The following is a 142,924-nucleotide window of genomic DNA, read 5'->3' as shown; positions in this document are numbered from 1 at the left end:
TCTGCCCCTCCCCCGTTCATGCTCTGTCTCTCTCTGTCCCAAAAATAAATAAATAAATAAATAAAAGAAATTCCACGTTACAGACAGGGAAATGGTGGCACAGAGAGGTTATGGTGCTATCTGAGGCCACACAGCTGGGTTCGAGTCCAAATATCCGGCTCCAAAGCTCACCCTCTGAACCAGTACACTTCACTGCCTCAACCCAAATGTCCGTCAATTCGTTCGCTCATTCAAACGTGCTTATTGAGCACCATCATGTTCTAGGCACAGTGAACAAAAAATGGACATGGCCCTACCCTCGCTGAGCTTACAGTCTAATGGCGGGCGGCAAAGACATACGAAAACACGCGTAACTAGAAACTATGATGAGTGCAAGAAAGGAAGGCTATGCAGGGCTTTGCTATGAGACCAAATCACGGGTCACGTGATGGAACCCAGGGAAAGCTTCCCGGAGGAAGCGACTTCAGAGCCAAGATCTGATGCAGGCGTAAGTTGGAGGCAGATAAGTGTATGTGCGTGTAGGGCAACTTGGAGAACGATCCTGCGGCCAGAGGGCGTGTGGCGAACTCACTTGTATGGTGACTAGAGGCACCATTTTTAGAGCCCTGGCCTCCGAGAAACCCATGCGTGTCACACTTTTTGCAAACTCCCAACCCGAGGACCCTGGAGCCTGGCAGGGTGAAGGGTTATGGCAGTTTGGGCCATGTCAAGACTGTGTGCCTCCGGGGGTTGGGAGGGAAGGAGGTGCCCACACATTTGAGTTGCTGGGCTGGGGCTTAACTCTGCATGCCGACAGCACCTTTGGAAATGCATACCAGCAGGATGGAGCGGCTCTCCTCCGGTCCAGAGGGAGGCCACTCCTTGTGACCAGTCAGTCCTTTGGACACGATCCTCCCCAGAAAAGAGACGCAAACACAGACACGCACAACAAAGGACCAGGGATAGAACTCAGTGTCAAAGGCACTAGGCCGCGGCTCGGCTGGGGGGTACTGGCTGCTTCCTGGGGTCAGGGACAATCATGCATCGCTCATTCGCTCCATAAGCACTTAGTAGGATTAAGGCACAGCTTGTGTGCTGCAGGCAATAGAAGGAAATTGTACTTACGTATCTCACAGGGCCTCAAATCCTTTTTGGAATGAAAAGCAGTAAAAAACAAATAAATATGACAGGACAGAAAAAGCAAGGAGAACACACGTAAAAAGATCAAATTCTACACAAAATATATTGAGAATATAACTGTATAAAAAAACCAACCAGGGCACCTGGATGGCTCAGTCGGTTGGGTGTCCGACTTCGGCTCAGGTCATGATCTCACGGTCCGTGAGTTCGAGACCCGCATTGGGCTCTGTGCTGACAGCTCAGAGCCTGGAGCCTGCTTCGGATTCTGCGTCTCCCTCTCTCTCGGCCCCTCCCCACCCTGTCAAAAATAAAAGAAACATTAAAAAAAGAAAGAAAGAAAGAGAAAACCAACTGACCAAAATACCACAAAGAGTAAAAGGCTTGGGAAGAAATATTTTTTTAAAAGAGTGTAAATTATGTTTTGCCTTTCAAATGTGGAATTGTGTAAGGGTTTCCTGCACTTTTATATTCCCTAAAGTTCTAAAATAAACACAGGTTACACTTTTGATGGCAAGATCGTAAACTGTATTTAAATCCACTTAGTAATGAATTCAATAGCTCTTCATTGAATGCCTCTTCCATCGACCTGGTTCTAGGCACTGGGGATTCAACAGTGTGTGTGTGTGACCCCTCAGGGTCAGGAAGGTCAAGGTGACTGAGGCTGAGGAAAGAGGCAGGAGGGAGGACACGGCAGGGTAGCAGGATCACGGAGACCTTTGTAGAGCATGAAAAGATTTTGGACTTTAAATGGGATTAAACAAAACACTAAGCAAGAGGTAAACGCCTTTGCAGGAGAAATAGCAAAACAATATGTAATTGTGTGGTTCTGATAATCACAGTAAGGACTTCTTCTTTTGAGAGAGAGAGAGAGAGAGAGAGAGAGAGAAAGGGTGCAAGTGAGAGAGGGGCAGAGGGAGAGAATTCCAGGAGGGGCGGAAGGAGAAGGAGAGAGAGAGAGAGAGAGAGAGAGAGAGAGAGAGAGAGAAGCAGGGCTCACCCGATGTGGGGCTCGTGCTCACCCAAAGCGGAGCTCGAGCTCACCCTATGTGGAACTTGAACTTGTGAACCGTGAGATCATGACCTGAGCCAAAGTCAATGCTTAACAACTGAGCCCGGGCGGCCCAGGGATGCACACACAGACATAAGAAAAGCCACGCTGTGCAAACAAAACCCATTGTGACCCAGCCCTTTGTTTAACAAAGTCAAAACCCAAAGCTTACCTTGACAAGGAAACACTTTACAGGTAGGAAGCTCCCTGTTCCTAATGGACAACTAGGCCTTTTGAGATGAAAATATGCCAAAACTGACAGCAGGAAATTGTCAAAGATGTTGTCTGATATACTCGTATTTGTTTCCATAAGACCTGCTGACTACGGTGAAATAGTCACACTAGGGAGAAAAAGGAAATCCTACTCACAGAGCAGCCCAGAACTTTTGTGAACCTATGGAACAATGAGGAAGAAGAGCTTTCAATTCCTTTTTTTTTCTTCCCCCTTGCTTTCTTGGTACCTGCTAAGCGGACCTGCCTAGCCATCAAATACGGGCAGGTGACGGCACATGACAACCGTCAGCCACGTGTTCGGCCAGGCGAGTGGGGCTTGGCTCCCCGAGCCATTATACAAGGGTACAATTTCAGAGTGCTTTGGAGACAGGTAGAGTGCCAGGCACAACATCAAGTCAACTGTGGGGGTCGCCCAGCAAGCAATTATTGCACAAGAAGCCAGGGAGGAAGGGAAGAGGCGGAGGAGGCCAGGGTGCTCTCGAAAAAGTGACTGACTGAGATGGTGTTTTACACCCTCCCACCACGAGGAAGGTGACCGAGGTCCGATCTTCCCCGGGAACAGAAGGCAGCCCAGGCTGGGCTCATTCTGGGCTCCTTTCTCCCCCGGATCTAACAAGTATCTCCCCTACAACACCGGGGGAGCCGGCAGCACTGGCAAGGGGGACAGATTGGGAGACAGGCTGGGAAAAAAAAAAAAAACAAAGGCACAGCCAGAGAAAGTACGCCGCTTCTCCACTGTGCCCAAGACTTCCATCCCCACCAAGAGATACTGGGGTGGTGGGTGGGAGTGGCAGGGGGGCGACTCGACGCCATAAGCAGCCCAGGAAGCTTATTTGTCCCCATGGGCCTGAAACTCTATCCCGAAGCAGAGATGGGGGTAGCCAGGAGACATCAACAGGAAGGGTTGTGCCACAGCAAACGCCTGGCCAAAGAAACCTCTTTGGCCACATGGGCCTGCGACTCCCCTCCCTGACTAAGAGACAGCCATAGGCTCCAGTCTGGGGAAACCCCTTCGCCCATGGGAGCCCCAGCATCACCAGAGAAACCCAACAGATCCAAATGACGTTGCAGAGGCTCTGAAAATGAAACCGTCATCAACACCAGAGCCGGCCGAAGAAAGCCAGTGCTTGTGTGCTAAACCTAAGCCTTAGTGAAGGCCTGCGAAAACAAAAAAATATGAACAGGACCCCCACTATCCTAACACAATAGACAGCATGTCCCGAAAACAATAAAAAGTGGTCCGTTATAACCAGGACCAAGATCATCACAACATGAATGAAAATGGACAATCGATCAACTGTTGCCAATCCAGATGCCTTAGATAATCGGAATTATCCGACGAGGATTTTGAAGCAGTTGTAAAAATGCTTCAACAACCAATGACAAGTTCTCTTCAAACAAATGGAAAAATAGAGAATCTCAGGGAGAAATAGGAATTATAGAGGCGCCTGGGTGGCTCAGTCAGTTAAGCTCCGGCTCAGGTCATGATCTCACAGTTCATGAGTTTGAGCCCCACGTCGGGCTCTGTGCTGACAGCTCAGAGCCTGGAGCCTGCTTTGGATTCTGTGTCTCCCTCTCTCTCTGTCCGTCCCCTGCTCATGCTTTGTCTCTCTCTCTCTCTCCAAAAAAAAAAAAAAAAAAAAAAAGAATAAAATATTAAAAAAAAACATTTCACAAAGAAATATAAAAAAGAACCAATGAGGGGCACCTGGGTGGCTCAGTCAGTTAAGCGTCCAACTTCGGCTCAGGTCATGATCTCACGGTTCATGAGTTTGAGCCCCATGTCGGGCTCTGTGCTGACAGCTCAGAGCCTGGAGCCTGCTTCAGATTCTGTCTCTCCCTCTCTCTCTGCCCCTCCCCTGCTCATGCTCTGTCTCACTCTGTCTCAAAAATAAAATAAAAACATTTAAAAAAAATTAAAAAAAAAGGAAAAGAACCAATGAAAATGGTAGAACTGAAAAATGTGCTAATGAAAATGAAAATCTCACGGGATGGTCTCAACGTTAGACCGGAAATGAGGGGCACCCGGGTGGCTCAGTCAGCTGAGCCTCCGGCTCTTGATTTGGGCTCAGGGTATGATCTCCCCAGGGCAGTTCATGAGTGAAGCCCCACGGTGGGCTTTGCAGTGAGAGCGTGGAGCCTGCTGGGGATTTTCTTTCTAAGCCCCTCCCCCTGCTTGCGCATGCGCATTCGCATGCACATGTTCTCTCTCTCAAAATAAATACATAAATAAACACTTTTTTAAAAATAGAGGGGAGATGAAAGAATAGAGCCAGTGAACTGGAGAGCAGACCAGTAGGATTTAACCAGTGTGATCAACAGAGAGAAAACAGACTGAAAAAAAAAAAAAAAGAACAGAGCTCAATAACAAAAAAGCCGACATTCATCACTGGAATCCCAGGAGAGGGCCTAAACAAGTATTCAAAACAATAATGGCTGAAAACGTTCCAAATGTTACAGACGCAACCCTGCAGAGCTGAGTGAATCACAAAGAGGGTAAATCTAAAGAAATCCACACTAAGGCGCGATAATTAAACTTCCAAAAACTAAAGGCAAATACATTTTGAAAACAGCCGGGGAGGAATGATGCATAACTTGTGGGAGAATGTCAATTGGAATGACAGATTCTCACCGAATCCACAGAGCCCGCTAGAAGGCGTACCACATTTTTCAAGTGGTAACAGACAAGCTGTCCACTGGGAGTTCTCTGTCTAGCCAAATGATCCTTCATGAATAAAAGGGAAATAAAGCCATTCCGAGACAAAGGAAAGCTAAGAGAATCCGACACCAGCAGACCTACCTTAAAACTGGCTAAAGGAAGTTCTGTCAGTAGAAAGAAAGTGATAGAAGAAAGTATCCTGGAGCGCCAGGAACCAAGAAGAAACAATGGGAAAACAGAAGTATGGGCACCTACAAGACGCTTCTCCTCGTGAGTTTTACAAAGTACATTTGATGACTGAAGGAAAAATAAAACATTACCTGATTCTTATGTCAATAACGTTTAAAAGGAAGGACCTAAATGAAAGTAAAGTTTCTACACTTTACTGAAGGTGGTTAAGTCACATATGTATAATGTAATACTGAGCACCCACTAAGAAAACCATACAAAGAGATATACTCAAAAACATGGTAAATAAATCGAGATGGAATCCTTACAAATGTTCAGGAAACCCATAAGAAGGCAAGAAAGGAGAAACAGAAGAAACATAATAAACAATGAATAATAAAATGGCAAGCCTAAGCTCTGACATATCAATAATTACCTTTCAGGTAAATAGTCTAAATACATCAATCAAAGGACAGGAATTAGCAGAGTGGATTTTTAAAAAAAAAAAAAAAAAGATTAAAATAAATGCTGCTTACCAGAGTCTCACTTCAAATTCAAAACACAGGTAGTCTGACCCATAGGTAGAATGTAAAAAGATATACCATGCTAGCATTAAGAAGAAAAAAAGTTGGGATGCCTGGGTGGCTCAGTCAGTTAAGTGTCTGATTTTGGCTCAGGTCACGATCCCAGGATCATGGGATCAAGCCCCGCCTCAGGCTCTGCTCTGAGCACGGAGCCTGCTTAAGATTCTCTCTCTCTCCCCCTGCCTTTTCCACTGCTGGCACACACTCCCTCTCTCTAAAAGAAATAAAAAATGGAAAAAAAAAAAAAAAGAAAAAGAAAAAAAAAGCCAGAGTAGCCATATTAACTTCTGATAAAGTAGATTTCAGAGCAAAGAAAATTACTAGAGACAAAGAAGGACATTACATATTGAAAAAAGATTCAATCCACCAAGACATAAAGATTCTAAATATGTATGCACCAAACAACAGGGCACCAAAATACGAGAAGCAAAACCTGAGAGCCAAAAGGAGAAATAGACAAATTCACTGTTAGAGTTGGATTCAATGCCCACCCCTCTCCATAACCAATAGAGGTACTAGACAGAAGATCAGGAAGGATATATAAGCTTTTGGGAAAAGCCTTTGAGGAGATCATCAGATCTGTGTCTCCTGAGGGCACAGAGGAGCAACATACAGATTGGATTTCAGAATCAGCACAGAAACGTCACATGGACAACTGGCCAGAAAAATATAAGCATCATACAAAGCTCATTAACATTGGAAAGACTCTTAAAGGTCATTTACCCCAGCCCCAGAATAGCCTTCATCCCGAAAGCTCACTGCCTCCCATGCTTTCTTTGGCAACCCTGTTAGAAAGTTCTTCCTTGTAAAATGAGCACTCCCCTTCGATGCTGTCAGCAGTCCCAATTAGTCCAAAATCGCAAGGTGATAACATGCATGAATTGCCTTAAAATGTTCATAACCTCTTGGCGGGAAAATCAGAAACGTGCACTAAGATTTATGTAAGGATATTTATAGCAACACTGTACAACAGGCAAACCTTGCTTACAACCTAAAAGTCCACGACGAGACTGGTTAAATTACAGTACACCTATACGATGGAATACTAAACCATCCTAATTATTAAAATCCTATTTTAGAGAATACTTAGTGACACAGAAAAAGTTTCATAATATATTTTAAGGTGAAAAAACAGGTTATAAAATGTTACAAAAATCTTTCAACTTTTCAAAATACACATATATGTGTATCAGTATGCATATGCACACGTAAGTGTAAAAACTTAATGAAACAGGGGCACCTGGGTGGCTCAGTCGGTTAAGCGTCCGACTTCGGTTCAGGTCATGATCTCACAGTTCGTGGGTTCAAGTCCGGCGTCGGGCTCTGTGCTGACAGCTCAGAGCCTGGAGCCTGCTTTGGATTTTCTCTCTCTCTCTTTCTGAAAAATAAACATTAAAAATTTTTTTTTAATTAGTAAAATGAAATATGCCATTAATAGGGACTATACCTGGCATTATAGTACCTTTTATTGACATTTTTTGTTTTCCTCATAGTCTACAAAACAGAGGAAAACAGTTATACATACATATATACATATATATGTATATATATTTAACGTTTGTTTATTTTGGGGACAAAGCGAGACAGAACATGAATGGGGGAGGGTCAGAGAGAGGGAGACACAGAATCTGAAACAGGCTCCAGGCTCTGAGCTGTCAGCATTGAGCCCGACGCGGGGCTCGAACTCACAGACCGTGAGATGATGGCCTGAGCCGAAGTCGGACACTTAACCGACTGAGCCACCCAGGTGCCCCAACAGTTATATTTTGATATTGACAAGAATGTTTCTCTTTACAGCAACCAGCTTACCTCTTGTTCCCTTCCTCCCATCCGTCAACAATGCCATCAGAGATGGTTCTCAAAGTTTGGGTTCCGCCACCCTTCCCTGTATTACTTTCGTCCTAACAACAAACCCAAATCCCTTTGCTTCTTTTTCTTCAGCAGGCTGAGACAAAGTGACATTTTCCAAATTCCACTGGGAGAATTAAAAGGAAAATAATGATAGAAAATACTGGTAGGAAGGATGCCTGGGTGGTTCAGTCGGTTAAGCATCTGACTTCGGCTCAGGTCATGACCTCACGGCTCAGGAGTTCGAGCCCCACATCGGGCTCTGTGCTGACAGCTCAGAGCCTGGAGCCTGCTTCGGATTTTGTGTCTCCCTCTCTCTCTGCCCCTCCCCTGCTCATGCTCTCTCTGTGTCTCTAAAATAATAAACACTAAAAAAATTAATTTTTATATGGATTCCAGGCTGAGATGATTTCTGGATATATGGCATTAAATAAAACACGTTTTATTTTTTTTTTAATTTTTATTTTTTTTAAATTTTTTTTTTCAACGTTTATTTATTTTTGGGACAGAGAGAGACAGAGCATGAACGGGGGAGGGGCAGAGAGAGAGGGAGACACAGAATCGGAAACAGCCTCCAGGCTCTGAGCCATCAGCCCAGAGCCCGACGCGGGGCTCAAATTCACGGACCGCGAGATCGTGACCTGGCTGAAGTCGGACACTTAACCGACTGCGCCACCCAGGCGCCCCCAAAAACCTGGTTTTTAAAGGCACTTCCGGGGGTGTGGGTAATGCTGTTACTCGTACGTGTTACCAACTGATGCAACGGTTAAGTTTCCAAAGGACAGACCTCTGGGCCTCAGCGGACAGCATGTGGCCGCCACAGCTGGCATACCTTTCTGGGCTGCATCCGGGCTCTTCTTCCCCCCGGGCGCCTCTCCAGCTCGTGCGGGCGCCCCCGCCTTATTTCATGTCCGTTATAGAACAATTTCCCCTCCCTGTAGGTCAAAACCCTACAGGGAGACCCAGTTTAAAATTTTAGAGAACTCCCCCCCAGGCTAAATCAATCACAATGATTAAAATCCTATTTGAAAAGAATATTTAATAGCACAGAGAAAGGTGCAGAATAGATTTTAAGGTGGAAAAAACCAGGTTCTGAAATGTTACACACATCTTTATTTCAATTTGTTTCAAACTTTTCAGTCTGGGGAACACACATCAGCTAGATGCCGGCAAAACCATGGTGACAAGGAATGTTGGCCCCGTCTCCAAGGGGAAGCAGTCAAACCTATCAAGAGCTGAGGGCAAAAAGTTTCATTACATGAAAACCGCAAATGCTAGGGGCGCCGGAGCGGCTCAGTCAGTTAAGCGTCTGACTTCGGCTCAGGTCGTGATCTCACGGTTCGTGGGTCCGAGCCCCACGTCGGTCTCTGTGCTGACAGCTCGGAGCCTGGAGCCTGCTTCTGATTCTGTGTCTCCCTCTCTCTCTGCCCCTCCCCTGCTCGAAAGTTCTCTCTCTCTCTCTCATACACACACAAATAAATAAATAAACATTAAAAAAAAAAAAGAGAGCCCTGGATTAGATGACTCCCAAAAGTCAAATACAGTGAGGGGATGGGATTAGAAGAAGCAAAAATACCTTCCCTGGGTCTGTGCCTCCCTCAGAGCTGCTACTGTTCTGAAAGCAGCCAGAGAGGTAGAAGGGAACACCTGCTGTCACGTGACGTTCTCGTTCTGATAACTAGGGCCCTTGCAAGCGGTGGGGCTGCAGTGACAAATTCTCATTGCGTCCTGCTGTCTCAGGAGTGTAATGTCAAGCAATCCACTAATAGATGAGGAAATTGCATCAAGGAAGCCAGCTCATCCTTGGGGAAATGAGAACACAGGGCCTGACGTCAGCACGACACCAGACTCCTATGTTAGCAGAGGCTACGTCGTTACAGGAACGAGGCTGCTGTCGGCCTCATTACGGAAATGACACAGAAATCCACGGCAGATGTCCCTGTCAGCTTGTGGACTGCGAATCAATGACACCAACGCGTCAGGAGTCAAATTAGAAGGCTAGACAAGGTCATTGAACCTGAGCATTAAACGCGGTAATGGGATGTAATACAGTTTCTGGAACAAGTGTTCAATAAACGCTAGCTGCTGTTAGGGCAATGTGAAATTGATTATTACTAGTTTCCTGGGTGGATTTAGTCATTCATTTGCACGCATTTGCTGGGCCCCTACTATGTGCTCCGCAATAAAGGGAGGAAAAGGGCTATGAATGATGACCCTGCCTTTTGTAAGCTAACGACAGAATACAAATGCTAATGGTGACAAAAAGTGCAGCTAACAGGGGCGCCTGGGTGGCTCAGTCGGTTAAGCGTCCAACTTCCGCTCGGGTCATGATCTCACCGTTCGTGGGTTCGGGCCCCATGTCGGGCTCTATGCTGACAGCTCAGGGCCTGGAACCTGCTTCTGATTCTGTGTCTCCCTCCCCTCAGTTCTTCCCCTGCTCACACTCTGTCTCTCTCTCAAATAAATAAAGATTAAAAAAAAAATTAAAAAAAAAAGTGCTGCTAACATTTTCTGAGCCCTTGCTCTCTGCCCCAGAGACTGCTGGACCCTTCAAGTGCCATACCTCGTATCCTTGTTACTATCCTTGTTTCGAAGATGAGGAAACAGAGGCTCAGAGACTTATCTGAGGTCTCAAGGGGCTCAAGTCTCTTCTGACTTTCCAGGCCAATTCCCTCTAATAGCCACAAAACACGGCTCACCATTTAACCTGGTGGGTTCTCACTTAAGGAGGACAAATACAGGCCTGACCTCCTGGTGAATTTCTGTAAACAAAAGAAGAACACTATTACCAGATGCTCCTGCTTCAGCTGGTGGAGGAGGTCAGCCCCGGGTCCAAATCCGGGAATACGTAGCCGCAGACAGACTAGGCTGGCAAGTTGAAGTGCATTTAGCGGCATCCCTGCCAACTGAGAACAGGAGGGGGACGGGGGCCGGGCGGTGGGAGGGGGGTTCTTCCCAGATTTTTGGTTAGATGGAGGGATAGACCCATCCTCATTTTATCCCCAAACTTCTTGGCATTTCTACCTATTCGAAATACAAAGTAGGAACAGAATCTGCTCCTCAGAATCCCCACAGCATCTCATCTGTAACCCTCACGGCACTTGCCAGTTTCTTACTAGAGACTCCCTGACATAGAAGGGGCTAATTTTTTACTGAATACACTGCCAGGAAAGGCTAAACCTATACAAATACATAATACTAGGCACCCTTTGTGGCAAGAGGCCCCGAAGCGGTTGAGGAAACTGTAGATGATCTGCCCAAGGTCACATAAAGAACCAGCAGCATACCAAACAACAAAAGCCAGCTGAATCCAGGACGCGATACCGCCTCCCCTAAACCACGACAAAGGCGCGGAAAAACTTGGAGAGGGAAAAGGAGAAATGCAGGCAAACAGATCCCTGATGCAGCCAGAGGCTAACGGTCTCTGTGGCAGAGGGACAACATCAGTCCTCTCCCATTCCCGAGCAACCACGGGCAAACAGATGATAACAGTGATAACAAATATAATCATGGTAATAACGGGGAGCATTTATATAGCATTTACTATGTGCCTGGCACCGTCCTAGGGACTTTATAAATACTAACTCTTACAATCGCCACAACTGTTACCACCTCCCTTTTTCAGTGAGGTTAAGGACAGCAAGGGTAAGTCGTCTGCCCAAGTTAGCGAGCATGTATTGCTAATAGGAATTAACATGTATTGAGCACTTGCCACGTGCCAGGAACGGAGCCCGGAAACGGGACGAGTCCCATTATCTCGTTGAGCACTCAAAGCAACCCTAAGATAAATGCTATCATTATCCCCGCTTTCGGATGAAACCAGGGCGCTCGGGAGGGTAACTTCTCCCAGCCGGTTGAGCTCAGAGGCCCTGCTCTCAGTTCCATCGCCGCGTGCAGGGCCAGATGCTACAGCCCGGGCGCGAGGGGACCATGCACTGGGCACAGGCCTGTTCGCTCCGGAGCAGGGAGCGTCACGCGGAATCCTCGGCCGGGGCGGCACCGGGGGTGGGGGGGGTGGGGTGGGGGTGGAGGGGGGATTCGGATCTGAAAGCGAGGAAGGCCGTCGTCGGCTTCTCAGAGCTCGGCGCCCAGCCCGGGGACGTCCGCGCCCAATCAATCCCTCCTGCACTGCGAGCCGCTACTGCCCCCTGCTGCCCGCCCATCCGGAGCCCAGGCCCCCGCCCGCCTCGGCCCAACCGGGGAGCCCGGCCGGCGGCCCCCGCCCCCTCGCAGCACGACCACCGCACCCCTGCGGCCACGGCTCTTCCCTCCGCCCTTCCTTTCCCGCAGCCCGCCACGCCCCTCCGTCCCTTTCCCCCACGCCCCCTCCCCAGCACAGCCCCCCACCCCTCTGCCCAGACCCTGGGTTGCTATGGTGACGCGGGGCCCCAGAGAGGCGCGGGAAGGGGCGGGGTCGCGGGGCCCCGGGCGCGCGCCCGGGTTCGGGCACGCCGGCGGGACGCCCCCGGTTGCCAGGGTGATGCGGGGTCGAGCGGCTGCGGGCGCGCTCCCCGGCTCCAGGAAGCGCGCGGGAAACGCGGCCGCGCGCGTTCTTCCTCGGCGCCCGGCTGGTCTGGCACATTCGGGCTCTGAATTCCACGGCGGATCGGGCCTCGTGTTCCCGCCGTCGGTGCGGGGGAGCCTCAGTGATGCGGCCCGCGGGGGCCGTCTCCCTCTCCCCGCACCCCATCCTCCGGCTCTGGGCAGTAGACGGCGACGAAGGAGTTACACCAAGGCCCTACCTAGCCTCTTACGACCGTCGTGGGGTGGTGGTGGGGGCGCTCGCTGTGGCCTTGGACCTGCTTCCTGGGGCCCCTTGTGATGCCACCCTCTTGGCTTCGCGTGGCTGTGGGAGGGTGCGCGAGGGTGGGCTGACCGCTGTCGCTGCAAGACCGGCTGACCTTTGTGAGGCCACCTGATTTTCCTAGCATGGATGTGCCATCATGTGTTTAACCGTTCTCCCCTGGAGAACACTAATTTTTTAGCCAGTCTTTTGTTCCTACACACAGCACAACGGTAACCTGCTTGTCTATGCCTCTGCGTACATGTGCGGTGTTCTCTGTAGAATAAACTTCCAAAAGTCACATTGCTGTCAAAAGCCAAGTGCAAGTTTAATTTTCACGGATGTGGCCAAATTGCTCTCCAAAGACATTAGCAAATTTACATCCCCACCAAAACTGGAATGCAATCATTTCAATTAGGATTATATCAACAGTGATGAACTGTTGTGAAAGAATTTTTCCAGAGCCAATGCCATTAAGCCAATTCAATTTTTTAAAGTCTTTCTTTCTTCCTTTTTTTTTTTTTTTTTAAAGTAATCTCTACACCCCAGCTGGGGCTAGAACTCTCAACAGCCCTCCCACCCCCATCAAGAGTCACTGCGTTCTACTGACTGAGCCAGCCAGGTGCCCCACAAATTTAATTCTTTGATCCGTTTTTTTTTTTATATATAGACAATATAGTCAAACAGTATCAAATCCCATTTTTATTTCATGGAAATCATCTTCCTTAAATGACTGTTACATGGAAATGTCATAATAAATTATGTGACTTAAAGGTTGGGTTCAAGGGGCGCCTGGGTGGCTCAGTCGGTGAGCGTCCGACTTCGGCTCAGGTCATGATCTCATGGTTTGTGAGTTGGAGCCCCATGTCAGGCTCTGTGCTGACAGCTCAGGGCCTGGAGCCTGCTTTGGAATCTGTGTCTCCCTCTCTCTCTGCCCCTCCCCTGCTCCCATGCTATCTCTCTCTCAAAAATAAATAAAGGTTAAAAAGAAAAAAAAAGTTTGGTTCAAGAGCGAATGGCCAAGAAAGAATTCTTGAGACTGTTTTGTTGAAAAAAGGTAATTTTATTATAGCATGGGGACAGGACCGTGGGCAGAAAGCTGTACTGGGATTGTGAAGAGTGACTGATTATATACTTTTTAATTAGTGGGGGTTAGAGATAGCATAAGTCTCTAAGAAATTTGGAAGCAAGGCTTTCAGGACCTTGAGGGGCTAGCTGCTGTGAAGATAAGGTTACTCTTAGTCTTTAATTAAACATCAACACCAAGGCAGCCATGAGTTCCTTGAGGAAGGTCACGCTCTGCGAGTTTCAGGTGTCTATCTGTGGGCTGCAAGCTGTAAGGAGATTTAATTGTGGCTACATTTCTCTTGTCTTTGTTTTCCTCATCAATAGACATTTTACTTACTCAATAATCTGTATACCGAGTTTTACTTTCATTATATCAAGGTGAAGTATCTTATGTCAACATCACTTTACTGAAACGAAACAAAACAAAACAAAACAAACTCCTGAGATCGAGAAGCTGGTCTGGCATTCTGATTTGGCCATATTTCTCTCCTTTTGGACATAAACAAACCACAGACTATCATTCTCAAACAAGCTTACTCTGATAGCGTGATAAAATGAGACAGAGCAAGTCTACTTTACAATTTTGATTAAGCACGGATAAAAACATGGTCACTGTCACACGTACAAAATACCAAACGTCCCCCCTCTCTTGGCTAGAGTGAGTGACTGCCACTTCTTCACCGATTAGAGTTTTCCTCCCAATCTAGAGCAAACCCTGCTTTCGTAGACTCCCTGATCTCTCAACCAATGCTCTATTCCTACAGATTTCTTTCTAACCCTTTGACTGAAATGCCCCATAGCTCCCCCCGCGGCGTGCAACTTGTTCAAGGATGGGTGTGTTCCCAGGTCTTTGGCCAGAGGGCACTGCCACTAGCAAGTGCAAGTTTTCCTTGGTAAAATTTTGCAAGTCTAAAATTTCCCAATGGCAGTCCTTTATCAATGTTTGATAAAGCACACATTTTACGTGCGCTGTCTCGTCTATTTCAGTTTGACTATTTCAACCTGTTAAAAAAACAAAACGCAAGCGACTGAACTTTAAGATCGCTCTGGCTTTATTAGACGATCCAAGAATCGAGGAGCATCCCGTCTAACGAGTAGAGGAGTTTTTAAATGGAAGGTTTTTTTGTAAGGAAGGAGGGTGGGACAGCAGTTATTAGCAAGAGAAAAGAAAGGATCGTTTCAGGCAAGGTTACCAGCCCTTAGGGGGACAGGCGGGAGCAGGGCAGTGGGGAGGGGGCGGAGGGGGAGGGGAGGAGGTGGGGGAGGGTGGAGGAGTCTGATTAGGTGGATTACCTTGTCCTCCTTTGAAGGATGAAGAGCCCCTACAACCGATTACCTCTTTGGTGCTGACCAGAAAATTCCAGATTGATTGGTGTAAAATTCCACTACTGGAAAGGTTGAAACTGCAATTAAGTCTTGGTTTGCTGTCCTGGGGGCAAGTGACTCCACCTTGGCCGTGTGGCTTTCTTTTTAACAAACCAGATTTGAGTGTTTCATTTTTTTTCAGTTTTCAGTGTTACCCTCAAGATAAGAATCTTCTGAGTTGTTTAAAACACACACACACACACACACACACACACACACACACAATTTTAGCAGGTGCATCTGAACTGTTAGCAGTTTTATTTTGTATTATTTATTTTTACCAGGCAGAGTCATTACGAATTGGACAGAAGATTGATAATTTGGGGATCTATTTCCTGAGTCGAGAACCATCAGTAAAGGCAGTGGGATGGGACCCGGCTACAAAGCGAAACAAGCCAAGATGTGCTTCAACTGGCGGGTTTAGCCTCTGCCACCATATCCGTACAGGCACAGGGAACACAGACCCTGCTGTGAAGGAGCTCGTGTCCTTGTTTTTTAAAGTTTATTTATTTGATTTGACAAATTGTCGGGCGCGAGTAGGGGAGGGGAGAGAGAGGGAGACAGAGAATCCCAAGCAGGCTCTGCCCTGTGAGTGCGGGCTCGAACCCACAAAACCGTGAGATTGTGACCTGAGCCAAAACCGGAGAGTTGGATGCTTCACGGACTGTGCCCCTCGGGCGCCCGGGGGAATTCGCATTCTAATCAGAAGACGTAGGAACTGACTGGCCTCAATTTGTCCATTGGACTCTGGAGAAAGGCCTTCCAGACAGAGGGAACAGCCAAATACAAGATGTTTATTCAGTCAGCACGTGGTCCTGGAGTGCGCCTCTATGCCAGGAATTGTGCTTGGCATCGGGATACGGGGATGGATAAGTTCCACGAGGCTCCTGCCCTCACAGAGCAATCAGTCCGGTGGGAGGGATGCACGTTAAATAATCACGCGGATGATGACTGTGTGTCGTAACTGTTGCTCCCAGGATTCCGTGGGAGCTGGGATAATGGCAACCTCACCAATCAGGTCAAGGAGGTGGGGGTTCGTTCGTGGAAGGCTTTGTTGAGATAGTGACTTTTAAAAAAAATTTTTTTAATGTTTATCTATACCTGAGAGGAAGAGAGAGACAGTGCGTGAGCAGAGAAAGGGGCAAAGAGAGAAGGAGACCGAATCCAAAGCAGGTTCCAGGCTCTGAGCTGTCAACACAGAGTCGGACGCGGGGCTCGAACTCATGAGCCCTGAGGTCATGACCTGAGCCGACCTCGGATGCTCAAGTGGCTGAGCCACCCAGGCGCCCTGAAATAGTGACTTTTAACGTGAGATGTGAAGGATGAGTTGGAAGGGTGTTCCTGGGAGAGGGAACCACCGATAGCCTCAAGTGAGAGCCGCTTGGCTCTTTTGAAAGCAGGAAACAGCTAGTGGGGTTGGAGTAAAGCGGACCGGGCAGGGGGTCGGGGGAGGAAGCCAGAAGACAGGTGTAGGTCCTGCAAGGCCTTGTCCAGCATATTAAGCCATTTGCATTTTAACTGAAAAGCAACCGCTGGAAAGACTGTCAAGAGGAATGGTATGATTCGATCTGACATATATGTTTTTACAGCGTCGGTGCGGAGAACGGATGGGGGCAGTTGGGGAAGATAATAAATGCACGAAACCAATGAGAAGGAGACCCCTACACTTGTCCGAGGGAGCAAGGATCGTTGCCCGGCAGTCCTCGGCGCAGGGAAGTATTCAGTGGGGTGCTGGGATGGCAGGAGATTGGTTTGGATGGGGGACTGTGTGAGGGGAGGAAACGTCTAGCAAAAAGTACGGACACACCCCTGTTTATGAGCTGCGTTGTGTTTCCCTCACACTCGTGTGTTGAGGTCCTAGTGGCCGGTCCCTTAGAAGCAGCTGGATTTGGAGAGAGGTAATTAAGGTGAAACAAAGTCATCTGAGTGGGTCCTGCTCCAATGCGACCCGTGTCCTCGTGAGAAGAGGACCAGAGACAAGGCTGTGCGAGGACGCGGCAGGAAGGCAGCTCTCTGCAAGCCAAAGAGACAGGGGAACCCGGACCTGTCTACACCGCTCTCCAGGCCATCCCCTGCTCCGGGACTTCGAGAAGACACATTTGTCGCGTGTATGCCACTCGGGGGCTGTGCTATTCGGTTATGGCGGCCCTAGCGGATCGCTATGAACCCAAATGTCCAAGATAACGGGGCCGTTGGGAAATAAATTGTGTCCGTGTGGTGAAGAAGAGTGTCACCCCAAGATTGTAAATCCAAGACTGTGACTTCATGAGGAGTTTCACTTCATACCCTCTCTTCCGGCTGGAGGAATTTCATTGCGTTTCCAAGGACCCACAGTGAGCTTTAAGAGCAGCCACTGGCTGTCATTGTGACAGTGGCCTCTTGAGTGCAGGTTGTGATTAAACTGGCTACTTTGGGTGGGGCCTGGGGCAGGAGGGAGAGCTCGGGCCTGACCCCGCCCCCGGGCCACGGCAGCCGGCCAGGGGTCTGTGACAAGTGGTGGATGGGGCTCGTGGACAGCAGGAGATTCAGTCTCAGCAGAAAAATGCCAAAAAGCAAGCTGGACAGAAGAAGTCAAGAAGGACACGACTGACGGCAGAGGTGCCTGCCAAAGCCACCTTCATATACACCTGCACTCTTCGTAGGACACAGATGCCGGACCCCAAGACCCCCAAGCAGCATTTGGGAAGCCAACATCCTAAGACTCCACTTCCCCCGGAACCGGCTGCTGTTCAGGCATAAAGTTGTTTACAGGTGAATCCGTGGTATCGTTGACTCTTCTACTGTCTGAGACCTTAGGTCACAAACCTGCAGTTCTTTATTGTTGACAGAGACAGCGCTCGGGCAGGGGAGGAGCAGAGAGAGAGGGAGACACAGAATCCGAAGCAGGCTCCAGGCTCTGAGCCGGCAGCACAGAGCCCGACGCGGGGCTCGAACTCACGGACCGCAAGATCGTGACCCGAGCCGAAGTCGGTCGCTCAACTGACTGAGCCACCCAGGCGCCCCATACCTGCAGCTGTTTTCCTAACAGACTGTAGATCAGCAAAAATAATGGGGTCACAGAACCACTCATTTCTACATTGTCCGCTTTTGGGCTTCCGACAGAGGCAATTCTGTGCAAAGGACTCTGATTTGGACGTCTGAAAATCAGTCCATCCTTATTATGAAATTTTTTTTTTACACTTGTAATTACATTGCCGTTCGTACTATGTAAAATAGCTCATTTAATAAAGTAGTGCTTTGTTTTACAGCAACGGCAACATAAATGAATGAATGAATGAATGAATTTGCTACTTTCTAGAAGTAACAGTTCCAAGCTTCACTTGCATTGTTTCTTTTGCCTTTCTTTGTCTCTATTATTGCTTCTTTTTTTCAGTTTATAAACCCTTGCAGTAATTGGGTACCATCAGTTTACATAGTCCTTTTCTTTCCCACTTATGAAAATTCACCCTATGAATTTCTTTTTTTGAATTTTTTTTTTAACGTTTTATTTATTTTTGAGACAGAGAGAGACAGAGCATGAACAGGGGAGGGGCAGAGAGAGAGGGAGACACAGAATCGGAAACAGGCTCCAGGCTTTGAGCTGTCAGCACAGAGCCCGACGCGGGGCTCGAACTCATGGACCGCGAGATCATGACCTGAGCCGAAGTCGGCCGCTTAACCGACTGAGCCACCCAGGCGCCCCCACCCTATGAATTTTTTAAGGAAGGAAGCAACCTTGTAATGGGGGGGGGGGGGGGAAGCTATTCTATGCAAATATTTAAAAGAGTAAGGCAGGGAAAACATGAGGTAGAGCCCTGTATACTGACATGAAAAGACGTCCAAACCATATGGTTAAGTGGGGGGAAAAATATGTTGATTATGAACCCATTTTTGTTTTTTAATAAAACCACCTATTACTTAGGGGAAAAAATCTGGAAACATATGCAGCCAACTCTATTTTATTTTTTTAATGTTTATTTATTTTTGAGAGAGAGACAGAGCATGAACAGGGGAGGGTCAGAGAGAGAGAGAGAGGGAGACACAGAATCCGAAGCAGGCCCCAGGCTCTGAGCTGTCAGCACAAAGCCCAACGTGGGGCCTGAACTCATGAACTGCAAGATCATGACCTGAGCCCAAGTCAGATGCTCAACCGAGCCACCCAGACACCCCTATGCAGCCACCTTTAAAATACCTTAGAGGCACCTGGGTGGCTCAGTCCATTAAGTGTCTGACCTTGTCTCAGGTCATGATTTCACCATGTGCTGTGCTGATGGCTCTGTGCTGATGGCTCAGAGCCTGGAGTCTGCTTTGGATTCTGTGTCTCCCTCTCTGTCTGCCCCTCTCATGCTCTGTCTCTCTCTGTCTCTCAAAAAAAAAAAAAAAAAAAAAAAAACCATTGAAAAAAAAATACCTTACAAATTCTACTATTTAAGGATCTAAGTTCCGTCAAATTGATGGGCTTGTGGGGTGATGGTGGGGTTCAGAGCTGATGGCCAAGAAAGAATTCTTGAAGACATCTTTGGTGCAAAAAGGTGATTTTATTAAAGCATGGGGACAGGACCCGTGGGCAGGAATAGCCTCACTGGGGTTGTGGAGAGTGACTGGTTATATACCATGGGGCAGGGGGAGGCAACGTCAAGAGGAAATTTCTGAAAGGGATTTTCCATCTGCTAAAGACTCAGATTACTGGAGGCCTAGCTAAGTTTGTTTTCCCCCAACAAAGCATTACCATTAAGACTGTAGGGAGGGGGCGCCTGGGTGGCGCAGTCGGTTAAGCCGCCGACTTCAGCCAGGTCACGATCTCGTCCGGGAGTTCGAGCCCCGCGTCAGGCTCTGGGCTGATGGCTCAGAGCCTGGAGCCTGTTTCAGATTCTGTGTCTCCCTCTCTCTCTGCCCCTCCCCCGTTCATGCTCTGTCTCTCTCTGTCCCAAAAATAAATAAATAAACGTTGAAAAAAAAAAAAAAAGACGGTAGGGAGGTCCTGGAGACAGTTTAACTCTGCCAGCCTCAAGTATTTGTCAATGGGCTGCAGGTTCCAAGGAAATTTAATTTTTCCTGCCATTTCCTTCTTGCCTTTGTCCCCCCCCCCCCCACCCCGTCACCATGGAGGGGTGATGTTGGGGCTCCAGGAAACTGAGTCTACAGGTTTCTGGAGATTAGGCTATTGATAAGATTGCCTTTTTCTTGTAATTTACTAAGATAGTTGTCAACTCAGGGAGACGCCTGTCCTGCCTGACTGTGATCTCTATCAGTTAACCATTTGTTTTCTTTCCTTTCTCTTGTCCCTGGGCAGCCAGGGGTGCCTGAGGAATGTCACACACATCCCGCCTGGGGTCGGGGCTGGCCCGAGCCTTGCCTTCAGCTTGCCTTAATGCTCCCTCATCAGAATGAGCCTTGTTGCTGATTTCCTGAAGCAGGGAAACCGCAACACATAATACGTGAAGACCAAGAAAGGACTTACCGCCCCTGACACGTAACCGAGGGTTACGAGGGCCTGTCCCGTCAAACCACATATAAATACTAGTGAAGCTTACTAGTCTTTTTTTTTTTTAATTTTTTTTTTCTTTCAACGTTTTTATTTATTTTTGGGACAGACAGAGACAGAGCATGAACGGGGGAGGGGCAGAGAGAGAGGGAGACACAGAATCGGAAACAGGCTCCAGGCTCCGAGCCATCAGCCCAGAGCCCGACGCGGGGCTCGAACTCACGGACCGCGAGATCGTGACCTGGCTGAAGTCGGCCGCTTAACCGACTGCGCAGACCCAGGCGCCCCAAAGCTTACTAGTCTTATTGTGTCTTGTGTCTTATTGTGTGTGTGTGCGTGTGTGTCTTATTTTTATTTGTTTGTTTGTTTGTGTGTTTCAGGAACATTTTCTTTTTCTTTTTTTTTTTAACTTTTCTTTTTTCTTTTTTTTAATTTACATCCAAATTAGTTAGCATCGAGTGCCACAGTGATTTCAGGAGTAGATTCCTTAGTGCCCCTTCCCCATGTAGCCCGTCCTCCCTCCCACACCCCCTCCCGTAACCCTCAGTTTGTTCTCTTTATGAGTCTCTTCTGTTTTGTCCCCCCTCGGGTTTTATATTGTTTTTGTTTCCCTTCCCTTATGATCATCTGTTTTGTCTCTTAAAGTCCTTATATGAGTGAAGTCATATGATTTTTGTCTGTCTCTGACTGACTCGTTTCACTTAGCATCATACCCTCCAGTTCCATCCACGTAGTTGCAAATGGCAAGATTTCACTCTTTTTGATTGCCAATACTCCATTGTATGTGTGTGTGTATATATATATATATATATATATATATATATATATATATATATATCACATCTGATTTATCCATTCTTCCATCAGTGGACATTTGGGCTCTTTCCATACTTTAGCTGTTGTTAATCGTGCTGCTATAAACATGGGGGTGCAGGGGTGCGTGGCTGGCTCAGTCGGTTGAGCGGCCGACTTCGGCTCAGGTCATGACCTCGCAGTCCGTGAGTTCGAGCCCTGTGTCAGGCTCTGTGCTGACAGCTGGAGCCTGGAGCCTGTTTCAGATTCCGTGTCTCCCTCTCTCTGACCCTCCCCCGTTCATGCTCTGTCTCTCTCTGTCTCAAAAATAAATAAACGTTAAAAAAAAAAATTAAACATGCGGGTGTATGTGTCCCTTTGAAACACCTGTATCCCGTGGATAAACGCCTAATCGTGCAATTGGTGGGTTGTAGGGTCATTCTATTTTTAGTTTTTTGAGGAACCTCCATACTGTTTTCCAGAGTGGCTGCACCAGCTTGCATTCCCAGTGTGTGTCTTATTTTTAAAACAAGCGTATCCATAAATATGGGACGCCTGGGTGGCTCAGTCAGTTGTTAAGCATCAGACTTCAGCTCAGGTCATGATCTCGTGGTTTGTGGGTTCGAGCCCTGCGTCGGGCTCTGTGTTGACAGCTCAGAGCCTGGAGCCGGCTTTGGATTCCGTGTCTCCCTCTCTGCTCCTCCCCTGCTTGCACTCTGTCTCTCTCTCTCTCAAAAATAAGCATTGAAAGCATTTGTTTAATAAAATAAAACAAGCATATTCGGGAACATAAATCCTAATATTCTCTGCTCCCACCCCGGGGGGATAATCTTATATACCCTGTGTACCCTACTTGAGACAATACCAGTCACTATACAGATAGAGCGTTCTGCAAATGCAGTGAGTGATGCTTCGTTAGAACAGTGTGTTTATGCAATTAGAATACGATCTTGTATATGAAACACCCACTGTGTATGATTCAGAGCACACAGCCGTCCAGAGAAAGGAGTCACCGACACTATCAGGTGTTTTCTTATTGGAGAAAGGAGATGATGGACTTTGATGATCTCTGAGAAGTTTTCCCACTGGTCTTCTGCAAGTCCTGGGTCTCTCCAAGTCATTGATTCCAGCATTTGAAATGGCTGTGCTGGGCTCAAGTGGTGTCCTTAAAGGAAATTGTGCCCAGAGGGACTGTTCAATAGGGTGCTGTGTGGCAATCTTCGAAGTAAAGTTATTTAAAGCCATTTAGTGTGATTCGGTGTGGCTTTTGCCACGTTGAAGAGGGTTTGGTTTCTGAAACCTGGATTTAATAAAAGAATTTAATAACCACCACTTCCTCATACATTGAAACGTCGGTTTACTGCTGGAGGTGGCTGGGTTATCTGTACAGCTGCCCACAGTGCTACTCTGAGAGCAGCACTAACATGTCAGTAGGACACATGGGAATCAGGGGCCGGTGACTTGAGAACCTCACACAAGAGTCCTTCAGGGTTGGCCGGCTGTTAAGCGGTCTTGCTCCCACTGATGAAGGTCGCCTGGGTTGGGGGAGAGGGAGGGGGTAAAGGGGCTTAGATCAAACTGAGAAGGGGGCTTTCAAGTTAGGATAACCCGAAAGTGAAGAAGGGGCCGGCCATGCGGGGAACCCACAGAAGAGTGTTAAACGCAGAGGGACAGTGAATGAAAACGCCCCAGTCCCAAGTGTTCCGGAAAGAGAGGCCACCGTGGCTGGAGCACAGAGCCTGGGAGGGAGGCGTCTGGCTGCGGGGGATGAAGAGAAGTGGACAGACCCGGAATGATACTTCTAGTTAGAACAAGCAGGGTTTGCTGGACCGAAGATGGGAGAGAAATATGACTCCTGAGATCGCCGTTCATGCATCTGGGCGAACGGCGGATGGTTGGCCGTTTACTGAGATAGGCGGTGGACCCGGGAAGGCAAGGTTGTGAGTAGAAGGTCAAGAGCTCTGTTTGGAACGTACGTGTGAGCTGTCTGTTAGACATCCAGGTGACAAATGTCAAGCAAGCCGCCGAGTGTCCAAGTCCTCGGTGGAAAACTCCAGGAACAACCGGTTAAATAAACCGTTCTTTTTAATTAATTAACTTATTATCCGTTCCACCCACGTAATGAAATACTATGCAGGCATGCCAAGAGCACGGTGATGAGAAGGCCCTACTGGAACGGATACAAATGCGCTGCATCCAGGGGACAAAAAAGCCACGTGTGACTATTTGCAAAAGCACAAGGGGGCAGGGAGAGTAGGTGAGCAATTGACTGTGTGATATCTCTTGTCAACAAGCACAAGGCACCGGCACCCAGATGGCGTCCAGGCGGAGGATCAGGGCAGGTGGGGGATGGTGAGGAGGGAGACGGCTTACCTTTGGTACTTCTGAATCTTGAATCGCATGACCATACTACCTGTCCCACGATAAGTCAGTTGAACTACATTGTTTATGTGAATTAATTAATGGACTCTCTGATCTGACTTTCCATCTCACTTAACAGAAAATCTAGTCTCCTCACCCTGCCGAACAAAGCCTCCCAGTGGGCCCCTGCCCCATGTCTGCGCTAGCTTTCCAGCACTTTCTCGCCAAGGTCCAGCCCCTCTGACCTCCTCTTGAACCTCAACAGGCCAAGCACAGTCGCCACTTTGGGCTTTTGATCCCTGCATCTTGACCTTCCTGATGATGGCCCTCCATGGCTCACTCCCTAAAGTCTCTGCCCGGAAGTCACTTCGTTAGAAATGTCTTCCCTGATCTCAAGTAAATGTACTACCCCCCACCTCCCATGTTTTACTTCCCTCATAGCGATTACCGATCCAACATCATTTCGTTTGCTTGTTTACTGTGATGTCTCCCCCACCATGCTCACGTGCCACCATAATCTCGACGCCTAGAAGGGTGCCTGGTCCACACTCTTCAACACATATTTGTCAATGACTGAATGATGTCGTTTGGTTCTTGCTGCAGCCTCCTGGTGGCCCTGGCAGCCACGATATTTGTCATACCTCTTGCTTTGTTTCTTTACAGTTCCCGAGGCAGCATCTAGACTAGAGTTCCAACGTTGGCTTCTCTTCTTCTCAGCTCTGTGACCGTGGGCAAGTCACAAATGTCACTGGGCTCTGTGGCGACTACATGAAATCCCACGTAAGAAGGGCGCTTCTGGCTTACTCAGTAGATGTTCACCGCAACCCGGGGGCCGGCTGAACGGGAAAGGCCATTGTCCATTTGAGGGTGAGATGCGCCCAGTCGGGGGGGGGGGCAGTGACCTGCTCAAGGTCAAGTAACCTGCGTGGCAGAGACAGGTTTTTTTTCCTCCTTATTGGCTGTGAATCCTGCAAGAAAGAGTGCCTGCCCTCCTCCCCTGGGAGCAGAGTCTATCCTTATAATCAAGCACCACAATAATTTCCCTCTTTACGGGGAATTGGCCGTTTGTCTTTTGGTTTTCTTCTCATAAATGCTTGATATGCTCTGGCCTGGAAAACAGTACGTAGAGTTTCTAAACACCATCGTCAAATTAAATGCAGTGACGCACTGGCTTAGGGAAGCCGTTCGTCTCGCTGTGTCTTAAAAGCAATGAAACGGCTGATCGGTTTTGCTTCTGCATGTTTATTTCTTCTAAGTGATGGAAACACCAATGTCGAAAGCCGGAGAACTGAACCTGCCTTATAATGTAAGCGCCGGAACAGAAAGTCGTTTCCCAGACATCGTGTTCGCATTTTATTTTCCCAATTTAGACCGCAGACCGCAGGAACAAGGGCTGGATTTGTAATGACCCGGAGGAAGGTAGTGAATCTCTGAAATCTGACAACAGATGTCACCCGCACCGTGTTGCTCACAGAGACGTCCGTGCCACCTTGCATTTCGGTGCTCAGACATCTTCTCAGATGTAATAAAATTATTGGTGACGGTGCAGATGCTTATTGTCAAAAACGTCTGCCTCCCCGTGCCACCGCATCCGACCTCGTTTATCCCCGCAGTGACTTTACGAAGTCATGAGCACGCTCCCCGTTTGACAGGCAGGGAAACTGAGGCTCGGCGTGGCCCGGTATTGCTCACGGTCACGCCTGTCTGTCTCCAAAGCTGTGGTCTTTCCATGCTGTCCTTGGACAAAGTCCCCAATGTGTGCTATCCCTGGAGGGTGTCCACCTTGCATCAGTCCTTCTGAGCCAATTAGAGCTGCTCAGATTAGGCATGTCAGACGGAAGCAGATCCATAGAGGCAGAGGGCGCTGAAATGGAGAATTTAAACGAGCAGAAGGAAGGCACGGAAGCTCCCAGAAGCAGAATCCCCAAAGCCCCCCCCCCCCCGCCCCAGCGTACAGCTCCCTGATGCTAAGTCACTGACACTTGAAAAGCCTTAACAAAACGTGTGCCCTATTTTCCTTTTCTGCCTCTCCTCTGTGAAGCAGCAGTCAGCTTTGTCATTCATTCTTCAGGAAACCAGTCAGGGTGTGCAGGGCAACTGCAGCTGAGAACCTCAGATGTCTCTTTCTTGCGCAATCTAGGGAACAAAGAAGCTGTTTGGTGCCCTGTAATTCACAGCCCGGCTTCAACGCAGTGCAAGAGAAGGTGTCACCACGCCACCAAAGCCTGCGGGAGGGTAGGGATGGAAGAGCGTGAGGCATGGAGGTCGTCCTCAGCCTTTGGGGGCAGAGGACACGGGGGACAGGGGACGAGGAGAGCGGCCTGCTGAGCAGAACCTCTGGCCGTGGCACCCAGCCACCTGGGGGTCAACACACGCCGCGGGGAAGGCTGATGGTCGCTCAAGTGCGAGAACCACTGAGCTAAACCATCTCAAGGGGACGGGTGGGGGTTAGGCTCCCGCAGCCCCCGGTTCAGGCTCCTCCCGGCCTCGAGGTGTCACAGGCATCCTCTGAGTCTGCCGGTTGACTTCTCCAGTTCGTTCCACACACCGAAGGGGAGTGGAGGAGGAGGAAAGCTAGATTCAGAAGGTGCTTCGGTTTGGAAAACGATGATTCTGGGGCCAGAGGCACTTCCACAAGAGAGACGTCCTAAAGTGTGGCCCATCCGATGGCGTGGGCGAGTGGGCACGAGTGGCCTCTTTTTTTATTTTTTTATTTAAAAAAAATTTTTTTTTCAATGTTTATTTATTTTTGGGACAGACAGAGACAGAGCATGAATGGGGGAGGGGCAGAGAGAGAGGGAGACACAGAATCGGAAACAGCCTCCAGGCTCTGAGCCATCAGCCCAGAGCCCGACGCGGGGCTCGAACTCACGGACCGCGGGATCGTGACCTGGCTGAAGTCGGACGCTTAACCGATTGCGCCACCCAGGCGCCCCACGAGTGGCCTCTTAAGCTGACTCATTGTCAGCCCCCCAAGTGCAGGCATCCGTCCGGCAGGTCCTCTACCAGATTAAGGGCGGCCGCCAGCTTGCTTGTCCTCAGGGTTCGGAGTGTAACCCCCATTCCACATATCCTCTTTTCGTTTTCTCCCACCCGACCTTGTTCGACATATTTATCTCTTTATTATATGTGAGGAGTAAAGGAGATGATTCATTTGCAGAAATACCAAATAAAAGCTGTGTTGTCTTGTTAACAGCAGGTTTACAACCTATTGGAAATATATACGAACCCCTCCCCCGCCTTAGACGCTTCACTTCCTGGTTCTTCTTCCCCCCCCCCCCCCCCCTCCATTTCGCGGGCTTCTTTTCTGTTTTCTTTTTCTTTTCTTTTTGGATATAATTTATTGTCAAATTGGTTTCCGTACAACACCCAGTGCTCCTCCCAACAGGTGCTCTCCTCCCTGCCCATCACCCACTTTCCCCTCTCCCCCACCCCCCATCTACCCTCAGTTCGTTCTCAGTATTTAAGAGTCTCTTCTGGTTCGCCTCCCTCCCTCTCTGTAACTTTTTTCCCCCCCCTTCCCCTCCCCCATGGGCTTCTGTTAAGTTTCTCAAGATCCACATAGGAGTGAAAGCATATGGTATCTGTCTTTCTCTGCCTGGTTTATTTCACTTGGCATAATACCCTCCAGTTCCAACCACGTTGCTGCAAATGGCCGGATTTCATTCTTTCTCATTGCCAAGTAGTATTCCGTTGCATATACAAACCACAGCTTCTTTATCCATTCGTCAGTTGATGGACATTTAGGCTCTTTCCATAATTTGGCTATTGTTGAAAGTGTTGCTATAAACATTGGGATACAAGTGCCCCTATGCATCAGCACTCCTGTATCCCTTGGGTAAATTCTTAGCAGTGCTATTGCTGGGTCATAGGGTAGATCTATTTTTAATTTTTTTTTTAATTTTTTTTTCAACGTTTATTTATTTTTGGGACAGAGAGAGACAGAGCATGAACGGGCGAGGGGCAGAGAGAGAGGGAGACACAGAATCGGAAACAGGCTCCAGGCTCTGAGCCATCAGCCCAGAGCCCGACGCGGGGCTCGAACTCACGGACCGCGAGATCGTGACCTGGCTGAAGTCGGACGCTTAACCGACTGCGCCACCCAGGCGCCCCTCTATTTTTAATTTTTTGAGGAACCTCCACACTGTTTTCCAGAGCGGCTGCACCTGTTTGCGTTCCCACCAACAGTTCAAGAGGGTTCCCGTTTCTCCACATCCTCACCAGCATCTATAGTCTCCTGATTTGTTCATTTTGGCCATTCTGACCGGCGTGAGGTGATATCTCACTGAAGTTTTGATTTGTATTTCCCTGATGATGAGTGATGTTGGGCATCTTTTCATGTGTCTGCTGGCCATCCGGATGTCTTCTTTAGAGAAGTGTCTATTCATGTTTTCTTCGCGGGCTTATTTTCATGGGTTTTGCAATGAGCATACACCAAAGAACAAAGGAGGGACTGAAAGTCTGCGTCACCTCAGGAAATGTACATTTGTTCCAATCAGACTACTTTTCGCCTTCCATGGGCATAGGTGACATCCGGGTAAGGGTGTAACCTCTGTAGCACTCAGCCAATGAGGAACCAGGGGAGGGACTTCACACTTGGAGATAAATTGTCTGCTGTAAGTGCCCCAAGTGTGCCTGTCCATTAGACACTCGCTCTTGCAAGAACGTTGATTAAAGCTTCATTTCATTGCGCCCTGAATCTCCACATCCCTCCTTTGGTGGGGTCGGTGGGCTTATTTTTCACATTGTATGCCACACTTCCCACTAAAACCCCAGCTGCTAGAACAAGAGCAAGCACAGGACAGGGTCTGGGACTTTATTGAATGAATGAATAAATGAATGAATGAACGAGGTCCTCATGATATACTTGGCTGAAGTAAACGGCTGTGTTGGCCAGGTACAGACACGACTGTAGTTTTCTTACATGCAAGATGGGGGTAATTATAGTACCTGCCTCATAGGGTTGTGGTGAGGATTAAATCAGCTAATACGTGTAAAAAGTTCAGGACAGTGTCTAACGCACAGTATGCACTCAATAATGTTAGCTATTACTGTCGTAAAATGTAATGTTGACTGGTATTGTTGCCCCCAAGGAACAGATGCAAAACTACAGTACCGAGAAGTGAAGCTACATGTCCAAGGTTGTTAGGCAAAGCGATAGCAAGCAATTCAAACCCTGTCTAATCTCTGCATTCTCAGACATGTCAGCCACCAAGATGGGTAGGTCAGTCCTCAGAGCAAAATTCCAAATTCTATTTTACAATAGATCTGGGAAGTTTGTGGGGACAGACCCAAGGGTGAATGGTCCTAGAGTAATTACGTGACCTTATTAATAGCCATTCATTCATTCCTAGTTTTCCGTATCCAGAGTAAGCACCATGCCTAATGCCAGAAAGCAGGAATACCGAAATATTCAGAACACGGACCCTGACTCAAAGAGATCAAATTCTAGTGAAAGAGACAGGCCAACAAACAGAAAAAAATAACATGAAGGTGTACTAGGTGTTGTGATCGGGTGCCTTTTACGCTAGATCTTATGTGATGTCACCTTCATAGAGGGAAAAGCTCTGCCAACCTTTGCTTGGGCTTCGATAAGTTTAGGACTAATCTGGATGCTATTGGCTATAGGTAACAGAAACATGCAAACAAGAAGTCAAGGCGGGGAATCTCGGGTTTAGCACAGTTGGCTAAAGTGAAGATACAAGTTCGTCTTTGCAGTAACTTCCAGGGACACCTGGGTGGCTGAGTCAGTTGAGCATCCAACTTTAGCTCAGGTCATGATCTCATGGTTCGTGAGTTCGAGTCCCACACTGGGTGAGCTCAAGCCCCATTTTGGGTGAGCCCCACTTCTCTCTCTTTCTCCCCCACCTCTGCCCCTTGTGGGATTCTCTCTCTCTCTCTCTCTCTCTCTCTCTCTCCCTCTCTCAAAGAAAGAAAGAAAGAAAGAAAGAAAGAAAGAAACTTCCAGAATGGTGGCACGAGAAGCTCTGCAGAACATCTTCCCAGTGAAACAACCATAACTAGCAAAAAGTATTTTTTAAAAAGATACTTAAAATTGTCTTATCGACGTACAGAAAATGAAGCAACACTTCATGGTAAGTAAGAACAGCAAAAGTCAATGCCATTTGAGCCATGGCTGGTCCCCTCTCCTGTCTCCCAGCTCAGCACAATGAAGCTCTGCCCCAGGTGGGTGCAGATAAGAACACAGGACTCCTTCCTCCCCCAGATCCCTGCTTAGGGCTAGAATACTGCAGGCCACCTGGAATTTGCATCCCACCTAGTTCCATGTGGCAGAATTGCAAGATAGAATGGCTAAGATATCTGGGATGCCCTTCCTCTACCCAGCCCCCATGCAGAGGACAGAAGCTCCACCCCAGGAATGGCAGGTCGAGTATACTGGGACCCCAATTGCCCTTCTTCCTGTTCGATCTTAGGGCAGAGGTTCCATACCAGGAGAGGCAAGTCAAGAAGACCAAGGCTGTGACCCCACCCAGCACCCTACTTGGCAGTAGGGATATTATTGCCAGAGAAGTAGGCTGCTGGAAGAGTGGTACAGAGGTTTATTTCAGGGGAAGAAGGGAGGCCTGAAACACAGAAAACATGGACGCTTTCCGCAAAAGAACGGACTTTATTGGGAACAGAATGAGGGGAAATTCAGGCCTAAGGGTGCTCTCAAAAACAGCGAAGACTTTGGTGTAAGCACTTACCAGGAGATTGGTACCTTCTTGAAAGCAGCAAGCTAAGCCTTGGACCATCTAGTAGGTTAATAGAGAGAGTCATGGAAAGACAGCTAGAATAGCCCTTCTGGGATCAGAACGAGCCTTAGAGACGATCCCTGCGAAGAAGTCCAAATGACATTGGAGCAGACTGTGTAGCAATTTATGCCCCAGAGCATTGTCAAAAACAATAGAACAACCAGTCCTCAATCAATGGAGGCTAACAGCTGGGTATGATACCAAGAGAGAAAGACAGTTAAACAGAGATAAGAAAAAAGACAGTCTAAGAGAGTCCTGCTAAATCCATTGGCATTGAAGAGCGACCATGCTCATGCCCAAGGCTGCGGTTTCTAAGAAGCAACACCACAGGCTGAACCCTATAGGGGAAATAGATTTTCCCAAAATATTCCAGCAAAGCCACCAGCCAAATAAATAAGCAAACAACGAGTCCAGGGGAGGGTACGGAATCTACGTAGAGTTGCTACAGTATATTATCCAAAACGTTCAGTTTTCCCAAAACATCACGATATACAACGAAGAAATGAAAAGTGTGGCCAATCAAGAACAGAAGCGGGCAACAGAAACCGCCTTTGAGAAGGCCCAGATACCAGACTGCAGACACCAATGCAGACGTAATAAATATATTCAAAGGACTAAAGGAAGCCATTCCTAAAGAAGTCAAGGAATGGGGCCAAGGCACATTGAGGGAAGTGAGAAGTGACAGCTGAGAGCCTAACAGAGGAAAAGAAATTCCTAACAGGAGACACAACAATGGGAAGAGGCGGGGCCTCTGAGAGAATGGCCTTCAACTACCTTCAACAGCTACATACCTTCTCCAATTTATAGAGTACATTTCAACAGTTCTCTCTTTCTTTTCTTTTCTTTTTTTCTTTTTTTCTTTTTGGGACAGAGAGAGACAGAGCATGAACGGGCGAGGGGCAGAGAGAGAGGGAGACACAGAATCGGAAACAGGCTCCAGGCTCTGAGCCATCAGCCCAGAGCCCGACGCGGGGCTCGAACTCGCGGACCGCGAGATCGTGACCTGGCTGAAGTCGGACGCTTAACCGACTGCGCCACCCAGGCGCCCCTCTTTTTTTTTTTTTTTTAAGTCTAAATGTGTTCAACGTTGTCTCATAAGACAGGAAAACATAATATGTTTTAGATGGATTTTCTTCCATGATGAGTAAGACTTAGCTATCTGCCAAGTTCACACAGGCGACAGAGATTACATCTGATAGATGGCTGTGAATGAGTTGTAATGGCTGCACCCCCTCTGCCAATATCAGAGAAAGGCTTGTAGTACAAAAGAAAAATATGAATTTCATTAAACACATCCCTATTCTCATTACTCTTACCATTGAGTAATGGAGGCAATCCTCATTAAAAATACATCAATAAATCCATCAAGAGCATCTTGCAGCTTTGAGCTAAACGTTTGCTCCCGTATCTCAAAATGTGGAGGGCATCTCATGCGGCTAAATATTTTGATGATCACGTTTTCTGGGAATTTCCTCATTTGGCTGTTGGGTTGTAAGCAAAATCATCCAAGAAAAACAAGTTCTATTTGAAAACAAGACAACTTTCTTTCTGTTGGCCACCTTTCCTTATACGCAACAAACACTCGTAAGAGGAAAGTCCCCTTCTAATCAATGAAACAAGAGCAGAGACACACTTCACATTAAAAAAAAAAAAAAAAAAAAAAAAAAGGGGGCGCCTGGGTGGCGCAGTCGGTTAAGCATCCGACTTCAGCCAGGTCACGATCTCGCGGTCCGTGAGTTCGAGCCCCGCGTCGGGCTCTGGGTTGATGGCTCAGAGCCTAGAGCCTGTTTCCGATTCTGCGTCTCCCTCTCTCTCTGCCCCTCGCCCGTTCATGCTCTGTCTCTCTCTGTCCCAAAAATAAATAAACGTTGAAAAAAAAATAAAAAAAATAAAAAATAAAAAAAAGGAGGGGCGCCTGGGTGGCTCTGTCGGTTGAGCGTCCGACTTCGGCTCAGGTCATGATCTCGTGGTCTGTGAGTTCAAGCCCCTTGTCGGGCTCTGTGCTGACAGCTCGGAGCCTGGAGCCTGCTTCGGATTCTGTGTCTCCCTCTCTCTCTCTCTGCCCTACCCTGCTCATGCCCTGTCTCTCTCTCTGTCAAAATAAATAAACATTAAAAAAAATTTGTAATAAAAAAATAAATAAAATAAATGAAATAAAAAATTGAGGGGCGCCTGGATGGCTCAGTTGGTTAAGAGTCAGACTTCGGCTTGCGTCACGATCTCACAGTTTGTGGGTTCGAGCCCCGTGTCGGGCTCTGTGCTGACGGCTCGGAGCTTGGAGCCTGCTTCAGATTCTGTATCTCCTCTCCCTCTGCCCCTCCCCTGCTCACGCTTGATCTCTCTCTCTCTCTCTCTCTCAAAAATAAATAAACATTAAAAAATAATAATAAAAATAAAAAATTGAAAACCTGTTTTTTAAAGTGGTAATTTAATAACAGTTCTAAATACATATGTTTGGTTCATTAAAAAAGAAAGGAAGAGAAAGAAGGAAAGAAAGAAAGAAAGAAGAAAGAAAGAAAGAAAGAAAGAAAGAAAGAAAGAAAGAAAGATGTCTCATCAAATAGAGCACATCAATAGGGAGATAGAAATTATAAAAAAAAGGGGGTGGGAGGGAGGAGAGGGTGGGTGATGGGTATTGAGGAGGGCACCTGTTGGGATGAGCACTGGGTGTTGTATGGAAACCAATTTGTCAATAAATTTCATATATGAAAAAAAAAAAAGAAATTATAAAAAAAAAATCACACGGAAACTCTGGAGTTGAAAAGTACAATAAGGGAAATGAAAACATTCACGAGCAGGATTCAATACATTTGTGACGGCACAAAAAAGAATCAGTGAGTTTGAAGGTAGAGTAATAGAGATTACGCAACGAAGAACAGAAAAAAGAAGAAAGAAAAATGAACAGATCCTCAGAGACCAATCCTACCAATGTACATATAATGGGAGTCTCAGAACAGGAGGAGAGAAAGAGAAAGGGACAGAAAAGGCCAACAGAATATTTGAAGAAACGGTGGCCAACACCTCTCTGAATTTGTTGGCAACTGTTTATCTAAAATACGAGAAGCTCAGTGAATTCCTAGTAAAATAAATTCATAAGGACTTACACTGTACACACTGTAATAAAATTGTTGAAGTATGAAAATGAAGACAGTCTTACAAGCAGCAGGGGAGAAGCTATCGTACAGATGGGATCCTCAATAATATTAACAGCTGATTTCTCATCAGAAACTAAGGCCGGTGGGATGACGTACCCAAAATGTTGGGAAACAAATCTGTATCAAGTAAAACCGTGCTTCCGTGAAGAAAACATTCCCACATACACAGCAATGGAAAGAAGTGTTGCTAACTGAATCTTCTTACGAGAAATATCAAGGGGAGTTCTCCAGGGTGCAATGAAATGACACCAAAAAGTAACTCAAGCCCACACAACGAAAACAAATTACCTGTACGTGGTAAACATAAAAGACAGTGAAAGTGGATATTTTGTTTGTAACTTTTTTCTCCTGTATGATTTAAAAGATGACTGTGTAAAGCAATAACTATAAAACTCTTTTGAGGACTTCCGATGTACAAAGATGTGATCTGCATGATAACAATAGCACAAGCGAGGGAGAAAATAAAGTTATAAAGGAGCATGCATTTGTTTACATGCTATTGAAAGTAAATTGGCATTAATTTGAAGTAGAGTGTTATAATTTAAGATGTTAATTGAAATCCCCAGGAAAATCTCTAAGAAAATAACTCAAAAATATAGTAGGGGTGCCTGGGTGGCTCAGCTGGTTAAGCATCCAACTCAGGATGTTGGCTCAGGTCATGATCTCACAATTTGTGAGCTCAGGCCCTGCATCGGGCTCTGCACTGATAATGTGGAACCTGCTTGGGATCCTGTCTCTCCTTCTCTCTGTCTATCCCCCACTGGTGCTCTCTCTGTCAAAATAAATACATTAATTAAAAAAAATACACACACACACACACACACGCGTGTGTATATATATATATATATATATATATATATATATATATATATAATAAAAGAGAAAGAAATTAAAATGTATGCTAGAAAACAGTTCTAACAAAAGAAGGCAGTATGGAATAATAAAGGAACAAAAAGACATAAGAAATACAGAAAATAACACAATGGCAAGAGTAAAGCCTACTTTATCGGCGACGGTATTGAATGTGTATGGATTGAACACACCAAATAAAAGGCAGAGATTGGAAGAATGGATGAATAAATATAATGCTGACTCCATGAAACAACTCTATGTTGACATAAGAGACAAACTTTGGATACAAAGACACAAACAGTTTAAAGTGGAATGCTGGGAAAAAATCTCCCATGCAAACAGCAACCAAAAGGGAATCAAAGTGGTCGTTAAAATAAGAGACAAATAAGACTATAGACAAAACTTGTTATTGGGGGAAAGGACATTTATGTGACAAAATGGTCATTCTTTGATGCACGTATAACAATTATAAACACATATGCAGCTAATAAAATAGTCACCAAATACACAAAGCAAAACTGACACACTTGAAGGGAGAAGTAAACAATTCAACAATAATAGTCGGATACTTTAGTAGCTCACTTTCAGTACTGGATAGAACAACTCAATAGAAGTTCAGTAAGGAAGATGAAGAGCAATACATAAACCAACAATACCCAACAGGCATTTATAGAACACTGCACCCAACAAGAACAGAATGTACATTCTTCTCAGGTGCACATGAAACATTCTACGTTTTACAGGACACGCCATGTATCAGGTCATTTCAATCTTTTTACATTTATTAAATCATACAGAGTATGCTGTCTGACAATAATAAAACAAAAGTGGAAATCAATGTCTGGGAATTACATAAATATGTGAAAATAGAACAGTATAGGAATCACAGGGGAGATTGAAAATACTCTAAGGGGCACCTGGGTGGCCCAGTTGGTTGAGTGACCGACTGTTGACTTCAGCTCAGGTCATGGACTCACGGTTCGTGATTTTGAGCCCACTGTCAGTGCAGAGCCTGCTTGGGATTCTCTCTCTCCCAGCTCTCTCTGCCCCTCCCCTGCTCACTCTTTCTCTCAAAATAAATAAACTTAAAAAAATTGTTTAAAAAGAATAAAAGTGTAACTGAATCATGGATTTAGATTTATGATTTTACATTAAAAAGTGTAAGTGATTTTATGAAGTTTGTGAACTGATTTGAAACATGCAAGAAGCCCATATGATAAGCGTTACTAAAGTATTTCAAAGTTTTTATTTCGTGGGTAGATGAAACACCTAAAAATAAAATCAACAGTATTAAATTTAATAATGCAGTTTAAAACGTTAAGTTAATTGCAAAGGCCCCCTGAAACTTGATTATTAAAGTTTGCTAGATCTAGAGATAGAATAAAGATGTATAAGTTGGATTTAAAAGTTTAAGGAACTACATTTTTAATTTATAATTTTAATATATTTAATGTCAAATTTAAAACTTGAAGTAAATAAAAATGGTCTTTTCTGTGTATAAAAGTCATTTTCAGGAGACCCACACTAATACTTCAGGGATGGGCACATGACCCACCAGACCCATTCAGAAAATGTTTGCCAGGATTTCTGGAAAGGTGAAGCTGTCTATTCCTCCTTTCTACAAGGGCTCTCAAGGCATACCTTCTCTCTTCTCTTAGTCAATAACGGAGATGATACGAAATCTACAAAAATGGGACCACTGTGTACACAAGAGAATCTGGGCCAATTTTAGGATGGGACAAATATGGAGCCAGAGGAAAAAACTAACCACAGCATTGTCAGATAAAAAGAAATTAGGCCTTTGGTGACATAATTTGGGCTGCTGGATCAAACCTTACCTGAACTTACTGTTAGACTCTTTGGTTATGTGATCCTGCAAATCTCCTTCTCTGTTTAGGACAGTCTCAGGTAGGGGCGCCTGGGTGGCTCAATCGGTTGAGCATCCAACTTCGGCTCAGGTCATGATCTCACACTCTGTGAGTTCGAGCCCCGCGTCAGGCTCTGTGCTGACAGTTCAGAGCCTGGAGCCTGCTTCGGATTCTGTGTCTCCCCCTCTCTCTGCCCCTCCCCTGCTCACGCTCTCTCTCTCTCTCTCTGTCTCAAAAATAAATAAAAACATTTAAAAAAATTTTTTAAAGACAGTCTTGGGGAGATTTTCTGAAGGTATCCTGACCGGTAGAAGGAGTTAGTATAGTGGTAGTGTTGTGGATTGAGCCTGGATTTGGATTCAGATATATCTGGGTTTATATCCTGACTTAGCACTCACGGGTTATGAGGCCATGGACAATACTTCTCCTTTCTGGGACCCAGTCCTCTTCTGAAACATGGCAGTGAACCCTCTACCCACATACAAAAGGTGCCCAGCATTGTTCCTCTCAAACACTGTAGGTGACTAATAAATATGCTCATTTAGCATCTTCTAGTTGCTGGAGACCAATCAGGAACAGACACCCTGCCTCATGCACGTCTGTTCCTTTCCCTCCTTTTCCTTTTCCTTTTATTTTTTTTTAAATTAATTTATCTTTTTTAAAAGAGAGAGAGAAGAGAGAGTGGGAAGGGACAGAGAGAGGGGAGAGAGAATCCCAAGCAGGCTCCGCATTCCCAGTGTGGAGCCAACGTGGGGCTCAAACCCACAAAACCGCGAGATTGTGACCTGAGCCCAAACCAAGAGTCAGCCGCTCAACCGAGTGGACCCCCCAGGCGTCCCTTTTTATTTTTACATGCTGATGCCACATGTGCCCCAACAGTAACTGAACAACCGAATGGAATCTTCCTCTAGTCCACTGGAATTGCAAAGCCAGAGTTGTCTCACTCCCCAAGACTCCGGCACATTCTGTTCCTCTATCAAGATTCCCGAGATGGCTTTGGTTTATGTCGTAGTTTTTTGTGCCCTTGGTTTGTTGTCCCCACTACACGCAGAGTATCTTACTGATACCCGGCATGAGGCTCAGTACACAGTACGTACTTAATAAGTGTTTGACGGATGAATCAATTCATTTAAATTCTAACAGGGGCGCCTGGGTGGCTCAGTCGGTTACGCGTCTGACTCTTGATTTCAGCTCAGGTCATGGACTGACAGTTGGTGAGATTGAGCCCCACATTGGGCTCCGCACTGACAGCGTGGGGCCTGCTGGGAATTCTCTCTCTCCCTCTCTCTCTGCTTCTCCCCTACTCACATGAGCACAGGCGCGCGCGCGCGCGCTCTCTCTCAAAATAAATAAACATTTTTGAAAAATTTAAATCCAAACAAAGCCCTCTAAACTCTCATTCTGTTTTCTCATATATAAAGTAGGGACGAGAGTCGCCTCCTCCTGGCTGCTTTTTCCTGCCCATGAACGCCTGCTCCTGCTCCCGCAAACTAGAAGTGGACATCTTTTCTCAGCTCTCTTGTTGGATTGTCCATTTCTCCACTGGGATCTTGAAGCTGTTGATGATTAAGGGACTAAAAGCACAGCAAGCTAACAGCTGATGTGGCAGCATCCATCACTGGCTTCATTTTGCTGCCTTGGCTTTGCCTGTGGATGAGATTGAGATACACTATTAACTTTGATGCTTCACTGGAGGGCTGTTCTGTGCCTTCAATAATGAGATTTGGCAGTTCTTTGCTATTCTCTACTGGGGCTGGAGCTGAGCCTGTTTGGTTCCAGGCATCTGGTTAAATTGTCCTTTGAATTTGTCTTTGATTCTCATAGATGAGTAAAATCAAGTCATTTGGGGAACAGTTTCCTTCATCTACCTCTGCATCACTTAGAAATGTGTTTAGTGCAAGAAACAGAAAACTGGGCTCTGGTGGTTACAATCCAAGAGAGGTTTGTTTTTCTCATGTAACAAGATCAGAGGTAGTTGGCTGATGATTTTGGTTCAGCAGCTCAACCACCTCAGGATATATACCTCCATGATTCTCTTGACATTTCCCTCATGGTTACAAGATGGCTGCCACCACGCCAATCATCATGTCTGTGTTCAAGGAAGAAGGAGAAGACAAAAGTTTTCAGAACCCTCAGCCCCATCAGCAACCCAGCAGACTTTTGCTTAGGTCTCTTTGGCCAGAACTGGGTCACGAGGCCACCCTTGGCTAGGAAAGTGGGAAATAAGACTGTAGAGATTGGCCTCGACCAATTGTGATCCATGCCATTGGTCTGGACCCAAAGTCTTCCTGGGTAATGTCTACCTCAGCCTTCTTCAGACGCTGCTGCTGTTGTGTTTGGGCGACGATGTTTGGAGTTGTAATCTCTTAGGTTTTTATTCAACTCTTGTGTTCGGCTGGGCCTCTCTGCCTCTTGGGGTCTACATAAGATTGGCTAGAACCCTTCACCCCAAGCCCCGTCCAAAAGTCCTTTGGAGTATCTGTGGATTTCCAGGGCGGGGCAGGAGGGGTAGGAATATGGCTGACACTCTCGATGTCAGTTCTAGCCCTGGACTCCTATTTCCCAAGGGTTGTCTCTGTTCCACTCTGGGTCCCTTCACATGTTCCCATACTGTTCTGTCCTATCCATTCTCACCTGAGTCCCTCCAAACAAAAGAAACCCGAACCACACAAAGTGAAAATGGCAGACTTTAATGATGTGTGAGAGTCACCGGGAGGACCTGCCTTGTAATCCATCCATCAGGCACTGCCACCCTGCGTTGCCCACCCTGTTCTTAAAATCCATCTGGTCTCCCGGGGGGCTTCCTTCAGGCGCTTTGCCCCACACAGTGCAAGGCACCACCTCTCTGCGGCTAATCCCCTTCCCGTCTCTGCTTTCTTTTCTCTCCTTCCCTTCTCCCTCCCTGGACGAAAGCACGATTCTCAGCAAAACGAACACCTCGGGCAGAGCCATTCCAGCTTTTCCCCGCTTTGGTGCCCCGACCCTGCCAACACTGGAGCACCCCCCTCCCCGTCTTCTACCCTTTAGTGATTTATCAAGGTGTTTTTTTTTCCAAATGATGAACGATCCCCCACCCCAACTCCCCACCAGGGAAATGCCAAGGATTAACAGCATTTGACTTTGGGTCATGCCCAACCGTAGTGTGGAGCGATAGAGGTCTTAATTAATTCCTGAATTTGAGCATCTGAGGGAGAAGGGGTGAGGCCAGACCAGAATGCATTGGCTCGAAGCTCTTTTATTCTGACACCCTGAGACAGGAGGGACTCCTTATGGTCCACGTCACTCACTAGGCTCTTTCCACTGATATCTGGGGCAGAGCCAGCCCCTCATACGGGCTTATCATGCTTCCGTTCTGTCTCGATGTTCTTTCTGTAGACACCTACTCAAGGAGAGATTGTAGAGGGTTTCATCTTCTTGCTTATGTGCAAGGAGCATGCATGAATCAACACGCCGATTTGTACATATATCTGTGTGCAAACGCACACACATGAAACTCGACTTCACACAAGGATTTCACGCCCATCGTCTCCCTGGATTTTCCAGTGACGCCAAAGTTCAGAGCTTCCGGGGAAGCATAGCGTTTCTAGACCCGGACATCGGATACCAAAATACTGTGAAATTCACTGAGCCGTCTGGTTATGATTCGTGGTCGTACCTTAATTTTTATTTTTTAATTTATTTAAGTTTATTTATTTATTTTGAGAGAGGGAGGGAGAGAGGGAGAGAGAGAGAGAGAGAGAGAGAGAGAGAGAGAGAGAGAATCCAAAGCAGGGTCCACACTGTCAGTGTGGCCCGAACCCACCAACCCTGAGATCATGACCTGAGCAGAAATCAAGGTATGGACGCTTAACCCAAATCAAGGGATGGACGCTTAACCCAACTAAGCCACCCAGGTGCCCCAATTTTTATTTTTTTAATTTTTAATTGAAGTATAGTTGACATACAACATCATTTTAGTTCCAGGCGTACAAGATAGTGAGTTGACGATTCTGTCCCTTACACCGTGCTCACCACGGTAAGTGTAGTTACCGTGGGTCACCATACACAATTTTTGTGATGTTATTGACTGTATTCCCTATGCTGTACTTTTTCATCCCCTTAACTTCGTGTTTTTCAATCTGTGTTATATTGCAACTTAAAAAAAATGTGTTTCAAATGCTTCCCCAATGATCCCCGCTACAGGGTTCATAGAAGGGTAGACACTGCTTGGCCTGATGGGAAGGCACTGCATTAAAGCTTCAGAAATTTCGGTTCTAGACCAGCCCGCACCTTATCTTAACCTGCGTCAATGTCCAATGCCTTCTTTCTTTCTTTCTTTTTTTTTTTTTTTTTTAATTTGAGAGAGAGAGAGAGAGAGAGAGAGAGTGAGAGAATCCCAAGCAGACTCCATGCTCAGCAGGGAGACCAACACGGGGCTTGATCCCATGACCTTGGGATCTTGACCTGAGCTGAAATCAAGAGTCAGATGCTGCACTGAGAGCCACCTAGGTGCCTTCCAATGCCTTATTTCTGTAAGGAGAATGTTAATACTTTTCCTGCTAAATCCATACGATTGTTTTGAAGACAAATGAGATCGTGGATGTGGAAGAACGTTGAAAACAGACGTGTGAGTTTTCTGCTCTCCACTTGAGCTCTCATAATTCTCCTTTTGTGGGGGGCGGGGACAGTGGGAGGGGGTGAGGCGTTAGCTCAAAAGGGACTCAGGGATCCAATCCCTCCCAGGAGCAAACTTCAAAATCCTGTTTCTGATGAGGGCAGCAAGTCAAGGCGACATCGAGACAAAGCCAAGACGAATTATTGGCAGGGGTGGCCTGTCTTGACCCTCCGGGCATGCTCTCTGTGGAAGCTGACCGCTACCCTTGCCGACGTCGCGGGCCTTAGCCGCCTCCCTCTGCCATCTGTCAGGGCTGGGGCACCGCCATCAGGAGATGAGGCCAGGGTCTCCTCCTCTCTCTTCATTAGCAGCTCCTTCCAGAAGAAGTGGGCCAGCAACCTCTGTCCTGGGGCTGCAGGTTGGGGACTGCGGAAGATCAGCAGGGCCAGAGGACGACGAACTGTCAGGAGCCCAATTAGAAGTCTCTGGCGATCTGGGTCCTCAGTTCTCATGCCATCCGTGCCTCTGACGTTGTGAGATACGGTCCAAGTTCAAGACTGAAAGCAAAACACTGTGGCGTGGGATCAGGCCGGAGAGAGGGAGGCAGAGGGGCTGAGGGTGGGCTGAAGGCGGGGAGGGCTCAGCTCCGGATCCAGTGGATTCTGCAGAGTGCCCCCCCCCCAAAAAAACACACACACACATCCAGCCCCACCTACTCTGCCCCACATACCACGTCGCACCTCAGACACCTGGTGCAAATCAGTTGTGGTTGTTGCTGATCGTGAAGGGGGGCGCCAGGCCCCTCAAGGCTCTGTGGCCCTCTCCCTGGAGGAGGAGGCCAGATCCCCCCTTGGAGTTGAGTCCCCGGAGCCCGCAGTGGTAACTGCATTTCACTTCCCTGTCTAACCCCCCTCCCTTTCCTGTCTGGATCCACTCAGATCCTAGCCTCAGGGCCTGCTTCTGCCGGATCCAACCTAAGACAGTGTGTCTTCCTTGCTGGAACGTACATTCTACGAGAGCAAGGGTGTCTGTTTGGCTTGAGGATGCAGACCCCCGCGCCTAGAAATGTGCCCGGCGCATTGGGGCCCCTGCAGAAACATTTGTTGAACAGAGTGTTGATGCACGGGATGACAACTCCCAGGTGTCGGTGGAGTGCCCGCTGCCAACTCTGTGCCGGGCATCTGGAACATTCCGAGAACAGGACAGGCGTTAAGTCCTGCCCCCTGCTGCTCACAGTCTAGAGGGAGGAGAAAAATAGACTGGATGCGCAGAGGACCATGGGCACGGAAGAGGCCCGGAGTGGAGACACTGGGGTGATGGACAGGAGCGGGCCTGGCTTCATGAATGTGTCACCTGTGCGGTCATACAGGGCCCACGCTTAGGAGGGGCCCAAACTTGGTTTCATGCTTTGCTGTTGTCATCTGGAAACTCTTTTTTTTCTTTTAAGTTTATATATATATTTTCAGAGAGAGAGAGAGAGAGAGTGCACTAGTGGGGAAGGGGCAAAGAGAGAGAGGGAGAGAGAGAGAGAGAGAGACAGAGCACGAGTGGGGGAGGGGCAGATCAAGGGACACAGAGTCTGAAGCAGGTTCCAGGCTCTGAGCCATCAGCACAGAGCCCGATGCGGGGCTCGAACTCATGAACTTCGAGATCATGACCTGAGCCGAAGTCAGACGCTTAACTGACTGAGCCACCCAGGTGCCCCTGGAAACTCTTAATAAAGTTTCAGCACGGTCCCATGTTTCCATTTTGCACTGTGCCCATCCAGTACTTTCTGGTGTGAGATCCACACTGAGACCCGAGAGGCTGCATGGACGGAGGGGGAAGAAGAAGTGCAGTGCTCCATGCAGGGCCCTTGGCACGTGTGAAGGCTCAGAGGGTGGGAGAGATCCCAGAACATTCTGGAAACGGTAGTACTCTGGTCCCGCTGGAGTTTCAAGGGCAAAGGGGTGCTGGAGAGGGTGGCGGGGGCCAGGCTGTAAAGGGCTGTGCGGGTGTCCAGAGGCCATATCAGGTGTTGCTTGCAGAGCAGGGGTGGGGGGTGGGGGGTGGGGAGGGTGCAGGGGCAAAACTGGAGGCAGAGAGCCCGGTCAGCTGCTTCCAAGAGTCCCGGGCAGACAGGGAGAAGCTGGCAGATCTGAATGGCATTTAGCAAGTGGAAGCTGGTACTCAGTGACTGGATATGGAGAGCGAAATTGTGCCAAGTCCATGTTTACCCAACACCTTCAGATTGAGAACCCTGGGGAGGGGCTCCCATAGAGGCCTGGGCATCGCGCCCCGCCTGATGCTGGCTTGTGATGCGTCCCAGCTCCAGCCGCGGAGACGAAACCCCTGCAGGAGGGGCTTGGTTCCAGCCTCTCTTCTTCCAGCTCAAACATGTGCTCCAAATGAGCTTTCTGCCCAGAACTTTAATATGTTAAAAATGACCGTGGAGTCTGTGTCTGCCTCCCAGCACCTGATGCTGCAGGACCCACCCCCAGCCCCAACCGGGATGTGAGAGAGGGAGAGAGAGGAGCGGATGGTACAAAGGGGACTGGCTTGACACCACCTGAGTCTTCAAGGTCAGATGGTACCGTTCTGGTGAATCCTGGAGTGTCAAAGCCAGAAGAAAAGTTAGCTGTAACCTCACCCAACCTCCTTCCCGTATGGATGGAGAAGACCCCACAGGGAGGGAAGGAAGTGCTCAAGGCATCCTGGGCTCCTGACTTCTGTTCTGCTGCTAGTTCCATCCCCCCAGGCTGCCTCCCTGACCGTGACCCCTGGCCTCCCTTGCCCTAGAGGATTTGGGAGATACACAGCTCCAGGTCACAGGATGCCTCAAGGTGCTTTGGGCTTCCTAGAATAAAAATATGGACTCAAAATGCTTTCAACAGTAGTTCTCAAAGTGTGGTTCCTCAGACCAGCCAGCATCTGCATCACCTGGGAACTTGTTAGAAATGTAAGTTCTTGGGGGCCCCTGGGTGGCTCAGTGGTTGGGCATCTGGCTCTTGATCTCAGGGGTCTTGAGCTCAAGCCCTGCATGGTGCTGGGCATGGAACCTACTAAGAAGGAAAGAAGGAAAGAAAGAAAGAAAGAAGGAAAGAAAGAAAGAAAGAAAGAAAGAAAGAAAGAAAGAAAGAAAGAAAAAAGAAGGAAGGAAAGAAAGAAAGAAAGAGAAAGAAAGAAAAAGGAAGGAAGGAAGGAAGGAAAGAAGAAAGAAAGAGAGAAGGAAAAAAGAAGGAAGGAAAGAAAGAAAGAGAAAAGAAAGAAAGAAAGAAAGAGAGAGAGAGAAAGAAATATAAATTCTTGGCTTTGCCTACTGAATCAGAAACTCTGAGAGCGGGGTCCAGCCACCTGTGTTTTAGCAGGTGACCTTAATGCCCACTGCGGTTTGAGAAGCAGTGACGTTTATCATCTCCCAAGAGGCCTCAGGGCTGCTGACGTCAGTGGCTTGACAGCTTTGTGAGGACCCTTGGACGCTGTCTGTCTTTCCAGGCCTTCATCCGGAGTTCACAGGGCTCTGTCTTCAGGCTCGGCTCTCCCCACGTACTGGGTGGCTGCCTCCATTGACAGCTTCACCGTCACATCAGGAGGCAGAGGAGGATGCCACACGTCTCTCTTAATCCACGAGGAAACCGGACCTCCCCCCCCAACATGGCATCGGCCACAGGGGGCCGTGTGCCCTTCCCAAAGCAATCACTGGTCGGGGGGGGGGGGCGGGGAAAAGAGAGTGATTATGATCGATGGGGAGTCACCTCCAGCTTCCGACGGGAAAGACAGCAGAGTGACAGAGAGGTCAGGTTTTCCAGGCCCTCCACCCTTCAAGCCTGGCCCTGCCATTCGCTCATTTCGTGACCTTGGTCAAGTTCCTTAACCTCTCTGTGCCTCCGTTTTCTCATCTGCAAAACGGACGGAATACTAACACCTATTTTACAGGATTGTTCGGACTAAGTGGATGCATAGGTGTACAGCACAATTTATTAAATAAATAGCATACGCCCTGCTCTTTATCTTGATTTTTAAATTTCTTTTGCCTTTTTATCATTTCCCTGTAGAGCTTGGGGATCATCCAACAATAGTACAGAGAGCACGCTCTCATTCCCTATCTATCATCTATCTATCTATTTTGGTTGTAGAATATTCCATCGCATGAGTGTACATAATTTGCTCAGCAGTTGGGTTATTTTAATTTCTTTGCTCGTACAAACAATGCTGCGATGGATAAACTTGTAGATGCGCTGTTTCAAGTGTGCGTGAGTACAAATGTAGGATCATATTTTAGAAATAAAAGGAAGGTTGAGGATGTGTGCATCTATGATTTTTTTTTTAAATGTTTAAATGTTTATTTATTTATTTTTGAGACAGAGACAGAACATGAGTGGGGAAGGGGGATACAGAGAGAGACAGACAGACAGAATCTGAAGCAGGTTCCAGGCTCTGAGCTGTCAACACAGAGGCAGACGCAGGGCTTGAACCCTCGACCGGTGAGATCATGACCTGAGCGGAAGTCGGACGCTTAACCGACTGAGCCGTCCAGGCGCCCCTGGGCATCTACGATTTTGACACATACTGCCACCCGGCCCTCCCTAGCCATGATACAGGGCCTGCTTCCCCACGGGCTCACCACCCAGAGAGTCACCATTGCTCAACCCCTCCCACCCTGTGTCAATCCACGTGCGTCGTCGCTCTCCTTGGCCCTGGAAGAAATAGACTCGGAGAGGCAACATGACTTTCCCTAAGGTCGCCCGTGAGCTGGGAGAGGAGCCCAAACCTGGTAAAGCCCTCCACTGTTTTCAGAGCACTTCCCCTCCGGTAGTAAATGACCCCTTGGGCGCCGGCTCCCACCAGGCTTCCACCCCCAGCAGCCAGCACCTGTCTCTTTCAGAGGAGCGCACCTGGCCCGCATTTATGGAGAGCAGGAAGTGCCTGGAAAAGCACTGGCAGCGTCCTCCTGAGGGCAGTGGCCTTCCTCCGATCACCGAGGAGCACGGGAGTACAAATACCCCAGCATCGCTGCTCCCCCAATGCGACAACTCTGAGACGCGCCCTACCTCTTTGCCGAGCACTGTTGCAGGATCGACCGGAAGTGGGACTTTCAGATGATGCTCCTGGCGTGGCTTCTATCCCTCCCCTGCTCGATTTCCCACCGGCTCTCCTGGGAAGAAGGCTCTACAACAAGGTGTATTCTATTCTGTATCATTATAATACGTGGGATTGCCGCGAAACCTTGGTTTCGTAATTTGGCGTAATTCGTTCCGGAAACATGCTTGTAATCCAAAGCACTTGTGTTATCAGAGCGGATTCCCCCATAAGAAATAACGGCACCTCAGATGATTCGTTCCACAACCCCAAAATATTCAGGTAGAAATGATTCTAATAGTGTAATATAATACAAAACAATAAAGGAAATACAAAACGAAAAGTAAATTAACCTGCATTTGACCCTTGAAACCTTTGCGGCTGGTGTGAGGGAGAAAAGAGAGAGGAGGGTTATTGGGTAGGACAACTTTCACGATCACTAATGGAATCACTGCTATTTATTGGCTCAATGGAATCTTTTTCTTTTTGGGCAACTTTAACCAGGCACTTATCCAATGACCTAGAATGAGTCAAAGCATTCCTAAGCCTACTCTCGTGTGGCAAAGCAAAGGTGCTTTGAAGTGGCAAAAAATACATTAGAGCTAGTTGTGGGCAACTTCCGGTGTTTTGAAAATCATTGATTTCTGCCAAACACCTTGGCCTGAGACCGAACCTGAGCAGGGGAGACGATCACCCACAATTTGGCGGAGAGAGAGAGAGGGAGGGAGAAGAATCATTGGCTCAGTTGTGATCATGTGATACCCGGTATCCGTACTACTCGTGTGGCGAGACATCGCTCGTTTATCAAGTTAGGATTTTCTGGAAACGTTCGCTCGTCTTGTGAAACTCTCGCAGCACAAGTCACTTGCCCTCCAAGGATCTGCCGTAAATGGAATTCCTTCCTTACTTTCAGGGGAATCCTTGTCTCGGGGTCAACGTCTGCGAACCCGAACCTCGGGCACCTTCCGTGGTCTCCTTCCTGCTTCCCTGTCATTGTACCCATTACACAGAAGAGAAGACAGGTTGGGGAAGTGAACAGAGCTGTCAAGCAGGGCCGGTGGGACTAGAACCCAGGACTCCTAGCTCCTCATCCGTGGTCCTTCAAAAGGACTGAAGGCCAGCCCTGCCTGAGAGTGAGATTCGTTCCTTCCTCTCTTCTTACCTCCTGAACACAGCGAATCTTCTCCACGCACCTGAGCCTTACAGGTGCCTCCCTCCATACGGCGCGTCTGGGTCTCTGGGCCTCTGCCTCCTCTGGTCTCCGAAGCGATTATGCCGTCTGACGCGAAAATCAGTTCCATATTTCATGTTGGTCACATCCTAAATGCTGAGTTTGACTATGACCGCAGCGAGCAGACCACAATGTATTTATTTAACAGACCCTGAGTTAGGACCTCTCGCATACATTTGCATGCTATTTGCATCTATTTGATTAAACTAGAGAAAAAAAAAAATCAACAGATGCAGCCCTGAAGTCAGGCCAGCGGGAAAGGACCGGAAGAGCACCAAGCTTCATCCTGCCCCAGGATCTGCATCAGTCAGTGGCGGAGAAAACCCTCGCCTGTGTTCTTCCACAGGGCTGCCCTGGGCCAGAGCTGAGGCTCCTACGTGCGTCACGCTTTGCCCCAGGACTCCCCATACCCAGGACTGGGGGGATGTCCTTCTGGGGCCAAATCCCCCCCTCCCACGTGGACCAGATCATGCTTCATGAAGGCCACTCTCACCTCTGCCTGGTCACTGCTGGATTCCCAGAGGCTGTTATATGAATGAATGAATGAATGAATGAATAAGTGAATGCACATGGTCTGGTTTATCTTTCTGAAGGACAGATCTGCTGCGATCCCTCTCTTGTCGAGAAACTCTCGGAGGCCCCTTATGAACTGCAGGATGAAGTCCAGAGCTTCCTCCCAGCATTCAAAGCCGGTTGCGTCTTATTCCAAACCTTCGAGAGAGTAGAGACGCGTACCACAGCAGGCCTGTGATAATGATCCTGAAACTTGGCCTGGAGCAGTAATAGAGGTGAGTGAGCTGTCCCCGCACCCTTGGTTAGAACACCCTGAGGTCCAGGCCTGGGCAAATGCCAGGGTAGGGAGGGAAGGCTCAGAAATGACACAGGGACCCGCCTGGCAGGGGACAAGCGGGCAGGAGGGCCCTGGTTGTATCTGCAAGGATGTAGACTCAGGGTTAGGCTCAGGTCGGCGGCAAGACCCTGCCTGCACTCCCCCGATCTGTCCAGGAGGGGGCGGCAGCGTCCCTGGTTACAGGCACCTGAGCATCTCCAAGTTTCTGGGGCAGGATGAGTCTGGGAGTGTCTGAATGCGTGAGCCAGGTGTGGATGGGCGTGTGTGTTTGTTAAGAGCGGGAGAGGGTCTGGGCGTGTGACTGAGTGCCCGGAGTGAGAATGTGTGTGTCTTATATAGTGCATTTATTCATTTGCCTCTCTCACTCCTTCTCAAGTATTTGTGTCAACCCTGCGCCCAGCCCCGCTCTAGATGCTGAGGACACAGCAGTGAGCCGGACGGATATGGTCCCTGCTCCCATTAGATCAGGCTGGGTAGAGGGGAGACAAATCAAAAAAGCAGGCAAATAACTAGAGTGACGTCAGAGTGCGATAAAGGTCTCGGGTGAAGGGTAGGGATGCGTTTGGACCAGGAGGTCAGAGGGCGCCCTTCCAAGGAGGTGGCGTTGGAGCTGAGACCAGAAGGACCGGGAGGAATCGGGTCGAGCAAAGCTGTGAGAGACGTTTCCCAGCAGAGGGAGCCAAGAGGGCCCAAGGGCTGTCTGGTACGAGTCTGAGTTTGAAGAGTTTGGATTGTAGTCTAACATAGAAAGTCCTCAGAGTTCAAATACAGGCGTGATATGATGTTTGGATTACAGTTTTTAAAACTCTCTGGCCAGTGAGTGGAAGATGATTTGGAACTGAGCAGGGTAGACAGTAAAGAGGCTACTGCAATAGTCCAGGCAAGAGCTACAGTGGCTGGGCCCCTGGACCGCGGTGGAGCTGACCAGAAGGACACAGACTCATGCACTTTGGACGGGGCGCTCGCTGACTGTGGGGCAAGAGGAAGAAGCAGGGGCACCCCTGGGCTCTCGGCCTGGACTGGCCCGGACCCCTGAGTGGGGGGCAGCTGTGGCAGGGGCAGCTTTGCATTTTATTTTATTTTATTTTATTTATTTTATTTTATTTTATTTTATTTATTTTATTTTATTTATTTTATTTTATTTTATTTTTATTTTATTTTATTTATTTTATTTTATTTATTTATTTATTTTATTTTATTTATTTTATTTATTTTATTTTATTTATTTTATTTTATTTATTTTATTTATTTTATTTTATTTATTTTATTTTATTTATTTTATTTTATTTTATTTATTTTATTTATTTATTTATTTATTTATTTTACTTATTTATTTTATTTATTTTATTTTATTTTATTTTATTTTATTTTATTTTTAACTTTAAGTTACTTTCACATTGGTTTCCATACAGCAGCTTTGCATTTTAAAGGTTTGCTTCTGGGGCGCCTGGGTGGCTCGCTGGGTTGAGCGTCCCACTCCGGCTCAGGTCATGATCTCGCGGTTCATGAGTTCGAGCCCTGCATCGGGCTCTGTGCTGACAGCTCAGAGCCTGGAGCCTGATTCTGTGTCCCCTCTCTCTCTGTCCCTCCACCGTGCTCTCTCTCTCTCTCTCTCTCTCTCAAAAATAAATACACATTTAAAAATTAAAAATAAATAAATAAAGGCCTGTTTCTGCCTGGGGTCTTGCTCCCTGGCTCCTCTGACCAGCTCAGACCTCCAGGGGCCGGTCCCTCCTCCAGGCCCTCCTCCCACCTCTGCCTCTGTGAGAGGGACTTCCCGGGGCTGGAGGTTCGGGGCTGGAACATTCTGCTTGGATCCTGCTGGGGGTCATCAGCTCCAGGCAGCTCCCCCCTCCCAGTATTTCCGGCTCCTTCAGTCCCTCCTGGGGGGGGGGGGGACAACACGGGCCTTGGAGACAGACTCACGAGACTTGACTCTCGGAACCCCCGGCCCCGTGTCGTGGGGAAGCCCGGGCCCCACGGTGGGCCGCTCGGCCCAGGTCACCGCTAACACGCCACGCGCGGGTGGAGAAGGCAGATTCCAGCCCCAGCCTCCAAGCTCCCCCAGCTAACACCGACAGGAGTGGGGGACGCTGGTCTCCGCCGCATCCTGGCCACCTCCCACACGCCTGCACGCAGTGAGTGTTGCTGTTTTAAGTCACCACGGTCGCGCGGCAACAGATTGCTGAGACGAGTAACCTTGTGTCCCGGCTCAGCCCACCTCTGCCACCAAAGCTGCGCTGAAACCCCGTCTTGGCCTCTGGACCTTCTGCCCCTTCCCCTCCTCGGGCCACAGTCCAGGGGCTGTCCGCTGACCCGCTCCCGGGCAAGACACGTGGCCGGGCTGGATCTCGCTTTCCTTGCCTGTACAGAAGGGATGACAGCCCCTTATTTGCCGAGGGTCTTGGCAGGACGAAAGGTAGTAAGGACTCCACGGTCGTACCTGGGTGCTTCTAGGAGATGCTAGAAGGCTGGGGGCAGGGAGGACCACACGGAAATACCCCTGCAGGGGGGAAGCCTGGCTTCGGAGCCTCCGAGGACACGCTGCCGGCCTCGTCCCGCACCCTGGGGGCCGAGCTGGGCTGGGCTGGTGACGTGGGCCACAGCCAGAACCCCTTGCCACCCACGGTGTGTGAACGGTGCCTGTTGCCAGGCAACAAGCCTCAGTTCCGGCCCCGAGTCCCGAGGTCAGCCGCCCACCAGCTGGCCTGCTATTTCTGGGCCGTGGGGGCTGCCAGGGGCCTTCCAGATTTCTCTCCTCCATCGGGCCGGGAGGGAGGAGGGGGCAGCCTGTGCTTTGGGGACTCCATAAAGCCGTCATGCCCCTGGAGAGGCAGACCCGGGAGAGGCGGGAATGAGGACTCCCAGTCTGCCATCGGGTTTGGGGACCAGTGAAAGGAGGGGGCTGGGGGCTTGCCAAGGCACAGAGCGAGGCAGCAAGGGGGCCCAGGCCCTGGAAACCCAGGTCTACCTTCTACTTCCCATCCTTACTGCGGAGATGATACAGATGGGACAGAGAGGTCAGAGGACTGACCCAAGACCACACAGCAAACAAGGGGCAAAGTGAGAATTCCAGTCCCATGTTTCTCTTCCCAGGCATCGTTTCTGCTGCTTCTGTTTTGCAGGCGGGTCTCCTTGGAGCCTCAGGTGTCTGCACGGCGTCTCCGGGGCCTTGGAAGGGAGGCTGCAGAGCAGCTGGGCTCACCAGTGGGACTCTGAGGCTCCCCCTGCCCCTTTCATCCATTTTATTTGGCTCTCACGCGGAAAAAAGGGAGCCTAAACCGTTTCGGAAAAATCCCTGACCCCTTCCAGCACCTCAATCACATCAGCAAGAAAGCCGAGGCCCAGAGAGGGGAAGGGGCTTACTCCAGGAGCCCAGCAAGGGCAGGGTTCCTGCCCCCACCCCCCCGCCAGAAGGCCGGCCCCGTGGGGGGGCGGAGACTAGGTCCACCTCGCCGCTGTCTCTGTCCCCGCACACAGCGCGGGGCGACAGCATCAGGAATGATGATGTCGGGTCCTCACAACATCCCCCAAGGGGGCATCTATCGGTTTTGGCCCAGTACCTGTCCCCCCCTCCCTAACAGTGCCCCGATCCCCTCTGGGGGATTACCTTTCCCGCATCGCATGGAGTCTTAGTCATGTGACAGATCCCTCAGGATGACTTCTGCAGTTCTCGTCTCCCACTGCAGCACGCAGAATATAATGATGATGATGATAATAATAATAATAATATGAATTAACTTATCAAGGGCCTTCTGAAGGCCAGGTGCTGTTCTCAGGGCTTGACATGCATCAGGTCATTGCATCTTTGCAGTTAACCCAGCTCGTTTCCGGAGGGCCAAAGCAAGTTCAAAGATCAACGTGCTCCTGGGGAGCAGACTGGGATTTGAGCGGAGGGAGGCTGGCTCCGGGGGCCTCATGCTTTATCTCTGCCCCGTGGCTGTCTTTTCCTTGGGCTTCTCACTGTGACGCTACAGCCCAGGCCCGACACGTGACCTCCTTCCGCCCTATGGGATTGTGACTCCGAGGACGGGGGGGATGCAGGGGTGGAGGGACGGTGGACCTGCTCATGCTGTACTCAGGGCCCTGACAAATCTTCTAGCAACCGTTCCGGTTCCTGCTCAGACCAAGCCTGGTTCTCCGGGCTTCCCCTCAATTCTGTGATCCTCAGTAATCTCCCAGTGAATTCTCCTTCTACCCCCGAACCAAAGGACCTACCAGATATGGGACCAATAGCTGATGTAGCAGTGAGCTGCTGCTGTGGAACAAAACAGCCCCTGAAAAATCAGTGGATGCAACAGCTGGAAATTATTTCTCACAATCCTATAGGTTATTGGGAAGTTCTTCCGGTCTGGACCAGCTCATCTGGGACTAGATGGTTCGCTTGGCCCCCTGCACCTGCCTGGCAGTTGACGGGCTGGTTGGTCTGGGGGCTCGAGGCTGGGACGGCTCATGTGTCTCGTGCGGCCTCCCGTCCTCCAGCAGGGCTGGCTCAGGCTCGATCGCGTGGTGGCCTTGGAGTTCTAAAGAGGAGCACGCGCTCTGCAAGCCTCTGCGTGTGTCACATTTGCTGTTGTTCCATTGGCCAAAGCAAGTGACAAGGCCATGCCCGGAGTCAGGCGAGGGAGGACTGCAAAGGGGCACGGACGGGAGGGCGGGGATATGTGTGTGGCCATTTGCACCATCTACCAGCGGCGGGAATGCTCCTCAGAGGCGGGTGCTGTGACTGTGACGATCGCTTTTGCACAGACGAGGCACTGAGGGCAGAGGGGACCGTGGCTGTCCCGGGGGCACACCGTGGGGTAGCGGCAGAGGCGGGATTTTCCAGACCCTCTGGAATCCCTCACCTCAGCCTCCCTGGTGAAGGCAGGGGCCAGGTTTACCTCCCTGATTTGAAACAAGCTGATTTAATAATCCTTCTCGCAGTAAGGAAAAGCTACAGTGAAACATTTGTTGTGTAAAATTAGCGGGTCCCATTTCCCGTGTGGAGTGCTGACCTGGGATAATTGCCTTTATGCACAGAAAAATAAGAAAGGAACCTGAAAGCGCTTTCCAGAGCCCAGAAAGGTCGCCGTCTTTAAGAAAATCAATTACCTATTCCCACTTCAGAGAAAACACTTCACACACACATTTCACATTCTAAGTAGAATTCAGCGCTCCCGGCTGAAATCTACCTGAAAATGCTTTTCAGGGACCGAGCGGCCAGACAGAGGACCCCAATTACCTTGGCTATCGACGTTTCAGGTGGCAAAACGCAGTGGCCGTCTCCATAATGAACTGCTTTTTTCATCCAGAAGAAAACCCCAAAGTGTAAAAGAAGCCTTGGGTTGGGATCCTCCGCCCTCCGCCCGGTCTGCTATCGACCAGGGTTTTCTGTCCCCCTTCCCCCTCCCAGAAACACTCAACCGTCTCCTGTAACAGGCTCGGAAGAAACTGCCTTCTTCTGCGTCTGCACAAGCTCTGACATCGCACAGACCTGCGTTTAAGCCTCGTCTGCCGCTTTCTAATTATGCGAAATTGGCTAATGCTTCCACTGCTCCGGACCTTGGTTTTTCTCATCTGTAAAATGGGTGTGGTCACAGCGCGTCACAGAGTCGGGCACAGCGGTGGGTGTCGTAAGGAGCCATTCCAGGAGGCGGCACTTTGTACAAGGGCAAGGGAAGGGAGTGGATGCTCGTCAAGCACTCTTCGTGTTCCTCGAGTCTTAGCCCTTCCCCAGTCCCGGCTGGCGGACAGTGGAGGGTAGGGTTAGGCTCTGGAGTAGGACTGCCCGTTTCAGAGCCCGCTCGCCAGCCAGCTGACTTGAGAGGCAAGCCGGCTCACTTATTTGTGCCTTGGTTTTGTCATCTGTATAACGGGGCCATCCACAAGGTACCTCCTTCCAAGAATAGATGCAAGGGAGGGGCAGGGTCCTCACCCACCCAGGGATGGGAAGAAGAGTGTGGGTGTGCGTGGGAGAGCAGGTAAGCTCTTTGGAGGTGCCCTTGAGTGGGTGGGTGGGGCTATGGGAACACCAGGGTGCAGGGCGAGGTGCTGGGCAGGTGGCTGTGGCATTGGTACACAGAAGGCGCACGGAGGTTTCACTAGCCCTGTAATGAGATGGGGGGAGCTCTCTCAGAGCAAAGGGCCGTGAGTGGCCGGAGGGAGAGTGTGCAAGCCCTGGCCTGGGCCACAGCCTCCCAGGAGAGGAAACCTGTTCCGGGGGGTGGGGAACAGAGACCACTCTGCGCCACCCTGCCCCGGGGTTCATGTCCTCCCCTCTCACGGAGCCCCCGTTTCTCTATCTTTTTTTTTTTTTTAATTTTTTTTTTCAACGTTTATTTATTTTTGGGACAGAGAGAGACAGAGCATGAACGGGGGAGGGGCAGAGAGAGAGGGAGACACAGAATCAGAAACAGGCTCCAGGCTCCGAGCCATCAGCCCAGAGCCTGACGCGGGGCTCGAACTCACGGACCGCGAGATCGTGACCTGGCTGAAGTCGGACGCTTAACCGACTGCGCCACCCAGGCGCCCCCCGTTTCTCTATCTTTACAATGAGGTCAGCACGCAGCTTTGAGGGCACTGTGGCCCTCTGAGACGTTTCCGTAGGTAAGGGCATGCCCGGGAGCGGGGACGAGGTGCCAATAGATGTCATTAGTGCACCTTGTCACCGTCTCGTCTCGTCCGCTGATCCCGGGGGCCCTGCTTTCAGGATCGCCCCCGACTCTGACCACTTCTTGGATCTCCTGGGTCCCCCGGCTGCTTCCCCGCCCCCTCCCCGCCGGCCTCTCACCCAAATCTATTACCAGCATGGAAGCTGAGAGACCCTTTGAAAATGGAAACCGGGTCCTGTCACCTGGCTCAGAGCCCTCCAGAGTCTCCCCGTACCACTGGGAGGAAAAGCCAAAGACCTTGCAATGACCGACAACACGCCCTGCGTGGTCTATCGCGTCCCACCTCATTCCCACACCCGCTTATTCTGCTGCAGCCCCCCCCCAGCTCCCGCCCCACCCGGACTCAGGGCCTTTGCACTCGCCGCACCCCTCCCCAGCCGTGGCCTGGCTCACCCCTTCCTTCAGGTAGGCCTTGCCCCCCCCCATCTCCTCTGCGGGGAAGCCTGCCCTGCCAGCCCCATGCTTTCTGTCCCACTGTTCTGATCTCTCTCCTCATTCTTTTTTTTAACTTTTGAAAATCTTTATTTTTGAGAGACAGAGAGAGAGAGAGCACGAGCAGGGGAGGGGCAGAGGGAGGCCCAGAACCCGAAACAGGCTCCAGGCTCTGAGCTGTCAGCACAGAGGCCGACGTGGGACTTGAACTCACGTGAGATCACGACCTGAGCTGCAGTCGGACGGACGCTTAACCGACTGAGCCCCCCAGGCGCCCCTGATTTCTCGCCTTTAAAGCGCTTAGCGCTCGCTGCATGCTTTTATTTGTCTCTGTTTCCCTGCTCTGGGCTGTTAAGTGCCGGGAAAGCAGACGCTGAGGGCATGGATGGTTCTGGATCCCCAGCACCTGGTCTGGGCCCGGCCGACTGGCCCCTCTGTGACTGGGACGTAGCTCTCACTTGCTGACCTCTGAGGGCGACCCACCGCTTCCTGTAACTCTGTGAGGTCCGTTACCCGCACAACTTCCTGGTAAAAGAGGACGCCGAGGCCCGCAGGGCCACCTGACCTGACCTGGGGTCACTCTGTGGGGAAGAAGAGGCCTGGGGCGCTGGGTTGCGCCCCTCGAGGCAGCTCAGGCCTGAGTCCCAATGCAGGAAACGTCAGCGGGCACTTGGGCTGGGTTCCAAGCGAGCACATGGAACCCGGGGCGTGTGTGGGCAGGTGGACGGGTGAGCTGGGTCTTACAGGGTCATCAGTGTCCAGGTGGGGCACACCGGGACCCGAGCTCCTCCCGCGCCCCGGGCATCCGTGCAGGCTCCTTTCAGAGCCAGTGGGCAGGCTGAATGGGTGGTGGGTCCTGTCGGGGCGATTAGAGGGCACAAAGCTGAAGGGTTGGCAGCTTGGGACGTGGCCTGGGAAGCTTCTCTGGGCAGACACAGAATAAAGGCCCTGCCTGCCCCCGTCACCCCTGCCCAGTGCCAGATTATGTAATGTGTTGATGCTGCGAGTGGCATCCACCCAACCCTCTGAGAACTCTGCCCACACCCCAGGAAATGAGTCTCAAGAGACTGACCCAGATGGCTCCCGGCTCACCATCCCCCAGCCCGTCCAGCACACGCACACGCGCGCACTCACCACCGTCCGGAGGAGAGGGGAAACCTGGCCTCGGACGCGGTCGCTCGAGAAACCTGTACTGAGCACCTGTCGTGACAGCAGGCCTTCTCCGGGTGCGGGGAGTACAGGAGTGAACACGACAGACCAAAATGGCTCCCCTCGGGCAACGGGCACTCTAGCGGGGAGACGGCATGACAAACCCCCGGCAGGGTGAGGTGGTGACAGGTGCTCAGGAGAAATATACAAAGAAAGCCAGCAAGAGGGACCAGAGGGGAGGGAGGGAGCTGAGTGGATATCGGCTAAGGGAGGGGGAGAATTTCAGGAGAACGAGGAAGTGCAAAGGCCCTGGGGCAGGGGTGTGTGGCTGGGATGTGTGTTCTCAAAACTGATGCAGAAGTGTGGGGGACTGGCGCAACATGAGGGAGGTGAGGAGAGCACTTGGGGCAGGATGGGGACGGGAGCCGACCAAAAGCCTATCAGGGCCTGTGTGCTGTAGAGAGGACTTTGGTTGTCACCTTCCATGAGACGGAAGCCATCTGGATAGGTTTTAGTGAATGGATCTTGGGGTAAACATAGTCCCGGAAGCAGACGTAATGTCACTCATGTACAAACACAGCTGGTGGCCTGGTACCTCTTGAGGACATCGCAGCCTGCCCTTGTACTGCCCGCCCCTCCCCCCCCCCCCCCCACCCCAACTCACCCACGCTTTATTCTGAGCTTCAGGGAGCTCTCACAGGGAAGAACCCGGCAGGAGGGGATAACCGTCCTGTCCCGCTATCATGGCCTGATAAGACCCAGCAGGGCTGTGGCTGCTGTGAGGAGAAAGAGGCCTCCAGGAGGGTGGTAAGTCGGGAGAGGCCCAGGTATGGCCTGGTGCTCAAAGGTCTGAGCCCTAAGCTGTCTCTCCAGCTGGCAAGACCCTCTGGGCTACCTACCCTCACCGGTTCTCCTCCCTTTTTGAAAAAAAGTTTATTTATTTTGAGAGAAAGATTTCGCGCATGCACGAGCAGGGGAGGAGAAGGGAGAGAGGGAGAGAGAGAATCCCAAGCAGGCTCCGTGCTGTCGGCCGAGAGCCTGACCTGGGGCTCGATCTCACGAACCACGATCTCCTGACCTGAGCCGAAATCAAGAGTCAGATGCTTAACCCACTGAGCCACCCAGGAGCCCCTCTCCTCCCTTTTTTTAAAAAATGCTTATTCAGGGGCGCCTGGGTGGCTTAGTTGGTTAAGCGTCCGACTTCAGCTCAGGTCACGATCTCACGGTCCGTGAGTTCGAGCCCCGCGTCGGGCTCTGGGCTGATGGCCCAGAGCCTGGAGCCTGCTTCTGATTCTGTGTCTCCCTCTCTCTCTGCTCCTCCCCTGTTCATGCTCTGTGTCTCTCTGTCTCAAAAATAAATAAACGTTAAACAAAAAAAATTAAAAAAAATGCTTATTCATTTTTGAGACACGGAGAGAGACAGAGAGAGAGAAGGAAACACAGAATCCGAAGCAGGCTCCAGGCTCCGAGCAGTCCGCACAGAGCCCGACGCGGGGCTTGAACCCATGAACCAGGAGGTCATGGCCGGAGCCAAAGTCTGACTGAGCCCCCCCCCCAGGCACCCCCCTTTTATCCTTCCTATTTTAAACTGTAGTGTTTTCATACCGACAGAAGAGTTAAAAGACTCGTACAACGAACACCCACACACCCTTGACCCCAGTTGTTTGCACGTGGCCCCATAGGCTCTCCCTCTCCTTCACCCTCCCTTTCTCTGTCTCTGCAGGGGTCAAAGAGAGAGGTACAGCTATCATAGCATTTCATCCCTAGATGAAATGCTTCTTCTATACAACGAAAACACCGAAATAACCAAAACATTGATCATTGTCCCAATACGATCGTCACACTCAGTATGCAGTCTGTCATCAGACAGCCCGTATCCGGAGTTCTCCAAATGGCTCGACGATGTCCTCTAGAGCTGTTTTTCAATCTAGGATTCCATCCGGGAGCAGACCCTTCATTTGCTGGTTACATTCTTTTAGTGTCAGATCAAGAATGAATAGTGCCCACTGTACTGCCCACACTGCCTTTTATTTCTTTCTTTTTTTTTCTTTTGTGACACGGACATTTTTTAAGAGACAGCCCAGTTGTCTTGAATGACCCTCCATTTGGGCGTATCTGATTGTTTCCTCGTGATTAGGTTCGGGCGGAACATTTGGGGCAATAACACAGAGGTGAGGTCACAGCACCCCCCCCCCCCCCGCCCCGCTCCCGCCCCCCAGGCCAGGGCGTTACATAAGGAGGCATCATGCCAGCTTGTCCTATCTTTAGTGTTGTTAAATGTGATCATTCGATTAAAGTGGTTCCAACAGATCTCTCCATTGTAAAGTTAATCTTTCCCTTTGTAAATAAGAATCCGTCTGTGTAATGAATTATGATGTCTGAGACTGTGTGAATGTCCTGTGCGAATTCCCCCACAAATTTTCACACCGTGGTTTTTAGCAGCTACTGAGACCTTGCCTGAATCCATGAGGGCCTTGGGGGAGCTGCAATGTGGAGAATTTTCTAGTTCTATTAACCTTTCTATATTGTTCGGTAAAGGAAAGTCTTCCCCCACCTTCTTGTAGTATTACGATGCACTTAATAGATCCTTTTTTTTTTTTAATTTTTTTTTAACGTTTATTTATTTTTGAGACAGAGAGAGACAGAGCATGAACGGGGCAGGGGCAGAGAGAGAGGGAGACACAGAATCGGAAGCAGGCTCCAGGCTCTGAGCCATCAGCCCAGAGCCCGACGCAGGGCTCGAACTCACGGACCGCGAGATCGTGACCTGAGCTGAAGTCGGACGCTTAACCGACTGAGCCACCCAGGCGTCCCAATAGATTCTTTTATCATTGTTACTATTCTATGGGTTTAAAAATCTGTGATGATCCCTGTTCTTTTTGATGTCCTGAGTTTGGCCGGTGGAAGTCCCTTCAAGCTGACTCTTTATGTCCCCCAACAATTTTTTTACGAACAACTTTATTGAGGCATAGCTGACATAGAATAGATTGCATGTATTTAAAGTGTACAATTAATCCGTTTTGACATATGTCTACACCCATGAAATCATGACCGTGTTCAAGGGAGCGAACACTCCAAATGCTTCCTCGTGCCTTTCCGTCTTCATCTGGTCACCTTCCCCTCCAGCCCTTCACCGTCCCCAGGCCACCACTGATCTGCTTTCAGTCATGTCAATGAGCTTGAAGTTTCTAGAGCATTCTAGAAATGGAAGCACCCTTCTGTGCTCCTTCACGTTAGTTCCTTCCACTCCAGCATCATCGCCGGGCTCCTTCCCTGTTCCCGTGGGTCCCCAGACTTCATCCCTTGTGTGGCATCCATTCCGTCGGATGGATATATCGCAATGTGCCCACGTGTCGCTATGGTGATCGACATTCTAGCGGTTTCCAGCTGGGGACTCTTACAAATAAAGCTGCTATGAACATTCGTGTAAATCTTTGCACAAGCATATTCTTCTCTTCCTCTTGCATAAACACCTAGGAGTGGGATGGCTTGATCATCTGGGAGGTGTGCATTTAATCTTGAAGAAACCATCAACGTGTTCCCAAGGTGGTCCTACCATTTCGTATTCCTGCCAAGCAGTGTCTGAGTTCTGGTTCCTGCATATACGCACCCCCAGACTGTCGTGGTCAGCCTAAAGGAACAGAATTGCAGCCATTCTATTCGGTGTGCAGTGACATCTCACTGCGGTGTTAAGTGTCACGTTCGCATGTTGAAAACTTAACATACTCCAATTTCCCTCAGCGACCAGGGATGTTGAGCGCCTTTTCATGCGCTATTCGCCCTATGTTTGCTCTCGCTTGTTACACGCCTACTCAAATCTTTGGCCAGTTTTGTGCTGGGTTGCTTTCTTGTTCTTCCGTTGTGAGAGTTCTTTAAATATCCCGGATGCGAGTCCTTGATGACATCTGGGTGAAGACCTTCTCCCAGTTTGTGTGCTGTCTTCACGTTCTACGAAGCGTCCCTGGAGCTGCGGGAGTGTCACGTTTGGATGTAGTGCTTCTTCTTCTATGGATTGTGTTTTTGGTGGCAGATCTAAGAGATTCCTGCCCAACCACGGACCACAAAGATTTTCTCCTGCGTCGGTTAAGCGTCCGGCTCAGGGCATGATCTTACTGTTGGTGAGTTCGAGCCCCGCATGGGGCTTTGCACTGACAGCACAGAGCCTGCTTGGGATTCCATCTCCTTCTCTCTCTCTGCCCCTCGCCCACTTGTTCTCTATCTCTCTCTCTCAAAACAAATTTTAAAAAGGAAAAAAAAAAGGCAGTACTTTCTCCACTGCATTGCCTTTGTAACTGTTGAAAATCAGTTGTCCGAATGTGTGAGTCTATTTTTTTTAAGTTTATTTATTTATTTTGAGAGAGAGAGAGAGAGAGAGAGAGAGAGAGAGAGAGAGAGCGCGCAGGGAGGGGGAGAGAAGGGGGCGGAGAGAGAATCCCAAGCAGGCTCCACACTGTCAGTGCAGAGCCTGACTCTGGGCTCGAACCCACAAACCATGAGATCATGACCTGAACTGAAATCAAGAGTCAGTCGCTTAACCCACAGAGCCACCCAGGTGCTCCTGTGTGGGTCTATTTTTGGACCCTGTTCTGTCTTGTGATCTATATGTCTGCATTTATGTCATACTGTTGTGATCACTATAACTTCATAATAATTCTTTTTTTTTTTTTTAACGTTTTTATTTATTTTTGAGACAGAGAGAGACAGAGCATGAACCGGGGAGGGGCAGAGAGAGAGGGAGACACAGGATCGGAAGCAGGCTCCAGGCTCTGAGCCATCAGCCCAGAGCCCGACACGGGGCTTGAACTCACGGACCGCGAGATCGTGACCTGAGCCGAAGTCGGCCGCCTAACCGACTGAGCCACCCAGGCGCCCCTTACTTCATAATAATTCTTAAAAGCCGTCGGTGTTAGTCTTCTAAGTTTTTTTTTTATATCTGTTTTTTTTTTCAGTTTATTTATTTCAGTAATCTCTGCACCCCGCATGGGGCTTAAACTCACAACCCTGAGATCAAGAGTCACATGTTCTTCTGACTGAGCCAGCCAGGTGCCCCCTTTCAGATCTGTTTTTGACCATTTTAGGTCCTTTTCATTTCCACATGAATTTTAAAATCAGCTTGTCAATGTTTACAGAGAAGCTTGCTGGCATGTTGGTTGGGATTACACTGAATCAATCCATAGATCGATCTGGGGAGAACTGCCATCTTAACATTGAGTTTTCTCATCCCCGAACAAAGTCCGGTGGACTCTCATTATTCACAGCAGTCACGGTCTAAAAAGTCTCCGTGAATGCTGAATTAGTGGATACCGAACCGTGGCTTCCTGGGGGAAAGACGACGTTAGCTCCCTGGAGCCTCCGGTCCCATTTTTGCCAATTGATCGATAAACAGCCTTGTTTTATGTGTGTTTCTGTCTCAAGGGAACTTAGGTAACATCTGTGGTTGATTTATGACCATCGAACTCACAGCCAACAGCGCTATTGCTCACGCCCGAGTGAAGTTTAACACGCACATTTTCTCAGCAAGGCACGTCACAGCCTTCTCGCACAAAGGACCTTCAGATAGCCCTCGGTGGCCGTTTTTAAATCACGAACAAAAAGTACAAACGTGAACAGCATACCCCTAAAGAGATTACGGACAGGACCCTGGCTCACTTGCTTATGGTCTGGGAGCAGGGACGAGAAGGCAGAGAGCATTGCCTTGTCTGACCTCAGCTAGGAATGTGCATCGGGCTCCTCAAATGTTTTGCTGCCCTGCGCGTGTCTGGGAGTTCACTGCGACACCACCGCCATTACTGATTTGGCGGGCACGAGTACGTCTTCGCGAGTGCGTGAATTCGCAAACGTGGAATCTGCAAATAGTGAGCACTGACTTATGTCCCTCTGCTTATTTAGGCTTTCCTTCATTTCCCTTGACAGTGCTTTGTCGTTTTCACTGCCCAAGTCTTTCGTATCCTTTGTCAGATCGATCCCTAAGTAGTGCGGACTTTCTGATGATACCGTAAATGCTATTTTTTTTTTTTTTGTTCCTGTTTCAATCCTCGATTATTCATCGCTGGCATGTACAAATACAGTTGACTGCTGTGTATGGATCTCGTGTCCCGGAACCCCGCCAAACTCGATCAGCTCTAGCGGGGTTTTTTTCATGGATTCCCTCGGATGTGCTCCAGAGATGGTGAGGTCGTGTGCTGATCGTGACATGGTTTTACCTCTTGGCGGGGTTTAGACCTTGTTGGAAAAGGCGTAGGGCCATCACCAGGTAGCGGGAACGTGCGATGCCTCACCAGGCTGGAGCCGGTCTGGGATTTCTGGGGGGAAGCCACAGGCCACGCTCCAGAGGGTGTGTGTAGGGGGGAGCAGGCCTTCAGCCAACTGCCGAGGGCAGCGGGAGACTGGGCGCCGGCCGGGCGGGTGACCTCCAGACTCCCTGGGCCGCACATGGGCTTGGAGAGAGAGCGCTGTTGTGTCTGGGAGACTCTCCAGGCCACAGGCGACTGTGTGTGGGTCACGGAGGGGCTTTAGTTACAGGAGGGCTGTAGAAAGGTTATCACCGGGCTGAGGCCGCAAGGGCACAGGCGGATCACCTTCTGGGTCTATGCCAGGTAAGAATCCACTGCAGGACCCCCAGCCCCACCTCCCAAGCTGAAATTGCAAGAGGCCTTTCTTTTCCTTCTACAACGGCCCCCCGGAGTCCTCTGCTGAGATCTTAAAATCATGCTCACTTTGCAGGAGAAATACTTAAAGGAATTTTGTTGCTCACTGTAGAGTATTTATGGAAGGAGCCATCGGAACCGAGGGGCTGTGAATTAACTGATACGGGTTGCGGGGTGGGGGTGCGCCTGGGTGGCTCAGTGAAGCGTCTGACTCTAGGTTTCGGCCCAGGCCACGATCTCATGGTTCGTGAGTTCGAGCCCCAGGGTTGGGCTCTTGTCCTGACAGTGCGGGGCCTGCTTGGGATTCTGTCCCCCTCCATCTGTCTCTCTGCCCCTCCTCCACTTGCTCTCTTTCAAAATAAATGACAAGAAACTTAAAAAAAACAACAACAAAAACCAAACCTGATATGAGTGGGCAGAACTCATGATCTTCACCACTCTCCCAAGCTGGCTGGGGTGGGAGGGTCTCGAGAATAGGCAGGGGTAGGCGAGGGGTCACAGGAACTGTCCCGGGAGGCGAGCTTGGGGCCCTGAGAGCAGAGAACTGGCTGGACTTTGCAGGCATCCAGGGCTAATCACCTTTTGTTCCCTGATTACTGCTCATTCGATGACCCAGGAAAATAAAGGACGACTTTTCTGTGCTGGAATCGGTAGCCTCCTCTCCCAGGCCCTGTCCACAAGGCCCGGCTGGGCTGCCCGTCCAGAGTCACGGGACACAGGCGTCCACAGGCGGCGCCCCACCAACGGAGCCGGGGCCAGACCCCAGGTCTCCTAGGTCCGTGTCTGAGCCAGGCTTGCCCACCGTATGCCCTCTGCGGGTCCTGCCCCGATGCCACACCTCTGCCCCGTTCCCTTCGGGATGGTCTGCTTGTGACACGGAGCTTGGCACACCGTAGGGGCTCAGGAAACATCCCTGTGGTGAAGGAATACGGACAGGTCTGGATGCGTCGCATCTCTGAATCTCCAGGGAGCAGCCGAGAACGTGCTCGGTGAATGGTCAGTGAGGGCAGGAAGGAAGTGGAGAAGGTATGGACAGTCTTGCTGGGTCCATTGAAGAGATCGGAGGGATTTTTTGGGCAGGGTTCCAAGCCCTTTATTTGTACTCATTCCTTTAGCTCTCCGAATCACCCTGTGATGGTGTTTCTCGTCTTCTCCATCTTTTTAAAAAAAAATTTTTTTTTCAGCGTTTTTTATTTATTTTTGGGACAGAGAGAGACAGAGCATGAACGGGGGAGGGGCAGAGAGAGAGGGAGACACAGAATCGGAAACAGGCTCCAGGCTCCGAGCCATAAGCCCAGAGCCCGATGCGGGGCTCGAACTCCCGGACCGCGAGATCGTGACCTGGCTGAAGTCGGACGCTTAACTGACTGCGCCACCCAGGCGCCCCTCGTCTTCTCCATCTTAAAGGTGAAGACAACAAAGCCCAGAGAGGTTAAGGACATTGTCCGGCAACACGCAGGAAGTGGCAGACGTGGGACTCTAACCCAGGCCCTGGATTTCAGAGCCCGCTCTCCATCGCCGTTAAAAGAAACACTGGCTCTCTGCCCGTCTCCCCTGGGTCCCCCGCCCTAGGGGGTGGCGCTCCATACACACGCGCTGAAGAAATGACAGGCCGGCAGACAAGAACGCAAGGCTACAGCTCTCCACATCGGGCAGTTGTGCTGGTGGCACCACATGGCCGTCACCCCAGCTCTGCCTGAGCCCCCCTAGACGCCCGCTGGCTAATTTGGTCATCTCTTTTCTTTTGAACCCAGGTCCGCAGAATGGTAATACTTGACCTTCCTTAGCATCAGCCTCCCTCAACCTCAGTAACAAGACGGCGGCCGCCTCTGTTTCCCAGCCTCCTTGGCACCGGAGGTGGGCATGCTAAGCTCCAGCCAGTGCGGTCTAAGCAGAAGGGGGGGGGTGTGGGACTTCAGGGAAGTTTCCACGGAAGGAGGGGGCGAGCTCTCTTCCTCCCTCCCTCCTTGACGTTGCCCGGGATGAGAACAGGACGCTCCCGCAGCCATCTTGGGCTGGGAAGTGACCTTGAGGGCGAGCCACTTGCTGAAGAGGTCAGGACGGGAAGGCAGGAGGAGAGGGGATCCCCTGTGACTTCACCGCGTGACCAGCGCGACAGCGCTTGGATTGCCGCCTCACCCTTCCTTCACGGGAGAGAGAGACCCAGCTTCTCTCCTGCTTCGGCGGCTGCTGCTTGGGGTCACCTGTTCAGGCAGCCACACCGAGTCCTCACAGCCACGGTGTGGTTACGACGCCCGCTTTTCATAGGAGGAAACTGAGTCCTGAAGAGGTAAAGCAACTTGACCCCAGGCGGTCTCACCGGGGGGGCCTGCGGGCGTATCCCCCAAACTGCAGGTGCCTCCCAGCGGAGTGCTAGATCTGTGCTGGATCAACACTGGCCGCAGAGTGCCTGGGCTCCGGCCAGACGGGCACCAGGAGCAAGAGGGCTTTGGCAGTGGCCCGGTCTGCTGGCTGGGGCCACTGCTCTCTGTGTTCTCACCACATTCGAGCCGTCCGGGCCAGGGCCCTACAGCATTTTGGCAGGGGGCCCGGACCGTGGTTATTAAATTCCTCATACTCCGATCTGCCCTCAAGGAACCAGTAGACCAAGCAGAGGCAATTATTGGAGGCTTTTGCAGAGGGAAGTCACTCCCGCCCCATGGGAAACCGGATGGGGTGGCTAAAGTCCCCTGGTGGGGAATTAGGATCTGAGAGCTGCAGAAATGGTCTTGTTTAGCTCTCCAGAACCCTGACGTCAGGAGACGTTAGCAGGTGTTCGATGTGGGGGCATCGGCGAAGCTTGGGAAGCTGGGCTCATACGGACCTTCTCAGGGCCTTTAGTGGGCACTGGGACACGGAGGGGGTATGAGACACACAACATTCCTTAACAATATCTGTACTCTGAGTGCTTTCTTTCTTTGGAGAAGCACCTTAAAAAGGATGTTTTTTTGCCCCTCCAAAAAACATTATCAAGGGGCGCCTGGGTGGCTCAGCCGGTTAGGCGTCTGACTTCTGCTCAGGTCACCATCTCGCAGTTCTTGAGTTCGACCCCACAGGGGGGCTCTCTGCTGTCATCACAGAGCCCGCTTCAGATCCTCTGTCTCCCTCTCTCTCGCTCTCTCCCTGCCCCTCCTTCAAGGCTCGTGCACGTTCTCTCAAAAGTAAAGAACAGTAAAAAATAGTATCGATAGATACCCTTTACGGATAATTTATTTCACGCCAGGCACCACGCTATGGATGACATACGCATTATCTCTCTCAGAAACACCTATGAAGTGGGTACAGGTATCGCTGCCATCTTCTAGGTAAGAACAGGCTCAGAGAGTAACACGCCAAGGTCACGAGCCTGTCCGATTCCTTCTGTCCGATTCCTAGCATCTACCGTACAATTCGGCCCCGGAGAGGAGAATTTGCCACACCCCACACAGCCGGCAGGAGACCTTGCTGGGTCTGGATCTGGGTTTCTTGATTGCTCTTCCAGTTGGGTTTTCGTACTTTGCTGCTTCTAGGTTCACGAACATAGGTCAGACGGGGAGTGACGTCCGTGTCCCTAACAGGGCACTTCCCTCCCACACACCCAGAGCTGTGGCCAAGGGACCAGCTGGAGATGCAGCAGAAATTCCGGGCCCGGTTCTTGCCCCGTCACCGACACGCTGCATGCATAGCCTCTCGTTCACCTTTACGGATGTGACGCAGGGACACATCCCTGAACTGGCTCCATCGGTTATAGGCCATGCTGTCCACCGTCGGCCCCGCTCACAGACGCTCGCCCCCACCCTGTAGGCGCCCAAGCAGGTTCCTTCCCCTGGGGCTGTGTTCCTACCGATGCAATCTGATCTCATCCATCTACCTACTAAATATGTATCGAAGGCCTACTATGGGCCGTGTCAGGCACTGTTTAAGGAGAGATTATTTACATATACACACACACTTGCATGGGTGATGTATATATGCATGCTATACGAAAGCTTCCTCCTAGTGACAGGGCTACCCAGAAACAGAGAGCATGTTAAAGAGATGGTGACAGTGGTGGTGTTTCTTTAAATAAGGAGGCCAGGGAAGGTCTCTCAGGTGTGTGAGCCGAGACTGATATGAAGCGAGGAGGTAATAATGTGCTGCAGGCAGAGGGGACAGCAGGTGCAAAGGCCCTGAGGTGGAAATGTCCCGTATGTGCGTGTGTGTGTGCGCGTGCTTAAAGGACAGCAATCAAGCCCAGCCCGCCAGAGGGTAGAGCCTGGGGGTGGGAGGTGCTGGGCAGCAAGCAGGTCTGCGGAGTAAGGGGAGGAGGTGGAGAAGTGCCTTATATAGGCCAAGGAGAGGGTCTGGGCAATACTCTACGGGCAATGGAGGACTACAGAGAGTTTTGCACGTTGGCCCGCTTTGATGCTTTAAAAGGAAATCTGTGGTGTTGGGGGCTGGGTTGGGGGCTCGATCTCAAATGCCATAGACCCTCCTTGGGCTCCTCTGGGTGGGACGTGGTGCAGGGACCTCCCAAGCCAGGGAGGTGCTGCAACCCTTCAAGCGGAAAGACCAGCGAAGGGCGAGGGTGCCGTGCCGCTGAGGTGGGTTTGTCCGGGCCTCGCAGGCTCAGGGCCCAGGCCGGGCAGGTCTGACGACCGTGGCCTCCCGCCTTCAGTGGGTCTCGGTGGCCTGGCTCCACGGCCCCCGGAGCTCCCCTCTTTCCCGGTCCGGCTTCTCTGCGCCCTGCTTCCTCTGGCCCTGGAGCGCCTTGCCGGCAGGGCCCATCAGGTTCAGGTCTGGAGGGGAAGGTCAGTGAGGCCCCACGGGGGAACCGGGGGGGACACGCCTCTCTCTGCTCGTGTGGCCAGTGACGCAGACACACTGGGAGCCCCGGGAGCCTCTTCGTTTGTGAGCCCTGCCCTAGTTAGCCCCGGTGCCGGGGACACAGGGCCAAGGAGGCGCCCTGAGGAGTGCCCACCATGTAGCTTGCCGGACAAAACTTTAGTCTTGCCAGCTACCCTATGCAGGGGATAGTTACTCCTCTGCAGAAAGGTCATCTGCCTCAAGGTCAAGGGAGCCAGTAAATAGAGTCAGCCTGCGTTCTTTGAACTCTGCTAGGCACCTCATATTCGCTGGGTCAGGACCGAACTTCCTATTTGCTCTTCTCCCCTTGTCTGCCATCAACAAATCGCACAAGGGCGTAGACGTCTTTACCACGCTAGGAGAAGCACAATAAAAAAAAGAGGGCTAGGAGTGGGGGCCAGGGTATGGGGAGAGCAGAACCCTTTCGCGTCCTTGGCGGGAACGTAAGATAGCGCAGCCTCTTTGGAAAACAGTCTGGTAGTTCCTCAACAATTGCACAGGCCCCAGAGGCCCCACCAGTTCTGCGAGATATGCGTGTGCCCAGGGGAATTAAAACCTTGGGTCTGCACAAAGCCTTGTCCACGAACGTTCACGGCAGCAGTATTCTTGAGAGCCCCCGGACGGAAGCAATCCGATGGCCATCGAGGACGAAGGGGTACATTCTAGAACGCGACGCTTCCCCGACCACAGAACACGATTCCACAGTAAGCGGGGACGAAGCCCGGACGCACGCTAGGACACGGACGGGCCCTGCAAACACGGGGAAGTGACAGGAGCCAGGCACAAAAGGCCACCGGGCATCTGATTCCACTCGCACGGAATGTCCAGAATAGGCAAATTCACCGGAATGTCCAGAATAGGCAAATTCACCGACGAAAGGTAGATCAGCGGTTGCCCAGGGCTGGGGGCGTGCGTTTGGGACAGGGCATGAGAAGTGATTGCTAACGGGTGTGATGTCTTTCCTGAGGTGATAACAACGTTCCGGAATCGGCCGGTGCGAAAGTCGCGCAGCTCTGGATATATGAGAAGCCACGGGCTCGTGCGCTTCAGAAGGGTGAATTATCTCGACCAAGTTATTAGAGAGAACTTGCGGGTCGTTCTTCTCCGAAGCTTGCAGGCTAAGCACGGAAGGATCCTTTGCAGGAAGCTCTGTCCCCCCCACAGCCTCTCAGACACCAAAGCCTGGGCCTGGAATGCGGCGTGCCCACTCTCAGATCAGGCAGGAAGCCTGACTTATCTGTTCCTCTAGCGCACATTCCAGAAGCCTGACTCAGCCTCCAGCACTTTTAGTATTCCTGGGTCAACAAGGTCCCTCCGTCCCGAGTCGGAGGCCGAGTCGTGGGCCCCACGAACACCACCACCGGCCCGTACGGATTGATAAGCTTTGCTTTCCGGAGGCCGCGTGGTACCTTATCAGTCGGCAGACTCCGGGAAAATCCCCAACCTGTCTCCCTGGGAAGAGGGAACTATAGAAGCATTTGCTGGGAGCCTAAGTGCCGGGCCCAGTACGAGGTTCCTATTTAGTCTCGGGTGCCGTGGAGGTAGCAATCATCACCTCCATATTGCTTGCGGACCTCACTTGTGCGGCCAGACGAAATCACCCGTTCCTGCCCGCCAAGTGGCATTAGTTCCCTTCTTCCCCGGTGCGCCAGGCACTCAGCCAGCAGTCTGGATTATTCTGGGCCTCAGTGTCCTCGTCAGCAGAGGGGCACACACCCCGAATCCACCACCAAGGTGGCGACTGAAGCACCTGCCTTTTTTTTTTTTTTAAATGTTTATTTACTTTTGAGAGAGTGTGAGTAGGGGGAGGGGCAGAGAGAGGGAGACACAGAATCGGAAGCGGGCTCCAGGCGCGGAGCTGTGAGCCCAGAGCCCGACACGGGGCTCGAACTCGCGAACCTCAAGATCATGACCTGGGCGGAAGTCGGACGCTCAACCGACTGAGCCACCCAGGCGCCCCGAAGCACCTGGCTTTTAATTAACGCCAGTCCCGTGGAATTAACTGGCTGCTGTTGGCCAGGCAAAGGGAGAGCGGCTCTATGGCCAACCAGTGTGGCCTAGCTCAGAGAGAGCCCTCTGCTCTCCGGACGCGTGGTACCCCCTCAGCTCGCAGAGGTGTTCTGTGCTCCTCTGTCAGCACACCTCCCCCCCACCCCCCCCCCCCCGAGCTTTTCAAGGACAGTCCCCCGTCCCCTTCCCCCTGCAAGACCCTCCTTATCTCTACATTAAAAATCCTGAGGGCCGGAGTACCTGGGTGGCTCAGTCGGTTCAGCGTCCGACTTCGGCTCAGGTCATGACCTCACGGCTCAGGAGTTCTAGCCCCACACCGGGCTCTGTGCTAACAGCTCAGAGCCTGAAGCCTGCTTCGGATCCTGTCTCCCCCTCTCTCTGCCCCTCCCCTGCTCACGCTCAGTCTCTCTCCCCGTCTCTCAAAAAGAAACATTTAAAAAAAAAGGAAATCTCGAGGACAGAACTTTGTGGAAGCAGTGTTGGGGGCTGGACGGGCATTTGAGTGCCTGGTAACACTGGCCGCGGCCCTGGAATCCCCTGGAACCCCTGTGGCGGGCTGGCCAGGCTGGATGGGGTGGGGTGGGAAGCCCGCTCACAGGCCACCAGGGAGATTTCTCACCCAGTGGCCAAGGTCTTCTTTCTTGTCTGGTGCTGTGCCCCGCCCCCCACACCCACCCCGATCCCGGGCCCGGGGAGCCACCGCACGGGCTGACCTCTCCCTCCCCCAAACAGGTGGCAACAAAACCACAAAGCACTCGTTTCCAAATCACGTATGGCTTCTTTGACCCCATCAAATAACTTTATTCACACAAACGTCCCTTAATTTACAAAGCCTCAGTCATTCATACACATTAGGGGGATCCACAGTGTTCAAGGAACTTAAATATAATGTATCATACCAACCCGAGTAAACCAAGTACAAAAAATAGTCATATAAAGTTGTTCACACGTAGGTCCTAGATTACCAGCTTCTGTGCAAAACAAGAAAATAAAGAAAAATAGATTTATCAACTAGTATTCGAAGCTAACTTTGTGCCTGGGCTACTTCGTGCCTCCCTCACCCCCAAGTCAGCCCCACATGAATGTGAAATCGCCCGCAAATGCTCCCCTGCCCTGCTGAAAGACGTCCCCGGGGCACGAAGGATTTCTTTACAATGTTCCTGAACATTCCTTTCCTCTCGTGGCCTCTCGCGGAAAGTGGGGACCCCCCTCCCCCACCGGGGCAACCGACGGCGGCTGGATTCACTTCTCCGTGGGTGGCCGTGGAGGAAACCCTCATATCCCGCCTCCTGCTTTCCCTTCTGAGGGCATCGCTCTAGACAGGAGTCGAGTCCCTGCCCGCCAAGCCCGGCGGGCAGGAGCAGAGACCGGCCCAGCGTCCCAAAGGCCTGGCCTCAGCCCCAAGCTTGGCTGTGGTCAGGCTGACCGGTTCCTAGGTGACTCCAGTAGTGCTGTGTCCGTCTGGGGGCCACCGGACAGGCCAAAGAAGGGGAGAGGAGTTGGGGGAAGCAATCGCCCAGGAGCCCCCGGATGTGTTTCGGGGGAAAGCGGGGAGGGGCGCGAGCAGGATCGAAGGCGAGAGGCGCACTTCAGGGGCAGGGCCGGAAGCCCAGGCAGCAAGGGGCAAGCTGAGGGCAGAGAGTTGGGGGGTCCCCTCCTTACGGGGTAGAGGCCCAACTCCTGCGGTTCCAACCTTCCACAAGAGACTCTGAGGCTGAAACCCAGACACCCAGCCTATTAAGATCCGTCTTCTAAAAAGGTGAACTGCGACAACATAGAAAGACTCAAGCAAAAAGTAACCAGCTGATATGTCAAGGAGCAGAGAACCTCGGAGGAAGGGAATGGTCGAGGCGGGGAATGTCCAGGGGGCAAGAAGGCTGCGAGGAAGGTGGCGAGTGGGTGGTAGTCTTAGCACCGCGGGGTCAGGGTGCGCGCCCGGCCGTCTCTGCCCTCATTTGCTCTGGGCCCACCCCTGGCAGTGCCGTAAAGGAGGCCAGGCCCCGTCGGGAGGCAGATCTCCGCCAGCGTTGGGCACGTTTCTCCTCCAGCTGTAAACAGGGTATTTCTCAAGTAAACATTGAACACACTTCCTCGGAAGGGCAGCCGTCGGGGGCAAGCCCCGTCCGCCCTCCTGTCCTGATGCCTCTGGGAAGAGAGGAGGCTAAGGCCTGGCCCTCAGTCCCCGGTGCCCAGAAAGGGGTCAGACGGAGCCGGTCTTGAGCGAACAGATGGCGGCATCCTCCTGGCTAGAGGGAAGAGGGAGGGGACCTGCTGGGGGGGTGAGAGCCAGAGTCCAGAGTCCAGTCGGTGGTTCTTTTGTCCTCAGCTAAAGGACACCCTATGCCTGGCCGCAACCCTCGGGGTGGGATGGGGCGAGGGGGCAGGGGGACCCTTCCTTCGTGGCTCTCTGTGGGCAGGAATGAGAGTGTGACAGACGGGCACGACATGGACACGGACAGGGAGAGGGATGCCGCGGGCTTCAGGCGGAGCCAGCAGCTCTGGTCAAGGGAGGGCAGTGGAATAAGGCACTATGATCTGTCTCGCTGAGGCCTCGAGCCGAGGGGGGACCTGAGCCCCACACCCACAGGGCTCAGGCCCAGAAGCTCCGTCCTCCGGGCTAACCTTTTCACAGATCCAAGAAGAGAATGACTGCTATTTTAAGGTCTGGAAACTCCTAGAACTTGGACGGGCCTTCCGAAGGCGGTGGCATGGAGAATGAGGGGCCCCTGAGCTGCTGCGCAGGTGGAGAGGATGAAAAGGCAGGAAGCTGACGGGTGGGGGAGGGGGGAAGAGGGGGAAGGTGGCCGAGGAAGAGGATGGGGCTCCTCGGGTCCAACCCTAAGCTGGTCCACTGGCCGCGGGCAGAGCCGGCGCTCTCTTCGGGGTGGAGAGGCAGGCCCTTGGGGCTAACGAGCGGGCCATCCTGAGCCAGGGAAGGAGGCCCCGCCACCAAGCAAGGATCAGCTGAGTTCTGCGAGGGAAGGGCACGCAGAAGCCGGCTATCCCTACCAGGCCACCCGCCTTGTCCAAGGGCACAGACACCCTGGGACCTATAGGGGCTACTCTGGTGCCAAGAGAAGTAACAAAGGGGGACCGCGGCAGCTCCAAGACCTCGCCCAGATGGAGGGAAGGGACCTGGGGAGAGAGGGGGAAAAGTCGAGCAAAAGGTAAATACCTTGTTAGGCCTGAGCCTTCACCAGGGACTTTAGGGCAGGGGCCGCAGGCAGGGAGGGCTGGGGTCGAGTTCGGGGACTGTTTTTCCCATCCGTTCACATACAGAGACAGCAGCCCCCCGAGGGGAAGTGGGGGCCGGGCGACAGGCAGAGAAGGGGAGTGTGCTGTAATTAGGGACACTGCGCTGCCCAACCCCGAGGCGCCCGAGAGGAGACAGGAGGCAGGTGGGCACAACGGGTCTCACCAGGAAGGGAAGGGCCCGGCTCGCACCTGCAGCCCTGCTCCCAGCTGCCAACCACCTGCTTGGTGGGGGCGGGGGGGGGGGGGGGGGGGCGTGGGGAGCAGTACGAAATGTGTTGCGGGGTTGCAGTCTGGGGGGTGGCGTCGTGTGGGTCTCTCCCAAACTCCCGGCTGCTTTGGGGTCGGGGGGGGGACCCCCACCTTGGTCACACACCAACCCGAATGCCCTCCAACTACCTCCGCCTATCGATCCTATGCTGGTTTAGAGAGAACAGAAAACAAACGTGAGACAATTCCTTTCCCCTTCCCCCAACACCCTTTCCTGCTTGGCCGTTAGGGGGTGAAAAGCCTCTCAAGTGGCCCCAGCAGCTTCTGGGTGACAGGAACCACACAAGGCCAGTCCCCGTGCCCCTGCCAGGGTTCAGAAGCCCGAGAGGAGGGAGCTGCGAGAGCCCTGCCAGAGAGCATGGGCGGCCAGACAGACCACAGCCCGAGCAGACACTGGTGGTGAGGTCCACGGGGTGGCGCTGGGGAAGCTTTAAGGTGGCAGGTCACAAACGGGCACCTGACAGCCGCAGGGGGTCTACCCCGTCCCCTTCTCTGCTCTCGGCAGGTCCCTTCTTTCCTCACCAGACACGCTTACGCTGAGTGGGGACACCTAACGGTAAGTCCCTAGGGGTGAGGAAGACGGCACCTGACCCTGTCTCCGGCCGTGGTACCACAGGCCCACACGCGGGGCACACCCTTCGCGGGGAGAGGACAGTGGCAGGCAGTTCAGGACACCCTGTTCTTATGGCAATGGTCACAACGGGATCTCAGGGACTCAGGCAGTCTCTGTGACAACAGGGAGGTTTGGCGGGCACATGTGGGAAGGGGACGATCCAGGAGGCAAGAGGTGACGGGCGCTGACCTCACAGGAGTGACAGCTGCCTGCGGAAGACCCGGCCGTGTCCCAGGTAGAGGTTTGGCACAATAGTTTTTTCCTGGGGCGGGGTGGGGGTGGGGGGTCTTCCTCAGGGAGGGAGACCCGATAACAGAAAGGTAGGCTTGTCGAGCTGGGCGGGGCTGACACTCAACCACTAGGAAGCTGGGGGAGGGAGGAGAGGGGGGGAGTCACCTCGATCCCCCCGCCTGCCCCCGCCACCCGCGGACTCCCACCACTGCGTGTCCTGGCGTGGCCCAGAGTTTCCAGAAGCCGAAAGAGAACAAACCCGCAGTTTGGACTTTCTTGAGTTCTCCTGGCCAAACCCTGTCTTCCTCTTCCAGGTGGTTCTTCGCCTCTGATCATTTCTAAGGCCCGAGGGCGAGCGAGGAGCAGCACGGCAGTGCCCGCGTCTGGTGGGGGACACGGAAGGACAGCCCGCGGGCCGCCTCCTGTCTTCACGCCCCCGTGGTGGGACCGACCCCCCGCCCCGCTCTGAGGAAGTGAGGTGTTGGAAGCAGAACCGGGGGATGGGTAAAACCAAGAAGACAGAGGGAAAATAAAGGAACAAAACAAAATAGCTCCCTAACCCCTTATAAAAATTAAAAATGAAATTTACACATATGCTTTGTCCGTGTCGTTTCTCCACAGCGTTAGTTTCTTGCTCTTCTGAAGTCTTAATCGTTTAAATTAAAAAAAAAAAAAAAGAAAAAAAGAAAAAAGAAAAAAAAAAGGACAAAAAATGAAATAAGATTAAAAAAAAAAAAAAAATGAAGCGAAACTAAAAGGAGGGGGGGAAATCCCAAACAAAAGCTTCACATTGTCGGAGATCCAGCTGTTGGGAGATCGCCAACCGACCAAGCCGCCGCCTGCATGCTCTGCCGTCCTCTGTGTGAGACGTGATGAGACTGTGGGTCCCGAGGATCAACCTGGAGGACAGAAGGCAGGGGATGAGTGGACCCAAGGCTGGGGATTTAGGCTCCAGCATCCGACCACAGGACGGCAGGACCTGTCATGTGCTGGGGGCCGGGGAGGTTCCTGTATTCTCCCCCTGCTAGGGAGTAAATCTAGTTATGCTATAACCCACCCTGCTGTAGGGACACGCTATTCTTTCTTTCTTTTTAATTTTTTTTAAATGTTTATTTATTTTTGAGACCGAGAACGAGTGGGGGAGGGGCAGAGACGGGGAGACACAGAATCCGAAGCAGGCTCCAGGCTCTGAGCTGTCAGCACAGAGCCCCCACGCAGGGCTCGAACTTGTCAACCTCGAGATCATGACCTGAGCCCAAGTCAGACGCTCAACCCGCTGGGCCACCCCGGCGCCCCGAGACGCGTTATTCTTTCTCACAGAGGGAAACTGAGGCACAGGTTAAATTACATGACTGACATCACGCACTGACCGAGGGGCAGGCCCTGGCCGGGAACCCAGGCTTGTGGGCTGCAGCTACAACTCTGATCACGAACTCCTTCCCTATGCTATTAGGAAGAGTTGCCACGGGACCCCAGCTGTCCGTCCCTGCGGGCCCTGGCCCACTGTCCTCCTCGCCCTGATTGTGCCTCGTGGCCATGCTCTCGAGTTGACTTACCCTATCTCACAGACAAGTGAGGTTCGGGTCCCTGAGAACCTGTAGCCGAAGCTCTCAGGTCTCCAGAGGATACAGCATCCCACAGCCACGGACGAACAGGGGTGACTCGGGGCCGTGGTTTAAGAATGAGGTTCTGGAGCCAGAACCTGCAGTGGTGAACAGGTCCTGCCACTTGACCACGGGGTAGATTTACGTCCTCCGCCCTGTGGTCCCATCGCCTGTACCAAATCGCAGGCTATGATGAGGACCAAATGAACGAATACACGTGACATTAGAAACAGTGCCTGGGGCGCCTGGGTGGCTCAGTCGGTTGAGCGTCCGACTTCGGCTCAGGTCATGATCTCGCGGTTCGTGGGTTCGGGCCCCGCGTCGGGTTCTGTGCGGACAGCTCGGAGCCCGGAGCCTGCTTCGGGTTCTGTCTCTCCCTCTCTCTCTGCGTCCCCTCTCTCTCCTTCAAAAAGAAACATTAAAAAAGAAAAGAAAGAAAGAAACTGCGCCTGGCCCTATTATGACTAGCTGTTGTTTGGGAACGGCCTTGGGTCTCGGGAGCAAAACCAGCCACCAGCCTTTCAGGGACCTGTTTTCTTGGAGGCTGAGAACACAAGAGCCTGCGGAGATTAGCCTTGGGCCAGCCCCTGGCTCCAGCCTGGCTGTCCCCATCTGAGCTAAGCAGAACCCCGTCCTAGGCAGGCCGGGTACCCAGGGCAGCAACGCTCCATCTGTGTGGCACACGGCCTCATCTCGGGGTTTTGGAGTGCCTGCTCTCACCCTGAACAACTGAATCACACAAGTCTTCCACGGCACGCTTGAAATCCCTCCAAATCCTCCCCCCCCCCCCCCCCGACGGGCCTCACTGTTGGATACGCTCCGTCCGGCCTGAAAGGTCTGCCCTCCCCGCCCAGCGCCCTGTCCACTGTCTCTCGCTGCCCCTGCAGCCCGACCACACAGGCCTGTCGTCCTCAGGTCCCGGGGAGATGCCTGGCTAGTCCTCACGAGAGGCCGTGGGGTCCGGCAGTTTTAGACAATTTGTTTCCTGTCAGCCTGTTTCCTCCTGGGCGAAATGGGGGTGGGGGGGTGCTTCGTTAAGGTCTGACTTGAGTAAGTGACTGTAAACTACCTCACCCACGGTGGGAACTGACTTACTCCGCGAACCTGTCCTCCCCTCGTCGCTGGCCAGAAATCACGAATGTGTGAGATCTGAGCAGGTTGTAGTCCTGTGACCACCAGAACTGCTCCTAGCTGTGGGTGAGGGGAGCAGGGGAGTCCCTGCTGGAGAAGTGCACCGGCGCCTTCTGGAAAGCCATCTGGCCATGTGTTCTCAGAGCTTCAGATGGGTGTAAGACCTCTAGACCCCAAAATTCCACTTCTAGACCTAGTTTAACGGATCATCTTAAAACATGAAAAGGGCTTTACGAATAACGATGTTCACTGGAGTGTTATTTAAATTTTGACGCAACAACCCACAAATCCAAAAATGAAAGATTGAAGCCAATGATCCATCTACTCAGTGATATAATTACAGAGGAAACGAGGCTGTGTGGTGTTTTGAACATACTTCCCAGGGTTAAGAAAGACGCAGGTTACGAAGTTCCGTGGCAGACGGTACGGCCATCACTGTGCAACAACCAAAAACCTCCAAGTGGATGGAAATTGGCACGAAATACGTCGAAACGTGGTACTTGTCACGGGTGTGTTTTCTTCTACCCCCCACTTAGGAGCGAGGACACGTCGTGTTTTCATGCTTTGTGATGGGAAAAATCGCGCACTCTAACGGATAAGAAAAGCGGGCAGCCCCCAAGGAAGGTTGGGGAGGAGCAGCCCAAGACGCCAGACCCAGGCTCTTTTCTGGGCTCTTCCACACACAGTGCACGGCGAGAAATTGCCACATCTGTCAGGTGCGGTTAGACCGTGCAATGCCTCCTCTAGTTCAAGGCGAGGGAGGGGGCTCCCAGGGTCTGCAGATGAGTCAAGTGGGGAGTGCATTATAAAGGCACTTTTCGGAGAAGTATTTGATCTGGAAGAAAACACTGGGCTTCTCAGCCCCAACCTTTTCCTCTGCTGCCTCTGCTTCCCTGCAGTTAGGTCCCCTCAATCGACAACAACAAATCCACTGGCGGGTCTGGTATCCCAGTTTCTGACTTGGAAAAATAAAATCATCATTAGCACACCCTGGGATGATGTAGAAGCCACCTCAAACTCTGGCTTTATTCAGCCGTGCCCGCTGCCTCCCGGCCCCATGCTTTCAAGATGAAGCAGAGCAACCAGCAGCCAGGGGGCGGGAGGGCTTGGGGGGAATCTCACCATCCAGGACATCCTAAGTCCGTGTAAAATAGGACAAGAAAAGCCCGGGAAATTGTAGGCTCGTGTGTGATCTCCTAAGATAATCTTTGGGACCACCGACGACCAGTTTCAACCCTGCCTTCCTCCCTCCCCTGGCAGGACGCAAGCTGAGGACACCCTGCTCGAAGGGATGCCCAGCAGCAGAGAGGTGGCCCACGGCAGCAGCAAAGCAGTGGTCGAGGAGGCGGAGAGATTCAGAACCCGGGACTCCCTTGTATACACTGAACGAGCAGAACCAGAGTGTGCCCATGGAAGGTCAAACCAACAGCACAGCTCTCCGCAAGCGCTCCCGAGACACCAGCGTGCAATGACCGCTGTGATCACCGGGTCCCCTGCCAGGAAGCCAGGCGGACATTTCCCACCGGCTCCTCCCCCCTCCCCCTGCTTGGGCACGGGGTCTGGTCCTCCCGGTAGGACGGCCCAGGACGGCCTAGAGGTCAGGGTCTTCCCTGGGGCAGCGGTGGGGTGGGGGTGGGGGGGCAGGGACAATGAAAGTAAGAGGGCTGTCTTCCAGGAAGAGGACCTTGGTTTTGGGTTTCTCTCCCATCTCCCATGACAGAAGGTCCTCCGACCCTCTTATGGAGCCAATGGCAGCGGCCACACCAGAACACAGGATCTGCGGTCACGAGTGGGAATGGCTCAGACCACCCAGTTCCGGGTTAAAGCAGCAGCGGACCCTCCCGGGCACCTGCTGGAACAACGAATGGGCCCCGGGCTTCATCCCAGCAGACGTCAGACCCAGATCCCCGACTGCCCCTTCCGTTCTCAGCTTCACCCAGGGGCTGCCTCATCCCTCCCAGTGGAAAGCTGACCTCCGACCACAGAGCCCTCTTGGGAGGAGGCTGGGGCACAACGAAGGGTCGTGTGTGATTAACCTACAGATGACGTCAGCAGCACACTGCGCCGTTCGCCTCCCTGGCCATCTCATTCGGTGAGGATGACTGCCCCATTTTAACAAGGGAACAGGCCCAGAGAGAGGCCACAGTTCACCTCCCGCCACAGAGCTGCTGAGCAGCAGACGCGGCACCGAATCCAAACTTCCCCGGTGTCCCTGCCCAGTCTTTCAGCTCTGACGGCCCGCACTTGGTGCTCCCAGAGCTGCCTGGCCGGTGGCTTCCGACAGCCTGAGTCTGCGATGGTCCTGGGTCGGGGGGAGAGGGGCCGGGGAAGGCGTGTTGGCAAATCCTGCGCTTTCTTATTTCGGCTCTCGGATGAGGGCCCCTCAGCACATCCAACCTGATTTCTCTGTACTTATCGTAACAGCAATCACTCACGGGGCACTAACATGCACGTGCTACGGGTTTTGTAGGGAACAACCTATCAAGGCGGTGTTCAGCTCTCTTACGCTGCCACCCAGCGTGTCCCCTCGCGGAGCCCTCAGCCAACCACCCGGTGACGCAGGACCTATCGTCACCCGGTTCCAGAGAAGCTCAGAGAACAAGGACGGCGCACGGCGAGGGGGGCAGGAGGGGAAAGGGTTTGGGCCTAGGTCGGCCTCCCCCCCCAGCTCCTGCTCATAGCATGTCACGGTCACGGGAAATCCCTTCCCTGGAGCTTAAAACCCACGTAATCCCTTCATTTACGGACACGGTCACCCAGGAAAGGGTTCACGGACGGCCTGGGGTCTCGAGCCCATCACGGGATGCGGTGTTCCTCTGCCAGCAAAGCAGTTGTCTGGTCTGATCAAGGAGACCGGGGAGCAAAGTGCTCCCATTAATGCCACCAGCAGTTTGGACAACGGGAGTGGGGGGGGGGGAGCGTGGTGGCAGCGAGGATGACGGTGCAGGATGGATGGGCTCCCATGCCCCCTCCTCCCGCCCCCCCCAGGATGCAGACGCGGAACGCCCGGGTGAAGAGGGGCCGGCCCCGTACTCCAAAGGTGCGGCCTTCCTACTCTGTTGATGTCAAAAGGTCATGCTTTTTTTAATTTTTTTTTTTTCAACGTTTATTTATTTTTGGGACAGAGAGAGACAGAGCATGAACGGGCGAGGGGCAGAGAGAGAGAGGGAGACACAGAATCGGAAACAGGCTCCAGGCTCTGAGCCATCAGCCCAGAGCCCGACGCGGGGCTCGAAATCACGGACCGCGAGATCGTGACCTGGCTGAAGTCGGACGCTTAACCGACTGTGCCACCCAGGCGCCCCAAAAGGTCATGTTTTGATGGAACCAGTTGGGACTGATTGGTGATCCCCCAACTCCTATACTCCGCCTCCTCCTTTCAAACTGCACAGGGGGTCCTTCAAAATGCGCAGGTCTGGGAGCCGCAGGATTTAAAAGCCTCCAGGAGCCAAGCCTACCTTTTAACTCCGTTATCTTCACTCAAATGCTCTATCGGGGAAACAGCACAGGCTGAGGTGGGCGGTCCTGGGTTCAAATCCTGCCTCTGCCGCTCACCAGCCATCTGAGCCTCCTTTTTCCTTACTGGCCGATGGGGTTTATCCTTTCAGGGTCTGCCGCGAGGATTCAAGGGAACTGCCCGCCCCAGCACTCGCCACCGGGCGGGACACCGGGACGGGCTACCGTGTTGTTAGCTGTGTTAACGGTCACTGCGGTTCTCAGACCCAACTGTACAGCTTATCCAGAGATGGGGCTTAATTCAGGAACTTTCTGCCCCATAAATTCCATATGGAGACGTAACATGAAGGCAGCAGATGGAGTAGTGGAGGAGAGGGGCGCTCTCCAAGCACCTTCTCTGAAAGCGAGCCCCTGCCTCAAGGAGTGTCAGCGGGCAAAGGTACCCTTGGCACCCTTCAACCGGCTCAGGCCTCAAGATGGAGTTTTAATGTTTATTTTATTTTTTGAGAGAGAAGAGAGACAGACACGCAGAGCGCGAGTGGGCGAGGGGCAGAGAGAGAGAGGGAGACACAGAACCCGAAGCAGGCTCCGGGCTCTGAGTTGTCAGCAGTGAGCCCAAAGCGGGGCTCGAACCCACGGACCATGAGATTGGACACTTAACCGACTGAGCCACCCAGGCGCCCCTCCTCTCATCTGTTCAACAGAAAAGGAAACCATCTGGTTGGCAGGCCCATACACTAAACACAGCACAAACTCAAGTTGCAGTGTTAGGAACTCAACTCTTACGCAAGCTCTCCCCGCAGTCCGGGGTGGTGGTGTCACCATGGAGTTAATGATGCCTCTGACAGCTACACACCATGCAAGGTCTCATCAGTAATGTTTCCTTTGCCCCCAGCGAGGGGCCGTGTAGGAACCGTCTCCACTTTACAGATGGGCAAACCAAGGCTCAGGGATTCGTTTTCAGCCTATCACATGCCGCGGAGGCACCAGAGGCAAGAGGATGGCAGGGTCACAGAGGGGCAGTCCCCTCCCAAGTAGGATCAGCTTCAAACCAAGTCATTCCTCACTTGTTTAATACACCAGAGCCGCTGGCTTTTCTCCTATTCAGCAATCGACATGCCCGCCCCACTTCGGCGGCCACGGCAACACCGTCTGTCCCCTCACTGGCAGAGGGACCGAGGCCAGGAGCCAAGCTTTCTGACGTACCATTTATCTAAGGCTTTGTTAGCAACCGTGGGGCTCGGAGTGGGGCTGTTCCACTAGGGAAAACCTTGCCACGAGCGGCCCATGGCACAGCACACGGGCGGGGTCCTGGCATGCGTTACGGTCTCTGAGCCCCGACCCGGAGGCGCAACGGAGGCGCCAAGTTTAGAAGCAGGTGCCGAACGTGGGGAGAAGACAGACCATTCGTGGAGCATACTGTTACAGAGTGGCAGAGGGCTAGTGCTGTGTCAAGAGTCTGGGCTTCGAGGGAGATCTAAAATGGATACCCCACCTTTTCCCATTACTAGTCGGGGCCCCGGAGCCTCGGTTTTCTCAACTTACAACGTGGACGTGCCCGCATGGGTACACGGGCACGGTGGGGGGTGCAGGAGGTCACGGACGTGCGGGGATGGCCGCGTGAGACCACACCCCAAACCACAACCTCACGGCACCACCAGCTGAGACAAAAATGCCTGGCGAGGCGACTCGGCTTCAAGTCAGCCCTCTCTCGAGGGGACAGCCTCCTTTCTGCTTGGGGCCTCAGCAAGTGCTGGTCTGGCTGCGTCTTCCCCTGGCCCTCGACCTGCCCCCTCGCTGTCCCGAGACCACACTCACCCTTCCAGGCCTTTTCCGCATGCTTCCTCCCGGAGGCCCCAGTCCCTGCGCTCCGGCGAGCAGACACGGAGGGACCACAGACCCCCACGAGCCAAGCCGTTGTGCTCTCCTCTTTCCACCGCTAACCCCAAGCTGCCTTAAAGGACAGGACCGTCCTGTGCTTCTCCTGAGCCTCTCGGGCTGCCAAGCCCAGAAGGAGTCCAATCCTGGCTGACGGACAGGAACTGGGTGTTCACACGAGGCAGTAAGAGCATTAATTTACAAACCCCACAGAATCATTCGGCGTGACAAGATCTTAACGCGAAAATATGGTTACGAAATCCCTGCCTGTAGTGGGGGTCCCACTGAACGTCCCCCACCAAGCTGGGTCAAGAGAGATGCTCGCCCTCACCTTGGAAAACCGGGCCACTTGTCCAGGCTCCAGCAGGTGGCAAGGCAGGAGCTGGGATGCTGCTTGTGCAAGCGGGCCACACCATGCCGCCCCCACATACCTTCCGAGCTGGGTGGAGAGACCAGGCGCACAGGGATGAAGGGTTTCCCCGACATGACATCGCCTACCCGTTACAGGACTGGGGGGCTCCCCGGCCGATTTCGGCCCTCTCCCCCATCCCCTCCCTTACTGCCCTTCTGTTCAGTCTAGAGAGGGAAGCCTGAAATCCAGGGGTGGCCACCTGGAAAATGCAACAATGCTCAACGACGCGCCTTGGCCGGCCAGGGAGGGGGTGGCGGTGAGCCGGCCGGGGTCCTGTCGGGCAGGGCGGACACCCACACTCTACACTCGAAGCACGCGGGTTGTTGCAACAGGTGGTGGCAGGGCGGAGAGGGGCAGGGCAGCCTCCCCCCCTCCCGAGGAACCAAACACCAGCTCTCCTGCAGCCAGCGGCCCACCTCTGTCTCAGAGGCCACCTGCCCTGTCTTCAGCATCCTCTTTACCCACTCATGCGTGTCCGGAGGAAGCAGCCCCAGGAATTCTGAAAGGCAAACCGTCACCCAGGCTGTAACGGGCACAAACCCAACTACAGGAATTTACTCCTGCGCTGCAATCCGCTAAGAGACACTTAAGGTAAAATGCGGAAAAATGATACAGGACCTCGCCTGGCCTTGGGAGAACCCGTTTCCGGTCACCTAGCTTTCCCTGCTGTTTGCCGAGGATCTCATTTCTTCCTGGGCCACCAGGGCGCTTGGGAGCAGGGCAGGGGTTCTAAATCTGGGGTCCTCGGAACTCCAAGGATGCACGGGGACCGTAAATGCCCTGAAGCCACATGAAGTATCACAGTGCGTGTCGGTCCTGGGCCTTTTTCTCGAGGGACAGCTCCAACACTCAGATTCGGAGAAGGGCCCGCGACGCAAGGAATCTTGAGAGCCATGGGCACCTCTGCGGGCTCCTTATCTATCAGAGCAAAAACTCTGAGCAGAAAGCAATGCTGGAGGGCTTACTGGGGTTCCCCACCGCACAGGTGAGCACGACAAGCCAGGCCGGGGCTCAGGGCTGCGGGGCGCACTGCTGGGGGGCAGGCTCCGGCTTTACTGGGCCAGAGCCCTTCCTCCAGGTGGGCTGGGGAAGATCCCCTCCCTGCAGATGTTCAAGGCAAACCACAGACTCCTCTTTTTTTAATTTAATCTTAATGTTTATTTATAATTGAGAGACAGACAGAGACAGAGCACGAGCATGGGAGGAGCAGAGAGAGGAGACACAGAATCCGAAGCCGGCTCCAGGCTCCGAGCTGTCAGCACAGAGCCCGACGCGGGGCTCGAACCCACCAACCGCGAGATCATGACCTCAGCCGAAAAGTCAGTCGCTTACCCGACTGAGCCACCCAGGAGCCCCAAACCTGAGACTCTTAGAGCGGACAAAGGCCGTGGGGAGGAGACAGGCTCTGTGCCGAGTCAGCTGAGCTCGATCGGTGGCCCACTTACCACAGTGAGGACACACACTGTCGCGGCAACAGCTGGCAGGGCCTGGTTTGCTGAGCGAAAGGGGAGCGGGCAGAGCTTGGAGCCAAGATGGCGAGCGGCTGCAAACAGATGGCAGCCTCATCCCCAGGATGTCAGCCAGGTCGTCCAGGGCAGGGAGCGTTTCCGCATACGACGCAGCCAGCAGGTACCACGGAAGCTTGCAGACTCCGAGCCCGGGACGGATTACAGCAGTGTTCCTGTCGTCACCGCTGTGGACTTGCCTAATAGTGTTTCAAACCTTCCCATTCCTCCAAGTGCACGGCCCCAAAGCTTGCCAGATGCCCAAAAGGAAGTATTTTAATTTTTTTTAAATATTTTATTTATTGCTGAGACAGAGAGAGACAGAGCATGAGCAGGGGAGGGGCAGAGAGAGGGAGACACAGAATCCAAAGAAGGCTCCAGGCTCTGAGCTGTCGGCACAGAACCCGACGCGGGGCTCGAACTCACAAACCACGAGATCATGACCTCAGCCGAAGTCGGACGCTCAACCGACTGAGCCACCCAGGCGCCCCCCTCAAAAGGAAGTACTGGCAAGACCCAAGAGTCGGACATTGGAAGGTTCTCTGGTGACCAGCAACCACAGGACTGTACCCCGCATCACCCCCACCTGGGTCCAATCTGAGGATGCAGACCCACTTAAAGCCGGTCTTCCTGGCCTTGGGAAGTCACCTCGGGAGACCCTCAGGAGCCAGGGAGCACGTGACCTGGTACACAGGTACCGGCTGGTGCTCCAGATGAACTAAGGGGGAACTTTCTGTCTGCAGAAACAGCCCTGGTAATTGGCAGTCGGGTACAGGGACACCCTGACTAATTCCCCTCCTCAACTGATTAAGCGCGGGGACGAAACGATCGCTACCAAGGGCCTCAATCGGTCCCCGAAGAGACTGAGGTGCAGCTGTGGCTGCTGTGATGAACAGACAAAGGGCTCCGGGGAGAATTCTCCTCACTGGCCCCCTGCCAGGAGGAGATCTAAGGTGCGGGCACAGCTAAAGGGAAGAGGTGGTTCTTCCATATGGTGATGGGACAGTTGGTGGTTATAAAAGGCAAGACTCCGACGAGGTCATGCCCACAGTGGTCTGGGCAAAAGGAGACCATATGGATTTCTGGCTACAGCCACCAGGCGGAACGAAGCCCGGCGTGCCCAGGGGAACTCACTGGGGCCACTTGCTAAGGGGCCTGGCGCTCTCTCAGCGAAAAGAAGAGCCCTGCGGATCGCTAGCGGAAAGCCACGTGAAAACGAATGATCAGCCCGTACGGATTTGGTGAAAACAAACAGGCGGATCGAAGGCCAACGCACCAAGCTGCCGGTTAACCGAGCTACGACTTGCGTCAGGCCCTTCCTGCTTCTCGTGCATGGAGTCTTCGCAACAGCGGACGGTGAACGGCCGTGTCCAACGGGTACCACTGAGCAGATGGGAAGTGGGGACCCAGAGAAGTTAGGGGGCTTGACCAAAGTCACCCAGCTAGGAAGCGGGAGGGCTGCAATTCAAACCTAGATTTATCAGCATACCAGATCCCCAAGCAGGTGCCTTCCTGGCACCAGTGTGGAAGCGCCGGGCTCCCGATGGCTTCCCCGGGTGTGGCCCCATCGCCCTTCACGGGCTCAGGAAAGGGCTGTGCCGTCTCGCACCTTCTGGAGGCTGGCACGGTCGGGTGTGGCATCTCCTCCCTCCCCCTGTGCGACTGGCTCATCTGCCGAGAATAATACAGCCTTGTATACAACCACTGCCACCCACCCCCCACCTTTTCTCCAGGGCGAAGGTCACCCTCCTTAGGTTGACATTCAAGGCTCTCGGCAACTTCACGCTATTTCGCTCTCCCACTGCACCGCTGTGTGAACCAACCCAAAGACCCGCTCTTGACACAGATTCTCAATGTTCTCATGCGGTGTCCCTTGCTAAGAACACCCGTCGGCCCTCCTTTCTTCAATGGCTACCTTAAGTCACAGGTCCCACATGTTGCCATTACCCACTTTCTCAACCAAAAGCCAGTGCTACCTCTGCTGAGCTCCCAGGAGCACTGAGCACCGGGCCGTTAGGCTTGCTAACGTGACCTGTCTTCAGAAGCGGGTGGAAAAGAGCAGGGACACCTCTAGCCCTGGAGGTGGCATTTGCTAGCCACGTGGCCAGTGGGGCAAGTCACTTCCTGTCTCTGGAGTGGAAAGGACGCCATACCCAGGACGCACGTGAGGTTTTAACAAGATAATAAACATAGTGGGAGAGTACGAAGTCTGGCCAACGGCATGTGCTCAGGAAGCGAGTGAGTAAGACAGAAAGAGAGAGAGAGAGACAGAAAGAGAGAGAGACAGAGCCCCCCATCCCCTGCCCTCACGCCTTACGATAATAATAAAGACTCCAGGCTGTACCAGGCCTGTTCCTACGCAGAAGCAAATACAGCAAAGGCAAGGCCACCAGCAGGAAGCATCTGTAAAGGAGTAAAGAAACGGACGGTTCCAGGGAAAGAGATGCGAACAGGCAGGGCCAGCTTCTACCCTGTGCCCCACATGCCTTGAAAACCAAGGCGTCTGGGGACAGCTGAAGGACTGACTTTGAAGCCCCTTTCCCCGTGTCAAGTTCAGGCCACGGGGCCGCCCCGCAGCTCTTGGTTCTTGCACAGACATGCCCGAAGGCAACCGAGGGCAGAGGACTCCCCCGCACCTTCTCCCCCTGTACTCCTGTCCTTAACCCAAAATAGAAAGTAGTTCCCAGTTTACAAATTAAAGTAGCTCTCAAAATCGATTTTATAGCCAGCAATCATGGTCCTGATGTTATAATAACCACACCCACACACACACACACACACACACACACACACACAAACCCACAAAGAGCGAGATGCCAGCACTAGGAAGCTGCTCTCTGGCAGAACCAGCAGCCTGCCCATGTGACAGGACGCTGCACAGGTTTTCAGCTCTGAAAAAGCAAAAGTAAATACAAAAAAACAACAAAACGCTATGTTCCTGGGACATAATTATAGCAGAGTGCATATGCAAATCAAGACAGAAGAGCCAGACACATCAGTCACCTAATGAGAAGCTAATTACAAAAGAACAGATCACAGGAAGGCAGGGTAATCAAACGAGGGCTGCGAAGGCAGCCTCGGGTCTCAGGGGGGCTCTCGGGGCTCAAGAAGGTATCCCGTGTTTAGCCCCAAATTTGGGATCCAATGGCACCTCAAAAAAGACCCAGAAAATCACACACAACTTACCAGTTGCCTGTCTAGAGGAGAGAGGATGGGTTTATGGCCACAGCTCCAAGATATATCTGTGTATTTTCCACCCCCCAGAGCCCCTCTCCTCCTGCAGGGTTCATGGTCTCTCGTACATGGCTCTGACCCCCAGCCCAGAGATTCACGGAGCCACCCCTACCTTCATCTCCCTCATTCGGTCCACCTGCAAGCCTCCGGCGATTTCCAAATGCACCCCGAATTCACTCTTCCCCGTCCCATGCACCATCCACCCTAACCTGGGAAACTCGACTTCCCAGTTGCCCACCCTGTCCCACCCGGGTCTGGACTTGCCCTCTCCAACCCTGGCCATAGAGCCACAGCGCTCCTGTAAACACGGAAACCGATGGTTACCGGTGCAGGGACTTACCACCTCCAGAGCCTCACAGATCAGGCTCCTGTCTCCTCCACCTGCCCCTACCGATTCATTGCCCCCCTGCCTGGCAGACACCTCATTCCTCAGGTCTCAGTTTCAATGTCACCTCCTCTACAAGACTTTCTCAGACCGCCTCGGGCAGGTCCCCTATCTTCTGCTATTTTCTCTACCCGTACATGCTTGAAATCGTAGCTCTAGTTTTCCCTTAGGACCTGACCTGTCTCTCAAACCATGGTCCAAGTACCTGGAGGGTGGGGACCAGATCTGAGCTGTCCCCAATATGCTGCAACACCTACAGGCTATCAAGAAATTTAACGGGGGGGCGCCTGGGTGGCTCAGTTGGTTGAGCGTCTGACTCTTGACTTTGACTCAGGTCATGATCTCACGGTTCATGAGATCGAGCCCCCACATTGAGCCCATGCGCTGACAGCACAGGGCCTGCTGGGGATTCTCACTCTCTCTGCCCCCCCCCCTCTCAAAATAAGCAAACTTAAAAGAAATTAAAGAGCCCCTCTGGGGTGTGTGTTTTCTTTTTATTGGTGGGCGCAGGTGGGAAGCACATGAACGCACACACATTCTGAGACTGCTTCTAGCTGTTACCGGCATGACCAATAATTAGTATGGAAAGACAACAGAACCCAACAGCTATGGAGTGGCTAACGATTGCCTAGCATTCCTAGGCCAGCTGTATATTAATTGTCCTTTTAATCCACATGCAAACCCTATAGGGGACGTGCTAGCAGGCCATCTTATAAATGAGGGCTCCAAGGCTCAGAGAGGTGCCGGAGGTTTAGCCGGACTGAGGTCAGGGATTAGCTTCATCTCCATGGCCCAAGCTGGGCACAGAGCAGGGGCTCCATGCGTGCCTGGGGGATGAACAAGTGAAGGTTTCGAGTCAGGATTCAAAGCCACATCTAAGACTCCTCTTAGACATCTAAGCCCTACCTGCATATTGTTGCTCCCCCATTCCCTCGGTCCAGCTGCCTCTCAAATTCCCCCCCTTTCTGGAAGGGCGATCGCCTGTCCTACCACAGAGACCTCACAGGGCGCCGTATTCCCCTGGCGGTACTTGCTGGGGATCCTCCCAAGAGGCCCACTGTATTATTATGGCTCAGCAGTCTAGTCTCCCAGGGCCACGGAAGCCCATGGAGAAGTTCAATTATTTCCTTTCTCCTCCCAGGAGCAGGTGGCTGCAGGAACTCAACCTCATCCTAAGGACACTTGCACAGAGGGAGAAACCGACAAAGAATCGGGAGTCTTGAATCCTGGAAACTCCTCCACCTTGGAGCCCACGAGTGCGCCGGGGCTGAGGGAGTGGGAGAGGGGGGCCGCCAGCGGTCCTTCAGCTGCCCTGGTTTTCTGGATGAGGAAACCACGGCCCACAGAGAAGTGACTTGCCTGAAGTCCCAATGCTAGGTTTAATTATGGAAGGCAGAGACAGGATCAGGACCCGGTGGGGTCCCTCCTCCTAGTGCTTAAGCCTAAATCTAAGCTTTTTGAGGGCAAAAGGTTAAGAGGCAAGGTGCAACAGACGCCAAGGTAGGCAGGCTGTGCCGTAGCCCTCTTTTGTGCGGCCCGCTCGCAATCCTGAGTGGGCATCAACTTCACCCAGAGGGCTTGCCCAATACCGCTCCCTGGCTTCCAGCTCCATAGGACCGAGGTGGGGCCAGAGATTCGCATTCTAACAAGTTCCCAGGGGATCCCGCCAGCCTCGGGACCACACTTGGAGAAGACTGGTCACTAATGCCGTGTGTGCTGGGGTGTGGGAGCTCGTGAGGGGAGGCGGGGAGGAGTGTGGCAACAGCTTGTCAATATCTTCAAGTCCACGGGATAGAATCTCGATCTGTCAAGTAGGAGACTTCTCACTTAGGTCATTCACAGTTCCTGCTGCAATGGAAGCAATCTTTCGGACCCTCGTTAAAGCCTACCCAAGGCCACGTAATCAGGCCGCAGACCCTGAAGACTCACATCTGGGTCTGCCTACGGCACCACCAGCTTACGCCCAACTCCAGGACACTCTAAGAGTGGGCAGGACGCCAGAGTTCCAGAACAGCTGTCCTACCGCCACAGGGCTTCCGAAACACTGGGCTGGAGCGAGGTGCTCTGCCGAGGTTCCTTGTGCTACACCTGGTTGGTGCCCCTGCCCTGAGCATCTGAGGGGCAGGGGAGAGGGGTGGATGTCTGGATCCCATCAGCGGGGACATCTGGATTTCAGCTTAGGCAACTGGCCTAACCTCCCAAACAATTTTTTTTTTTCTAGAAGGTAAAAGCCACTCTGTTGTTTGTCTGGGGTGTGGTATACTCACCCTCATTTCTGTTGCCCCATGCGAACCAAGGGTTCCTTCCAAACATTCGTCAAACCGAGTATGCAATCTGGTTACTAACAACAAATGAGTCTTTACTTGTGACTTCCAGTTCTCCCTATGTCTGCGCAAGGCTGGGCTGGGCCGCGAAGGCCCACGTACTCTGCCAAGATCTGACTGCATCGTACTTCCAGCCCAGGCCTCAGATGTGCCCTAGACCAGAGCCTTCTGGAAGGACATGTCTGAGACACGTCTGAAAAAAGCAGAAAAGGAAAAGACAGCAACAACAAAACCAAAAGGGTGCTGTCCGTGAGATTTCGGGGTTTCCTTTTTCCAGAAGGATGGACGTAAACGCAGAACGAGTCTGTGACTTTCCCGTTGGAGCAGCTGGCCGATGCCAAAATCCCACATCATATACCAAAGCTGACCTGTACCGACCGGGCCTTGGAATGACGAAGAGCCAAGGTTTACCACGCGGGAGGTTACCTGCCCAGGTGCGTTCCAGGCTCCTTTTTTTGCAGCCTGGAAAAATAGAGGCATTTTCATCTTTCTCACTATGCCCTATGGTGTGCCTGGGTGGCTCTAATCCATTCCTCCCGAGTCCCTAGACATCATTTTCTTTTACAAAGAAACAAAACACAGAAATCTGACCTGTGTATGATGCAGGCTGAGTTATAGCTTTCCCCTGGCACCTCTAACTGAAAGTGAAATTCCTTTAAAGTTGGGAAATTCATTGCAGTATTTTATGGTATTGATTTATTTTAAACTTGGCTGGCAGTTTTAAGGCCTGCCATGCCTCTGAATCCCAGAAATGCTGGAGGAGGTCTCCATTTCCTTTGATTCGGTAATACCACAGAGGACTCACTAGTGGAAATGAAAGGAAGGGCTGCGATACTGTATGTTGCTGCCCTAGTTTATCAAGACAGCACCCTGGGCGTTCTCCCCAGGTCCTGGGTCCACAGCGCATCTCTGGTTGGGGTTTCGCTACCAGAACCGTATCCTCTCTCCTCGCCAGCTGGGTCCTGTACCCAACAAAGCCTCGGTAAAGCTAAGGCGAGTTTCTGGCGAGCCCTGAGCTGTGACCTACTCGCGTATCACCTGGTTTACAAGATACCTCTGAACTTGCCTTCGGGAACTAGCTCAAGGTACCACCTCCTCCGGGAAGCCCTCCCTCCACTCTCTCCAGGCTTCCTGTAGCTCTCCGGAGCCACAGCGACCACAACTAAGCACCCGTGTCTCATCCGCGCTGCCACACGGGTCAACCGCCAGGGGGCAACACTGGAGGCCATACGATCAACACCTTTAAAAGTGACGTGGCCCCATTGAGAGGCACCAAATGATGACATCCTCTGCTTTAGTCAAGATTTACTAAATGCACCGGAAGTTTTGTCAGGGAGAAACCCAACAAATACTGCCATTTTGCTTTGGGTCCAGAGCCTCAACTGCCCAGGCTACTTCCACTTTTACTTGGGACGGGTTTCCACCAGGATACCTGGCAGATGGAACGGGCAACAGGTTGCTTCGGGTCACGTCGGAGCCCCTTCCGCACACTGGTGCCACAGACGGTTCCAGCACTCCCTCAGCGCAAGCGCCCTCCTGGCGGCCATCAGCGGCAGTGGGCTTCGGGTCTCCCACGGTCCAACCTTTGGCTAATTCTCACTTCTGCCTGCTCATGTGGCCTCTGCCTCCCGCTCCCCGACCCCTGGTTAGGTGGGTGCCTTCCGTCTCCCAGCCTCGCCTCCCCCTGCCCACGTTGGAGGCTGCGGCGGTGTGACACAGGAGGAATCCGCACACAGGTGAGGTCACCCGAAGGGGCGGGTGGCGGCCAAGATCGGCTGTCAGACTGAACGCTGCCCACGGGTGGCACTGTGCACGAATGCCTTAGGGGTCACCGGTGCGGTGCTGCTCGGAGAGGGACCCTGTCATCTGCCTGAAAACGTCAACCCATCGAAAGCGGCTTTTGAAGAGGCTGCAGGAAGCAGAATGGAGCAGGAAAACCTCCGGTCGGACACCCTGCTCCAAATCCTGGCTCTCAACACTTAGTAAAAGTGGTTCTCTGCTTCCTCAACTGCAGAAGGACGGCCGCCCGGGACAGGTACGCAGGTGCTATGGGCTGATTATATATGGAGTGTCCACTATAAAAAAGATGTGGAAAGTATTTAATTCAGAGGTGAGGAGAAAGGACAAAACCTCTGCTCAACGCCAGTCAGGGGCCCCTCAGAGCAGGTTTTGATAACCAGGGGCTATGATCGTGGGTAGGAGTGCCTGTGTCCTGGAGTGGGGGGCGGGGGGGGGCAGGAAATGGGACTTGGAAGGACCCCAACCATCAGGCAGGCCCGCTTACAGCTGGATGATTACAAAAGCGATTTTGCTGTGCGCTGCCCAAAGGGATGCCGTCTGGGCTCAGAGGAGCCAAGGATGCCAGGGAGGAGCAGAATGTGAGGAACAACAGCCCTGGGGCAGGCCTGTCCCCTCACTGAGGCTTTGATGTCCTGAGGAGCTTCAAGGGACAGATTATCCCTGGGGGCCACCAGCCCCATTACATAACCCACGGCTCAGCTTAGAGCCGGAGCAGGGATGGCGAGCAGGGATGGCGACAGCAGGGGCAGAAGCCAGCCCCTCCCAGGGAACTGTCTGGTCTCACAAACACCAGCCTTTGTGACCCGGGGGAGCCTCCAGAAAACATGAGTGGACGGACCAGGCCCTGCGGCCTCCCTGTAAGCTGGTACCCAGGGCTGCCAGGTCCTCACAGTGAAGGCTGAGCTTTAATTTCCAGGGGAAAGGAGAAGCGAACCTTCTGGATCTTTGCTCCCGACCCCTGCACTCTTACGCAGCCCCGCAGTCCCGTGGAGTGCGAGCGGGGAGATCTCCATTTTACAGACGGGGACTCAAGAGGGGCTCAAGGCTACAGATCTGCTTGGATCAAAGGATTGATAAACGCCCACTCAACCTATTCCCCTTCCAGTGAGCTCTCAATTTTAATGTTTTTATTTTTTTTTATTTTTGAGACAGAGAGAGACAGAGCATGAGCAGGGGAGGGGCAGAGAGAGAGAGAGGGAGACACAGACTCTGAAGCAGGCTCCAGGTCCTGAGCTGTCAGCACAGAGCCTGACGCGGGGCTCGAACTCCCAGACCGTGAGATCATGACCTGAGCTGAAGTCGGACGCTTAACCGACTGAGCCACCCAGGCGCCCCTGAGCTCTCAATTTTAAATAAGACCCCCCACTCTTTAAGGATCTAGGTCATCTACTTAGGGCAAGGATGGCGTTTCCCTCCTCCCATCCTCTCTTTGGAAGGGTCAAGGCTCCACCAGAGACTAAGTGGGATGAGCCTCTGGGGTGGGAGGAATCAAACGGACTCCAGTCCCCTCAGCAGCTAAGGCTTCACGGACAAAGTGTCCTTCTTATCCCTCTTTGGGCTACCTAGCTGTTCACCAGCACGCAGTGCTTTCCTGGAGAAGAAACTAGCTCCCAACTAGAAACCTACTAGGTGCTCCTGGAGTACCCATATTACTCGTCTCAGCCTTCACTTGGTGCTCAACCGTTTGCCGAACACAATTACAAAGACCCATGATTTCAGGGCGCCTGGGTGGCTCAGCTGGTTAAGCATCCGGCTTCGGCTCAGGTCACGATCTCGCCGTTTGTGAGTTCGAGCCCCGTGTCCGGCTCTGTGCTGACAGCTCAGAGCCTGGAGCCTGCTTCCGATTCTGTGTCTCCCTCTCTCTCTGCCCCTCCCCCACTTGCATTGTCTCTCTCTCTCAAAAATAAACATTAAAACAAAGAAAAATGCAAAGACCCATGATTTCCATAGATGATTCAATGAGGCAATACCCCATACCAGCTGACACCAGGGACTTAGACCTGGGTTTAAGTCTAGACTCAGCTCCAGACCAGCGGTGACCTTTGGGAAGTCACATGAAAAGAAATAAATGAAATAATGGTCAAAAACACTTGGCCCACGGATGGCCAGTGACTACCCCATCCTGGCCACCTTCGGAACTGTCGCCCTCCTTCAAAACCTACCCCCTTAACCTTAACCTCACATGCACAGGGTCTCCAGATGGGGGTCCCATGGCCGGGAAGCTCAGTTTCGTGTGTCTGCTTCCCACAGGGCCTGCAGTCCTGTGAGGGGAGGGCAGGGCTTATGTGCTCCTGGATTCACAGCTGGGGCAGGAAGTCACCCTCAACTGAGAGGGGACCCAAATGCCTATCTGTCCCAGGTTCCCAATGTTCCCCTGACAACCCGTGTTTTAATTTACCCTCCAGGGATCCTGTTCTGGGAATTCAGCTGTTTAAAACGAACCACGTTAAGCCTTTCTTTCCCATCTTTTAGTCTCCAGCATCACTTTTGATTAACTGGACACTCAGAATGGGACACAATTTGGGTAGGATTCTGCCAAAAGCAAACAAATGATCTGAAGAGATTTCTATAGCTCCGATGCGACCGAACATGCCGTTGCCTGTTAGATGATCTGGAAAAGGTTGGGAATCTGAAGACCGTGAGGGGCCCCGCCAGAGGTTGGGGGGCCGTCCTCTCAAATCTCACAAAACAAGAAAAATCTGAAGCCCGGGTCAAGGGGTCAACTCAGGTCATCCAGCATGCGAGCCCAGAGCCACGTCTTTGGACCACAGGCCAAGGATAAATATATCCTTTATTACTCCAACAATAACTTAAGCCGGATTCTTTGCTCTCCGATGTTAGGCAGCTACCAAGATCACATATGGAACAAAGAGTATTTTCTATGACCCTTCAGGTCACAGCAACATCTGATTTCCTTCAGCAGGCCTGAGCCACCCGCTCCAAGTAAATGTCACTCAAGGGCCCTGGCTTCGTCCGGCCCTAGTAACCGAGGCTTGTATAGGAGACAGCAAACTTGGACACGAATGTGGATTCCCTCATCTTACAGCACCCTCCCTTGGTAACATGGGCGGTGGCACGCAGAACACCAGTCTGGCTTACCCACTTTGGGTAAGGTTTGTAAAGGCCAGCTGGGAGGAAACGTTAGGAATTATTAAACATCTTTAAAAAAATGACAAATAAGGGAGCGATAAGACCCACCATCGAGTAATCTTTAAAAATAGATAAGTTTTCTGGAACAAGCAATTGGACAGAGTTGCCTCTGAGCCCAGCTTTGTTTTTAAAAAAAAAAAAAAAAGAAAGAAAGAAAAAGCAATCTGGTAATCCTCTGAGGCAAGGCTACTAAAAACCATGGTCTTCGGAGAGGAACAGAAGACAATACTTTCGCCTCGAACCAAAGTGTGTATCTAAAATTTAGCATTGCACTTACACAGTTTACACAGGGCGCTTGCACAACCTCTTGTGATTCCAGCCACCTCAACAAGAAATATCTATCGCATTTTATGGACAGTAAAACCTCAATAAGATAATTATGATCTACCCCATTTAATGGAGGATAAAATCCAGAGAGGTAAAATAACTTGCCCGAGGTCCCACAGCCAGCCAACCACGAAAACGGAACCACTTGGTCCCAGAGGGTCCACCAGGCTCTTTTCAGAGGAGCCCTGTGTTGTCAACCCCAAGTGCATGCGTTCAGTGCTGCAGAGCTAGAGCCAGGGGGACCCTGACTTGGACATTACTCTGAAATCTACAACCCCAGATTACGGAGGCGGTTCTCCATCATGCCGGTACCGGGGACAAGAGTGCTGCCTACACGTGGTGGGAGTTTGAGCCACGACAACAGGCCTAATGGGAAAGCTGGCAAGGACTAAGGACACACAAGTTCCCTGTCTTCTTTTGGGACCTTGAATAATTCCTTTTTTCTAGGTCTCCAGCTGCCCTCCACACAAAATTCCTCAGGGAGACACATCTACACCCCCGGTTCTCCAAAGTGTGGTCTGGAGCACGGGACTCCATGAAGCCAAACCTTTTCTTAGTAACACCGAGACACGTTTGCCTTTTTACTTTCCTCCTCTCTTGCATGTACCGTGGAGTTTTCTGGAGGTTATGTGATGAGGGACGTGGCACCAGGTTAAACATCAGAAGCAGACAGGAGAACCCAGCTGACTGTTAAGGCAGATGGTAAAAAGACTTGCAAGAATAGATAGAAAGCACGGCCACTCTCCTAAATTTTTTTTTTGAAAATATTTTTCATCAACTATGATGCTTACATTAAAGCGTAGCTGATTTTTATTCATTTGAAAAGAACACTTAAAACGCTTCTCAGTTTTAATTGTTAATTCTGCCAGTATCCATAGATAGAACCCAACCAAACCAGGACCTCTTTGGAGTCCTCAATTTCATGAGTATAACCGAGCCTTTAAACCAAAAACTTGGGAGAATCAATGGTCTATTCTCCCTGTCTCCAACTCCTCTCCTTTCATTTCCTCTCAAACCCACCCTCATCAGGGGTTCTCCCCATGATGCGCCACCAAAATTGCTGGTGAGCGCTAATGTCTTCCTGATCGCTGAAGCCCAAGGCCAATCCTCGGTCCTCCTCTCCCTCAACCCACCGCCACAAGGACCACAGCTGATTACTTCCCCCTCCTGATGTCTCATCTTCATCCGGCTTCCAGGACACCAGACCCAGGTCTCCTCTCTCTCTGGCTCCTCTCCTCCTCCCCAACCTCACTGTGGGATGGCCCAGAGCTCGGTCCCTCTTGGAAATCACTATGCCCGCTGCGGTGCCTTGGCAGTCTCTAAATTTGTTATCTCTAGACCAGATCTCACCCCTGGACCCCAGACTCCTCTAGCTACCTGTCCTGCCTCTGTGCCTGGATTCCACTTAGGCATTCCAAACTTTCACACGACAGCAAAGCCTAACTTTCCCCAGCCAAACCTGTTCCTCTCGATGCCCCTCCCATCTCATTGGGTGGCAACTCCATCCTTCCAAAGGCTTCCAAGGCCGGAAACCTCTAAGTCATCCTGGATCCCTTTCTCTCGTACCATTCGCTCCAGCAGGAAAATTGTTGGCTGACTCCAAAACTCATCCCCGATCCAATCTCCCCTCCCTGGCTCCATGGTTCCAAGCCACCACTCCCTCTCACACCTGGGTTGCTACAGCAGCCTCCTATCTTATCCCCTATCCTTTTAGGGCAGCAGCCACAATGATCCTTTCAAAAGATCAGTTGTCACACAGCTGAAGGACATACCCAGGACTTCCCATCTTATCCAGGCACAAAACCCCAAATCCTTACAATGGCCTCCAAGGCCTACCCTAGTTGACTCCCAGTCACCTTTCTTGCTTCGTTTCGTACATTCCCCTCCCTGTTCTGCCCAGCTTCTGAGCCTTTATACTGACTGCTCCCTGTCTGGGATGCTTCCCCCCCCCCCCCCCCCCAGAAATCCTGACTCACTCCCTCCACTCCTAACCTTTACTCAAATGTCACTGTCTTGAGAGACCCACCCCGATCTCTTCCACCGAAAAGTACACCTCCGCCCTCCACCTCTCAGTAGTCTGATGTCCCTTGTCCTGCTCTAAGGCCCCCAGAGTACTGAGTATTTTCGAACATATCACTTATAAGTCCATCTCCCCAACAGAATATAAGCTCCACGACTGCCGAGAATATTTGTCTAGTTTATCTACTGACGTATCTTTGGTGCCAAAGAGTCCCGGGCAAATAGTTTACCAATAGGATGTTGAATATGTGGAATTAGCTTCTCTGTCTATAAAACTTAAGTGGGGAGCAGGGGGAGGCTGCACAATAGTTCATCCCAACTCAAGCCTCCAATCCCTGAACTGGCCAGATACAGCTCACAACTATTGTCCTCACTAGCAGTCAGAGCCTGGGGCACTTTGCAGGGCTACATGCCCCATCTTATCTTATGTCAAGGTCATCTATTTCTCCTACCTGAAGGAATCACCCCTACAGGAGCTAAAACTGTGCCCTGCAAAATAGCACAAATCCCAACCGTGGCTGTGCAAATGGAGCCCCGATCTCAATCAGTTGCGACAACCCCACGATTCTAACCCACATTCAGGTCTCTCTTCCAATGACAACCGTCATCTTACTCCAGGGCAAACTTGAATTCTAAGAGCTTTTTTATAAGCGGAAGGGAGGGGATGTGACGGCGTGAAATACGACGAAACCTGGTCTAGCCAACCCTTTCTGGGCTCTGACCCGGCACTGTCTCCTACTGAGCTTTAGGGAGCACTCTTTCTCGGTGGGCAGTGGGGACGAACTGGCCTGGCATCTGGAAAGTGCTCCGGGGTTTTGGAAAGGATTAACCTGGTGACTCAATCCAAAAGTTCATGGAGAACACTACAGATGTGACCAGGCTCAACTCGGCACTCACCGCCACCAACTAGCACTCTGAGGGTGATGAAGGGGAAGGAAGGGACTAAGAACCAACCCGGGTGACCGACGGCTCGGTGCCCAATGTGACCCCTGGGATTAGCACCACCCCTCATCGCCTCATCTCAAGGATTCAGCGAATTTAAGAGGAGCTCGTTTCCAACCTGCCCTCGTAAGAAAAAGAAGGTAGGAGGGAGGGAGAAATACACCTGCGACTTAAATTAGGACGGTGGAGAAATGACTTAACCCCCTGCGGAGTCGCAAAGGTGAACCAAAAGGCTACTGTGTCCCCCTGGCGTATCTGGCGGTCGGCGTTCTTTTCCCTTCCCGCAAAACTAGGCTGGACGATGTGAGCTTAATTCACATCTGACCAACCCACCAGCCAGCACTTGTGTCTGCTGCCTCGAATCTCCCCAAATTTAGGAGCTCCTTGTGCTTCCACATCCGGCCAGCTGTCCTGCCAACCGCCTGCCCTGAAGACCCAGGCCCCGTTCCATCCTCGCGGCTACTCAATTTCAGGTTCAACGACATCCCTCATGGTGGGAATAAACTAATTGGCCCGTCTGGTCTCCCAGGCCCCAGTTCAACTCAACTCGCACGTGCCGGAAGTTCTTAATTGCTGCGCTGCTCTGCTCCGCGGGTGGCTCCCAGATGGCTACTAAGTCAAGGCCAAATTCCAGGGTCCCTGGTGCCACCTGATTTCTGATTTCATTTCCCTCGCTCACACCTCAGACTCTGGTCCAGGTGAACTCCCACTGCCACTCTGGGATTTGCCACCTCAGCTCCGTACCTCAGCTCTCTTGGCAGGTCACGGGCTCTCTGGTTACCACCGGTCTGCTGTCTCCGCGACCCCAAACCAGGGGAGGTACTCAAAGGCGCTAGGCTGCCTGTCTTCAGGTCCTCTGCAGAGGCTAGTCCTTTTCCCTGCAATGTTCCCCTGACCCCCAATTCCCCAACTCCCCTAAAAGGCTCATTTCCCTTCCTATCAGTTCTCCTTTGTGGGAAGGCAACTATGGTAAGTACCGATCAATGTTTCTCTCCCCAACTAAGCTGCAGAATTCATGGGGATGGGGCCATGTTCTGAATTTGCTGACCACTGCTACCCCAGGGCCCAGCACAGCACTCAAACGAAAGCCCGAATCAATCTCCTTAAATAAGCGAAGACTTCCGCATAAGACTATTCACTCGCACGTCATTTACAGTCATCTACAATGGAGAAAACCCATCAGATGTCTAAAGCAGGAGAGAGGTTACGTTATGGCACATGTAACGGAATGCCAATGTTGGAAAACTGTACTTTCAAAGGATCACATGGGGAAATGCTCAGATTAGCGCCGAAAGGGCAGGAAACAAAGCGGTGCCTAAATATAGCACGCTCTAAACCGTGCAGAATTGCACGTGTGACCAGGAGGGATACCATCAGGGGTAGTGTGTATTCTCTGAAAAAAACTGTCCGTACCTCTTTTACACATTTATTGATCAATGGATGAGGAAAAGGGATTTCTAAAAACCTCGAGACGCCGCTCAAATGCCAACGTCCACTCGGAAAACCTCGCTAGACTTTCGGGCTCTTTCTTCCTCCACCCCACAGATCTCCTCCTCGTGACCTGTGGGGGGTGGGGGCAGGGGGGTCTCTGATCACAAGCACTTTGTGGTCTTTCACCCTACAATCTGCCCCCCCCCCCAACTCCACGGGGCTCCCTCAAGGGCTCAGGATGAAGGATCCAGTCCAGGAAGCGTGCATGCAGAGCAAAAAGAGTACACTCACCTAGTTTCAAAACACTCAAGATGCTTTGCCCTGAATTTTAAGCAGCACATGTGACCTGGTCCATTCTGGTTTCAAGTTCAAAGGCATCAGGCCGGTCCTGTGGGTTAGCAGCTAACATATCTTTCAAGAGCTGCTTGATCCCCTCAGACATGGAAGTCCTGCGTTTCTGGGGGATGTGCAACTCCATCTTTGGGTTTTCTAGCAGCGCCTCGCCAACAGGGACGATTTCGGTCCCCTGTTTGATATAGGTCCCCAGGAGCTCCTTCTTGGTCTCAGAGTCAATAAAAGTGATTCTTTCTATCATTGCCCAGATGATAATGCCCAGGGCAAAGATGTCGGCCTTGGCTGTGTAGTGTCCCTCCCAGACTTCGGGGGCCATGTAGAAGTCGGAGCCGCAGGCTGAGGACAGCCAGTATTTATTCACATTCACATTTTTGTGGTCTTGATGGCCCTCTTTTCCTCGGGGGGCTAACCCAGCACAGACCTTGCTTAGTCCAAAGTCTGCCACCTTGAGGATGGGGGTGCCAGACCGCTCCGTGATGAGGATGTTGTCTGGCTTTAGGTCCCTGTGCACGATGTGGTTTTTGTGCAGGAAGGCAATGGCGCTCGTGAGCTGTAGCATGAAGCTTTTGTTGGTGGCTGGGTCCGGCCTCCGGGACAGGACGTACTGATTCAGGTCTCCACCTTCACAGAACTCCATGACAAACCAGAGATAGCAGGGCTCCTCAGCATAACCCAGGATCCTTTCTCCTAAATCAAAGAAGACCGGAAAGAACTTGAGTGCCACGGACACATTCGCGTCACCGCTAAGGCGACCGGCACGCGGCTCGGGAAGGGAAGAGTGACACGGGTGACAACGCTCCGCTCCAAGAGGACCCGCCAAACTGGCACGGAGCCAACACCGCACAAGCAGGCCCATCTCTAAGCACGCAGGAGGAAATCAGGGTCAACAAGGAAGGAGCGGCACGGGCTGCAGGGGCGGGTGTTAGACACCTGGCTCTGGAATCACCCGGCGCCTGGGTACCCGGGGGCTTACTGCTGGCTGGTTGGATGAATAACCAGGAGGCAACTGCCCTCGGTCCACTTGTCCCAGTTTGCTTCCGCTGCTTCCCCTGTAAACGGCCACATGTAATCACTCGCAGAATACCTATACCGGCACCTGCCATTCAATTTGGTATTTACCACCGCCCAGGAGGTGGGAGGAAACAGCCCCATCTTACGAGGTAAAGAATCTGAGGCTCACAGAGACTTAAGAGTCCAGGGGCCCGAATGCGTGACTAGGAAGCCATGGTATCTCATTACCGTGCCTCCAGACAGCAGCACGCCCCCACAGCTTGCGGGGCTGCGGGCCAGACAAGGGCAAGTGTGCACGGAGGCCATCAACGGTCTGTTCATCCCCTCCAAGCGAAGGACCTTTCCCCCCACCCCGCTCTCCTATAACCGCTGAGGCTCTTGTCAATGCATTTAGAATGGCACCACAATTTTATTTCAGAGGCATACTCCAACCAGAGTTTCCTGCTCACCCACATCTGCCCAGCACAAGCTAGTTATATAACAGGCCCCTGTCTCCATAAAGTTTAGCTTCAGGGAGATAACAGGTATCTAGAACGGCAAGCATCTTAAGCATCTGCATCGAGGTCAACTTTTACGAACAGGGAAGGGTGGGTGGGAGTTGCCAGACCTGGGAGTCAGGAGGGAGGCGGAAGACTGGAGTTACACCTAAAGGACAGGCAGATCAGTGGGGATAAGAGAATTCTAGGCTGCGAGACGGGATGGATAATGGAACACAGGAACAAACGGACCAGAGGCGTAAACAGGAAGTCTGGAGGAACAGTGGGGTCCAAAGTAGACGAAGGGGTTAGAATCAAACTGTGTCGGCCGGAAACTCCGGCTCTGCCTTTCCAGAAGTCTTTCCTTTGGACCCAAAGAAACTCCAGGAAAGTTGGTGATTGGCATCTACCGACAAATCCCAATGTTCTTTATAAAGCAATTAATGGCCCATGGAGTCCTTTGGTGGAAGTTACTTGAGGACTGGAACTGCCCCCAGAGTCTAAAGAGGCAGATGGCTTATGTTGCTGGGCCCACCGGGGGTGTGCATATGGGTCATTCATGATTGAGCCAATGCCCGAAGACAGTCCTCAGATCCCTACCAGTGTCCCCACTCCCCCAGAAAGCAAGAGTCACACCTCTTCACGCAGCCTCCACCAAGGCAGAGTCCCCCAGAAGCCGCCACTCTGGGCGCTCTAGGGGGAGGCAAGACCGATAGATGAACAAGGCAAAAGCTCTAGGTTTTTGACCACGATCGGTCAGACCACACTTCCCCTGTAATTATATAATTTGTTTAGATTACTCACAATCAAAGCAATACAGGTAGAACCAGTTTAGGGCAGATGGGTGTTGTTGTTATTATTATTTTTTTTAATTAGCTTGTTCCCACCTCCTCATCCTCTTTCTAGGTCACTGGCTCTGATGGGCTGAGGTTCTTTATCTGAAAACACTGCAGGATGATGCAGTGATCTGAAGCCCAAATCAATCCAGACTCCAGAGTAAAGACTCATAAAAAGGAGGGCAAGAGAGGTTTACTGGTGGTACAGCCAGAAAGGAAGCGATTAAAAAGCCATCAAATTCCCTCGGCAAGGGCGACCATCAGAAAACAGTGAAACTTTTTCACCGAAAGTGGGGAAATAGAGGGTGGGGAATGGTGATTACTTTATATACAAAGTTGGTAACCACGGCAACTAAAGGCAAAAGAAAACAAGTCGGCAAAACAGACTACACTGTAGGTCCAGGTTGGAAGAATGGGGGGGGGGGGGAGAGAAGGGTACATAAGTGCCCTAAGCAGGGAATGGGGGGGAGGGGAGGGGGGTAGACGGGCCCCAGGACTGAAGAGCTAGCACTGGGGGAATGATCGAAGCCCAGAAGGTGCTACAGGGGGGGCTGCTGGATGAGAGGTCAGGACGAAGCAGTCTCAGAATCAGACACAGACAGCATCAGCAAGCATGACAGAATGGAAAACTGGGGAAGGCGGCTACTTGTCCCAGACGCAAGAAGCCATTTCCCTGCACAGGCACGGGGCCGTGGGCTCCTTTCGTAAGAAAACCACAGCATGTGTTTTCACGCAGGAATCCCCAGCTGCCTACTCATAAACATAAGAGAGGCATGTGAGAATTCCAGTCCTTTCCTCTGGGAAGACTGCCTACCTGAGCCCCTACCTACCTCACAGCAAGAGGGAGGAGGGAGGGCACAGGGCACTTGATGCATTTTTGTGGAGATGCAAGGCCGGGCAAAGAAATGGGAAGGGTTAGGAGGGGAGACTTAGAAGATGAGGAGTCTGGTTTAGACACCAGCTCTGCCCACTGGTTAACTAGGTGGTTCATTAGTTCAATGGAAAACAAGGAGGGCCGGAGATACCATGGAAAGATGGCTAGAACCGTGGGCAAAGGTTGGGAGAGATGGCCGAACCCCTCTGAGCCTCTGCCTCGTCTGCCAAACGAGAGGGACACCTACAGCACATATTCCTGGGAGTTACGTCTCAGGCAAAAAATACACTTCGCAGAGCCTAAGATACTTTGGGGAAAGGACATCCTAACCATCAGTTACATCCCTCCTGGGCCTCAGCCAAGTCCGAGGAAGCCACCGATTCCAATAACCCCGGTGCTGTAGGCCAGAGTGAAGCTCCCACATGTTAGGACCCTGGAATCAGAAAATGAAAAGTGGAAGATTCTATTGTGTTGCTCAGGTTCTTACGAGCCAAACCCATGTTCTAGCCAGACCAGACGGTTTTGAGGTGCTCTCTCCCTGTAAGACCTCCTCTCTTCCCAGATCTCTGCAGGTGCATCTGAATGCATACCTTTGGGTCCTGCCTGAATGCCAACCGACTGGATGCCTGCCTGATCCCCCAGTAACTTCCTTCTTCCCACCGGCCACCGCCCTAGCCTTGTAATTTATCAGCCCTAGCCTTGTAATTTACCAAGGTGACTGCACACCGGGAAGGAAAAAGGCTCAAATCTCCAGGGATTACCAAGCACAGATTCCCGGAGACACATTGCTGGGGTCCACCAGTCAGCAGGGGGCTCATGAAGGTCAGGTGATCCAAGGGAGCTTCAGCGCCTGTCCATCTCCCTGAGGGCCCAGCGGTCACCAAGCCACCCCATGCTTATCCCCAATTTCAAGATGTATAAGTGGAATACACATGCGCCGTCTAGTAGAAACCCCACATGAAGCTTACAGCTCTTTGAATGGATAGAAACAAAAGTAAATTTTATAATTCCTTTGGTGCAGCCTGACAGTTCTGTAAGGTGAGGAGGTAAAAATTTAGCTTCCCCAAGGTGGGAGAAAAGACTGGTACCTGGAACTGTTCAGGATTTGGGAGAGGCCACTGGCCTCTGGGTCCCAGGCACCATTTAAACGTCAACGTGGGAGCAGTCTCATCTCTCCGGACACTGTTTTATAAGGTGGGGAAACTAAGAGGAAGGTTAAGTAACTTGCCCAAGATCCCCGAAATGACTGGTTGGGTAAGATGTGAACCTCCATTGCCAACTCCTTCCACCACCCAAGGCTGTCGCCTGGGTCCCAAGAAATGCAGCTTGATTAAAGCGAGACAGGCCCACTTTCAGGATAGTTTGGTTACCTTCCCCTCAAGGCCAACAGCCAGGAGACCACCACATAAACTCTACGTCAAAACGTATGCTAAGCCACAGCTCGCAGGAAGACAGAGAAAATGGGAGGGGAAAAAAAGTCAAGCAGGTGTCTCCTATCTCATTACTCAGGGGGATAGGTACCGTTGGCATCTCCCAACAAAAATGGGGCCTGCTTTGTTCAGAGACTTGAGGCCAGTAGGCTCAGCATAAGGGTAAGTCAGCGTGAGCTTTGGGACAGCAGCAACCTCCTAGAAAGGGATACAAAATCCCCAGGGATTTAGAAGCCTCTACCCAAAGCTGCCTCCAGAAGTTGGATCTCCTTGCTCTCTCTAGTCCATTCCATTTAAACATTTCCTGGGCACACACTGCTGGTCAGACACCGGCCCCGAGATAACCAGTGGTCTCTGCCCTCGCAAGGGATTCTGGTCTTTTGATGCGGAATGACCAACCGCAGCTAAGAGAGCAAGGAATAGGCCACAGTTGTGCCCGAGGAAGCGAAGCGGGAAGGGTGGTTAGGAGAGAAGAAAGGCAGGCTGCAATCACTCAAGAGCGACCCCTGAGCTGGGTCTCCAAGGATGCAGAACGAACACACCGCACCGGGCGGGTGTGAGCTTGCAGCGAGGGACCCAAGGAATCTGGGGGTCAACGCAGAAAACGGAGGAGGAGGTGGGCAGCAATGAGGCTGGGAAGGATGCCTGAGTTGGGTCCGAAGAATCGGTGTCTGGCCGACTGAAGAATTTGAACTTTGGCTCTAAGAAACAGGCAATAAAGGGGCGCCTGGGTGGCTCAGTCGGTCGGGCAACCGACTTCGGCTCAGGTCATGCTCTCACAGTCCGTGAGTTCGAGCCCCGCGTCGGGCTCTGTGCTGACAGCTCGGAGCCTGGAGCCTGCTTTGGATTCTGTGTCTCCTTCTCTCTCTGCCCCTCCCCTGTTCATGCTCTGTCTCAAAAATAAATAAAAACATTAAAAAAAAAAAAAAAAAAAAGAAACAAGCCATAAAAGTTGTTGGCATATTTTAGAAGGATATACTGCTTCCTGAATCTTAAGTCACTGATTTGGAGATATACCGTTTACGTTAAGACGTACAGGCTGCTGACAACCCTACCACACGCGACTGTTGAAGCTGGGTTCTGACCGACAAGATGGCAGGGGAGGGGAGAGAAGGGCACGGAGGGGGAGAGGGGGAGGTCTCGGGAGGTTTAGAATCAACAGAACTTAGAACATCACCCGTCCTCCGTGATGGAAAGGAAGAACTGAGAGAGAGAGCTCTGGTCAACCCTCTTCTTACTTCGAACCCCTATCTACTTAGACCATAACTGTATCCCCATTTCCGGGTGAGGACACTAAGGCTCACGATTACATTACTTGCCTGTGGTCTCACAGCTAGTAAGAGGCAGGGCCCAGTCTCTACAGCCTGGATTCCTTTTTAAGTTTAGTTTTGAGGGAGAGAGAAAGACAGAGTACGCGTGGGGGAGGGACAGAGAGAGAAAGAGAAAGACAAAGAGAGAGAGAGAGAGAGAGAGAGAGAGAGAGAGACAGACGGACACAGAATCCGAAGCAGGCTCCGGGGTCTGAGCTGAATGGAACCCCTAGCCGTTCTACACCCCCTGTGGCGCAAGGTCCCTGTTAAGTTCAGGAACGTATGCCCTCAAGGAGTTTAACGTTCACCAAGTCCCTAGTGTTGATAGACCAATCACGCAATTTTCAGTGGAGCACTAATTAGGATTTTGACAAGTCTTCAAGATGCTCCATCCATGCGACATAAAAAAATCTCACTCTAGGAATTTATTCTAAGAATACCAAAAAGAAAAAAAAAAAAAAAAAAAAAAAAATCCTATGGCCGACAGCAACAAGAAGGGTGCCCAAAGCACCAGAACTGGTATTTGATACAACAAAGTAAAAGTGAAGGACTGGATGGGGCGCCAGGGGTGGCCCAGCCGGTTGCGCGCGTCCCACTTCGGTTCAGGTTGTGATCTCGCGATCCGTGGGTTCGAGCCCCACTTTGGGCTCTGTGCTGACAGCTCAGAGCCTGGAGCCTGCTTCGGATTCTGTGTTCCCCCCACCTCCTCCCCCCTGCCCCCCCATCTCTCAAAAAATGAATAAATGTTAAAAAAAAAAAAAAAGTGAACGACTGGAAACAAGAGCCCAAGAAGGGTTAGTGGATAATTATGGTATTGCCGCTTGGCTGAATGCTTTCAAGGGTCGTGTTATACTTCTAATTTACTTAAATAAGTCAAAAGAGGAGGTCACATACCACGCCGGATGCCAAGTTTAATACAAAATTTAAAAAATAGAAAGTTATAATTTTTTCTAAGAAAAAGGGTTAGAAAAAAAAAAAATCGAGAAAGATGAACTCCCAGTCTCAATGACCTTGGGCTGTGTCAGGTTACTATAAGGAGGCTGGGTCCAGTATCAACACACAGGGTGTGTTCAAAGTACTTCACAAGATTAGTCAAATGTCATTGTGCTCTGGACAATCAACCCCTGATGGTGGCTGCCAAGACAAGACACAGCATCCTACAGAGGCCAAGAGGCCAAGAACCCAAGAAGCCGCAGGCCTAACAGAAAAGGACAAGGGCTGTGGAGCCAGCCAGGCCCAGGGTCGACGCCCCCACTCTTCCACTTACATGGCTATGTGACCTCTGGGCGAGTGTTGTAAGACCCTAGGAGTTGGTTTCATTTCCATCAACTGGGAGACCTCTACCTCCTGAGGCTATTGGAAGGCTTAACTGTGACACAGGAAGCATTCTGCATGGTACCCGGATGCCAGAACAGACAACTACTGGGCGTTAATTATGTTCCTGTGTCTGGACACCACCGGTGGCCCTCTGACAGTCATAAGGCAGCGTGTCAAGGATGCGGAGATTGGAAAGAGCATCTGGATGTAAATCTACAGCTGACCCTTCGCTGATAGTGCTGGATGAGTTACTTGACCTTCACAGATCCGGATTTTTCCACGTAGGAGACCCGGATACAAACACACACACTTGCAAGTGGGAGGATTAAAGGAGACAAGGCGCATGAAAATACTGAGGCCGGCTCTTAGTTCTAGAACATTAGAGGGGTCTTGTTGGGAAATAACCCTTGGCGGCCAACTCCTTCCTCTCTCCACCTGTGTGTGAGGGCCTTACGGCTTCCCCACGCCTCACCTCTTGCCAAGATTGCTTCTGTTTACCCTTTCACAGCTCCTCCTTCCCTCCCCTAAACACAGTCCACCTTCCTGGCCGCCACTCATCTAGAGCCCCTCTCACAGGCCATCCTGAGGTAACCTCTGCTGTGCTCTGTTTATCTCCTCCATTAGACTGGGCACTCATGGCGGAAGGAAACCAAGTCTCTGGCCTCCTCACGGTGTGCCCCACACACAGTAGGTGCTAATTGGGCGCAATGAAGCCAGATGAGAACTGTGAGAGGCTTACAACGACAGCCAGGAAAGTTCCAGTAGGAAGCATGCAGAATATGTACATTAAAGACAACTAGGTAAGGGTCCAGAATTCTGGAGTCACTAAGGACTCTACCAAAGGCCAAATCGGAGTTGAAAGCGAACGGATGTTTTATAGGGGGTTGAGCAATTCTTAGGAATTTCCACTATAAAAAGCCTACCCAGTGCAACTCAATTAGCCAAAACTCTCCACTAAGCAAGGGCTGTTCCCGTCTCCCGAGGCCGATATCTACAATTCCCAGTGCACACAGAAGGCAGTCAGTAGTGAGGGAAGTCTGCGCGGTTGTCTCCGGACGTTCAAGAGCAGACCAGAAGGGAGGTAACAGGGTCCCCGGCAGCTGAGACACGGGGGAGGCCCCAGAAGAAATCAGCCGTGCCAAGTACTGATTAGTACATAATTAAAAACAAACAGTAGCCATTAGTTTCGGAGTAAAATGCGATTATGCCCATTTAACCACCAAGAAAAACAGAAGCGCACCCAGAACTTAAGCCACCTGTCCCAAGAGCGCGGCACAGCTGGTCAGGAGAATGGAGTCGAGCCCTCACGCCCGTGCTTGGTTATTTGCTTGGCTGTTTTACACCGCGCAAGTTCACAAACTTCAGTCTCCCCACTGGTAAAATGGGTAATTGCAGGACTCACTTCTACAGTAGAGAATTCAGAGTTGCTTTCTAGGGGTCTGGCCTAAGGTTTTCCTAGGCACTCAACAGGCTGGGGCGGGGGCAGCTAACACCCTGGTTTCCCATCCCACAGGAACTCTGGCCTCTAGTCTACCTTCTTTGTTTCCCCCATGTCTCCCCACTCCAGAGGGAACCTCTGCCGTTTGCTAGGCTACCCATCACTCACGACCTTGAACTGCGGTCACTTGGGCCTGTGTCTTCTGCACGCCCCATGGAGGGAACTTTGCAAAGCCTCTCCCAATGCAGTGCCTGACTCACCGTCACCACTGGGCATAGATGCACAGACAAGACTTCCCAAGGACCTAGAGTCCCACCCCTGTGAAGCCACCTAAAGATCTCTTAATACAGTAAACATGAAAGTTGGTGAAGCAGAACTTGTGTCTTACCAAGACGGCATAAGCCAGACCCCCAGCTTTCCCAAGCTTATTTGGTTTAACAAGCCTTGGGTTCGTCCTGGAGATTATATATTATATAATATATATAATATAATATAATATATATTATATTAAATATAATTATATTAAATATATTTAATAAATATATTAAATATAAATAATATATTAAATATATTAAATATAAATATATTAAATATAATATATTAAATATATTAAATATAAATATATAATTATATATTATAATATATAATATATATAATATATATAATATATATAATGTAAATATATATATTTATACATATAAATTTATTTATAAATATAAAATTTACATATATACATTATATATAATGTATATATGCAAATATACTTATTTACATATATACATTATATAATGTATATATGTAAATATATATATTTATATATACATCACTTGTTGCTGTTTGTCAGAAGGATCAGCATGTGCATTAGAGTGTGCCAGAATTTGAGTTTAGGTTGACAGTGAGTCTTAAGTCTTAGACTTGTCTGCCGTCTCCTAAGCGGCAGCCACCTTGAACTTAGTTTTAGGTGCATTTGGGACAGGGTCCTTTGGCAATGGAAACATGGGATAAAAGCAAGCTGTTGATGTTTTAACTCCTGTTTTTTGTGAAAAGTACTAAAAAAGCTAAACAAAGACATCAACTCATCAGCCGAGTAATTTACAGGATTGTTAATCTGGTTTAAAAAAGCCTGGGAGGCTGGTTTGAATGCTACCACTAACTCTGTAGGGGGCGCAAATCCTCATTTCTAGGCTTGTTTCCGTCCACGGACTCTGAAACTTCTCTACTTAACACAGAGACTTGTTTGGTCCATGTTCAGAGAGAAGGGAAGGACATAAGACATAGAAGCTACCAAAAAAAGTTGGACAGAACCAAGAACTACGTTAAGTTTCTCTTTTCGACATTGGATTTATAGGTCAAATGATTAAGACTGTAGAGATGCCTACCGTGTATTCACTAGACAGCAGATACTGAAGAGGGAAAAAACCCAAACTATTCTCTATTTGGCCCAACTGTGAAATAAATCCCCTTTACCTATCTACACGGTCCTATGCATCCTTCTTTCAAGCCTACCTTCTCCGCCAACTCCTGGCTAACTCTAGATTATCATTCCTGTTAATCCTGTGCAACACTCTGTAGAAAGTCCTCGTTAACCAACTTACCTTTTCCTCAGGTGACCCTGATTAGCACTTAAAGTCTTCTACAGGTCCTCAAACTTTCCCAATTTAGGTTGCTTTGGGGGCAAAGACTGTCCTTCCTCCACATCCCCCCCCCCCCCCCCCCCCGCAATCCCCAGAAATGCTACTATGGGGACTAAGTAAAATTATGTAGATTTGGTTCAATTGAGGCTTTAAAATCAGATTAACACTTTTTTGGCCTATTTCAAAATTAGTCTAAATTGCAGGAGACTGGGCAAAAGGTGACCGCAGAAGAGTTTGTTTAATGACAGGGTTGAACCAGATTATCTGTAAGACTCCTTCCAGCTCGGACATTTCTGAGTGATAACAGCATACTGCAGCGCCCCAGGGCAGTTTAAGACTGCAAATTTTGGAAGCTGAAGGCAAGGAAAGCTTAACCTAGAGTAAAGTGGGCCTTTTTGTTCTTTACTTTAATACTAATAGCAGAAAACAATGCCTATTTACAGCTTGCTAAATTTACATTTGACATGTAAATGTCAATGTTAGTTTCAACAGCTAGGTTGTCTACATTTCCTTTATTGCTCTGAGCCCAGAGGGTTACCCGACCCACAGTAGAGGCTCCCACACTTTATAGAAGACTCCCTACAACTGAAAGGGACAATTAAAGTGTGTGCCCTAAAGCAAAATTAATTTCCTTTCTCTAGACCGGTTTTAATTCACACAAAGAGGTAGAAAATACCAGTTTTTCCCTCCACCTGGTGTTATGGACAACGCAGACAACAGGATGGGTTCCATGGTCAGACAAGTTTTTCAGAAACTTGAACATGAACACAGTGAATCTCAAGAGGGATGATGACAGAGAATTCAAAGTGTGGACTGAACTTGCTGAGGCTGCTAGTTCCTCCTGACCTGAGCACTTAGGGACATTCCCAGAGTGCACCGCAAGCTTCAGGACATAGGCACACTTATCTTACGGATAGAGGAATGCTCCCCACAGGTTTTAAACAACTTGTAGGTCTCATGTAGTGAGTTCAGACAAGCCAGGACTGAAAGCGAGCCTAACGCCAAAGCCTATGGTATTATTAACCACCAGACTAGGCTGCGGCCGTTTACCATGGAGTTTTGACAAATCCGACATGCGAGAGAATTCGAACAGTATCTATAGGCAAGGAGAGGAAGTCAAGACTCCACACCCAGGTGGAAACTTCGAGATTGGTGTCGCTGAACTGAGGGTAGAAGGGGACCACTGGCAAAGTGTGAAATCATCCCACATCCCAAGGCAGTCCTGTATCATGGAAATCCAGACTATCCAGGGGAGAAGACAGCCTCAGAACGGAAGCGAAGAGGGAGCAGAACACAGGTAAGCTCAAATCTCCTGGAAAGTCTTTTCAAAACAAATGTCTTTACCCTGGGGAGACAGGGTGGGCTTTTTAAAGGTGGGAGGCAGGGCTGGGCATACAAAGTGAAAACCTGTTTTGAAAAATAGGACCCCAGGTGATACAGATCATGTCCCTCAACCCACTGTCAAACAACTGAAATGGGACAGAGTTCTCTTGGGATGGGCTGTAGGAGATTAAAATCAGGCAAAAGCTTCAAATAAAATGCCCTATCCAGCCCCACCCCAAATCCTACCCATTCTTAAAGGTCACTTCCACCTTTTTCTCTGGGGAAGTGAGGGCATCATTACCCATTCCAAAGAATCTAGGCCTTGAATCAAGACACATCTGGGTTCACTGTCACTTAAGCTCTGAAAAACTGTAAAGAAATCCAGCTTTCCTGTACAAGTTGATTAACCTCATCAACTTCTATTTGTTCACCTCTAATCCTTAGTTTCTTCATTTATAGAAAGAGGAAAGGGTTTACCTTTAAAATTACCCAAAGTCTAAGACCTAGCTAGGACTCAGATTGGTGACCTCTCCCTTGAGAAGGTCTCCTAAGACCTTTCTAGCCCAGCTGCCCTCTCCTCTCTGAAGAGATCCTTGGCTACTTGTAGTCTGAACAAACCTGAACACTCAGCATGAACTCACTCCCTAACAGCAGCTAAAACCCAAAAATTAGGATTAGCCCTCCCATGACTGCAAAGTTCCTTTGCCTCCCTGGGGCCCCATCTTCACTACGAAGAAGAATACCCCAGACAGCCAGTCTTAGGGAGTTAAGAAAAAGATTAAGTATGTAAAACAGAGGAAAGGAGGAAAAAGGTGTAACAAGTTAGGTGACAGCTCTAGGCCCTCCTGGGGGGTTATTATTCTGCAGGACCCAGAGGACTTAGCCAGGGAAACCCACCAGTGTATCTGACTGTCCTGGGATGGGCTGGGGGGTCCCCAAGGAAAATGGAACACTAGAAAGTTAAGAGTTTGCGGGTGGAGCTGGAGGGTGTCAGGACATTTGGAACCAGACAGGGAGGAGGTGTGGGTGGGTCCAGTGAAGTTCTTTTTGTTTGCTTTGGGAGGGAAAGAGAAGAGGCCCTAGAGAGGGGGCTGTGAAGTTCTTGCACCAACTCTGAACCCAATCCCCTTGTGGCCCTGTGGAAGTTCCAAGTGCTAGAAGTTTAATAACAGTTCGCCTTTATTGAGCACTAAGATAATAGTTAGCACTTAAGGGGCCCTTTTCACGAAAATACCAGCTAACGTGTGCACCAGGGGCTGATCCCGGGTCCTGAGAGGAGAAGAGGGCCCAAATGCCTGGGCCCTGGGAAGGAGGGTGTGTCTGGGCCCAGGGTGACAGGACCAGGACCAGGGCCTACGGGTCTAGGGGTCAGCCGGGGCCGAGCCATCCGGGGGAGCGGGCCCAGGCCCCATGGGGGCGGGACAGCCGGAGGCGCTCCTACCTTTGAGCGAGGTCTCCACCAGGCGCAGGTAAAGCTGCGAGCTCTTGTTGCCGTGGCTCATGCGCTGGGCTAGCCCGTTGCGCTGCAGGACGCACTCCTCAAACTGCACGACGTTCTGGTGGCGCCGTTTGAGGCTGGTCAGGGCCCAGAATTCGGCCAGCGCCAGCTCCACGTTCTCGGGGGCGTCGCAGCGGATCTTCTTGACCGCCACCCGGGCCCCGCTGCGCCCGGCCACTGCCTCGTAAACCACGCCGTAGCTGCCGCGCCCGATCTCTGCCAACAGGCTGTACCGCGGCCGCGCCGACCCGCCGCCGCCCTCTGGCCGCCGCCGCGCCAGGTAGGCCTCGCCCGGGGCCTCGGCTGCCACCGGATCCATGGCCTGGGCCGCTGCCGGCCTCAGCTTCGCGCTGGGCGCCCGCGGCACAGGGCTTCGCCTTTTCCGCTCGGGGCTTTGTGTACCTCTGCGGGCGCCGTCCTCCTCCCCCGTTTCCATGGCTGCGGGCGGCGGGGGGAGCAGCAACGGCGCTGCCCGGGTACCCCCTGCCTCATCCCTCCGTCCGGCCCCGGGACGTGGAGGAGCGGGACCTTGGATTGTGACCTGCGGACGAAAGGATTGGTTAACCAACTAGGCCGAAGCAGGGAGGCTAGGAGCGCAGGCCGCAGGGCGTCCCACCTCCTCCTTCTCCTCCTCCGGCCGCCGCGGCCCCTTTAAGACGGAAGCTGCCGCTGATGACTGAACAGGGGAGGGGAGGGGAAAGCGGGAAAGACGAAACCACTAGACTGTGGCTCAGAGGGGGAACCGGAAAGAAAAGCAAAACATCCCCGTCTTCTCAGCTAAACTGTCGCCTAAAAACAGAAAAAACAAGGACCAGCAGTCTTTACAATTTAAGAAAATTGCCTTAAGAAGCAATTCTGACTGTGGAAATCTTCTTCCCTGCCTGGTCTCCTCTGGGATACCCCTCCCCGCATCCCGCTTTAGGTTCTCCCGGGTGTAAACAGTCCATTGAATTAAGCCAGAGCTGAGCCCGGCGGACCGACCCAAGTCCCCGAGGGCGGCGGGTTGGGTTAAAAATTCCGCGTCCCTGAGCCCGCCAAACTGGGGGCCCGATTGCCCTCCCCAAGCGCCCGAGGTGATGGGGGTGGCTCCAGCCTCGGCGCCTGCTGTGACTCCGCAGACTGCGCCCTTACCTGGCCGGCGCCCCTCCACTTCCGGGCGGCCCGTTTCCCCCCTGGCGTCCCGGGCTGGGGATGGTCCGCTCCCGGCCAGGGCTGCCTCCTGTACAGAGCGGCGCCAGAGGCGGCGGCCCGGGCCGAGTGTGCTCCGAAGCCTGCTGCCGCGCGGGGGGTGGCAGCGGCGCTGGCGGGGGAGAACCGGGTGTCCGGGCTCCCGCGGCTCTCCACGTGTTCGCGCCAGCTGAGCCCTTTACATAACCTGTTTATATAAGCCGCACCTCCCGCCCGTACTCGGGCCAGCGGGGGCTCTTGGTGGCCCATCCCCCGGGAGGCCGGTCGAGTACCGCGCCGCCTGGGTCTTGCCAAGGTCGACAGAGCAGCCGCAGCCAGGCGCACCGGGCACGCCGCGCCGGGGCCCAATCACAGGCGAGAACACCCAGCTGACAAAAAATAGGCGCCAAATTCCGCGATCCGCTGCGTCCTCCTGGCCTCCGCGGCCGACTGCGCGCCGCAGCCCCCTCCCTCCTCGCCCGCGCTTGGTGAAGTGGGGCTGCGCGCAGTAGGCGCCTAATAAATACTGATTGGTTGATTGGATTGGTCGGTTTGATTGATTCATAGGTAGTGCCTGGGAACCGCCCGGCCTGGGTTGGAATCCACACCCTGCCCCCCCATAGCCCCTTGATTCTGGGTAAATCATGGGCCCGTTCCGTGCCTCAGTTTTCTGTTCTGCAAAATGGGTGATTGGACCTTACCTTGCCAGTGTTGATAGCGCCAAATGAAATATATATAATTTAAATGCATATATTAAGAGTAGCAAAATATATATAAGGTGGCTAATAGGATGCAAGGCTGAAAGTGCTAGTTTGTACTCCAGTGCCTAGTAGGTGCTCGTTATTTTAAAGCTGAACCTGTACTAATTGAACTCCTGTAATGTGCTAGGCACTGTTGTAAGTCGCTGCGGAAAGAGCAGTGAACAAGTCAATCTCTACCTTAGTTGAGGTTCTAGGCCCCTGGAGGAGACAAACGATGTGGGTGACCTTGTGCAAGTTAATTAACTTTCTTGTGTCTTTAGTTCTCATCTGTAAGATGGGAGGAACCGTAGTTGGAGGAATCACTGTAGTGATACAGTTAAAACAACAGGACAGGGCCTTACACGCAGTAAATGTTAGATATTATTAACTAAACAATAGAATAATTTTTGACATTGGTAAGTATGATGGAGAATGTGAAAGAAAGAGTGCCTTGGGTTTGGGAATAGGCCACTTCTGATAATGTGGGCATCCATCGAAAAGACTAATTGTGTGTGTGTGTGTGGGCGGGGGATTTCAAATTTACATGTAAATTGCAAGAATAGTAAAGAATTCTCATATACTTTTAACCAGAATAACAAATTGTTATATTTTGCTACATTTGCATTACCATATTCTCTCCTGTGTATGTGTGTATAATATGCACATACACTTTTTTTCCCCACAAATCATTTTAGAGTGGGTTTCAGACATTATGCCTCTTTCTCCCACATACTTCTGTGTATATTTCCTAGAAACATGGACATTCTCTTGCGTAATCTCTGCATAATTATCAAAATCAGGAATTTCAACAATGGTATGATTCTTTTAACACCCCTTTAGTATTTAAATTTTGCCAACTGGCCCAATAATGTAGCCATTCCCCCCCATCCAGTTCAGGATCACAGGTTTCCTTTAGTTGTCCCCTCTTTTTAGTTTCCTTTAATCTGGAGAAGCAGTCAATTACTCAGCCTTTCTTTGTCTTTCATGACTTCGACATTTTTGAAGAGTACTGGGGAGTTGTTTTGTAGATGTCCTTAATTTGTATTTGTCTGATATGTTCTCATGATTAGATTCAGATTATGCATTTTTGGCAGGAATGCCACTGAAAGAAAGTTGTGTCCTGAGTGTGTCACATCAGAAGGCACAGGACATTGGTTTGTCGCAATATTAGTGATATTAGTATCGACTAATATCAAAGTTCAACGTATGAATTTAGGGGGCAGACCTGAAGTCAGCCATGCTAAAAACTAGCGGTAAGGCATTTAAGGAAGAAGGAAAAAGTAGAAGCCCAAAGACAGGAAGGAACAAGCTTGATGTTCAACTTTAGCCAGTTGGTGAGTGTGTAAAGTGGTACAACCACTTTGGGGGAAAAAAAAAGTTCGGCAATTTCTTAGGAAGTTGAATACAGAGCTACCCGATGGCCCAGCAACTTCATGCCTAGGCATTTACCCAAGATACATGAGAGTTTATGTTCACAAATACACTTTCATAAAAATGTTTATAGTGGCTTTTGCCATAAGAGTCCCAAACTAGAAAACACTCTAATGTTCATCAGTAAGTCAATGGATGACTAGACTGTGGTCTTCCTATACCATGAGATGCTGCTGGGGGTGGGGGCGGGGCGGTGGGGAGGCCTGAAGTATTGATATAACAACATGCATGAATTAGAATAATTATGCTGAGTGAAAGATGCTGGGCACAAAAGAATACATACTGCATGATTCTGTATATGGTTCTTGAAAATGCAAACTAATATACAGTGACAGATTCGTAGTTGGGGTGGGGAGGGAGGTACATGAGGAAACTTTTGGGGGTGATGGATATGTTTATTATCTTGAAATTATCTTGTGGTAGAGGCACCTGGGTGGCTCAGTTGGTTAACTTTTCCACTTCAGCTCGGGTCATGATCTCGCTGTCTGTGAGTTCGAGCCCCGCGTCAGGCTCTGGGCCGACAGCTCAGAGTCTGGAGCCTGCTTCAGATTCTGTGTCTCCCTGTCTCTCTCTCCCTGGCTCAACGCTCTGTCTCACTCTCAAAAATAAATAAGCATTAGGGGCACCTGGGTGGCTCAGTCGGTTGGGCGTCCGACTTCGGCTCAGGTCATGATCTCGCGGTTTGTGAGTTTGAGCCCCGCGTCGGGCTCTGTGCTGACAGCTCAGAGCCTGGAGCCTGCTTCAGATTCTGTGTCTCCCTGTCTCTCAGCCCCTCCCCTGCTCATGCTCTGTCTCTGTCTCTCAATAATAAATAAACGTTAAAAAGAAGTTAAGAAAATTTAAAAAAATGAATAAACGTTTTAAAAAATAAATAAACATTAAAAAATTAAAAAAAAGAAGTTATCTTGTGGTAGTTCCAGGGGAGGGATATGTTAACATCACTTCAAATTGTACACTTTGAATAAGTGCGGTTTTTTGTACATCAGTTTTACAGCTTAACCTCATTAAAGCCGTAAAAAAAAATGAGTTAAAAAGAGTACACTAGATGATTCCATTAATATACGGGCAAGCAACGCTGATCCACTGCAGCAGAAAACCTATCGGTGGTTATCCTCGGGGTGGGAGTTGGACTGCTGAGGGGCGCAAGGGAATTTTCTGGGTGATGGACTTTTATGGGATGTAAATTATATGGCAATGAAGTTGGTTTAAAAGGTGAATACACAAACCCAAATCCCGCCAGGCCATGAACACCAGTGTCCTTACTTAGCACTTCTCAGGACCGAAGGCTGTGTAGTGCTGAGGCAGGGCTGGCCCTGTTCGTGCTGTTCCTGGCCCCAGAAGATGAACAAGGCCAATGGAGTCTTTCTTCCAGCTAGTTTCCCAACTGAGCCTTTTTATTTTTGTTTGTTTGTTTACTTGAATGTTTTATTTATTTTTGAGAGCGAAAGAGAGAGAGAGTGCAAGCAGGGGAGGGACAGAGAAAGAGGGAGACAACCCAAGGCAGGCTCCAGGCTCTGAGCTGTCAGCACAGAGCCCGATGCGGGGCTCGAACCCATGAACCGGGAGATCATGACCTGAGCCGAAGTCAGAGGCTCAACCGGCTGAGCTACCCAGGCGCCCCAAGCAGGTGCTATTTTCGAATGACGGCTTGGGAAACCCTCTCTAAGGAGGTGCCCGTTGAGCAGAGACCTGATAGAATCCACCAAATGCGTATCTATTGGAAGAGCATTTGTGTCCGAGGGAAACAGCAGGTGCAAAGGAGGCCGGTGTGGCTGGAGCACAGGGAACCGGAGAAGCCGGAAATGGAAAGAGAGAGAGATGTGGCAGGTGGGTCGTGAGGCAGGGATGCATGGGCCCTATGAGGACTTGGGATTTATTGAGCCTTTGTGATATACGGAACCTCAAGGAAAGCGAGGGAGCGGGAGGGGAGAGCTGAGGCTCTCACAGATGGTCACTCTCACAGATGGTCACAGATGTCCAGGGGGAGGAGGCAGAGTGCTGATGCTCCTGCCCATCCTGCAGTATTTCAGGGGGAGGAGAATGCCCCAGGGGCCACCCTAGGGGTGACTCCCTGGGACAGTGGAGAGCTCTGGCCCTGGAGGGGAGAGTTGGGTGGAGTGGAGGGGTGTGGAAGGAATGGTGGGGAAGGGGGAGAGCTGGCTCTGTTGGGCTAGGAGGGAAGGGGGAAGCGGAGGGAGGGTAGGGCCAGGCAGCAGAGGCAGAGAATGGTGTGAAATGGTGGCTGTAGTAGGGGGAGGGGAGGATGGGAGGCATTAAAAAGAGGAGAGGCTCCTACAGGGGTGCCGGAGGGGGCTTCACTTTGGAGGTGCTGACAGACAGAGGCTTGAGGTGTGTGCTCAGAGGAGGGCTGGTTCTGAGCAGGAGACCCTGGAAGACTGGGGGAGGCTTTGCAGCTGGCTTGCACTCCCCTCCCATAATGGAACTGGTTCTACTGGGCTCCAGGAGGGGTGTCCGCAAGAAAAGCTAGAGCCTGTGGCACCTACCTGCCTCAGTGGGTTAAGCCTCCGACCCTTGATTTAGGCTCAGGTCATGATCTCACAGTTCGTGAGTTCAAGCCCCACATGGGGTTCTGTGTTGACAAAAGCACGGAGCCTGTTTGGGATTCTCTCTCTCTCTCTCTCTCTCTCTCTCTCTCTCTCTCTCTGCCCCTCCCTGCTTGTGCTCCATCTCAAAAGGAAAAAAGCAATGCTGAAGCCGGTTATGCTGCCCAGCTATGTGGGAGGGACGCTTTGTCCCCATTTTATGGATGGGAAGATTGGGCCCTGGAAGCTGTTCCATCACAAACGGGTGCAATAGTTGGGATCCGAACCCCAGTGGCCTTGGGTTTGGGTATCCGAACTCGTAACCATTGTCCTGGTGCTCTCGAGCGTGAGTGCGCGTCAGCATCCCTTGGAGGCGGAGGGCTGGTCAAAAAACCAGATTGCTGGGCCCCAGCCCCAGAGTGGTGGCTCATCAGTAAGTCTTGGGTAGGGCTTGGTAATTTGCGTCTCTAGCTAGGTCCCAGGTGATGCTGTTCCTGTTGCTGGTCCAGGGACCACACGTGAAGAACCACATTACATTACGCTGCCCCTAGACTGAGCACAAAGCTGAGACAATTATAAAGGATTGGAGTTCTGGCAAAGAAGTTGGAGATGGATTGGAGCTATTATAGAGAAAACTAAGCAAATAAGACACACAGTGATTATTAAAGCCAAGAAAACAAAAGCGATTCATAAGAAAAACGTTGTAATTATCATAAGCATCAACACTTAGCTGGAGATAATATTACATTGTCATTATAATGTGAAAACAGCACATTGATTTAACCAAAAATTATGATGTAATTATTTGGGGAAAATTGGAGAGGGTGTGTGTGTGTGTGTGTGTGTGTGTGTGTGGAGAGAGAGAGAGCGAGAGAGCGAGAGAGAGGAAAACGAAATTCTTTTTCTCCGTAGCTGCAGATCAATACAAAAAGCCTAAAGTGAAAAGATCTTGGAAGTGACCCCATAATCAGGTTTGAAGAGATAACTACAGAATGAGTTATTGCTTCATGGCTGTGACTGGGGGTAGCACGGGAGGTCCTTCTTACAAGCCTTGTAGTAGGGTCCAGTCTGCAGTAGCAACTAACTCTTCAACATTATATATATTTACTGCTTGGATTAAAATGAAATGAAAAATAAACATGGGCATGGAATTTAGCTACCACTGAAGCAGCCTGTCAGCTTGGTGGCGCTGTTCAGCTTCTGGCTCTGACATCCACCTGTCGTCCTGGTATTACCTAAAAGCATCAGAAGAGCTACACGTAAGTTAGGTACTCAAATCACACCCTGGGGACGCTGCACTGGAGACATCGCATCTCCAGTACGACTCGACAAAGAGGGTCCGAGTCACGGAAAATAAAGATGGAAGCCGTTAGAGGCACCTGTTTCCCCAACTTAATGGATTGTTGTAATTTCGAATGGTCTTCCTATTGGCTGCAGAAGAGGCTCAGAAATTCCAACCTTTTCTCTTCTCCCATCTGAGAATAGCGTAAACATTCTTTGTCAGGCTGTGTGTCCGCAGAACACTGGTTGCTAGGTTCTTAGGAGTTGTTTATGATTTTTGGAAAGATGAGGGAATATAACGCAGAAGTAACAGGGCGAAGTCCCTGATTCTGGTTAACTACTGGGACGGTCCAAATAAATGGTTGGGGGAACCCGGTTAAAACATCCACAGGCACAAGGCAACAAAGTACACTCGTTGATCAAAGTGTAAAGGATACAGCCTTTGGGGGAGGCAATTTGATAACTCATTGTTTATTAATATAGTTAAAAATTCATATAGTTGGATCCAGCGATCCCATTTCTAGAACTTATCCTATAGAAATACCCAAGGATAAAGCAATATATAGGCAATGAGGATTTTTATTGTGGTTGTTTGTAATGGTAAAATATTAGAAATACTCAGGTGGCAGAGACAGGAGATTACTTATATACACATTTGAATATAATGTAGGCATCAGAAAGAAGGAATTGGCTCCTGTATGTACTACCACAGAACAAGTGTTTGCAACATATTGTTACATTAAAAAAAGCAAATGTAAACTAGGATCTATAGTGTGACTTCAAATTTTGTTTAAATATATGTACGTACATAATCGCTAACCTTCACCGAGTTGTTTCTCTGTATTTGTTGCTATCCTAAGTGCTCTATTTAGACTTATAGCCTATAAGCCTATAGGGTAGGTTTCATTATCTTCATTTTCCATAGAACATGAGGCACGGGGAGGTTATGTGACTTTCTCAAGACCATGCCACTAAAAAGGTGGAGCTTGATTTTTAAAAAAAATTTTTTTAATGTTTATTTATTTTTTGAGAGAGAGAGAGAGAGAGAGAGAGAGAGAGTGCACGCAGAGGAGGGGCAGAGAGAGAGAGGGAGACACAGACTCCGAAGCAGTCTCTAGTCTCTGAGCTGTCAGCACAGAGCCCGATGCTGGGCTTGAACTCACAAGCTGTGAGATCATGACCTGAGCTGTAGTCAGACGCTTAACTGACTGAGCCACCCAGGTGCCCCAAGGTAAAGCCTGATTTTAAACCCCAGCATATCTGATTCCAAAGCTCGTGGTCTTAAACCAGTACATGATATAGCCTTGGTACTTACATGTTAGATTATGCATACATAAAGGAAACATTTTGATAAAGAATACTCTAGATGCCGAGAAGCATTCTCTCCAGGTGGTCCTTCTACTCTCAACATTTTTGTATGATTTGAACTTTTAATGTATGCCTTTTTGGGATTAATTTTTAAGTACTTTTTTATAGATGTGAAAAAAAACAATACAATCCAGTGAAAAATAATGTGCAGTAACGTAGACTGCACCTCATTCTCACTTGCTCAATGAATACTGATTAAGCACCTACTGTTTGTCATTTGGGGACTGAGATGAATAAAATTCAGTTCCTGTTGTGAAGAACTCACTGTAGGGACGTAAAGAAATATCCAGTCTAGGCTTTTTTTTTTTCCTTCTTTAATGGAGGTGTAACTGACACATAACATATTAGTTTCAGGGGTAAAACATAAGGATTCACTATTTGCGTGTATTATGAAATGATCACCTCAGTAAGTCTAGTTAATATCTATCACCACACATGGTTACACAATTATTTTTCTTGTGATGAGAACTTCTTAAAAATTTTTTTAAACATTTATTTATTTTTGAGACAGAGAGAGAGAGAGAGAGATCATGAACAGGGGAGGGTCAGAGAAAGAGGGAGACACAGAATCTGAAACAGGCTCCAGGCTCTGAGCTGTCAGCACAGAGCCCGACATGGGGCTCGAACTCACGGACCACGAGATCATGACCTGAGCCGAAGTCGGCCGCTTAACCGACTGAGCCACCCAGGCGCCCCATGAGAACTTTTTTTAAATAACTGTTTTAAGTTTACTTGTTTATTTTGAGAGAGAGAGAGAGAGAGAGAGAGAGAGAGAGAGAGAGAGATGCAGGGGGTAGAGAGAGAATCCCAAGCAGTCTCTGCACTGTCAGTGAGGAGAAGGAACCCCACTCAGGGCTGGAACTCACGAACCACGAGATCAAATCAAGAGTTGATCGCTGAGCTGAAATCAAGAGTGGGTCACTTAACCGACTGAGCCACGCAGGCGCCCCTGTGATGAGAACTTTGAAGATCTCCTTTCTTACCGACTTTCAAATATGCAGCAGATTATCATTAACTATAGTCACCATCCTGTATATTACATCCCCATGTTATTTTCTAACTTCAAATTGTACCTTTGACCCCCTTTACCCGTTTCCCCCACCCCCTGCTTCTGAAAGTGACCACTAATTTGTCCTCTGTATCTGAGAGCTTGGGTTGTTGGAATATTTTTTTGTTTTTGTTTTTGTTTTGTTTTGTTTCTTTTCGTAGGGTCTGCATATAAGTGAGATTATACAGTATTTGTCTTAGTCTGGCCTCTTTCACTTCCCATAACGCCCTCAAAGTCCATCCCCGTTGCCACAAATGGCAAGATCTCCTTCTTTTTTACGACTGAGTGATATTCCTATACATGTATCACATTGTCTTTACCAGTTTATCCACTGACGGACGCTTAGGTTGTTTCTATCTTGTGGCTGTTGTAAATAATGCTGCCATGAACCTAGGGGTGCACGTATCTTTTCCGGTTAGTGTTTCCATTTTCTTCAGATCAACACACAGAAATGGAATTGCTGGATCCTATGGTAGGTCTATATTGAATTTTTTGAGGAATCTTTGTCCTGTTTTCCAGAGTGGTTCCACCAATTCCGGTCTACAGCTCTGCCTGTGTGTGAGTTGGGAATCCTGATGAGCAAGACGGGTTCCCTGTTGATGATGAAATCTCGCTGCATTGTGAAGAAAGCTGCCATGTTCCTCAATAGAGTTCTCCGTTGCTGAACGTCATGGTAACAACTAACATTTAAGAAACACTTACCAGGTACTGGTTCAAACACTTCTTACATATACCGATTGGTTGAAGTTCTAACCACGGGAGATACTCTTATGATCTCTAGTTTACGGATGAGGCACAGAGAGGTTAGGCAACTTGCCCAAGATCACACAGCTAGGAAGTAGCGTGGGGAATTTCAGTCCAGGTGAGTGCTTTGAGGAGCACTGCCAAAGATCCCAGCTGGTGGTGGAACATTCAGAATAAAAAATAGTATTAACAACCGTAATAGTTCTTGTTGCAGATCACGCAGAGCTACGTTGAGTTTTAAGTGCTTGCACATTCTTACCTCAGTATTTAGTAGTTGTAAATATAAGGCGACCCTCCCATTTTTCACAACGAGAAGATTGCAAAAAAGAAAGTATTTGGGGGGTCAACTTGAATATACAAATTCCTTTTTTTTAAGTTTATTTATTTTGAGAGAGAAAAAGAGAGCGAGTGTGCACGTGGGCATGGGTGGGGGAGGGGCAGAAAGGGAGGGAGAGAGACAATTCCAAGCAGGCTCTGTGCTGTCAGCACAGAGCCTAACATGGGGCTTGATCCCACGAACTGTGAGCTCATGACCTGAGCTGAAATCAGGAGCCGGACGCTAAATAACCCCACTGAACCACCCAGGTGCTCCTTGAATACATAAATTCTTAAGGCCGTAGATGAAATAATCAAATGTCCATGTGCAGTATTTAATTTATTATTTTAGGTATGCACGTACTTTCAAGTTTATTAATATATTATTTAAATAATATTTAAATATATATTAAGAAATAATATGTGAACTGAGACGTACTGGGTTTTTTTCCACTCTCACATTTTACAAAATGATTTTTTTTTAATATAATTTACTCTCAAGTTGGCTAACATACAGTGTATACACTGTGCTCTTGATTTTGGGGCTAGATTCCCCCCAAAGCGAATCATTCATCACTTACATGCAACACCCAGTGCTCATCCCAACAAGTGCCCTCCTCAATGCCCATCACCCATTTTCCCCTCTCCCCTATGCCCCCATCAACCCTCAGTTTGTTCTCTGTATTTAAGAGTCTCTTACGGCTTGCCTCCCTCTCTCTCCGTTTGTAATTATTTTTTCCCCTTCCCTTCCCCCATGGTCTTCTGTTAGGTTTCTCAAGTTGCACATATGAGTGAAAACATATGATGTCTATCTTTCTCTGCCCGGTTTCTTTCACTTAGCATAGACCCTCCAGTTCCATCCACATTGCTGCAAATGGCCAGATTTCATTCTTTCTCATTGCCAACTAGTATTCTGTTGTATATATAAACCACAACTTCTTTATCCATTCGTCAGTTGAGGGACATTTAGGCTCTTTCCATGATTTGGTTATTGTTGAAAGCGCTGCTATAAACGCTGGGGTACATGTGCCCCTATGCATCAGCACTCCTATATCCCATGGACAAATGCCTAGTAGTGCTATTGCTGGGTCATAGGGTCGTTCTATTTTTCATTTTTTGAGGAACCTCCGTACTGTTTTCCAGAATGGCTGCACCAGTTTGCATTCCCACCAACAGTGCAGGAGGGTTCCCGTTTCTCCACATCCTCACCAGCATCTGTTATTTCCTGAGTTGTTAATTTTAGCCATTCTGACAGGTGTGAGGTGGTATCTCAGTGTGTTTTGATTTGTATTTCCCTGATGTGGGGTGACGTTGAGCATCTTTTCGTGTGTCTGTTGGCCACCTGGATGTCTTCTTTGGAGAAGTGTCTATTCATGTCTTCTGGCCATTTCTTCACTGGATTATTTGTTTTTCGGGTGTTGAGTTTGGTAAATTCATTATTGATTTTGGATACTAACCCTTTATCTGATATGTCATTTGCAAATATCTTCTCCCATTCCGTCAGTTGCCTTTTAGTTTTGTTGATTGTTTCCTTTGCAGTGTAGAAGCTTTTTATCTTGATGAGGTCCCAATAGTTCATTTTTGCTTTTAATTCCCTTGCCTTTGGAGACGTGTTGAGCAAGAAATTGCTGGGGCTGAGGTCAAAGAGGTTGTTTCCTGTTTTCTCCTCTTGGGTTTTGATGGTTTCCTGTCTCACATTTAGGTCTTCCAACCATTTTGAGGTTATTTTTGTGTATGGTGTAAGAAAGTGGTCTAGTTTCATTCTGCATGTTGCTGTCCAGTTCTCCCAGCACCATTTGCTAAAGAGACTTTTTTCCATTGGATCCTCTTTCCTGCTTTGTCAAAGATTAGTTGGCCATACATTTGTGGGTCCAATTCTGGGGTCTCCATTCTATTCCATCAGTCTATGTGTCTGTTTTTGTGCCAGTACCACACCCCGCCTTGATGATTACAGCTACAAAATGATTTTATTCCATCTCTTTCTGTGCGTCTTATATTTCAGGATCTTTATTATTGCTGGGGATGGTTTCTGAATCGCCTGGATTGCTTCCTGGATCGCATAAATTTCCTTCCTATTTAAATTGTGTGTGATGCAGCACTTCTTGAGCCTTTATTGATTCTCTTGCTGAAAGATTTTAATCTCGAAGTCCTGATTCACTTAATCTTAGGACACTATTGTTTTTCTGTTTGTTCTATTGGTTTCTGTTTGCAATCACAGCATCTTAACGTTTAATTTATTGCTTTCAAAGTCATTTTATAAGGCTTGCTTCATTATAGGGGGTATGAGGCCAACCGCAGTATAATGTATCAAAAATTGTTTTTAATTTTTTTTAATGTTTATTCATTTTTGAGAGACAGAGCGTGAGTGAGGGGAGGGGCAGAGAGAGAAGGAGACACAGAATCCAAAGCAGGCTCTAGGCTCTGAGCTGTCAGCACAGAGCGCGATGCTGGGCTTGAAGCCACAGACCGTGAGATCATGACCTGAGCCAAAGTCACTTAACAGACTGAGGCACCCATGCGCCCCTGTTTGCTTTTTTTTTTTTTAAACTTCTTTCATCAGGTGACTTCTATAAATGGGTCTTCCTGGAAGAATACTTTGTTGTTTAAAAGCAAGTAATTGAGAGTCTAGGGAACATGGAACATTCTATGAGCCTTCATAAGACCTAAATATAATACAGCTCTCACTTTATGCTGTGGGGTGATTTTTTAGGGAGGAACACCCTGCCTCATCTCTAAGTATACACCACGTGTTAACCTCATCTATTAAATGTGGTGAATGTGTCTGCTCAAATCTGTGATGCCACTGTCCTCACGTAGCCCATGTGCAAACTGGGAGTCAGAAGGTAAGGTGACTTACCCAAGGTGCCTAGCAGACGGCAAAGCCAGGACACCACGCAAATCCAAGTCGGTCTGGTCCTCTCGCCCCCACCTCTGCCATTAAAGCCCTGGGAAAGTTCCTACGCCAACTTCCTAATGTAGATTGCTGGCCCTGGTAAGTCTGTGGGGCTGTGTTGACAGAATGCTAACACTGATTAATTTATTATTCTTTTATTGCCTTCTGCTGGTATGGCTGTAGCAGTATTTCATAAAGAGAATGGCAGAGCAATTTGCAACTATAAAACCCAGATGCTTAATTTTAATTTCGGGGTGTCTGTTTCAAATCCGTTGCAGAACAAGCCAGGCTATTTACACTACAAATAAATGCTCCAGCATCTATGTCTCAAGACCCCCGGAAGCTGCCCTTAGGTCCTGAAGTGGTGTATTTTACTTACATTTGTTTTGCTCTTGAAAAGCAGCCCTTTCAGGTGTGAAGCGGGAAGCCACGGGTACCTTCCTTGGCAAGATCCCTGACAGACATGTGCTGGAACTGGTTCCTCCAGGCCCATTAGAGCTGATCGTGTGCGTGTCTTCCCAGCGTGTGCGTGTCTTCCCAGCTCTGCTCGGTGGTGTCCCATTGGCAGCTTGAAATTCGCCACGGTGGGAGAAGTTACCCCATGGGAACTGGCAAACCCTACCTATCAAGGCTCCTTCCGCCGTCTCCCCACCCCCATCCTTCCCCCAAATGAGTGAACGTCCTTGTGCCTTGGAAATAGTGAGAGTACTTCCCTTCTAGGTTATTCAGTTCGATAAAGTATGTAAAGCATATGGCATTGTTTGTATGTTTATTTATTTAAATAAATAATGCATACTGAGGGTTGAAAAAACAGACAAAAAAATGTTGCAGTGAAAAGTAAGTTTCTTTCTCACCCTGGACCTCCACTCCAATTCCTGTCTTGAACAGGCAAGCTGTTTCTCCAAATCCTTCCAGAGATAGGTAAGCATATATATATATATATATGCATATATATATATATATATATGCATATATATATACATATATATATATGTATATGTGTGTGTGTATATAGATGTGCTCTTTTCTTCTTTACACGTGTATATTTTTTAAATGCGGGATATCATGGCAGTATTTTGCCTCTTCCTGTATCTGTGTGTGTGTGTGTGTGTGTGTGCACGCGCACATGTATCTCCCTTTCTCTCATATTTATATATATTACATATAGCCTCTTCCTGTATCTGTGTGTGTGTGTGTGTGTGCGTGTATCTCCCTTTCTCTCATATACATATATGTATATATATATATTACATATAGCCTCTTCCTGTATCTGTGTGTGTGTGTGTGTGTGTGTGTGTGCGCGCGCGTGTATCTCCCTCTCATATATATATATATATATTACATATAGTCTCTTCCTGTATCTGTGTGTGTGTGTGTGTGTGTGTGTGTGCGCGCGCGTGTATCTCCCTTTCTCTCATATATATATATATATATATATATATATATATATTACGTATAGTCTCTTCCTGTATCTGTGTGTGTGTGTGCCTGTATCTCCCTTTCTGTCATATATATACATATATATATATATATTACATATAGCCTCTTTCTGTATCTGTGTGTGTGTGTGTGTGTGTGTGTGCGCGTGTATCTCCCTCTCATATATATATATATATATATATATATTACATATAGCCTCTTCCTGTATCTGTGTGTGTGTGTGTGTGTGTGTGCATGTATCTCCCTTTCTCTCACATATATATATATATATATGAATTATACATATATATTGAGAGATACACACACATGCCTATATATATTTATCCATGATCATCATCATCACCATCATCAATCTCTGACAGGTAAACTGGCTCGTATAGACCTAACTTATTATTTTGAAGGGCTGTCCATTATTCCATTTGTGAATGCACCATGGTTTATTTAACCAGCCCTCTCTGGATGACATCTAGGTTGTTTCCCGCCTCTGGCCAGTACAAACAATGGGTGTTGAACAACCTGTCTTTTGCACATAAACGTGAGCATATCTATGGGCTTATTTGCTGGAAATGTAGCTCTCGGAACAAAGGGCATGGGCATCTTACATTCTGGCTTGATTGTCAAATTGCCTTTCGGGGGGCATGCCATTTTACTCTCCAAGCTATGGTGCCATGGGTCTGTGAGTCCCCACAGCCTCAGCACATTGGCCAACTTTTTGATCTGTGCCACCTGACAGTCACCGGCACCCCAGATAGGTAAATGCTCCTCATGAGTATTATTGGTGAAGAAACCCAGGGCCAGGGAGGAAAGGCACTTGCCTACCCTCACCCCTATCCAGGCTCCTGCACTCAATGCCAAGAGCGGGTCGGTCCTGGTTGGTACCGATGCCATCAGCCCTGCCAGGAAGTAGGGAGTGACCCGTGAGCACTAGCGTTCTGTGAAGTCTGCTTTGCAGGCTCTTTATCATCCCGGTTTTTCTTGAGTGAAATTTCTCAGGAACACGCAGGAACAAGAGGGTGAGAAGTCCTAGTGCTCTGGGGAGGCTCCAGTACAGCTCGTTCTCTATCCCTGGACAGAAACAGCCTTCTGAAGTACAGATCTTGTCGTCTCGTTCTTCTCTTTAAAACTTTGTGCCACCCCACATTTCTCAGTTCCTGTAGCACCGGGGGAAGTGATTAGCAATGTGCATTTGTGTCCCCCCCCCCCCCCCCCCGCAGATTTGCTGAATCAGACACTCTGGGGTGGGGGGGGGGGCTCAGGATTTGGGCTTCAATAGGCCCTCTGGTGATGCTGATGGGTGCGCTCAAGTTTGGGCCCCACCGACTTCCAGAATGAAGTGGCCCTTCTTCACCGGAGGCCCCCAACCCATCTTTCGTTTTTCCTTCACGCAACTCCGAAACACACCTAGCTACTGGCTCCTCGAACCTCCCTGCACTTTCTCCCCTCTGTGCCCGGGGCAGAGACCTCCAGTTGTCCCCTGGTCTCTACAGAGCAATGGGAGGTGGCGTTTTGAAACCGCATTTCCCAGCCTCCCTTGCAACTGTGCTCTGGCCCAGCGGGAGGTGAGCAGAGGTGAAGCGGGAGGTGAGCGACTTCCTACGCGTGCCCTCGTTAGGAAAGAACTTGTCTTCCCTTCTGCTTCCCCTTGGAAATCCACTGGCTGGAGTTCCTGGCCCCCTGACGCTGTGGGGGTCACCATCGGGGCCCTGGACCATCTTAAGCCCCGACTGTGACAAAAGAAAGGAAGAAACTTCCATTTGATTTAGCCCACTGTTCCTTGAGGTCTGTGTCAACACAACTTTCCTAACACGCCGCCTTTAGGTGTGCTGACCCTTCCTCTGCCTGGCAACAGCCCTCTCCTTCCTTTCAAGGCAAAAGCAAATGTACCTCCTGTCCCTGATCCTAGGAGAGAGGATTTCTGTCTCCACTTCAGAGCCCTGTTGCCTCGTCACATGGAGCCAAGCTATCTCCCCACCAGAGCGGGACTTCCTGCTGGGGGCGGGGCATGAGCCTGGTCATGGCGGAAGAGCCCACAGGCCTGGCTCAGTGTCTGACACAGAGTGGATTCTAACGAACCTTTCTCAGTGGCGACTCGAAGTCCGCTTCTGCGTCTTTCTAGGCTCCCTGCTCTATGCTCTGGGGAATTCTTGGGATGAGAAATGAGAACCAACCTGTAACCTGGAGCGGTGGTTAGAACGGGTGGCTGTGGACCAAGTGGACAGACTGGTCACCAGTGGGTGCTCCGGGGATGACCTAGGGACTGAGGGGTAGGAGGATAATAGAGCGGGAGAAGAGAATTCGTTATGTCTCGGCACAGCCCACAAAGCCCCCATCTCCCCAGGTTTACTCGGGGTGGTGTGGCAAGGCTTCAAGGTCAAGACTTGTGAGAAGTTGTGACACAGCGAGACCTTTCTCCAAAGGCCACTCAGTCCTTGCAAACCCATGTTTCGTGCCCCAGGAGGCTCCTGGTTTCTCAGAACAATGTGTGTTCTTTGGGACCGAGCTCTGCCAGAACAGTCTGACCTTTATTCTGACTCAGAGCTGAAAAGTCTAAAGCACATATTGTCAAGCAGATTGGTGATCTCGCTCATTCTCTCTCGCTCTCTCTCTCTCTCTCTCTCTCTCTCCAAGGGCTGACAAGCTGTTAATATTCCAGTGGTTCATCAAATATTTATTGGGTATCATCTTTTTGCCAGGCACGGTATAAGGTGCTTGGAATACAAAGACGACAGAGATAGTCTCCCTGTCCTCACTCACTATAAGCACCGGTGTGGATGTGGCAAAGAATGATCGCGATAATACAAGAATTCCCAAAGTGTGGCGCCAGGATACCTGGGGGGCCCCTGAGACCCTTTAAGGGGGTCCACGAGGCCCAAACTACTTTCATCATAACACGAAGATGCCGTATGTCCTTTTTCACTCGCAATTTTTCACGTGGGTGAGGTGGACTTTTCCAAGGGCTGCATGAAGTGTGTTATCACAACATATTTTAATGCAGAAGCAGACTTTGCAAAACAAGGTCACTCTTCTCGCTATGTTTCGAAAACTGTGCTTGTGTTTCGTGAGAAGTGGTTTGTCTACATGAACACGAGATGGGCTTATTATTGTTTTGAAGGTAAGTTAGGGGCGCCTGGGTGGCTCAGTCGGTTAAGCGTCTGACTTTGGCTCAGGTCATGATCTCATGGTTCGTGGGTTTGAGCCCCGCGTCGGGCTCTGGGCTGATCGCTCAGAGCCTGGAGCCCGCTTCGGATTCTGCGTCTCCCTCGCCGTCTGCCCCTCCCCCGCTCGTGCTCTGTTTCTCTCTCGAAAATAAATAAACATTAAAAAATTAAAAAAAAAAACAAGAAAAATCTCTATTTTAGTGTCTAATATAGTAAATGCCAGTTAACATGGCTCACGTCACCAAAATCCCTTTGCGGACCATATATGTTTTTAAACTTTCACTTTGAGACCATGGGAGGTTCACGTGGGGTTGTGAGAAAGTACAGAGAGAGCCTGGGTGCTCTTCACCCAGTTTCTCCCAATGGTTAACATCCTGTGTAAGATCGGCAGTGATACAATCCAGCTTCCTGATCCGGATTGCATCAGTTTTACGAGCGTGTGCGCTTAAATCGACGCCACTTTATCCCATGCAGAGATTTGTGTGACCCAAACCACAGTCAAGATGTACAACAATTCCGTCACAGCCGTCTCCCCTACTACCTACTTGGACCCACAGCCCCCTCCATCCCCCTCCCCTCCCTGACCCCTGTCTCCCTCTCTGTAATCTTGTTATCTCAAGGATGTTCTGTAAGTGGAATATATATTGTGTAACCTTTTGAGATTGGCGTTTCGCTCAGCATAAGTCCCTTGAGATCCAGCTGAGGGGTTGTGAATATCAATGGTGCCCCCTTGTACTATGGCTGAGTGCTCGATGCCGTGGATACATGATGGTTTTGCCTCGTTCCCCTTCTGGAAGGACATTTGGATGGTTTCTGACTTCTGGCTGTTGCAGATAAAGTTGCCATGAACATTCATGTACAGGTTTTGGAGTGAACAGAAGCTTTTACTTCTCTGGGGTAAATGCCCCCCAATACAATTGCTGGGTAGTTTCGTTTTGTACGAAGTCACCATACTTTTTTTTTTTTTTTTTTTTTTTTTTTGCTGAGTGGCTGTACCGTTTGACATGCCTACCAGCAGTTTATGAGGGATCTGGTTTCTCCCCATCTCCACCAGCATTTGGTGTTATCACTGTGCTTTATCTTGGCCATGGTGATAGTTGCGTAGTGATAATCTCATTGCGATCTGAATTGGCATTTCCTGATGGCTAATGGTGTTGAAAATATTTTTATGTGCTTACTTGCCATCTGTATATCCTTTTCAGTGCAGTGTCTGTTCATGTTTGCTGCCCATTTTCTGATCAGATTGTTTGTGCTCACTCTTGGGTGCGGAGAGTTCTTTATGTACGTGGTTTGCACATATTTTCTCCCCGTGCTTTTGTCCTCTTTATGGGGCCTTTCACGGAGCAGAAGGTTTTCATTTTGCATGGTCCGATGTATTATTATTATCATTTTGATGACTCATGCTTTTTCTAAGAACTTTTCACCCAGCCCTAGGTCACAAAGATTTTTGTAAGTTTTTTTTTTTTCCGAAAAGGTGTGTTTTTTTCCCTAAAAGTGTTACATTTTACATCTAATCCTTTTTTGATGAAAAATTTTTGTGCAAACTGTGGGGTTTAGTTCGAGATTCATTTGCCTCTGAATCAATAAATTCTAAGGGATCCTGGGACCAAAGATTTCAGAACTTCGATAATAAGGCATAGGAGGTACTCAAAATTGGTATGTGCGAAATGCTACAGGAAGGTTAACTTTGAGCAAGGCAGTTAGTCTTTTCTTTTCTTTTTTTTTCTTGTAGTGATTTTGTTTATTTTTGAGAGAGAGAGAGAAGGAATGAAAGTGTGAGCAGGAGGGGGGTAATACAGAGAAAGAGGCAGGTAGAGAGAGAGGAGAGGACCAAAGCTGGGTCCACACTAACAGCAGAGAGCCGGATGCCGGGCTCGAACTCACAAACCACGACATCATGTCCTGAGCCGAAGTTGGATGCTTAGCCCACTGAGCCACCCAGGTGCCCCAGCGAGGCAGTTCTTAAAGACTTCCCAGAGGAGGTGAAATTTGGTTCTGCTTTGGAGGGTGAATGGGATTTTACCAAGCAGAGGAGAAACCTTGTTTTCATTTCTGTCTTCCATAGCCAGCAATATTCTCGGTGTTGAGGAAAACAGAGAGAAGGGCGAATGGAGTCAGGCAGACCTTGGTTGAAATCCTTCTTAGTCAGCTAAGTTACTTACTTTTCCTAAGCCTCAGTTTTCTTATCTGTAAAATGGGGTGAATAATCCTTTCTTTTCAAGGAAACTGTAAGGATTAAATAAGTATGGAAACTGGATGGGGCGCCTGGGTGGCTCAGTCGGTTGAGCGTCCGACTTCGGCTCAGGTCACGATCTCGCGGTCCGTGAGTTCGAGCCCCGCGTCGGGCTCTGGGCTGATGGCTCAGAGCCTGGAGCCTGCTTCCGATCCTGTGTCTCCCTCTCTCTCTGCCCCTCCCGCGTTCATGCTCTGTCTCTCTCTGTCTCAAAAATAAATAAAAAACGTTAAAAAAAATTTAAAAAAAAGTATGGAAACTGGAAAGCAGGGTATGTGACACATGGGAGGCACTCAGTGAATTACTTTCTCTCCCTAGTTCATGATTTCCTTTACATTTTATCCGTGTTACGAAGTTAGACCCTTCCTTTGATGTTCAGCCTATACTTGATTTCTCTTTTATTCTTTAATTCCCTTTTTACTTATTGTTATTGTTAGTTTTTGAGAGGGAGCGTGAGCACAAGTGGGGGGAAGGCGCAGAGAGAGAGGGAGAGAGAATCTTAAACAGACTCCATGCCTGACACAGAGCCCCACACGGGACTGGAACCCCCGAGCCGTGAGATCATGACCTGAGCCGAAATCAAGAGTCAGGCACTTAACCGACTGAGCCACCCAGGCGCCCCAGCCTGTACTTGCTTTCATTCTTTCCCGCCCCCCCCCCCCATATTGCTGAAGTGAGTGGTTCTCAAACTTTATGTGTCAGCTGTCACAAAGCTGATAGGCAATATTTAGTCATGGAGGGCCTCAAAACACACATTGCAGACCTTCTGAGTCAGTCGTTCTGGGGTAGGACCTGGGAATGTGCATTTCTGGCAAGCTTCCAGGTAACGCCAGGGCTGCTGACCTGGGGACCACACTTTGAGGACCACTGCCGTGGGCATTCCCAGTAACTGTCTCCATCGATTGTGTAGACGGAATCAAAATATCCACGTGCAGCAGGTTAAATAGGGTTTCAAGGAGATGGCTTGTTGTGTTTGGCTTTCAGAATCCATAGAAAACTCAGTGGGGAGACTTCGGGTTTGAAGATGGCTCAGTTTTGTTTTGCTTTTCGTGGCAGTGAAAACCACACGACAGTGCGTGCACCGTCTGTTTACCATTTGCGAGTGTGCAGGTCAGTAGCGTTAAGTATATTCAAGGGTGGCCAGGTTTTCTTTCTCTCTTGTTCTCCGCCCATCAGCTCCACTTCAGACGATAAGAAGAATAAGCAAACACCCTCTACATCTTTGATGAGATCAGGAGACACCTCTAAGCGTGAAACACAATAGGAAGACAGCAACCGGGCTGGCGGAGGGCAAAAGATTTGGCAGAGTGGAGGAGGGTCAACCATCCTGCCGAAGGAGGAACACATGTAAAGGAACAGCCGATTCACCCCGGAATCCTGGAAGGCTCTAGAATTGCCAGAGAAGCAAGTCCTGCAGGAAGCGGAGGGAAATCGGGTTGCCAAAAACGAAGAGGACGGACTGAAATTCTTTGTCGTGGGGCACTTGGAACCCATGTCGTCAGGTGCTTCTCTCCTCGGAGGATACCAGGGGTTTAGTCTCTGGAGGACTTTAACCAGAGAGGTTCCAGATTTCGGGACCACAGTCCCAGCATACGGGAAGAGAGGGGGGTGCTGAATTTAGACACAGGGGTAGCCTAAAAAAGGGCTTCAGAATATTTGCGTTGAGGCTCATTAAGCAACACCCCCTGCGGCTCCCTTGCCCCAAGCAGTGGCTTGGAGCTTCCTTTTATGAAGAAACCCAAGTGCCCCAAAGAAAAGACCTGCAATCATGACATTTGGGCCTCCTCGCCAAGTCTGGCTGGGCACTCGTTTGCCCTACAGCGAAACACATCAGTTGTCAAACCGCCTCCAAGCTCGGGAAGCTTTCAGTTGGCTTTTCCTTGCCTCCCTTTGAAATAAAGATTATGAGTCACTAAGTGTCCGCTGGACGAGAGAGAGGAAAGAAAACAATGTTGCAGAGGCAGGGGGTTGCTGGCCTTCTCTGGGGGCTGTTTGGGTAACTGCTACAGACCGGGGTTGACCTAAGGAACGGATCCTGAACCCGGGATCCCTGCTGCCGCTGGGTGCCAGTTTCTGCGTCCGTGTATAGTTGAGCTCACAACGGGGCTGGAACGCATCAGGTTCTCCAGGGTGGGGAGTCTGAGGTGCGAGAAGAGATGAGACGCTTACCGACTGGATTTCTAAGCTCTCACCCTGGGCTTGTTTCCTAAGTGTATTTATTTTGCCTTCTCACACCTCCAGGCTCTGCATACACAGACACTTTGGGGAGCATCTGTTCCTTGTCAATAGGGTTAATTCCCGCCCCTCCTTCCAGACTCATCTGCAATACTGGGTTTCCAGGAAGTCTTCCCTGACCCCCAACCTCCTGTCTGGGTTGGGTGACCCCCTTGGTGCTTCCCTGGGCCTCTGTACGCCTTCCTCACCTCCTTTAGAGGAATACATCTGCTGCCCCTGGATGCAGAAGCCCAGGCTGGCTGGAGAACCGAGTAATAATATCCCAGCAGCACCCACTTTCCCAGTCTCAGGATAAAGTGCTTGTCAATTGGGCAGAGAGCTGGGCTGGGCAGGTGCTTGGGAGTAGATCAGCTCAGGCCTTTGAATTACACTTCAAAGCTCAGCAGAAGGCAGAGTGAGCTGACTGGAAAACGAAAAAGGGGAAGACAGGGCAATCCCTAAAACTCGTTTTGCCTCTGTCCTTAGGTTACCTCCTAGGGCTGGGTTTACTGAGGCTCTTCTGAATCCTGTGAACTTGAACCTGAACTTGGTAAAGGGCAGGCGAGGTCAGGGCAACACCTGACCCCTCTGGTTCAGCACCAGATACTAATATCTACCAGGAGAAGAGTGCGAGGTGTCTGAGATGGTCCAGCCCTAATCCACATGATGTGTTGAATAGAATTATTATCTGGGAGCCACCCCGCATCTGAACCCCTATGCTATAGTTGTTCACATTAACCCCTTGTGTTATGTGTCTTGAAGGGAGGCAGACTTCCTTTCTGTTACAGGGTTTTTAAACTGTAACCTTTCTCTTTCTGTTCTTTGTTAGAATGTCCACGTCTCTGCTTATATTGCCCATCTGTTCTTGCATGACGTTTACTTTTTCCATGAGCGCCTTTAGTATATTAATCATGTTTTATTTTACTTATTTTTTAATCACAGTTATTTTAAATTCCCAGTCTGATCACTTCAACATCCTGCTATCTCTGAGTCTGGTTCTCATGTTTTCTCTGTCTCTTTGAACTGTGTTTTTGCCTTTTAGTATGCCTTGTGATTTGTTTGTTTGTTTGTTTGTTTTGAAAGCCCTACTGGATAAAAGAAACCCGGGTAAATAGACCTTTAGTGATGTGGTGATAAAACGTAGGGAGGGCCAGCATGCTATTGTCCCGTGATGAGGTCTCAGTCTTGTAAATGAGTCTGTGTCTCTGGGCTGTGGACTTGACAAGCATTTCTCGGTTTTTCCCTCCCGGAGAGGGGACACGATGGCTAGACAGTTGCTGGAGCTGGATATTTCCTTCCCCTGGGTCAGTTAGGCTCTGGTAAAACCCAGTAGGGAAAGCTCTGGAAGAAATAGTTTCTCCTGAGGGCAGGCATTGGGAGGAAGAACAGAGTGCTTTGGCGTATTTCTTACTTGCCCTGGCAGAGGCTTGACGGGATTTTCCTTCCATAGTCACTGAAATTCCAATATTCACCCCGAGAACCTGGTCAGGCTGCTGGAGGCAAAACTTGTAAAAAGTCTCGGGGCTCCCCGTGACTGGGTGCCCCTGGAGGTTTTATCTCTCAGTCTTATTCACACCCGCTGCAAGTTGTCGATTATCGCTCAGGTATTCCTACCCTGGCACTGGTTCCCGTAGAAGTTTCTGCTTCGGCAAGTTGTGATTCTCTGGATCTGCCTGTCTGTGCAATTTGGGGGCAGGAGTGTGCCCTGGGACCTCATGTCTCTTACAGATTTAAAAAGAATTGTTGATTTTTCGGTTTGTTTAGCTTTGTCCTTGCTGTGGGACAGAGTGACGACTTCCAAGTGTCTTGGGTGCTGGACCGGAAACGGGAAGCCGGGGATTTTTTTTTTTACATTTTTTTTCCATTGTAGTAAAATATACATAACATACAATTTATCGTTTTAACCATCCTATAGTGTCCAAGTCAGAGGCATTAGGTGCATGCACATTGTTGTACAACCATCACCAACCATCCCGTCTCCAGAACTTTCTTATCATCCCAACTGAAACCCATTAAACAGTAACGCCCTGTAGTGTAAGTGCTAACTTTTATGCTGTGGTTGACGTTATCATTATTATCATGCAGCGAAGGGCTGCAATTGTGTGGGTAGGTCGGGCATCATTCTCCAGAACAGGTTTCGGGTGGGGCATTGTGATTTGCTTGATTTTTTTATTTTGAGAGAGAGAGCGAGTGACGGAGCGGCAGAGAGAGAGGGAGAGAGGGAAGTGAAGAGAGAGGGACAGACCGAGAATCCCAAGCAGGCTCCGCCCTGTCAGCTCAGACCCGGGTGCAGGGCGTGAACCCATGAACTGTGAGATCATGACCTGAGCCGAAGTCGGATGCTTAACCGACTGAGCCACCGGGCGCCCCTCGATTGGCTTTTAAGAAGCCGGCTGATGGGCTCAGTGTGCCTGGTTTAGGAAGGAAGCGTCACCAGCGGAGAACAACTGGGGACAGAGTGCGCTGTGGCTGCTCCTTCCAGGCAGAGCGAAGCAAGCCCAGGAAGTCCGTCCTAAATGAAAACACTCATCAGGGTAAATGTCCTGGCTCCACACTGACTTCCTGTCACCGGTTTTGTTTCACTGTTTCATCTGCCCGGGAGCGGAGCCTTGAAACTCCCAGAGAGATGAATGGGGGAGATTCCACGTGCTCATCTCATTTCCAAATGTAATTGGAACCTGAATGACGAAGCTCTCCGCTTCCAAAGGCTGTGTTAACAAAGCCACCCGTTCTCCTCTCCGGCGAGGTGGGCCAGTGATGCATGTTCATTGTTCCAGCGACGGAGTCGGTGCAACCTTTCTTGGAGGGCGATTGGGCGGCGTGTATCAAAAATTTTACATGTGCGGCACCTTCGGCCCGGCAATTTCATTTCAAGGATTTAATTGATCTCCAAGAGGTAATTGGACGAGTGGGTAAGGAGGTTTGTACAAAGACGCTTTCAGGCAGCTTTGTTTACGGTCGTGAAAAATGGGAAACATTCTAAATGTGCGACAAGAGAGGACAGTTCCCGTCGATTATGGCACCCACAATGGCATGTTTACTGTGGGACTGTTGCCAAAGATGGGGTCAGCTGGAAGGAGGAGCGTCCACAGTATTCAGGCGTGTCCTGGGGAATGTTCTCCCGCTAGAATGACTGTGATTGATAGCATGGATGGGTCTGTCGGTAACAATGCTTTTGGGGGGCAAATATTTACATGGGAAAACATTTATATTTGATTTTTTTAATGTTTATTTATTACTGAGAGACAGAGAGACACAGAGCGTGAGCAGGGGAGGGGAGGAGAGATGGAGAGACACAGAATCCGAAGCAGGCTCCAGGCTCCGAGCTGTCGGCACGGAGCCCGACGCGGGGCTCGAACTCACAAACCGCGAGATCATGACCTGAGCCTAAGTTGGACGCCTAACCGACTGAGCCACTCAGGCGCCCCAGGAAAACATTTATATTTAGATCCTAAAATTCATTAGGACATTTGAAACAAAATTATTTGGGAGAAAAAAGTTTCATATGTAATATTCCAAATAAAACAGGTAGATGAGACACTCACGTACAAGTGTTGAAAACTCAGGGGCGCCTGGGTGGCGCAGTCGGTTAAGTGTCCGACTTCAGCCAGGTCATGATCTCGCGGTCCGTGAGTTCGAGCCCCGCGTCAGGCTCTGGGCTGATGGCTCGGAGCCTGGAGCCTGTTTCCGATTCTGTGTCTCCCTCTCTCTCTCTGCCCCTCCCCTGTTCATGCTCTGTCTCTCTCTGTCCCAAAAAAAAAAACAAAAAACAAAAAAAAAAAAACGTTGAAAACTCAACCAAGCGACCCAGACTGTCCAGCTCCTAACAGGATGGTTTAAAAAAAAATCTATATGTATATGTATATATATGCATATGGGTACATGTATATCCAGAAAACACATACATGCATGCATACATTTTACTGAGTTTTTTTTTTACCTCAGTAAAATTTCAGGAAATTGGTTGAGGGTTTTGAATTAATGTGTGTTTCATTTTTCCTATTTAATATAATGGGATTAGGTTCCCTTTTGGTATTTTTGTTAAGGCCATCTGTGTTTTAGGACCCGGTTAGTGAAGTGAAGTGGGATGTGCCAGGACTGGGTAGGGGACCCTGCTGCCTGATGGCCAATTCCAACCTCCACGGGCTCCCTGGTCCCCCGTTCCTGTTCTACCCGTTCTGCTCCCAGGGCTTGGGATCTGCTGACCTCCTGATCCTTGCAGGGGCTCCTGACCCTGATTGACCACATCTGAAACAGCCCCCTGGACCCCTTGCTGCTGAAGCTGAGCTCAGCCAACCCCCCTTCAAGCATCTCCCCACTTTGCCCCCCCCCCCCAGCTACTCCCAAACCTGGGGAGAGTAGCTACTTTTCAGGTCCCAGGCTGGAGCCTCTCAACTGCCTCGCCAGCTTCCAGGCCTCGCCTCCGGCAGTGGGTCTTCCTCAGTAACCAGAATGGGGGGCCTGGGAGCAAACCAGCAACAAACGCACAACTGTGATAAAACGCAAAACCAAAAGCCAACTAAGTTGAAAAGCAGGTTATAAAGAACGGTTGCGCTCGTCAGGAAGAAGCTTTTGGCTCTATGTGACTCAAAAAGTGTTGAAAAACTTAAAGGAGGTCTTATTATCCCACTCAAGAAGTTCGGATTTGGCAACACGATGACATCTTCAAGGACGCAAGCTCTTTCCCTGTTTCCACTTTGCCACCTCCAGGCCATTGGCTCATCCTCTGAGCCTACTCCCCGTCCTGGTCCCCGGGTGACTACCGTCGTGCCAGGAATGGCAATGTATAGAGGCAGAGAAGACCTCAGGATGCCTTTCTCTGAGACTAAGGAAACTTTCCCAGAACATCCATCAGTTTCCCCTCATTGGTCGTGGCGAGAACTGGGCCATGTGCCTCATTCTTAAGCCAATCAACGCCCGCGGGGGAATGGGCATATCACCAAGAGTTGAGACCAGCAGATCTCAACCGGAAGTGACTATTAGCAATCCCTGCGAGGTCTGGGTGCCCGAGGCCACAGCAAACCCAGTCCGCGGTATCTCTCTGGGGGTGGGACCCAGGCTGCACACGTATCTTTGAATCCCCTAAGTATTTATGGTGGGCGGCAGGGATCAGAACCATTCTTTCGCGCTAATAATTCATCTCCTGGGACCAGGGAAGGGGCTATTTTCCCTGAAGCACTTGGCCACTGGACACCTGAAGAATAATCAGGCCTGTTGCAGAGAAAATGATGGAAAGCGTTTGTTGCGTTGATGGACGATAGTGTTTGACAAATACGGTGGGCTCCTGTTTCTTTAGGTTCAAAAAATCAGGGGCGCCTGGGTGGCGCAGTCGGTTAAGCGTCCGACTTCAGCCAGGTCACGATCTCACGGTCCGTGAGTTCGAGCCCCGCGTCAGGCTCTGGGCTGATGGCTCGGAGCCTGGAGCCTGTTTCCGATTCTGTGTCTCCCTCTCTCTCTCTGACCCTCCCCCGTTCATGCTCTGTCTCTCTCTGTCCCAAAAATAAATTAAAAAAAAAAAACGTTGAAAAAAAAATCATATAAATTTGTAAAATGACATATACGTGAAAAAAAAAAATGTCTGGAAGAGCATGGACCAAACTCGTACTAGTGATTATCACGGTGTGGGGTCGGGGAGAATTAATTACAGCTGGTTTTCACTTACTCGTTGAACTTTTACAATGAACTAATCACTTACACAGACTACCAATGAGGATATATACGTCTTGGGGGGAAACGATTAAAAGAAGACGAAACACGAAGTTGTAAGGGCTGAAATGCTGCTTTATCCCTGTGAGGTAACTTCTGTGGGGCGGGGAAGTTCCCTGTTCAAGAATCGATTGCTATGAGCTTAGAATTTGTCACTAACCCACTGAGGGTTCCTCTTTTTCTTCCCATGTGACCAGGAGGAAGGTAAACTCTGATCAGGACAGTCCCCTTGCCAGTGATTGGGTGAAGCCAGGGCATGTGATCCAATAGTGACCAATAAGATGTGAGGAGGCACCTGCTGAGGGCATGGTGTGTGTTTCTGGGAAGTGTTTCTTTACTTTCCAAAGAGATAAAAAAAAAGAGGGTCTCCTCTTCCCTCAGCCATATTCTTGACTCTGTGTGATGCCTTGACATTGGAGCCACAATCTTGTGATTGATCATATGGGGACAAAGTCCACGCCCAGAGGATGTCAGAGTGAAAACCCCTGGTAGCGTGTTTTTAAACCGGAAGTGCAATTCCCATACAATACAGTGCATAAGCCTTAAGCGTACAGCTTGGCAAATTTTTATGTACGTATACAAGTAACCACCGCTGGATCAAGATGCAGAACATTTCCAGCACTCCGGAGGGTTCTGTCATGCTCCTTGCTGGGCAATATCCAACACCCACTGTTCTGATTCCTAGCTCCATAAATTATTCAATTATTTTAACTGAAGTTCATATAAATGGATTCACACAGTACATACTATTTTGTGTTTGGCTTCTTTTGCCCAGCATGTTTTCTTTGACATCCATTTATGTTTTTATGTACATCCGTAGTTTATCTTTAGAAAAAAAATCACTGTCTAGTGTTCCAATGGTACCATAGTTTTGTTTATCCATTTCCTGCGGATGGACGTTTTAGCTATTTCTAGTTTTTGGCTATTAATGGGGAAAAAAAGGTGCGGTAAACATTCTCTGTGCCCATCTTTGGTGGATGGGTGTCCCCATTTCTCTTGTGTGTATACCTAGGAGTGAAACCGCTAAGTGATAAGATAAATAACACTTTATTTAGTTAGTAGATACTGACAGTTTCCAAAGAGGTTTAACCAACCTATACTCCCACCAGAAGTGTGTGAGCTTCTCAGTTGTTCTAGAAGCTCCTCAACACTTGATGTTGCCAGTGGGGGGAGCAGTGGTATCTTATAGTTTTAGTTTGCATTTCTTTGATGAGCTTTTCAAGTGCCTTTTGGTCATTTCCCCTTCTAAGAGGTGCCCGTTCAAGTCTCTTTCCCTTCCTAAAAGTGAGTTGTTTTGTCTTTTACTTATTGACTTGTAGGTGTTCATTTATGTTTTGGGTGGAAGTTCTTTGTCAGATACGTGAAATGCAAATCTCTTCTCCCGGTCTGTAGACTGCCTTTTCCCTTCCTTTATAATGTCTTTTGATGAATGTACATTCTTACATTTAATGAAGTCCAAATCAGGATAGTGATTTTTTTTGTGTGTGCATATGCTCAGTTTCAGAGATATTTGTTTACCCTTAGTTCATGAAAGTATTTTTTTTAATTATTTTTTTAATGTTTATTTTATTTTTGAGACAGGGAGAGACAGCATGAACAGGGGAGGG

The 142,924-nt window shown here is 50.3% G+C and overlaps 1 protein-coding gene and 1 long non-coding RNA gene across 8 annotated transcripts; one reads left to right on the top strand and one right to left on the bottom strand.

Moving 5' to 3' along the window:
* Positions 1–70,337: 70,337 nt before the first annotated feature.
* STK35 (serine/threonine kinase 35) lies at positions 70,338–114,668 on the bottom strand. Of its 6 annotated transcripts, XR_006595305.1 has the most exons (6): positions 114,168–114,667; positions 112,980–113,577; positions 99,827–100,576; positions 74,727–74,836; positions 74,527–74,583; positions 70,338–70,542 (listed from the first exon to the last, which is right to left on the bottom strand). XR_006595305.1 is itself a non-coding variant. In XM_019826736.3 (4 exons), the coding sequence occupies exons 1-3, from the start codon at positions 114,471–114,473 to the stop codon at positions 99,864–99,866; spliced, it is 1,617 nt and encodes a 538-aa protein (XP_019682295.2). In that variant the 5' UTR covers positions 114,474–114,667; the 3' UTR covers positions 70,338–74,836; positions 99,827–99,863. The 6 variants fall into 6 exon arrangements, 3 of the variants coding, with proteins under 3 accessions (XP_019682295.2, XP_023107153.1, XP_023107152.1); XR_006595304.1 differs by having other exon boundaries at positions 74,527–74,836; XR_006595303.1 differs by having other exon boundaries at positions 70,338–74,583.
* LOC109498053 lies at positions 110,599–127,318 on the top strand. Of its 2 annotated transcripts, none has more exons than XR_006595307.1 (3): positions 110,599–111,512; positions 123,134–123,319; positions 126,967–127,318. It is a non-coding gene; the product is annotated as an uncharacterized LOC109498053 (long non-coding RNA). The 2 variants fall into 2 exon arrangements; XR_002741025.2 differs by lacking the exon at positions 110,599–111,512 and adding an exon at positions 113,179–113,316.
* Positions 127,319–142,924: the final 15,606 nt, after the last annotated feature.

Source organism: Felis catus, chromosome A3 (genome assembly GCF_018350175.1).
Source record: "Felis catus isolate Fca126 chromosome A3, F.catus_Fca126_mat1.0, whole genome shotgun sequence".
In the NCBI taxonomy this organism is placed as follows: Eukaryota; Metazoa; Chordata; class Mammalia; order Carnivora; family Felidae; genus Felis; species Felis catus.
Note: the sequence above shows the minus strand (reverse complement) of the source record. Positions and strands in the feature narration are given on the sequence as shown.

Bases quoted from the DNA above. Each gene is read 5' to 3' on its own strand.
- STK35 (XM_023251384.2), bottom strand. From the start codon at position 114,473: ATGGGCCACCAAGAGCCCCCGCTGGCCCGAGTACGGGCGGGAGGTGCG. The intron at 113,578-114,167 runs GTAAGGGCGCAG...TTTCGTCCGCAG, and splicing joins AGTGGAGGGGCGCCGGCCAG to GTCACAATCCAAGGTCCCGC. The intron at 100,577-112,979 runs GTAGGAGCGCCT...TCTTTGATTTAG, and splicing joins GGTGGAGACCTCGCTCAAAG to GAGAAAGGATCCTGGGTTAT.